General features: G+C 44.6%; 3 protein-coding genes across 4 annotated transcripts; 2 read left to right on the top strand and 1 right to left on the bottom strand.

Moving 5' to 3' along the window:
* Positions 1-45,331: 45,331 nt before the first annotated feature.
* LOC141975682 (olfactory receptor class A-like protein 1) lies at positions 45,332-46,505 on the top strand. Its single transcript, XM_074936249.1, has one exon. The coding sequence runs from the start codon at positions 45,332-45,334 to the stop codon at positions 46,280-46,282; it is 951 nt and encodes a 316-aa protein (XP_074792350.1). The 3' UTR covers positions 46,283-46,505.
* A 17,494-nt stretch (positions 46,506-63,999) lies between these two features.
* CAMK1G (calcium/calmodulin dependent protein kinase IG) lies at positions 64,000-97,334 on the top strand. 2 transcript variants are annotated; one of them, XM_074936041.1, is made up of 13 exons: positions 64,000-64,150; positions 73,855-73,972; positions 86,258-86,386; positions 87,519-87,593; positions 89,249-89,387; positions 90,816-90,939; positions 92,077-92,152; positions 92,654-92,766; positions 93,298-93,376; positions 93,765-93,852; positions 94,572-94,987; positions 95,524-95,652; positions 96,808-97,334. In XM_074936041.1, the coding sequence occupies exons 2-12, from the start codon at positions 73,881-73,883 to the stop codon at positions 95,612-95,614; spliced, it is 1,422 nt and encodes a 473-aa protein (XP_074792142.1). In that variant the 5' UTR covers positions 64,000-64,150; positions 73,855-73,880; the 3' UTR covers positions 95,615-95,652; positions 96,808-97,334. The 2 variants fall into 2 exon arrangements, with proteins under 2 accessions (XP_074792142.1, XP_074792141.1); XM_074936040.1 differs by having other exon boundaries at positions 96,775-97,334.
* On the bottom strand, positions 96,615-143,841 carry LAMB3 (laminin subunit beta 3). Its single transcript, XM_074936039.1, has 23 exons — positions 143,733-143,841; positions 142,749-142,813; positions 141,758-141,912; positions 123,303-123,417; positions 122,300-122,373; positions 121,394-121,585; positions 120,179-120,242; positions 119,474-119,655; positions 118,091-118,211; positions 116,983-117,171; positions 116,710-116,865; positions 115,265-115,461; positions 112,244-112,355; positions 111,480-111,852; positions 110,612-110,772; positions 108,680-108,888; positions 106,692-106,895; positions 105,698-105,842; positions 102,880-103,087; positions 101,410-101,551; positions 100,791-100,967; positions 99,663-99,816; positions 96,615-98,175 (listed from the first exon to the last, which is right to left on the bottom strand). The coding sequence occupies exons 2-23, from the start codon at positions 142,795-142,797 to the stop codon at positions 98,042-98,044; spliced, it is 3,513 nt and encodes a 1,170-aa protein (XP_074792140.1). The 5' UTR covers positions 142,798-142,813; positions 143,733-143,841; the 3' UTR covers positions 96,615-98,041.
* Positions 143,842-144,179: the final 338 nt, after the last annotated feature.

Raw genomic sequence — 144,179 nt, 5'->3', positions numbered from 1 at the left:
CCCTGCAGCAGTTTATTCACACTTCCTGATTCCTAACAGCATCTGCTTCTTCCTTGAACACATCTTCTGCTTTAATTAGAAATTCTGGAACTTCTGGAGATTGAAGGGCAGGGAGGTGAATAAGCACTTCTGGTCTGTGTCCCCTAGTTTGAAACATTGTATTTTAAACCACTAATGTCTAATTACTGCAAAAAGTTTACCTTCTCTGCCCCTTATGTTTGTGCTCAGAATGGAGGAAATCAGAGTACTTGTTCCCCTGAATAGGGATTTCCACTCTCCGTTTCTTTAGGAGTTTCACATGTTTTGGCTCAGTCATTCTGCACCTGCTTGCCATCTTGTCTCTTGCATTCTGCCAACTGCTTCAATTCCCTCAAGGAAGAAGCTGGAAGCATTGAAACACAAAATGCTATGATAATTACACTGTCAACATCTTTCCTCGAACCAGCGTGAAGGAATGGTTAGGGATTAATCTGAATTAAACTGCCCCTGTATCTTCATGGTTTCTTGGAATAAAACACAATTATATACAAGTATGAAATATGGCAGGCGTTTTACTTCCACCCCCAAGAGTGGTGTCCTGCAATGGATGCGAAAAAATGTGCGTAAGACAACTCAATAACTGCTTCAAAGGGCCAAAATAGCAGCATCTTGGGTTGCTGGGAAGATTTCTTCATTATTCTGGCAAAGATTTTCAAAAGTGACTCGTGGTTTCTGGAATGCAACTGGAGATGCTTTAAAGGAGCCTGGTCATCAAAAAGGTGGGGGAGGGGCAACACTTTCTGAAAAATCAGGACCCCTCAGGTGTCTCAAATGTGGTACCCCAAATCACTAGCCACTTCTGAAAACTTTGCCATAAATATACATGATTTGAATAGTTCTGTACACAAACAGAAGAGGGGAAATGTCTGTGCAGGGATTCAGGAGTTCTGGGTTCTGCTTAGGGTGACAGGACAGCAAGTGTGAAAAATCGGGACAGGAGTAGGGGGTACTAGGTGCCTATATAAGACAAAGCCCTGAATATCAGGACTGTCCCTATAAAATCAGGACATCTGGTCATCCTAGTTCTGCTCCTGCCTGCCACCTGATTCAGTAGCTGACTTTGGACAAATCACTTGATCAAGTCTCTGTGCCACGATTCCCCTTTCTATTAATACGGGGTGAATCCACATTAGTCAATGGAGATACACTGGTTCAACACCAGGATAACTGAGACCAAAACCAGGGCCTATGGCTGAACAGTGGGGAATTGCCCTGATTTCAGGCAGCAGTGACCAGCCATGGGTGTCACTACACCAGTGCAAAACCCCTCGTGTTCCTGGACAAAGCCATTATTTGCACTGGTGGAACCAACCCCTGCTTGAAACCGGAGCAACCTGCAGTGGTGCAAATAGCAGCAGTCTTGCCTGCTTTCAGTAGCGGTCTGCGTGGTGCATCTGCACCAGCAAAGGATCCTCACTGTAGGCAAAACCTATGTCTATGGTTTATCCTTGAGTTCCGTCCATATAGATACCGGTAAAAATGGTTATTATTGGTGTTGTGGAAGTACCTAGGGACCCCAATCAGGGATTAGAGCCCCATGCTGCTAAACACCATGTACACATGACAAAACGACAGGGAACTTGAGGACAGGGACTAAGTATAAGAGAGAAGAGGTGAAGACAGACAGAAGTGGGGTCCACAAGGTCAGAGCGAGATGACGATGGTTGTCTCAGCACACCATTGTTGAGATTTTAGTAGTGAGAGAGTTATTTGTGCCAACCTTGTAATGCCAACCAGTATATTTAGAGCACTGAAACTAGAACTCCTCTACCTGAAATTTACCATCAAAGCCAGCACCAGAGTTTCAGATTTACTGCTTACTGAAAGACAACCCTATTAATCATCCTCCCTTTACTCGGCTGTAAACGCCAATCATATTTAACTTAAGGCCTTCAAGGTTTCTCCTCTTGCTGCCACCAACAGACCCATAATATAAAGTTTTTCGGATGCATGGGGAAATCAAGGCAGTGTTTAGTATTCAAAAGAGAACAGATTCAAGTTCTAAGTTATCTTTCTCTCTTTATTCCTCATCTCATTATTTTTACCTCTGTGGGTGACACAGACCACTGCACCTGATGGAAATGGGGTGATGGATTTCAGTGCCACTTTGAAAATCCCACAGGAAGGGTCATTTTGAACACTGATTGTTTCTGTTGAACTTTGGGACTCAGGGAAGAGCTAAAATACAGAACATTCCAGCCATATCCCCTTCCTGCCTTCAGGAGACTATGAGCTGGCTCTGTAGTACACTTGTAACCGGTTTACACAGAGCATCTATTTGTCTAGTTATGGTACTCACGTGGCCCCCATTACCACAGTATAGCTAATATATTTATCCTCACAACACTCCTGGTTAAGTAGGGAAGCACTATTATCGCCATTTTGCTGACAGGAAACTGAACCACAGAGAGACTGAGTGCCTTGCCCAAGGTCATACAGGAAGCGTGTGACAGAGCAAGAACTTGAACCCAGGTCTACAGAGATCCAGACTAGCTCTCTTACTATTGAATCGTGTTCCCTCAGGGCTATTTCTGCTCTTTTGAACCTCCTTTATGCCATATACAGGAGTTTTATCAGAACATAGAACCGTCCCCTATTCCCCTGCTGTAACCACTGAACAAACAGAAAAATTAGGAGATACTGAGATAGAAGCCAATGTCTCTAACCCAGCAGCTTTTCTGGGAGCTGAAGAGGAGTCTTTAAAATTTTCAACAATGAATACATTGAAAATCTAATTTTAAGAATCACTTCTTCCAGTGGAGAGAAATCAACCTGGGAGTGACTCGTGTACTTGGCTGGATTGATTATCAAGGGATCAAGACAGGTAAAAGGAGACAAGGAGGAGTAAAATGAACATAGACAAGACTTGGGAGGAAGCTTGCAACAGTTTTATAGCCATTCGTGCACTTATTTGTCACCATCCCCTAGTAATAGGCAGTGAAATTCACCTCTAATGACATTCACAGTGGTAGATGTTTCCCCAAATTTAGTCAAGTGATAATAAAATGTCTTTACCATGCAAAGGCGGCCTTTGTGTAGCTCACCATAACTTCAGTGTTTGTCAAGCTTTACGGCTATTTCAGAGGAAACAAATTGTAATAATGACAGGAAGGAGCAACAGGAAAGGAATGCATCCCGGCAATAATACAATCTTCTGTTGATTTGTGTGTGTGTGTGTGTGTGTGAGTAAGTAAGTAAGAAAGAGAGACCTTTTTCATATATAAAAGAGTGTGGATCATGAACCTTTTATATGTTAGGATTAACGCAACTCTACACATACACACACACAGTACCATAGCTATGTCTATATATACACACACCACATACTGTAGTGATAATACAAAATTTAAGTCACCTACTCAACTAACTCCTTGTTTTCTAGCTATCTGCCTCCCATGCAATTACTCTATTTCAAGTCACACCATTCTCTGTCCCCGTTCTGCCATGACTTCCCCTCAACCATCTAGTCTGTAACAACATCTCAGCCCAGACACCTTTTGTTGTAAATGTTCTGCACCACTCGGATATTTGGGTTTTTCTCTACAGGCTGCAAGTACATATTTGCATGAGCTTATCAAAAGAACAGGTACAGTAGTCAACAGCACTTATTGCCAAGCCCAACTGTTCAAAAAATCACGAGTTAGGCAACCCTGAAATCATGAAACTGGCTTTAAAATCATGAAACTTTTTTTAAAAAAATAATATTTGTTGAGCTTTTAGGGGGCATATTTTCAAATTATTCTCCACAACCATGAGGACTAGAAATTTATTCTATTTTTAAATAGTCTGGAATTCTCACATACTCTCAGGTCTACGGAAGCCGGGGCTTAATAAACACCAAATATTGTAAGAGCTGGCAACACAGCGAAGTCTGTAACACGCTGCTTAAGTTTGCCACATCCCCCTCTAGTGCTAGGTAACTGTTCCTGGGTTCAGTCCCAGATGATGCTTTGTAGGCCTCAGGCCCAGCACAGGACTTTGCAGGCCCAGCACAGGCCTCTAACTTGCACTCGTTTGGTATTCAGTGTTTGCACAAAAGACTGCAACTTACACACCAAAGAGGTGAACAGGGAGGAATATGTCCCGGGACAAAACCAGCAAACAGGTAAGTGTAAATAAAGCAGACCCCACTGTTTTTTAATATGTTGCATCACACCCAGAGATCCCTCAGACATCACATTGAGCGATTTTCTCCTTTCCAGTACATGGCATAAATCAGGAATAACTCCATGGAATTACAGTCTTGTGAAAACAGTGTCAGCAAGAAGAGAATCAGGCCCACACTGAGGACTTGTCTATACCGAAGATTTGTGCCGTTTTTAGCCTTTAATGGCTAACCATCGGTGCAGTTTTAGCATTTCAAACCCCATTGCCATAAACCATGGTTTTCACCAGTGAAACACATCTTGGTTTCAGGAAAGGGTAACTTTCACCAGTGCAAATAATGTCTTTGCTTGCGTACACTTGGTGCTTTGACTGGTGAAGCTACCCCGCTGGCTGGCTACCAATGGCTATAAGGGGGGCAAATCTACAGTGTAGATAAGTCCTCATTGTCCAATCAAAACAAATTACTTTATTTTGCCACTTGCACTCAATCACACCCATTTTCTGACCACCCAGTGTAGTGTAACTTTCGCCTCCACCATACACCTTCTCACTGATTTTGCTTTTAATCTATCCAGTAAGATATAGAAACACAAGAAAGCATGATGCATCTTCTCAAACAAAGCGTAATCTTGTTAACACCACTAATTGTTACATTACAAAATCTCTCTGGCTAAACATAACAAATTTTAAAATGTGTCATTTTCTCCTGATAACTTTTAATTGATCTGATTTACATCATAGGCGGAGCTGATCAGCTAGAAAAGGTCTGCATGAAATCCAATGTCCTATTTGATTGTGATTTCCCCAGAGCATATTTTAAATAGTAAGAATTTACAAACAACTTGGTTTCTTATTAACCCAGTTTCTTAATTGCTTTCTTGGGAAAACAGTCACATTATTTGCATTTTCTTTCCTAGAACTCCAGGGCATCAAGGCAAACATCTCTCACTCACACACACACGCAAATATATTTTAGGGTTACCAGATGTCCCGATTTTATAGGGACAGTCCTGGTATTTAGGGCTTTTTCTTATGTAGAGGCCTATTACCCACCCACCCCCTGCCCCGATTTTTCATACTTGCTATCTGGTCACCTTAATATATTTCTAAGTGGATGCAGTAAGATACTTGCATGCAGGAAAGCTAGTCATCTCTTTTATCATCACTCAAAGGGTACATTTCAAGAGCTCCATAATTTGACGCATATTTCAAGACTATGGATGGGATATCTGTGGTAGGTAGCTGGTGGTTTCAGCAATAAACTCTCCTCCATGTTGGAAGCTCACTCCAAAATATATATATTTTCAAGCAAAATAATATACATAATGTTGCAAGTTTTCCAGTTTTACTGCACCTATCTTGCACAGCCTTAGTTCTAAATCAAGAAACTTCAGAGTTGCAGGCACAATTTACGTTTACCAGCACTTGTATGATTTTTAAAGGGCCAGACTGGGGTACCCTTATTCCTGTGAATACTACATTACACCTCACATGTGAGTGAAGGTATCACAGTTCTATCCCCTTCTGTTCTCTTCAGGTTCTTATACTGTTCTCATCACCATCATTACAAATAAAGTTCATACCTGATAGAAAGAATTCTCTTTACTGAAGCCCATGCAGAGTCTTCAGCTTAAACATGTTTCAGAGAAAGAACATGATTTTAATGACATCTATGCCTCTATATATTTAACAAAAAAAAAAAGTCATGTATGAGAACAAGCTCACCTTGATAACAGTTTGACTTTTAAATTGGCAAAATGTGACTTGTTTGATAATGGTGCAGATTAGGAAGGAGCTGATGTTAGAATTTACTTTGTATTTCCTTCAAATAAATGCACTGTAGATGGGGAGATCATTTTAAATGGAAGAAAAGAAATCAAACTGTATAAAGAAATTTCCTTTGATAGATGTTACTCTATTTTTAAAAGTCAGAGAAAAATGTGAATAAATGAGATAATCCTGATAATGTTCTGCTCCATGGAAATGATCAATTAACTGTAATGGCGTGTGTTCTTATTGAAGGTTAGTGGTGGATAGGAGGTATATTTTATTGAACATTCTTAAGCTACAGCAAAAATTCTCTATACCATTCTCTGTATAGTTGTGTGTGTTCAAGGGGTATTTAACATGGATTCTCAGAGTGACTGGTAAATAGAGAACAGTTAGATAAATAATAGTACTTGGCTCTTCAGGGATCTCCTGGAGCTTTGCAACAATTAATTAAGAGACACAATGACCGAGATTTTCAGAAGTGACCAGTGATTTGGGGCACTCAACCTGAGACACCCTAAAGGAGCCTGGTTTTTCAGAGAGTGTTCTTTTCAGATGCCTCAATATGGGCACCCAAAAACTGAGGTCTTCAAAATCACTAGGCCAAAACCTTGTCCGACACACTTGTAGGGAAGGTATCAAAACACCCATCTTACAGATAGGAAAACTGAGGCACTAAGAAATGAAGTACATGGGTCCAGTCACTGTCAAGAGGACAGAGGACTCAGTTTCAGATCTGTCTCTGACTGTCAACCCCTTTCTTTAATGGTTAGGCTGGACTCCCTCACTACCTACACGATCTTCCCTACTTGCAAATTAAATGTTATGTGCTTTAGCCACAATAGAGGAAATAGGGTAGGAAGGATGTCTAGAAAGTAGGGCACTGTGTTGGCACTCAAGTGTTCTGGGTTCAGTTCCTGCCTCTGCCACAGACTTTCTACATAACCTTTGGCGAGTCCATTAATCTATCCTGTGCCTCAGCTCCCCATATGTAAAGGGGAGTAGTATTTCCTTACCTTTCCATTAATGATTGTAAAGCAGTAAAATACTATGGCAATAGGGGCTAGATAGGTAGTATTTCATGTTTTTTTAGGATTCAACCCCATTAAGGCAGTGTGTGTAATAGACAGTAGTGCACCAGTTAAAATGTTACATTATTTCATTCTCCTGAACTGACTTTACAACCATTTGCTCAAATAGCTGCTTGAAGCTATTGGAACATCTACCTTTCCCCTCGTCTTCCCAGCCCTTTGACCTTTGGAACATAGGAACTATATTTGACCAGGAAAGTTTCATTCTAAATACACATGAGAATCATGGTTAGCAATACTTAAACAAAGCATATTGGAACAAAGGTGCATCATAATATTTCACATCCTTGAAGCAGGCTTTCCATTAAAAGACCAATAATTTTGGTTGTTCCTGCTTGGGAGATAATTGTTTTCATCCAGAGAAGGAGTCTTCATTCCCCCTGTTGCTAAAATGTGCAACAAAGAACAGAAGATCCTCCCTATTGTAGTTTAAATCTTTATGGTAAGATGTCTGGAACAGATATCACCCACCTCCATGATTCAGCATGTAACTCTAAAGGTCACTAAAGGAGCATTGTGCTCGCAGAACTGCCATCTGACTGTTCCTTGAGCATAGAATATCACAGAGAACTCAAAGGCAAATACATTCTTATTCCGATCGTGTGTCTCATTATTTTAATGCATTGATCTAATCTCCATGGTTCAGGATTAGACTAAGGTTCCTGCATTTCATCAGCAATTTGAGATGAACGTATTATTCAGGTTCAGAAAATTATCCACCGAGCATAATCAAGAGTTCTTTTTCCTAAAGTTCTTTGCCACACTAACATTTTCATTAAGAGGAACGGGGCAGTAGGTGTTCTATTCACTTCTGTGGGATCTGGCCCCCTCCATCTGATCACCACACGAGCGTGGATGCTGCACAGCGTGGGTGTGGAGGGAGTATTGTGTGTATAAAGAAATGACATAAAGCAAAGCTGATCCCATTTCTGCATTAATCAGAGTGCTTACCCTGGAGATGAGCATTAAGAATAATGCATTAATAAGATCCACTGCTAAGGCATTTTCTAGAGTGGAAAAGTTGCATTGGTTTAAGTAAATCAATTTTAAATCAAAAGTGTTTAAACCAATCCAGGCCCCTAATATAGACACACTTAAACCAGCTTAATTGTTACTTAAATTGGATTTAGTTTTCATTGGTAAATTAGCAACTCAATAGTAAAGTGTTGCACTGATAAAGCTAGATCGCTTTTAAATCTGTTTGGTTAAACTAGAGCAACTTTTCCGCTACGGACAAAACCTAAGGCATGTGACTAAGCAACTCATTAGCAGCAGAAGGATCATACTAAGATCCAGGGTAAAATCCTGGCCCCATTATCGAAGTCAATGGGAAATTCCTCAGACATTCCCTTTCTCCATCCACACTCTACCTCCTCTTTACCCTGTGAGAGCAAGGGAGTGAGTATGTAGGGACACGAAGACTACTTCTAGACAGTGCAGAAGCGTATGCCTACCATTTAACCTTACGTGCACCATGCACGAGCTCCACAGACTAAGCTGGCATGCTACAGACTAACGCAACTTTCTGTGCACTGCGCCAGGATTTGCAGGTTCAAGGCCACAAATTATCAGTAATTTGTGAGGGTAACAGAGATGGGATAAAGGGAGAGAACATTGCTGGTATTCTTGCTCCCACGGATCTGGATCTTACATCTTCTCTAAACATACTTTACTGCTGGTTATTGGACACATCATATGGCAAAAAACAATCTGACATTCAGTGGGAAGCCACAAATTCAGCTAAAACCTGCACCCTTTGTAAGAGAAAATTGCACACCCCAGCTCTGAGTGCTCTGGTACTCATGCAGCAAATCACTTCAACACATATTAAATTTGAAACATACAAATAGTCCCACTGAAGTCAAGGAGCCAAACTGCTCAGCACCTACCAGGATTGAGCCATGCATGAGTGAGTGAGCACAGAACCTCTTAACATAATTATTATGTACTAATTCATTCATACAGTGCCATAGACAAAGATGATACTCATGCCAGTGCACTGGACTGTATGATCCCTACTCCTGCTCCCAAAGAACTCAATGGTAAAAGTTCAGGACAGAGCCCTGTGCCTATCTTTCAGGGCATGTGAGAATAGTACATTTCCTGATGCTCTTTTTCTAAATTGTCTCTGTTTAGCTTTTCATAGCAAACGGTCCAATGGGGCAGCTCTAACTCAGGTAAAAAGCCCCACTACAAGTGGGTGCCCACTGCAGTCAGTGTGATTACTCATATGACCAAGGAGGAAGACCAGAACTTAATCAAATTACTGAAATATAAAGCAGCATCTCAAATCAAAGAGCTAATAAATGGAGCACTAGAATTACCAGTGATGCTGGGAATAATTCAGCTGAAATAATAGAGAGATCTTCATTAGATAATAACAATAATAATGACAAACTCACAACACGTCCTGTCCTTTGGAATCCATCAAGTGCTTAATCATCTGCAAGAGGTCTGTTCCCTACACACTCTAAATATGCTGGGCCACATTCTGCTCTCAGTTTACACTAGTGCAAATCTGGAGTAAGACCACTGACTCTAATGGAGTCGCTCCACATTTACTTGATGTAACTGGCAGCAGAATCTGTTCTATGCATAATTTTCTTATTGGTAAGGTTTTAAGCAGGAGGGGACTGTTGATAAAAGGTATAGTTAATTGCTTGACCCCACTTTGGTTCACAATGAAATAAATTTAAGAGACCAAATAACCAATGCTAGTTAGGTTTGTTAATATGGTACAGGAAAAAGGTTTGGAAAATGCTAGTTTTTGAAGAGCAGTTTCGTGAAGCAATGTTACGTTTACCTTACTCAGAAGATGTGCTTTCTAAGTTACACATTTTAACTGGTATTATTGATAGGACTTTAGAGGGTACACATTTTTACATGTTCCTAAAATGTAACCTATTAGTTTTAGTTTTTGAACTTGCTGTTTCGGGGAGGGTTTTTTATTTTTGTTTTGGATACTTGCATTTCAGGTACTGGTCTGTGAAGGTACTTTTCTAGTTTGTGCTAAGACACAGAACAAATGTATTGTGATTTTGATTCATTTGCTTATGCCAAACGCTTACTTTATCATATACAAGGAGTTATGGGATACTTAGAATAAGTGAACGGGATTATAGTATAGACCAGTTTAGGCTATATCACTGTTACAATATTTGTACTTAATGTACATGTATATATACAAAACTTTCCAAACTTGCCTTCCTGTTGATAATTAGGCCATGTTATCTCAATATTTGCCGTGCTTCCTACACTAAATATCGGGAATTCCTAGCATGTGCTAGGAGATATACAGCTGGGATCAGCAGGGGTGTTTGAGCTGGAGCTCCATTAAGTTTAAACTGGGAATGGGAGGCATTGCTGACAGGGCCTTGTCTTGCTGCAATTCACTCCCCCCGCAGGCCCCGCTCTGAAACAGCCCAATTCTGGCGACCTTCAAGGCACATTACAGAGTTGCAGAGAGATTTGAGCTTATTGGTTCCTTGCTGATGATGGCGGTATCTTAAAGTGCGTTGCTGCGCTTAGCATGCATTTGTTAAACTACGGCAAGGGCACCTAGTGCATGTTTCTTAGCCCATCAGCCTCTAAATACAGAATTAAATAAATACTGAGGTAATGTCACTTACAGCAACAGGAATGTTTTTAAGGATGACCTTTATACCTAGGGATTTGGGGTCATTTGGAGATTTATTTTTATACGTAAAACTGATAAAATCTTTGAAAATATAAACACTCATCGTCCTTAAAATGTCACCGTTTTGCAATTCCTTTGTTCTAAAAGACAAAAGTAAACAATGTAGCACTGACCTCCAGTGGAGACATGGGGGGAATACATCCATCCCATTCCTTAAGGTAATGAAGAGCTTTTCGTTCCCAGTAACATGGAGCAACGACATTTCAGCAGATGTGAGCACTGCAAATGAAGTTACACCTGTGATTAGCTTAGATGATGCTGTTATAATATATTAAAACTAATGGTGTGAATGATCTCAGGCCATTACCTTCTACAGCAATGACAGCAAGAACACAAACAGAATCCAGGAGGCTGTTTGCACAAGACATTTCTATGATGGACAGGAGCAATGAGGCTGCTGCTGTAAGGTAGACAAGGTCTTTGATACGACAACATCTCGTCTTGCCTTTGTGCCCATGTTAAAAAAAATCAGCAACGTTGTGCATTTGTGGGCATGGGAGGACACCTGGCAGTTCAGAAACATCTAGTCCAGCTAGGGAGAGTTCCAGGCAATGGATATCTGGCTCATTTACTGGAAACAAACTTAGAGGAAGATATCCTGAAGTCCTCATATAGTTTTCATTTAGTCCTTACTCAGGCAAATTCCCAGGGAAGTTTCAAGGATTTTGACTGCGTATAGGGTGAATGAAAATTGCATAATTGTCTCTAAGAAATCTTTTTTCAGTCAGATGTTTTCTTTTTTTTTTTTTCAATTTCCCTTCAGTTGCTGTTGCTGATGCTGATGATGCATTAATAGGGTAACAGAGCTAAGACATCGTATGTATAGTACTTGCTATCTCAGGTGACCTCGAAGTGCTAGGGATTACTCCAGCCACCACTGAAATACAAACTATTCTGGGCAGGGCCAGCCCTAGATCAAATGGCGCCTCAGACCAGGAGCATCTTCATTACCCCCGCCTCCATTTGTTAAACTTTTGAATACCTTATTTTTTATTACATTTGTAGCCCATTTCACAACTTTGATGCAAAATCTGCACACATGATTTATCCCTGTCATATAAAACTGACTGGCAATGCCCTGCCCCTTATATACAACTGAGGGCATGGCTAACAACATTCTACGAGGTTTGAGGAGAATGTAGTTCTCAGAAAGTCTGGAAGGTTCCAGGAGGTTCTACAAAGGTCCAGAACATTCTAGGAGGTTAGTGAAAAATGAATCCACATATGGAATACCTGAAACAAAGGTAACCCTATTTTACCTCAAACGTTCAATTTTCCATTTTGTCACGAACAACAAAAACAGTACCCCAAGCCTGGCACTCCCACCCCCCACACGCCTGGCACCCGAGGCAGTCACCTGAGTTGCCTACCCATAAATCCAGCCCTGATTCTTGGCAAAATGTTGCACCTGTTTCAGACTCTGAGATGGTTTCAAAAAAAAAATGGGCCACCCCCTTGATCTTTCAGTTATATTTGATTACTTGTAGCAACGTTACATTTACATGTGTGGTCTACTGCACTGAAGGCTTCTCAGTCAGCATTTGCAATTCAAAGGCTGTGCTATACCCTGCACCAAGCAGCCTAAAAAAGAAAACATGGCATGGTGGTTCTCTGCCTTCTGTCAACACAAATCAAGGTCTTTTGCACTCGCCTTGTTATTTGGTTGTCATCTTATTAATGACTTTTGGAGACAGGTGTTGACTTTGAGGCATTGTTGGCCTAAGGTTAGTCTTCTCACTTTCTTTTCTTTATGGAAGGTAGATAATTTTAAAATCAGAAGTGCTTCCACTATCACCATCTGCTGCTGATGAATAGGAGGAGAACTTTGTTGACACATTAATAACGTTGGTGCTAGAAAGGATGTTAGATAGCAGGAAAGAGGCATCAGTCATTAACACAAAAGCTTCAGCTAAATGCACAGGAATGACCTTCAAATTAAACAGACGAACAGTAGCAGAAGGGAAGAAGTTTGGTCACATAATGCACGCTCTGGCCCTGATTGAGGGAAAAATTCCCCTTTGGAAAGTCAGGGAGACTTCAGCATGCGCTTAAAGTTAAACACGTGTTTAAATGGTTTCCTGAACCAGGGCCTCTCCCTTGATTCAACACTTAGGCCCCACTTCTGCAACGATATCCAGGCACAGGGAAGCTTGCGCCATCTCAAAGCCCCACTGAAGTCAGTGTCTGGAGGCTTGGGGGAAAGCCTGTGCAGAAGTTTTTGAAAACTGGGGTCTTAGAGAGATGTATTTGCCCCTGAGAGCGTGCACCATGCTCCCATTAATTCTAATGGGAGCATGTCAAGGGCAAAAGAGACCTCTCTAGAGCATACAGCAGGTAACGACACGTTGTGCGATCGATCAGAGTTAGGCAACTCTGTGTACTTTCCTCAGCTCTCATTTCGCTTGATTGCGCTGCTGATGCCTCGGTCTGTATTTTGTTAAGAATCTGAAATGTTATGGCCTCCAGCTCTGGGTGGACATAATTGGGGAAAGAGCTTGAAATACAGTTAGACAGATGGATTGATCGTTAGCGGTTATGGTGATGGAAGCCTTAGAAGTGAGAGGATAGTAATATAAAAACAATTTAGGGGTAAATGAACTATTTTGGATTAAATAAATGGCTTTCTGGAATCACTGAATGGTCTCCAGAATGAAATCAGAACCTTTTATGATTTTTGGAAAATGTAGATTTATTTTTTTTGACTGTCTCATTTTTATAAAACGCAGCCACTCCAATAGCTCTAGGTGCAGTTGCCGCCACCCCATTGTCATTTTCCCGTCATTGTATTCTCTGCGCTTCTGGGGTCCTCCCAGGACCGGAAGCTGAGGGTCCAAAATATCAGAAGAGATCCTATTCCTGTGAGATTTGTGGCTCCCACAAGTTCAGATAGCGCCTGATCCAATCTCCACTGAAGTCTTTTATCCAGTATCCATTGCAGACTTGGGTTTGGTTAGGCATTGCGACTTAGTTCAGAGAAGGGGGAACCTCTGAATTAGATGAACGTACCCATCACCTCTGTGAATGAGCACTTCCACTATTAGGAATGCCAGTGCTTCTCCTTTGTATTTAAAGAAGCTATGCTGTTGCTTATACTGTCAAGACCTGCTGATATTACTTGTGCAAACAGTTCCTTTACTTGGTGGGATCCATTTATAATGCAGAATTAACACAAGATGACATTACACCAGATGCATCCGATGAAGTGAGCTGTAGCTCACGAAAGCTTATGCTCAAATAAATTGGTTAGTCTCTAAGGTGCCACAAGTCCTCCTTTTCTTTATGTGTTGATATTGTTCCTGAAAACTCAGATGGAATCATGATATTCCCATACATGATGTTGCTTACAGTGTGTCCCCTTCTGATAAGATCTGCCCATGAGGGACTACTATATCTTTAAACAAACAAACAAACAAACCACCCTTTATCCTGTATTGTAGGGTTTCTCCTTATAGGAGGAGCAATCTCATTCCATTTCTCTCTTGGAAAAGTTAGGAATATAATTGTTCATTTTGCCTGTTTCTTATTCCAACAAGAGGGAGAGCATACTAACATGTTCATAAGAAACCAGTTAATGTCCCAGTGCATCACTCCTCATTGAAATGATGCTGCACAGAAAGGCAATTCTTCATCATGTAAAAAACCCTAACAATACTGCAGCGTCTCTACGTGCTACCGCCGGCACAATATTAATGGAGGAGATAATATATTGGCTTGAATCAATATTTCCCTGACTTAGTAAAGTTCGCCATCCATCAGCTCCCCTTTCACTTGATAAAATCCTTCCGTGTCACTTTTACTTAGACTGATGAGATCATAATGCCCCTTTCCAGTGTAACTGATGGTGCCTGGATGAATAATTTACCAACAAATTACCACTTCTGGATCAAAGAGATGAGATCCCCGGCTGCCAAGAAGGCTCACCAAACACCACAATAAAAAAAAACAAGATAATTAATTAAGGCTCAGTTTTGCCACCCTTACACACACTGAGCAGTACCTGACTTGATGAGTAGCACAAACTCCCTGGAAGAAATCCACACAGCCACTAATTCATTCTCATTCAAATCCCTCCTTAAGACTTCCTTCTGTCAGCGTGCCTACAGAATGCTGCCGATTGACAGAAAGTAGGCAGGTGGCGAGTTACTTTGTTCAGATAACTAATCTACGTGAAAATATGCTCATATTACTACTATCTCCACCTCTCCCCACCTGCACCTATTTATTTCATGCACCCATTGTATCTGATTACTAGCTTAAACCCCAACTTATTCCATGAAGGCAGAACTCACCCCTACACCTGCCCAGACCCTGCTGTATTCACTGGGGCTCTGTGTGGGAGCAGGAGCCTGCCCACACAGAGCTTATTGCAGGATCAGGGCCCACAATTGTAAACTCTTCAGTGCAGGAACCATCTCGGTATTGAGACTGTGTGACCCGGGCACTGTACTGGGAGTCAGGAGAGCTGGAGTTTATTCCTGGCTCTGGCACAGGCCTGCTGGGTGATCTTGGGCAAGTCATTTTACTTCTTAGAGACTGTTTCCCTATCTGCAAAATAGGGATAACAACAGTTATCTCCTTTTAAAAGTGCTTTGAGATCTATAAATGAAAAGAACTAGGTATTATTATTATTTGATGTCTGTATAGCACCTAACACTATGAGGTTCTGATTAAGGCCTCTAGGTGCTACCATAATACAAATCAGAATTAATTAACAATAATTACGGGTGCTACTACTTATGGATATTACAAAGCTCCTGCTGATTCCTTCTCTTTAAAGCACAGAAAGCAGCATCAGAAGCCCTGGCAGAGGAAAGCCATACAACCACAGAGAACAGCGGATGGAGGTTACATGTGGATGGGCAGTGTAGCCAATGTGCCCCTCTTGCCTCATTTGCTGCTCATTGACATTGAAAAAGCTGGAAGCAAACAGGGTGCATGGAGTGACAAATGATACAGCACTGCTTAAAGGTGCTGCTGTTTGTTTTTAGCTTGGCAATTTGGCAGGGCTTGTTCTAAATGAGTTTGCTACAGTCAGTGAAGCGTGTTAGACAGGGGTCAACATGAAGAGAAGGTGGCGGGTCTCCATCACCAGGCCCCTGCTTTGAGGGCACCCCTGCTTCAAAACCCTCTCTTCACCCAACCCCCATGCCCTTCTCCCCCCATGGCTACTTCTCTCTGACTCATTTTGGATGATGGGATATAACTGGGAGTCACAGAGTAAAAGAAAGAAACTGAAATTTAGGCTGGAACAATCAGGGAAGACAGAGTCAATAAGAACTATGGAACTCTGTAGTAGTCTCCCAAGGGATTTGTTGGGAGCTATGTACCATGAGCCATTTAAAAGTGGACTGGACAAAACACTGCAGAATATCATGTTGGGAGCACTCCAGAACTGGCCAGGGAATAGATTAGATTTGACCTAATGTGTCGTCTTTTTCTCTGACATCTATGATACCCCATGCACGGGAACATAGGACATACCACACTGGATCAGACCCATGGACTCTGACAATCACCAGCATCAGATAATTCAGAGGAAGGAAAAAGAAACCTCCTTATTCCTAGCAGTCAGAGACTGACTTACGGCCTGAAGAAAGAGTTTGAATCTCTCTTCCAAAAATTGTTAACATTAACTATTATAACTCTGGCTATTCTTGTTAGCCATATAAATTTCGCTACATTTTTGACCTGAGCTCAAGGGATAAGCACAGTAGCAGTATGTTGTATTAAAATGAGTAGAAGTTGTTAACAAAACTGACTCAAACTGTTGTCAGTAGACTTCAGGGTCAACAGGCATCACAGTTGAGATGAATGAAGGCAGTGTGTTCTGAGGGCTGTTACTTCAGGTTCACCGTGTGCAGTAGAATCAGACATTGTAGTGGCTCAGAAGGTTACTTTTCCAGCGGTTATAAAATTTAGGTCTGATACTTCAATCTCTACTCATACAAGTACTCCTATTAATTACAAAGAGATCGTTTGCAAAAATAAAGTCCACTTGTGTGAGTAAGGCTACTTATATGAGTAATTATTGGGGTTACAACTATGTTTTTTCAAAATGTATATTGTGCAGAAATTTATCAGGCCCCCAAAGAAATGTTGAAATGGTCCTCCAGTCTGATTCACATCAGTTTGAGCTTTCATAGATATTAAGGTCAGAAGGGATCATTATGATCATCTAGTCCAACCTCCTGCACAACGCAGGCCACAGAATCTCACCCACCTACTCCTGCGAAAAACCTCTCACCTATGTCTGAGCTACTGAAGTCCTCAAATTGTGGTTTAAAGACTTCAAGGAGCAGAGAATCCTGCAGCAAGTGACCCATGCCCCATGCTACAGAGGAAGGCGAAAAACCTCCAGGGCCTCTTCCAGTCTGCCCTGGGGGAAAATTCCTTCCTGACCCCAAATATGGCAATCAGCTAAACCCTGAACATATGGGCAAGATTCACCAGCCAGATACCCAGGAAAGAATTTTTGGTAGTAACTCAGATCCCACCCCATCTAACATCCCATCACAGGCCATTGGGCCTATTTACCATGAATATTTCAAGATAAATTAATTGCCAAAATCACGTTTTCCCATCATACCATCTCCTCCATAAACTTACCGAGTCTAATCTTAAAGCCAGATAGGTCTTTTGCCCTCACTGCTTCCCTTGGAAGGCTATTCCAAAACTTCACTCCTCTGATGGTTAGAAACCTTCGTCTAATTTCAAGTCTAAACTTCCCAATGACCAGTTTATATCCATTTCTTCTTGTGTACACATTGGTACTGAGCTTAAATAATTCCTCTCCCTCTCCGGTATTTATCCCTCTGATATATTTATAGAGAGCAATCATATCTCCCCTCAACCTTCTTTTAATTAGGCTAAACAAACCAAGCTCCTTGAGTCTCCTTTCATAAGACAGGTTTTCCATTCCACTTGTTTGCTTTGGTAGTAGAAGAAAAAGCAGTAGCTTTTAAGGGTTTTTCCTTCTAACCAACTGTGCGGCCTTATATTTAAAAGTTTATTATAAAATGGAAACAAAATCTGTTTTAGCCGCCATCTAGCGGAATTTTTATGCAGTGCATACAGTATAATATTGTAGAGTAGACTGTGGATGCAGTTATGTATGGCACAGCACTTCTTAATTCAAACATCAATAGAGAGGCTAATTGGGAAAAAATATTTGAAAAGTCATAACTCGCATCCTTTAGATTCTAGCAACTATTTCAAATAGCTACCAATAAAATTATTCTACCATCAGAAGTCCATGCCAAAGGAATGGAGGGGCTCCCGTTCAGTTTCTACCCTGAGGTAAACCATGAATGTTTGAGCCCTGGAACAAATGTTTGTGGAATGCCCAGACCTGCATGAACAAATGTCTTGTCACTTGACTCAAGGCTAATCTGTTAAAAAACTCGAGTGCAGACAAACATTCTATTACTGAAGGGCCTGATCCCACAACCTTTCCTCATGGGAGACAGCACTGTAAGGATTAAGTCCTAACATCTCTATATCTACTCTAATTCAGACAGTAGATCTATGTTTATTTTCCTCTGCATTGGTCTCAAGCCGAACACTGACAGTTTGCTAAACTGTGTGTGTGCACATGTGTATGAAATGAGCCGCCTTTGCAAAGGAAAAAGAATAATGAACATATGGTGGAAAATTTTCAAAGAGACGTAGGAAGTTATTATATGGCTAAAACTGAGCAAAACTATGGACATTGAAGGGAGGGAATATGAGCTGTTGTGGAAAGTGAACTTCACCATTTCTAAACATTGTGCTATGTTACTTAACTGAGAGGTGGAACTATTTAATGGATTCTGTTTAGTGTACACTGTCTGGGTCATGTGTTCTGTGAATAATACATATAGAATGTAATGGAATATTTAAAAGCATGCAATGCTACTTAGAGGTTTTTAGATTTGCTTCTTTTTATGGGAGTAATGAGCATAAATCAGACTAAGGAAGCAAAATTTCTACAATAAGTAATAACATTGAGCAGTTACAATTCATAAGTCTCAGACAGCTGGATCCAAAACCCACTGAAGTCAGTTGGAGTCTTTCCTTTGACTTCAGTGTGTTTTGAATCATGCCCAAATGCTTACAAAGATGATTAGGGAGAATTACCCCGCCCCTTTTTTGCAGATGTGGAAACTGAGGCTCTCAGAAGTCCCTCAACCATAACAAGGAGGCCTGGGGTAGTGCCAGGAAAGCAGTCCAAGACTTGCTGTGCTGTCCATTTCACCATGTTGCCTCCCAGGATTGGCTTTTCCAGTGCCCTCACCAGTTGCTGAGCATGGATCTGATTTCTTCATTAGTAGCTTGCCACCCACCTGTAGGCTGCTCTGCATCTGGGCGTGGAGGTGGGAAAGTGTTCCAAGATCATTTTGTCTTTGCTTGGCCTGCCCTCCCTCGGGAAACCACATTTACAACTGTCCAAGATCTATTGCTGCTCTGGAGGACCAAGACGTGCATCAGATTATAAATGTTCCCTAAAACCACAGTGGCTTCCACTAGACTCTCAAAAGCAAAGCCAAAGCCATTTGTTTTAAAATTAACGAGGGAGCTGTGAGCCTGTCCCCTTTCTGAGCTCAAATAATTAAAGATTTTTCATGTGCTTTGTGGCATTCTGAAGGTCCAGCCATGACAAATCCCTCTCTTCCATAGTGAGTTCAGCCAAGACTTTTTGTAATCACGTAAAATTTGTCTATCTCAGCAGCATGGTTTGCTCTGCTGCTTCTGTGGCTCCATTTGCTTTTATGAATAGAAAAAGGACTAATCTACAAGGGGTTCTAATCTGAATCTACATTTCCCAACATGATCCAGTGTTTTGGTTCAGACTGTTCTCTAACCGGGTCACAGAGCTTTGATCCAGATATAGATTAGGTTTGGGCTCAAGGCTTAATCCAGGCTAGGACATGGGGGTTGAGTGACATCCAAATCTTGTAAGCTGCTTCAGCTTTATTATTGCTATTTACTACTTGTTTGCAGTAGGGCCATAACATGCTAAGCACTTTCCAGACATACGAGAAGGTATGGTCACTAGTCTGAGGACCTCACAGTTTAAGAACTCAGATAAGTAGACAGAGGTCAGGGAAAGAGAACAATAAAAACTGTTTCTTATACAAATCCACTACAATCGCTATAGGCAGCAAAGCAGGGATGAAAAAGTGGACTGGGTGTGTTGAGAGAAGTCTAATTAGTCAGAGAGCCACACAGAAGAAGGTACAGAAGCAATTCTGTGAGAAACCAACAAACAGGAGAAAGTGGGAACGTTGGTTGACTAGAGGTGGGGACAACAAGGGAGATTTGGACCACAAGTCCAGAATCTCCTTGAAAAGTGGAAGCCAGGTCATTGTGAGATTACTGCCATCCTGAGCCACACAGGAAATAGATCTGGTGGGGGGAAAGATCCCTTTAAGCTTTGCAACTGAATTGGACCCAAAATCACCACCGTGGGTTTGGGGCTGGGGGAATCCTCTCACCAAAACTGAGTGCGAGGCTCTACTTTTCTGGGGCTGGTCAAAATTTTCTATCAAAAGGACTTTTCAGTGGCAAGTGGCTTTTCTGTCAAAATGGAAATTTCCACAGGACCTATCTATTTTCATCAATGTTTTTCAGGTTTTCATTAAAAAATGAAAACCAAAAACATAAAACCAACACTTTCTTTTGATAAAAGCTGACGAATGTAAAAGAAAAATTTTGACCGAAACAAAACAAAACTTGTTTTCATAAACATTTTTTTTAAACAGGGGAAAAACTTGCAAATATTTTCCAACTAGCACTAAAACTCTACCAAGGCAAAAAGTCCAGAAGCTTTCAAATTAGCACTGGGCATTTATGCTCTGTTTATTCTCAACAGTCCATACCCTTACTTTCTTGTTATCCTTTTTCAACAAAAAACTATCTGAAGTGTTAATTCACCTTAATTTATACCATGGAACATTAATGAATGAATGAATGAATGAATGAACAGAATTGCTCAACCACACTGAGCAAAACAACGCTAACCTCATGGGCTTCCTTAAGGTAGCAAAGATTAGATCAGTAAAAGACACTTCCTATGGTGCAATTAACAGTTTCAGAGCAAAGGAATAGCTGTATTGGCTTGAAGGAGCTCTGGTAGAAAACTGTGGGAACTCCTAAATTTCCCCAGACTGCCTCATATGGCATTTCCTTAATCTGCCCTATAAAATGGTTTGTGGTATGAAATGTGAGCATAAAGACCCATGAGGTACTCAAGTTCTCTATCACTAGCGTCAAGTATCAGGGGGTAGCCGTGTTAGTCTGTATCCATAAAACCAACAAGGAGTCCGGTGGCACCTTAAAGACTAACAGATTTATTTGAGCATAAGCTTTCGTGGGTAAAAACCTCACTTCTTCAGATGCACGGAGTGAAAGTTCACTATCACTAGTGGATATTCACTGAAGCTGTCCCAATAGGTGGCACTGTGTGTGTGTGTGCGCACACACGCACGCGCACACTAAGGGCACCTGAAACTTGAGCCCTACTATTTTCTAGACAAAAGCTCTACTAAATTATCCCTGTCTGAGTGGGTAGGAGATACAATGAGCTGGGAGTTGCCTGCCACTCTTTGCAGGTCTTACAAACAAAAGTGTCACTGAATCAGATGCTTGAATCTTAAAAAGGTATTTAACACAGATCGGTGCCTAACTCCCGTTTGAAAATACCACTTGGCCCCTAGATGCTTTTAAAAATCTAGCCCTTAATTCCCAAAACACCCCTGAACACAAGGAAAATTGAGGTCTGGATTGCAGTCTAGTTTTAAACTCCAAGAGTGTCCTTTCTCTGTTACAATGGGTCAAACCTGAGGGCCCTGAAACCCTGAGGAAGTTTGGAGCTTTGTTTGCTTGAGCCCCTGTCTTTTGCTAGAGGACAAGGACCCTGGTTCCTGACAAAATAAGAGCCAGCCCAAGAATTATGAGAAGGTCAAAAAGAATGTTCAGCCCACTTTATTTTCCATTTTTACTGGCTCCCTGACTCTAGCAAGAACTGGCAGAAGAAAAATACTGAAATGCTGCAAGCAACATTATTCTCTTAGAATTTCAAACCCTGTTTGATCAGACTCAAGGGTTTCCAGCAGCTAAGCTAAATTCCTGAACCACACAGAACTTCTGAGCCTGGCCCATTGCTGCTTATAAACCACAGATACTTCTGTTAATGCTCTACCCCTTTGCTGCCCCCCACAAAAGGATGTTAGGAAAACTAGGAATCAGCTATCAAAACATAAAACACAAGCTCTTACTTTAATATCTCAAAGCCCTGACTGGTTTCATGCTTTTTCTTTTCTCCATACACCTGCAGGCTTCCTTGTTAAACAATGTTAGCCAAATACGTCACAGGTGCAGCCCCAATGACTTGAATGGAGTTGAATTTAGTCCTGCTGAGTTTACATCTTGTGCACCTGCTTAGCAGTAGCCAAGCACAACCCTATTGTAGCAACACTGATTTCAACAGGATGAATTTGGCTCAGTGGGTTTATGTCTTTGTACTTGCTGTCTCTGCTTCTCCCCTTGTTAAGTATGCAGAATACAAGGAAGCTTTTGGAACAAAGAGCCATTCATTCACTGGGTGACTTCATTGCTCTGCTAGATGTCTTTACTGGATTTCACTTGATTCTCGGCATTCCTAATTTAATAGAATACTTCACCAACTTAACCTTTTAAAAGGGGGGGTTATCAATAGTGTGGTACACAGACTTTCACATTTCTTGGCGGGGGGGAAGAGATGGGAGGGAAAGAAAATTAAATTACTTTGCTTAGTGCTCTTAATTGTCTGGAATAATTACCTCCAGTCAATTCTCAAACAAGAGCTTTCCAGAGAACTGAGTATTATAGTTGGGGTAAAGAAAAAGGAATTGAGTCCAAAAAACCCAATTTTGTAACTTATTTAGAAATACCTAATTAACCCTCTGAGTGAAGAATCCAATCAAAGCTTCTCCATTAGATTAATTATTAAAAGCCATTAAAGAGGGAAAAGCTTGTGTGTGCTGACTAATGTTCCACAAAGAGCTGTACATGTTTATGTCTCCAAAGCACCGTTCTGACATAGAACTGAACAGGCTAAATAGGTAAAAGAGAACTGGAGGGGAAAATATTATTAAATTAATTATTATTATTATTATTATAATAACAGACTGAAAAAGGTGACTAAGGGCTAAATTCACAAGCGGTACTTATATACCTAACTACCATTTTATTCCCCAAGCCTAATATTTAGGCTTTCCTAGCATTCACAAAGGGGACTTAAACATTGCAATACTGAGTGTCACAACACCTACCTTCTAAGTGCCTAGAAAATCACAGGAACAACACTACTATCCAGAGAGCCATGTTCCAGGCCTAGGCTCTCTGTATGATGAATGGGGAGAGATAGACGCCTAACAACGCTAGCCACCTAAGCTAGCCAATGGGAGACATTAGCTATAGGGGAGGTTGCTAAGCCCTGTCCCTCTCTTAGTGATAGGCTGACTGCAGGAAGGCGCCTAATTCTGTTTTAGCCATCCACAAATAGAAGCTCATCTGCTGGAGTCAGGTGTCCTAGGTGCATAAGCCACTTCAGGGAATGAGTTAAGTCCCGCCCCACTCCATGAAACACAGCTGGAGGAGGAGCCCATCTTATAACTTTAAGCCCAATGGTTGAACCACTTGCCTGCAGTGCTGGGAGATTCAGGTTCAATTCCCCCCTTTCATTGGTGAGGAAAAAGAATTTCAACAAGGGTGAGTACATTAACTATGGAGCTTTGGCTTAGTCTCATGTGGGACTCCCACAGTCTCTCCTGTTGAAAGTGTTCCTCAGTGGCTGTATAATGAAAGAGCTGTGGGGCTGGACCCTCGGTCTCCCAGCCCCAAGATGGGAGCTCAAACTTCTAGACTGCAAAGTCATTCTCAGATGCTCTCTTTCCTCCCTGACCCAACAGAGGTGGGACCAGGCCTCCCATTTCCTATGCAAGTGCTCTAACCACTGGGTATAAGGTATTCTGGAGGGGTATTTCTCAGTCTCTTGAAGCTGCCCCCCTATGGACAATTAATTAACTATTACTTGGGAAGGTGGACAGGAACCCAAACCTTCCACTTTTCATGTGAGTGCCCTCGTCATAGGATGACCAGACATTTCAATATTATGGGGAAGGCCCTAATACTAGGGGCTTTGTCTTATATATGCAACCAGACTCTCTCCTGTCCCCACAAACAAAAAGTGTCCCAGTTTTTCACACTTGCTATCTGGTCACCCTACCTAACCACCCAGCTATAAGGTCAATCTCACACTCTCTGGACCAGGGACTATTTAAGTATTTATGTAAAGTAGAAAAGTTGCACTAAAATCCCCTTACGAATCTAGCCTCAGTTACTAGCCAATCCCCCTAACCCAGAGGTTTTGTTCCCTTTATTGTTAGGATGGAATACAGTCATGCTCAGAACTGAATAAAAAGTAGAAGGTGGGTAGAACTTCACTGGATACTTTAGGTGGAATGGCTAAAAGACACCCTGTTCAGAATAGGTGAAAGTGGCAGTGCAGGCTTATAGCTGATGGCACAGGTGATCCATGTTGAGTCAATTTAGGGAGGAATAAAAGGACTCCTGCTAATTAAGAAGGAATTCACCTGCACACATTTTCTTTTAGTGCTCATGATAGTGTATAGTAAAAAGTTTGACCTGTTTCTGCTGCTTTAGTCTTAGTTATTGTAAGTCAGATATATTAGAAATATAATGCCAAATACTGGGAAAGGTGTTTTTTGTTTGTTTGTTTCATCTGAAGTGTTTGTAAAATGTAGACTTTTAGTAGCACAAGCTCTTCCCTTAGCACAGCTCTGCCTTGCCCTAGGCCTTCCATGGATGGCATAAAGCCGAGGAGAACATTTCTTCTATTTTCAAGTCATAATATATTTAACAAGAACAACACTTTCCAAACATTTAATAAGGCCATGCACAATGGGGTGTACTAAATGTGATGCAAATTAATGTTTCTTATTTGGTACCTATGAGTTAAAGCCAAAACCTGAATGAATCTGGATAGCTCAGTCATAATAAGTGAGAGCTCAGACAGATTCACAGCTGGGTTTAAAAAGGGAGCTAATCATGAAAGCAACATTTTAAATCAGGAAGGAGCAAGGAGAAAATACAGGTTTGTTAGGGTAGGCCTAGCCAAGTGTCTGAACAACTACAAGCATGTGTATCGTCCCCATACAAATAAACCGGAATCTGAAAGGGCAAAGCAGGAAGTGAAGAGATGAGTGAGAATTTAAAATGAAAGTTAATTGAACTTTATTTTCCATTTGCACAAGCGCATGTGTTTGACAGCTGACATGTGGAAGCTCCACAGGGGCTCAGTGTTTCAGAGTAAAAAAGGGTCACCATGTGCAAACTGCTTTTCCAACTAAAAACTGAGGCCCAGGAAAGTACCATGAGAGGCAGACTGACTTGTTACTCAAAATCATTTCTGGGTGTCTTGCTCAAATTAACAAGAGCAACTCAAGGTTCTTGTTTTAGTTCAGGAAGAATTTTATTTTACCTTGACATTAGTCTGAAAAAAAAGCCTGGGTCTGAACACCCACAAGCTGCAGGGAACTTGTAATGTGAGGAAAAATTACCACAACATTCCGTTCATGCACAGAGTATGCATCCTTTCCTAGTTCCCATGAGTTGTCATTTTCCACTAGTTAGTGGGAAGGAGTGTTGCCTAGCAGTTAGACTCTGGACCAGAAGTCAGGCCTTCAGGCTTCCTCTGAGTTGCTTTGTGATAGCAGTCAAGTCCCTTCCCCTCTTTGTTGTTGTTTTCCCTCCTGTAAAACAGGATAATAACTAATTCACAGAGATGTCAGTTAACATTTCAGATTCCTTGAGGATTGTGCTATAGAAGTGCAGAATAGCAGCAGTATAATATAACTACTGCTAAGTACCAGGAGTAGTCTGCCTCAGTTGCACTTTGCCAAGGATATTTATTATTACTCTCTCACTACCCAACACACACTTACTTCCTTACTTACTCACTCATGAAGATGCTTGTGCAGAGCTCTGAGCCTAACTTCTTAGCCTCCAAGGTAGTCATAGAGCTTAAATGCAGGACACTTGCTTTAAGGCTCAGTCAAAACAAACAAAATGCTAAAAATAAATTGGCATCCCATCTGTTGCTGGGAAAGGATCATTCAGGAGAAGGAATGAAAGGCCGGTAATAAACACCTAGAAATTCTGTGGCTTGAGAAAAGGAGTCTGTTTTTTTCTTTTTCTTTTTCTGTCAGATGGTGGAAAAGGCTTTTTCCTAAGAGAGCGTTCTTGATGGTGTGGGATGGCAAAGAATGAATCTTGAAACAAAAATAATTTACAAATGAGCTATAGCAGATAAACGTGGCGTTGTTTGAATGTTTAAATACTTGTGGGAGTCTGATCTGAATGCCTTGCAAGCCAGACTAGCCGGTTATATAGGCAGAGGGACTGTATCGGGGGGGCATAGCTGGTGCCATGGATCAACCATATTCCCATGGCAAAATGAGAACCTCCACCCTTTCTTCTTCTCTTTTCTGACGGTAGTAACAGTTCTAAGGCGAAGTGTTGGCCGGGGGGGGGGGGGGGTACATATTTTGTAACCAGAGGCGGATCTACAGTGAAACACAGTGCCCTGGCACGGGCCTCCCCAGCTACAGGGGACCCCGGGCCGGGCAGCCCGGCACCCGCCGCGGGGGAGAGCAGGGAGCGAGCCGCGCTGGAGGCGCCGCATGGGGTGCGCTGTGCCGGGCGGTGAGCCGGGCTCCGGCTGCTGGCTGGCGCTGGCGGCCAGGTGAGGGGCCGGCTGGGGGCGCCGGGCAGCGCAGGTGCGGACCCCGGGAAAAGGCCAGGGGCAGGGAGCGGCAGCAGCGGGGCAGGGACGCATCCGCCAGCCAGCCAGGTAAGGTGACCCAGCGGCCAGGACTGCCCCAGCTCCCCCGCTCCCATGCGCTGCCCCCTACACAGACACACCCCAGTCCCCTGCCCTGAGCCGCCCCCTGCCCTCACTCCTGCACCCCCAAACAACCCCAGCCCTGACTCTGCACCCCCCCACGCACCCTAGCCCCCTGACCTCCCTGACTCCTGCAACCCCCCATGCCCACCCCTACCCTGAGCACCAAACAGGAGCTCCTACACCCCCCATCCCCACCTGCACCCCTTGCACCAAACAGAAGCTGCCCCAGGTAAGCGCTCCACACCCCAAACCTCTGCCCCAGCTGTGAGTCCGCTCCTGCACCCTAACTCCTGGCCAGACCCTGCACCCCTGCCCGCTCCTGCACCCCAACCCCCTCCCGCACCCTAACTCCTGGCCAGACCCTGCACCCCAACCCCCTGCCCCCTCCCGCACCCTAACTCCTGGCCAGACCCCGCACCCCTGCCCACTCCTGCACCCTAACTCCCTCCTAGACCCCACACCCCAACCCTGAGCCCCCTCCCACACCCTAACTCCTCGCCAGACCCCGCACCCCAACCCCCTGCCCACTCCCACACCCTAACTCCTCGCCAGACCCCGCACCCCAACCCCCTGCCCACTCCTGCACCCTAACTCCTGGCCAGACCCCACACCCCAATGGGTTTTTTAAAGTTTTTTTTATTAGGCGTTCTTATCCAAAGCACTTTACAATCGTCCGCTAACGGTACAAACAATATTTGGAAAGATCATTAAGAGGTCTGCCTTGACCCTTGGCAATTTCAAGTGGTCTCTGGGAAAAAAAAAGTTCAACTACAAAAACAATCGAGGTACCTCACTTTATTTTCATTTACTTCCTATTACTTATAATATAGGAGGAGGATGAAGGAAAAAAGAATGAAAAACAGGGATGGGGGAGATCGGAGAGAATGTTCTTTTTCTTGGCTGGGTCGGGGGGGGGGAGGGCAGAAAATGAAGCTGTGCAAAGGGCCCCACTAACTCTAAATCCGCCACTGTTTTGTAACTCAACAAAATTTTTATCGAGTCTAATGTAAAAGATTGCTCCAGAAATTATACAGTACCTGTGGAAGTTCGATTTATATGGAGAATAAGTAGTGCGCAATGTCAAGAATCTGGTTAGAGTTTCACTAGATTTCAGGCAAAAGTAACCCGCTGGCACCTGCCAGATGTCTCTACTTATGTTGCATCTGAAATAAGAAAACTAAAAAGAAGAGTAATTAATTTAGGGCCAGCTAAAAGGTGCTAGCCTGATAATAGTGGAGATTAATGCACTGGCATGCAGCCACTTCTCACGTGAAATACAGTAACTATTTAGCAAAGCACAACAACATTACACACTGGTTTGGGACAGGAAGTGAAGAATACCAGGGTATGCCTATACAGCAACTAGACACCCGTAGCTGGCCTGGGCCAGCTAACTCAGGCTTGTGGGGCTTGGGCTTGGGCTGCGGGGCTATTTAATTGTGGTGTAGACTTCCAACTCGGGCTGGAGCCTGGGCTGTAGGACCCTCTGAAGTGGGAGGGTCCCAAAGCTCCAGCTGCAGCCCGAGCTTGGAAGTCTACACCGCATTGAAACAGCCACAGGTTTGTCTTGTCTGTGTAGACACATCCATAACTGGAGAAGACCGTTTTGGTAGGCAGAAGATAATTACCTGAGTCAATGCCCTGGCCAAACTCCAACTAATGGTGCCACAAGTACGCCTGTTCTTTTAACTAATATGCAGTATCAATAAATCTTTCAAGGATGATATGTCACCTGAAGGATGTAGCCTTCAGAAACGTGGTGCTCCTTAACACCTTGCAAGGTTCCAGATCTAGTACTGAATCAGAGGAAAGAATACCATCTAGTGTACACAGAGCACTTCCTTTTGCATTTAAACATTCCTTTAAAGGTCTTTGATTCAAGTATTGACCTAGTCTGATCCTGCTTAATTTATTTAAGAGCTTAGGGTCTGAGCCAAACCTCACTGAAATTAAAGAGAATCTTTCCATCCACTGCAAATGGGGTTTTGTATCCGGCCCGAACACTGATCACAGCAGAAGCTGTCATTTGATATAACATTATAATACAGCAATAACCACAAAGCATACCACAATTCTAGTCACTTTGACATCCTAGACAGCCTGAACTCCATCCCATTAGAGCACTTTGATTAGTGATATGCCATTTCATGTGTCATTCCCTTAACAAGAACATATTAAAAACCATCTTTCATATCAATGAATTTTATAATCTGATGTACACTACTTCTAGCAAGGTTAACTAATCATAGTGCTAAGAGAAAATATTCTTCTGCATAAATGATGCATCTGCCCAAGTTTGTATGTTAAGTATGACTAATGTCTTATCCAATCTCAGCTTTATGAAGAATGGGCAAATTATATGTAATAAATAATGAGCTCTTTATTTATTAGAATCTAAATTTCTACAACTCACTGCAGATGATGAAGAATATTTGGCAATAATTTAAGCAGAGGTGATGAAAGAGATACTGTTGGATGAAAAGACTCAACTCAATAAAACATAAATTTATTTTATTAGAAAAAAATAAATAGGAAGCACTAGAGCCAGAGGATAAACTAGTAATGTGATAGGGAAAGAGATTTCAGTCTCGTGAGAGACGTGGAAATTTCATTTGCGGAAGTCTCTAAAGGTTCATCTGTAGGAGCTGATCCTCATTTGCTCACCCAGTAGGTAGCCTGCCATCTTCCTTGTCAATGTGAAATATGCCTGAATGTTGTTTGTTTGGATTATTATACTGGCAGTGGGTTTTTTGCTTTGTGGGTTGTGGATTTTTTTAAAAAAAATATAGAACAAGGATAGACAAGTAATATGAAATGAGAAACTGCCAAGTAAAGGTAGAGTCTGACATTTCAGTGTGTTGTGTTTGTCATTCTGTTCTTGACTATTCACGATTGTATATTGAAATAAAATGTGAATGTTACACTAAATATCCTCTCTAAAATTCATTAGTTCATATCAAGTTAACCCTTCAGAGGCCTTCCTCTTCCATTCTATACTATCTTTGCCCAACAAACCCAGCCAGAGTCTTCTGCTTTATCAAGCCCTGAATCCCATACCTATCTCCAGTTACAATAATCTTTGAGTCTCTATCAAGGTTTATTTTTACAATATACTCCAAAAGGAGAGGACTGAGTCATAAAAATAAATAAATGGGTTGGAGTGGTGCAAAATGTTCACATTAAAACCACATGCGACTCACTTGCACAAACACTCCGACCCAGGTTGTCAAGGTTCATGAACCTTACCATTAAAATTAGCTAAAGGTTGTTTGAACCTAAGTCAGGTTAAGGTTCGGGTCAGACTCAGGCAAAATTTTTACTTCTGCATGATTTTAGAACAAATCTGAGTAAGAGATTGTGGTTTCGGCCTTGTTTTGCTTTTAGTTGTGTGAGTAGGAGGAACCTGTTGCAACTTGTGGAACTCAAAACACAGAAATTGACTTTAATATTACAGGAAAAAATATACTAAATTTTTCACTATGTTCTGAGAACACTTTTTATATTGAGAGTATTTGCAGCGAATAGGGTATATCTCTGGCTTTTTTATTATTCCATCCACAAGGATCAGAATCCTAAGCAACTTCTTGGCTATAAATAATACACCCGCTTCTGATTTTTCTCCCTTGAAGGTGGCATCACAGACAGTCCCCCTCTTTTTGTACCTTGCACCTTGATAAGGAGGATCGGCATATATTGCCTCTCTTCCCCAATGCCAGCCTTCTCAGAATGGACACTTGAAAGCGATTCCTATACTTTTGCAATATAAATAATAAACTGATTTTATTCTGGGTGGAATTCAGTGGCAAGAAATGACTCCAATAATAAATCAGAGTAAGGCAGAATTTGGCATCTCAGCACTGATGTGCAGCTTTTATGAGGAAGGAGGTGACCCTCTTAGGGAACCTATCCGTATAAATCTCAACTACTCAGAAGTTATAGCACTTGGCAATGCTGTTAGCAGGCCTTGTTGAAATTCAGGCCTTGATCATGAAAAGTTGCAGGAAAGAGGATGGATTTATCAACTTCCGTGAACCACCCTAACTCTTGGTTTTTTATTTTCATACTTGTAAATTAAATTAAAGGCGGTGTAATTCGCTTACTGCTAGCCTTGCCAAAAGAAAGTTCTGGTAAACCTCAGAATACTGGGGAGTGGAAAACTGATTCTGAAATATCTCCATGCCCACTTCATCAGTGGGAGCATTTGCTTAGTTTTAGAACTAAACCTCAAGATGCCTTTGTACACTTGATTGGTAAACTGAGTGAGTTCCAGATTCTAAAAGCATTGCTCTTGCACCTGTTGCATGTAGCATGTGAGCTTTGTGTCCTCTGCTACTGCCCTCTAGATTCAGAATTGTTCAGCTGTGTGTCACAGGGATTCTCCTTCAGCACAGGATGAAGGGCTCTGTGCTTTTAGCAGCAGGAGGAGAGGATTCCCTGCCAATCTGCAGCCCCATTTGCCCATGGTTTGTGCAGCAAAGTGACAATGGAAAAGTTCTAGATAGTCCATGGATTTGTTACACTGATGTGAAAATGGAACTGAAATCTTGTGAGTGCCGCATGATCCTGACAGTTAAACTGCATCTAAATAGATGTCATGTATTGGCTCGTGGGGGTGGTGGAGTACTATTATCCTCTAACTGATCAGCTGTGTGTCAGAAGCTTTATACTACTGAAAGCTAATGGAGATTCTCCCTTGAGCTCAAGTGGGAGGATCCTCTGCTGTTAGAAAAGCAGGACAATCTGTACTCAGCATTGCTGAGTTCACGGGCAACACCAGATACGACCATTACGTTCTTAAGTGGATCTTGTCTGTTACAGCGTCTTTAGCCACAATGAAAAGCAACTTACCACCAGTGTCCTCCTTTAACTATTCTAAATAACAGCTGAAATTCATCATTTAAATGAACTATTTTTCCATTGTACTGCAATGCTCTTGTGCATTGTGGTTTGTATTCTCTAGCCAACAACACTAAGTTCTGATGTTTCACTTCCCTGTGTATAGAAATCCCAGTGACATTCAGCACCTGCTTTTATCATTTCTCCTGTCCACATTCAGTTGTTCTATCCATATTTTCTAAGCTGCTTACAAAGCCTGCGTTTTCAAAGGGAAAAATATTTAAGATGTCAGTCTCCATTATCCTCCTACACAATGTAATTTAAGGGACTGTCAGGTCACCTTAACGTGTACAGTTACCTGTCTTGTATGTTGTCAAATTTTATAGGAAGGAAGCTTATTGCAGGAAAGTAAGAGGTGTTGATTTAAGGATGCTATAAGTAACTGTATAGTTCGTCTAAAGCTGACTCACTGCTCTTAAGGATAACATTCTATTTAAACAGTATGGTGAAAAGATAATTTAAACAGACTGGGATGTACTCCTTAAGCTCTAGAAGATGTATTAACTGTCAGCAAGTATAATATAACAATCCCCAAATAGTTAGAGAAGAGAGATTCTGAATTATTACTTACATCTATCAATAACTATGGATGCATGCAGTATTGATGTAGCCATGTTGGTCCCAGGATACAGTACTAGATATTAGAGATACTACAGAGGCAAGGTTGGTGACCAACAGAAGTTGGTCCAATAAAAGATATTACCTCACCCACCTTGTCTCTCTAATAACTATGGAGACAGAGGATTATCTGAGCCCCAAAACTGCCCAATGAATTTTTGTATAAGATGCTACCTTGGAAAATATTCCTATATGTCTATGTTCTTGGCTCACCCGGGAGCCAAATAAAGTGAAGGACTCACAAGAGCTGATGGTCAACTAGATGCAGCGGTAATGTTCCCAGAGCTTTAAGTCCAGGGTACTAAAGTCCAGTTTGTAATTACAGGCAGAACTGGGTTTCATAAGCAATCTCACATGCAGACTGATGGACTCTGTAGTTGCTTATGAAATACTTCGTTATGTATCTTCTAGTTTTCAGCAAGCCACTGAAAAACAAACAAACTCACTCATCACGTGAGTTGTCTCACCACCTATTGGGATGTTTTGACTACTTGAACTGAATGATAGAAGTCTCCCAGAGCTCATATAAAACCGAGAACTTGTTTACTTGTGATCACTAAACAAAAAAGCTTAAAAAAAACCAAAGCCCTTTCCCTGATCTCACAAGTGTTAATGCTTTTAATCCCTGGGTCCTGCCAAAATTCCAAGTTGGCTAAATATTTTCTATCTCCTTTTAAATTCCTTGTACAGTTTAGGAAAGGATGTGAAGAATAACTTAAAAGTTAAACTACTTTGTAGTGTTGCAGTGCATTCTTAAGCAGCTTCTGTGACCTGCCCCAGAGGTGGCTGCATTTCAGAAGCAAGCAAGGTGTTTCTGTTATGTTAGCATATGTGATGCATCAAGGGACTTTAGGCTCCCTTGGAATGTGGGAGGCCATATACATTGACTTAGGAGAATTAAATTTTTATTTAATTTTTATAATTTAGTTGGATAATCTTGATTATTTTTAAACTTTTTTTCCAATTTTTATCTATTTAAATTTTCACAGTTGCTGGAAATTATGGGGTGGGATCAGACAATAGAGGGGGTAGGGTAATTATTTAATGACAGTAGATGTTGAGATTCAAAAAATTAAAGCTTTATAATTGTCAAAATACAAATTGTCGCCATTGCATGTCAAAATATACCAAGTAAATATTCTTAAACCAAGTATAATTTCACAAGCAGCATTTTTCTTTTTACCAATCTGTAAATTTCAGTAATTATCAATAGAAATACGTTTGTCATGAAATTATGTTTACCAGCATTTACTGATTAAAAATCTCATCCTTCCAAGACTACATATAAAGGTAAAAATAGTTATAATTGCAACATAAGGTGTAGTTTTTTAATGGTGATGGTAATTAACCACTGGAACAATTTATCCAGGGTCGTGGTGGGTTCTCCATCACTGGCAATTTTTAAATCAATATTTGATGGGTTTTTTTTATAAAAGATATGTTCTAGTTCAAAAGGAATTAAGTTGGAGACATTCCGTGGTCTATATTATACTGGAGGTCAGGTTGCTGATCTGTAACTTTCCTGCTGAATTGTAGAACAAGCTGACAAAACTAGTCTCTGGACTGAAATATTCTTCTGTGTAAACGCCATATTCAAAGGCATGTGTGGATTAGGCTCTAATATTTAATATTTCTCAGAATAAACTCCTTTCAGAATGACAACTGGGTTGAAATTTCTCATGCATCCATGTGGGGGAGTAACAGACCAAGCAATCTCACCGGTACGAAGGTCATGGGTATGCCAAACTGCTAAGAAATCATCACACTACTGACTGGATTTGATAGATGAATGTAGCTTGCAATTGGATTCAGAGCCACTTCACAAGCTTTGAGGACATCTGTTTTAAGAATTAATTCATCCTACACCCATTGAAAGAATCTGAGAAAAATCATAGGGAAAGATGTGCAACACTGTGTGTGTTTAGACTTGAACCAAAACTAAAGTTATTTACTTTTCAACAGCCTGTAGCTTTGTCCAGGTAATAGAATGCATTGTTAGCCAAATACAGATATGTGTCGGTATTTTTATCTTTGGCTTTCTGACTCAGTTTGTATTCTGTTGTCGGGGGTTCATCCAACTGTAGCTCAGTCAGTTTTCCTTTTGCTACTCTTCGCTTTTATCTACAGCTTTGCCTACACTTGACCTTATAATGGTGTGTGGGTTTTGTTTTTTTAATAATTTCCCACCATTGCAGCTCACAAATATGTAAATATCCCACAAACAAGATCATCCTCCCAACACTCCTGTGTATGACAGAAGCATTATCAGCATCCCAATTTGTGAAATCTCATAGAATATCAGGGTTGGAAGGGACCTCAGGAGGTCATCTAGTCCAACCCCCTGCTCAAAGCAGGACCAGTCCCCAATTAAATCATCCCAGCCAGGGCTTTGTCAAGCCTGACCTTAAAAACTTCCAAGGAAGGAGATTCTACCACCTCCCTAGGTAACGCATTCCAGTGTTTCACCACCCTCTTGATGAAAAAGTTTTGCCTAATATCCAACCTAAACCTCCCCCACTGCAACTTGAGACCATTACTCCTTGTCCTGTCCTCTTCTACCACTGAGAATAGTCTAGAACCATCCTCCTTGGAACCACCTCTCAGGTAGTTGAAAGTAGCTATCAAATCCCCCCTCATTCTTCTCTTCTGCAGACTAAACAATCCCAGTTCCCTCAGCCTCTCCTCATAAGTCATGTGTTCCAGACCCCTAATCATTTTTGTTGCCCTTCGCTGGACTCTCTCCAATTTTTCCACGTCCTTGTAGTGTGGGGCCCAAAACTGGACACAGTACTCCAGATGAGGCCTCACCAATGTCAAATAGAGGGGAACGATCACGTCCCTCGATCTGCTCGCTATGCCCCTACTTATACATCCCAAAATGCCATTGGCCTTCTTGGCAACAAGGGCACGCTGCTGACTCATATCCAGCTTCTCGTCCACTGTCACCCCTAGGTCCTTTTCCGCAGAACTGCTGCCTAGCCGTTCGGTCCCTAGTCTGTAGCAGTGCATTGGGTTCTTCCGTCCTAAGTGCAGGACCCTGCACTTATCCTTATTGAACCTCATCAGATTTCTTTTGGCCCAATCCTCCAATTTGTCTAGGTCCCTCTGTATCCTATCCCTTCCCTCCAGCGTATCTACCACTCCTCCCAGTTTAGTATCATCCGCAAATTTGCTGAGAGTGCAATCCACACCATCCTCCAGATCATTTATGAAGATATTGAACAAAACCGGCCCCAGAACCGACCCCTGGGGCACTCCACTTGACACCGGCTGCCAACTAGACATGGAGCCATTGATCACTACCTGTTGAGCCTGACAATCTAGCCAGCTTTCTACCCACCTTATAGCGTATTCATCCAGCCCATACTTCTTTAACTTGCTGACAAGTTATCTACTTTTTACTCAGAGTAAATGTCTTGCAGAGCTGGGAACAGAATCTGCCTCACCTGAATCGGAGTCCAATACCATAACCATCAGACCAGTCTTGTTCTCTCTCGCTAATGGTTCACATTTTTAATCTTGTATCTGAACGTCTCTTATTAATATCTCCCTCTTGGGTAAGGGATAACAAGAATAATTTCATTCGGTCATGTTACTCTTGCAAACCAGAGCCTGTCCATTTGTTAGCAGCCAGAACATTATAACAGCCTCTTGCAATGAGCATAGCAGTAGCAAGTATAATAATCATTGTTAGACTAGCCATGACAACAATGAAAATTCTGCATGTTGACAGAGGCCAGTACAGTTTGCAGCCCAAACCGTGTGTCCTTCAGAGTAAATGCTGTGGGTACAGCCATATGATCAGCTGCACATTGTTAACCCCTAATTCCCATCATCCTGATTGAGCTTGCAAAACCCAAATACAGCAGCACACGTTCTTGAGTGAATTCGCTGCCACAACCTATCTGGAGCCGTCATGGAAAAGTTCTAACGGTCTCCAATGTAATTCCTGCTTGTTTCTTAATCAACACCCTGCTGCTCCCAGTGGGAGACTCTGTGGCCACAGTTAAACATAAATACTGGAAAACAGCTGTACCTTCCCCTCCACCCCTTCTTTTCTTGAACATACTTTGGCAGAAAGGTAAAAAAGGATTTGCATAGGATCAGGCGTAGCCTATTATGTTTCTGTTGTGCTAGCAATTGCTATCAGTTGCTTATTCTTATTGGTCCCCTTTTATGTTGTCTTATGTGGAGCTGTTTTCAGAGGTAGCAGCCGTGTTAGTCTGTATTCGCAAAAAGAAAAGGAGGACTTGTGGCACCTTAGAGACTAACCAATTTATTTGAGCATAAGCTTTCGTGAGCTACAGCTCACTTCATCGGATGCATTCAGTGGAAAATACAGTGGGGAGATTTATATACACAGAGAACATGAAACAATGGGTGTTACCATACACACTGTAACAAGAGTGTTCTCCAACTGGTTTTTGAATGCCAACTCTGTCCACATATCTATTCAGGGGACACCATCACAGGGCCTAATCACATCAGCCACACTATCAGAGGCTTGTTCACCTGCACATCTACCAATGTGATATATGCCATCATGTGCCAGCAATGCCCCTCTGCCATGTACATTGGCCAAACTGGACAGTCTCTACGTACAAGAATAATAAATGGACACAAATCAGACATCAAGAATTATAACGTTCAAAAACCAGTCAGAGAACACTTCAATCTCTTTGGTCACTGAATTACAGACCTAAAAAGTGAAGATTTTTTATTGAAGAATTGCCAAAAACAGACTCCAACAAGAGACTGCTGAATTGGAATTAATTTGCAAACTGGATACAATTTAACTTAGGCTTGAATAAAGACTGGGAGCGGATGGGTCATTACACAAAATAAAACTATATATTTCCCCATGCGCCCCCCCCCCCCCCCCGCCGTTCCTCAGACATTCTTGTCAACTGCTGGAAATGGCCCACTTTGATTGTCACTACAAAAGGTTCCTCCCCCGCTCTCCTGCTGGTAATAGCTCACCATACATACTGTAACGAGAGTGATCAGGTAAGGTGAGCTAACACCCATTGTTTCATGTTCTCTGTGTGTATATATATCTCCCCACTGTATTTTCCACTGCATGCATCCGATGAAGTGAGCTGTGGCTCACGAAAGCTTATGCTCAGATAAATTTGTTAGTCTCTAAGGTGCCACAAGTCCTCCTTTCCTTTTTATTTGGAGCTGATAATGTTACAGGGATATTTGTTTTCAGGGAAGCCCTTGAAATTTAAGATGCCCTGTGTAATAAGTATCTGACGTACAGTGCTAACAAGAAATTGAGAGGGCCTGATTCGTGACTGCCTTGCACCTTGTGTTGTCATTTACGCCAGTTCAATGTGCTACCAAATCTGAATGCTACCTTTTAAAATCCACTCTCCCTCCACTTTCCATTGGTATAAAGATGCAGGGAAATAGTGAGTTGGGGTCTGAAAACTCATTTCCTGGCTCCAGCCACGTGATCTGGGCCAGGGCTCTAAAGACTAAGTCATCTGTTGCATACAGACACCGCTAATGTTACATACAAGTTTTTGTGTTTTCTGAAGTTTTAAAGTGAGAGATTGTAGAAAGAAACTACTGATTCACTGCTCTATCTAAAACTTCATGAAGTGAGAAGAACCGGTCACCCTAAGGAAACAATGAAATGTTGCAGGTGAGGATGGGGTTGTTTTGGTTTTTAAGGGTTTTTATTATTTAAAACTTTTGTCAATGGAGCATGCAGCATCTAGCAGGATGAATTTGTTCTGAATCAGCAAAGGAAAAAGAGAATATCCTGAGAGGCAGATACCAAGTCCTCCTGCTGACAGAGCATCCAGTCATGTATAAGGCCACAACATAATTCAAAACAGTCTCTTCACCAGACAATAGTAGTTTGCACTTCAGTGCAACCTTTCCTACAGGGATCCCAAAATGTCTGATCGTTAGGTTTTGCATCATCTATGTGTTATCGCTTTTTAAAAAAAAATCAGATAGGAGAAGTGACTCTCCCAATGTTGCATTCAATAGCAGAGTCAGGAATATAACTCAAATCCTAACTATGTTTCTGACATTTCAATAAATTGCAAAAACCGGTACTGTGTCTGAATGCTAGTATTGTAACCATAATGTTGAGAGGTATCATCTTGCTGGTGTCAATGTGATAAGGGTAGAGGTCAGTTTCAAATAGTGGGTTGGAGGTTCGCTCTCCCTAGGGAAGGAAGAAATAAATAGGCTTGGTGACATTGAAATATGGCTGTCAGGTAATTTCTGTCTTCAAAGGCATATGCAGTCTCTTCACAGGTGCCGATCTACATGCTGCATTTAGCAAAATGTCTGCAGATTCCCCTTAACAAAAGGAAGATGTGTCAAAGTGGTTTAACTAGGCACTAATCCATATAATTATTAGTGGTGGTTTGAATGAATGCAAGTTGACGGGTGACTCTTTCATATAAATGTATTACAATTGTAGGCTCTTGTGTATTGCTGGGTGTGCTCTGTATTACAGTGTTAGGTTTGGAATGTGTTCTCATCCCTAGAGGGGGAAGAACATATAAATTATCCCAATCTCAGCCGATCACATATTCCAGACTCCTGAGCTATTTAAAATTCCTAATTTTCAAAAAGTGAGGGATTAAAACCTTTCAATTGACACGGAGTTTATACACTGTCCTTTTGTAGATGGATATTAGCCTCAAATTAGCCCCTTCAGACCTATTATGTAGCCTATGAGTAAGTTTACTAAATCATGCATCTTTGTTTCAAGAAACCTGCACAGCTTTGACCCTTGCCCATAACATGGAGGTGGCTACATGGACCCTTTTAGGTCTTTTCCATCTCTAATTTTTAGGATTCCAGTGCCACTACTTACTGATGGTGCTCCAATCCATCAATGTACATTATAAACAGATTTGCACTTGATACAGTGTTTGTATTTTATATAGTCTGGATAACTCTCCAGAAGACACATTCTAGCAAACCAGAAGGTTTTGGTAAGTGAGGTTGACAAGTAAAATATTTATTTAATAGGTGCCTGTTTTGACTTGCCATTGCCTTTGCCTTCGTGATAAAATGTAAAGTGATTCTCAGTGAGAAAGAAGGGAGACACGTAATGATAAAAAGGTTTGCTATGTTGTGTGTACGGTATGCAGGTATATTTAATGAATATGTTCAAAGTGAGCATAATGGCAGTTCACCTCGATCATGGATTGGAAACTGAAATAGACACTGGTCTAAATTTTTACATAAGTTTTCAGACTTAAACTTTAATCCTGCATCAAAAAGATCCCCCCCGAGCAGGAAAAGAGAGGTGGAGGGAATCATACTTCAGAGCAGCATTGGTGGTACAATGCCTTCTCTGGCTACTGCTGGGGTGGTGCAACTCCTAGACCACCAGTTGCTCAGGGTTGTGCCTAAAGGTACAATCTACCCCCAAATGTTTTGGATTCTGCCCCCACTGGCTTTCTGGAGCTCATGCAACAGTTCCTCTCTCTGGCCCTCCTGCTTGGACTTTCATATACAGCTAGTGAGAGTGCTGCCAAGACCCATGTTTCAAGTAGCTCACATGAGCCTCTGTTAGGAATACAGCATTGACTGACCTGAATTGTCCTTGCCTGTGGGTTGACATCATTTACGTCTTCCTGTTCACTGAGGTTCTTCCCCCAGCTCTGCTGCTCTCCAAGGCAGTGGGGGAGCTTTCATGAAGAAAGTTAAAGAAGTAATTTTTTAAGCTCCTCATTCTTCACTTCTTACCCTAGTGCAGACAACATTCAGACTTCATGAGCTTCTCCCTCCCCAGATGCACAACATCAAGTTCTGATTTATTATGGAGCCATAATTAGCCCCTGGAGAAGGCATCTACTTAAACCTCCATAATTAGTACTTAATTTCTCTAAAGCTAGTGAAAGGCCCTTTTAGGTTCCTAATTGGCTGCTACTTCCTGTTAGCATTCACTTTGAGCACCAATTACCAACTTGGGAAATAAGTTACTTTCACAGGAGTAATGCAGTGGTTGGGGATGTGAGCAGCTTATCAACCCAGAAGTGGGATGGTATGGTATCTTGGACTGCTGGTCAAATATGTTTCACCCATGTTGCAGCTGCAGAACGTAAACTAAATCTGCTGCCAGGTCTCACTCGAGTTGGAACAGTCTAGGCAGAAACCCACACCAGCTGTGTTCAGGGTGCAGGGCACCCTCTGAGTACTGTAAGCTCCATGTGGCAGGCATTTGTATCATGCCAGTGCCATTTTTAATGACGTCCCTGGCTAGGCCCATAGGTGGGGCCTCCAGATGTAATATCATGAGCCTTTCCCATTTGAGGTGAAGGACCAGGCCCAGAGGTAGGAGCAGACCCATGAACCTCTAAATACTAATGGAGTGAGGCACTGAGGGGGCCATACTGATCCTCGGGCCTCGGTCTTGTCTTGCCAAGTTGTCCCCCCCATAACATGGCTCTCAGCACAAAGTTATGGTCCTGTCTCCCATCTACTAGCCTCAGAGAAGACACATACAAGAGATGGTTGACAACTACCAATTACTATCCGTAGGAAATCTTGAGTATTTGGGGGTTTTTTTTAAAAATGTCCTGCAAAAAATGTATTTTGTAAGAAACTGAGATGTATTAACACTTTTACTGCAAAAAGATTGACCAAACTGGGGGAGGGGGAAAAAGTTTTGATCAGCTCTAACGGTTATCATTGGACATGCAGCCATCCGAGGAGACACAGCCTTTGGCTTTCCATTTATACCAACAAATAAGAAGATGCAGTGATAACTGACAAGCTTAAAAATATATGTTTTTTAATTCAAAATTGACACGAACATGTATAATGCTCACCCATTTCTGTCTCTGTTGGGTCACTGACCAGGTGAAAGTTAATGGTTCCTTATGGCACTTCTTTTTAAAATACTCGAAAATCCTGAGACCTAACTGACATTCCCTGTGACTGTAGAGAACACTACCTGATTAGCTACATAATCTCTATGCCCCACACCTTTAACACCCTACTTTATAAAGCACTTTGAGATGCCTGGAGCTTTAAAGGTACTAGAGAAAAACAAACTTTCCCATATTCAGTATCCCTGGTGTTTCAGGGCAGACTGTAGTATGGATTTCTGATGGATGCAAATGCACACACTGAAAACTATTTTGGCATATTGCACAAGAGTTTGAACATGTGAATGAATGTTAGAATTTCTCCAGCAAGGATCATTTTGAATAATTCTAAATTAAATATTCTCATTGAACAGCTTGGAGACTTTCATCAAGCTTCAGTGAATCTTAAATGCACTGATTCATGTTACAAAGGTATTTTGCAAAAAACAGACCAACAACTGTGCAAGCTTTGACTGTTCTTTACAGACAAAATGTCTCTTGCATGTAAGGGCATGCTCCAGGAAGATGGGCCTCTCTGTGAAAACAGACTTGCATCAGAAGAGACTCTGTCTAGATTTATTTAGAGACCTAATTAAGCTCTAGAGTAAATGTACCATTGAACAGCTTAATTAGCAGTATGTTTATTAGGAGCTAATTACATAATCCCTTAGCATTTTTGAAAATTAATGATTGCCACTTAGCCCACAGAATCTAATTGACCGAGGTTAAGGAGAACAGGCAAAATCTGTTGCAGAGTCCTTTTGCTAATAGAGTTAATCATTTACTGTTACTTTCGTTGTACAAACAGGGACCTGGAAAGTGCTGCTTATCCCAACAGAAATTCACAGTTGCATCCCACATATACACAGAGGTGTCCCCAGGAAGGAAAAATGTCCTCCAATTCATACCATATGGAAGCAATGGACAAACCCATTCAGATCAAGTAACTTTCTCCTCGCTTTCATCATTTTGAGTCTGCACACTGAAGAATAAAGCCTTTGTGCCACAGCACCTTCTCACCTAGGAATCCAAAGGCCACATCAGAAGATTTAAACATGGATCTCCCATAAGACAACACAATGCATTAATGCTGCGACACTATGGGTATGAACAGCTGTGATGTAAGAATGAAAGTAATGCCTAATTTTCCTATTAATTTGTTTTTAATCCCTAAAATGGAACCTAAGAGTCTGGACTAAGTCTCAGGGTGGTTTGAATTATTTTTGTGTGTAACATCAAAAGCCCCAGGAAGATTCGTTTTTAGGTGCTGTCCCTTCTAATTCTAACACCACTTCTCCTGCTAGCCCTTTGACTAACATCTATTAGCAGTTTAAACAAGATTTCCATGCCCGTGATGGCTTGCAGAATCTCCTTTTGTGTTCCTGCTGAAGAACATGGTGTCATTCAGTCTCCTCCCTGTTCTGTACTATGTTCTATGGTTTCATGCCGTACATGAGGGGGAATCTTGAAATGTCCATACCTCTGATTCTCACCACGCCAGTCTATGCTGGTGCACAGAATTGTGATTATATGAATAAGCAAGAGCACAAAGGCATGGAATCAAAAGTAGCTATGTAAAGACTAAGAGACCTTTGGATCTATTGCTATAACTCCCAAACACTACATCTCTCCACTATGCCTGGGCTTTTGCCAGTATGCTGAAGATTTACATGTGGCGTTTGATGCTTTCATATTATAACTTAGACTGTCTGACTGTATTATGATGTTTCAAGAAGAGCAGACTTCTGCAATCCCGTGCTGGGCATCCCACAGCCCAAGCATGTCTAGTAGAACGTATGGGATTAATCTCGGGCATGTCGACTCCCAGCTGAATTACATGCCAGTAGCGGGTGGGAAAGTATAAAGAGAAATCTGTCTGGTTCCAGCTTCAGTCTCACTGCTTAAACTCATGAGAAGGAAGGAACAAGGCTGCAACAAGAAGTCTCGAATCATTTCCTAGAGACCCAGGTATTGTAGAACAATTTTAAATATTGCCTTTTTCATTTGAACATGGTGCTTGACTGGTAACTGTTGCCCCGGCTTTGTTTTCAGTGTCTATTTCCCCGTAGTGGTCTATTTTAATTTAAAGGGCATTGACCGTTTTGAATGATATTTTTACATAGGGAATATTTTATTGGCTTATTCTTATAAAAAAAATTAGTGCCTGACCATGCTTGGGTGGTAAGTACCCTCAGTTCTCACTGACTTTAACACAAGGTGAGGAAATTCAAGCACTTTTTGTTTGGGCCTTTAAAAGCAGACCTAAGATAAGAAAATATATATCCACTTTCTTGTGGGAGGGCAATAATTCCTTTCACCAAAGATAAGCAAACCAGGTCTGCACTTCTTGGAAGTTCAAAAACAGATCCAGCAATTAAGAGATGTGTATTCATCTTTCCAATAATGGTAAAATAACTGCTCTGTCTCATTATTTCTTTACCAATAATCTGTAAAGTGCACTTGGATGGAAAGGAACCTGGGCTCTGAAGGTAAAGCAATGCCAAAGATTAAATATCAATAATGGGACCCAGTCATCTGGTGACAGCTCCCCCTACCCCCTTGTAATTATAAAATATTACTTTGTTAATGTAGTGGGAGTCTCCAGATAAGAAGGTCCTAAATATATCTTCTTTATGGAGAAACAGGAAGCATTAGAAGTATTCCTGGACATAAAGAACACCACTCCTGGCATATGGTTTTTATGAGATGCTCCGTACATTCATCTGTGTGTGCTGCAAGGTACCTGCTTCTAAATAGCCAATGACCCAAACACACAAGGGGTGTGTGTATGCAAACTTTGGAAGTATTTTTCAAATGCCATTTTTTCACAAATTCTGTTTTTTACTTTTTTGCAATCTGTTGAATTAACTGAAAATCACTGTTACAAAATCTATTGCCCCTGGGGATCTGAACACCCTCAGCAGATGGTGTGCTATCTCTGCTGTAGTTGCTCCATCTCCGGAATTAACCTTTTCTAAATTGACATTGCTGGAGATGTATTAAAATAGCGCATTTCATGCTGACACTGGACTGGGAGCATTGGAACAATCTGGGGATTTTTGTTTTTCTGATTTACAGTTTATGTCTCAGTGAAACTGAACAGAAAGCAGGCTTTCATTGCAATGATTTTAGCCGAGAGTGCATTCTTCTCCATATCTGCTCTGGAACTTTTTACCTTACTCGTCAGGCACTATATCTTAATCCATAAATACTATCAATGTCAGACACTGTCTTACACTTTTTTAGATCTTGCAGAATCTAATTGATCACCCACTTCTGAAAATGTTTTGTTATGGAGAGAAGGCTTACATGGATGCAAAATCTTTGGCAGCTGTACAAACAAACTTGCTATCGACTTGAATGAAAACACTCCTCTGTGCAGAAATTCTTGTCGGCATGATTCAGCATGGTCTGGAGGAATGAGCGAAAGTGTCGGAGTGGGAAGGTTTCCCTGCTTCTATCCCAGACTCACTTTATAGTTATGGACAAGTCATTTCAGCCCTCTGCTTCGGTTCCCCATATGTAAGATAAGGACAATAATATTTGCCTGCCTCTTTTAGGGGTGTTATGTGAGTTTAGCTTGTAAAGTGCTATCTAAATGCTACTTACTGATAATTACATCAACTAATTCAGTGCATAAACACTGTACTGATTAGCACTCTGTAAAGACCTACATATAGATAGTGTTAATTTTTGCTGGTCACAATACCAACACCTATTCACGAAGAAAAAGCCTCAGACACCAACAATTTTCACATGGCTGTTCAAGAGCCTATCAAAGGAGCACAAGTTTGTGACTAAGCTTTGTATGTTTGCTTTTGCAGGATGGTCCTTAGTGCTCTTTCCCTCACAACTTCGACATGGCTAGTGATACCTGAGCCCATTATTGGATGAGGATCTTTAAGAAGGTCAAAATCTGTCCTAACTCTCTGTATGTAATGACACTTCTGAAGATCAGAATCGGGGTTTGAATCCAGAACCTTCAGTACCACAATGCAAGCTTTTAACACCCAAGCTAAAGGACAGGTTTCAGTGGTAGCCGTGTTAGTCTCTAAGGTGCCACAAGGACTCCTCGTTTTTTGTTGTTGTTTTTTTTTTTTGCTGAGCTAAAGGAGTAACTTCACTAACTGGTAGCATTAGTAGGTTGTTTTCTTATATTGGACCAAATGTTAGAGGGCATTAAAGGCACACACTTTGCAAGTATGTTATATGACTTAAACTCCCCAGTTTCTAATGTACATACCATTTCTTATGCACAATGTCCTTGCTTTGCAGAATATACAGATCCATTTACCCTCATCCATTTCCAGGACCAGTTATGGGAGCCTGGTTCATCTTTGACATGGTTGGCTTCATTTTATTGGACATGGTGGGGATCCCAGGGAACCTAGTCATCCTCTATGCCTTCACCCACGTGTTAATGTGCCACAGAAAAGTCACACCCTCGGAAATTATCCTGAGCAAGCTCGCGCTTTCCAACCTCCTGGTTATCCTGACTCAGGGGATCCCCATCGCCCTCAAAACCTTTAGGCTTCAGAACATGTACAATGACCTGGTCTGCAAAATTACCGTCCATATTTACTGTGTGGGCAGAGCCATGACCATATGCATCACCTCCCTGCTGGGCTGTTTCCAGTGTCTCCTCATTGTCCCATCTCCTTGCAAATGGTTGCGCTTGAGAGAGAATCTGCTGAAAAATCTCTCCTCAGTTATGATTTCCTTATGGTGCTTCAACCTCTTTGTGTGCAGCACCCACCTGACTTATTCCTCCTCCCAGGCTGTTGCAAACTCCTCCATCAAAACCCACACAGTGATGTACAACTTCTGCTGTGTGGTGTTCCCCAGCCGCCTTTTGTACTTAGGAAACGGGGCAGTGTCCGTCATTCGGGACTTGTTCTTCCTGGGAATCATGACTCTTTCCAGCTGCTACCTTCTCTCCATGTTTTATCAGCACAGGAAGCAGGCAAAACATCTGCTGGGGCTGCACACAAAGCATGCAGAGATCCAGGCAACCAAAGCTGTGGTGGCCCTGTTAATTATGTACCTTCTCTGTTTTGGACTGGACACCCTCTTCTGGATCTATACCCTCTGTGCGTACCCGGTCTCACTGAGGCTCATTGATGCACGGAAGTTCCTTGATTCCTGCTACTCAGCCATCAGCCCACTGGTGATTATCCTGACCAACAAGAAGGTACAGACAGGTTTGAAATGTGCAACCAGGAGGAGACCATTATCAGGTGCAGAAAGTATCTCAAAGTACATCCAATGAGAAACAAATGGGCCAGGTAGCAACTTTCAGGCTTAAGGCTTATTCAGCTTTGTTTTTAATATTGCAAGTGTGTGTGCGCGTGCGTGCGTGCGCACACAGAGCAATTTATACATCAAGTATCTCAGAACAACAAAACAAAAAACAACAGAAGTAAATTCTCCATGAGACAGAGTGAAAACACAGGGTAAAAAAAAAATCTTGTATTTGACTGTACACCCAGGCAATAACAAGAGAGGAAGGATGGTCTTGTGATTAAAGCACAACTTGGGGAAACCTGGTTTGATTCCTACTTTAGCCATAGACCTCCAGTGTGAGTAGAGAAAGAAACTAGTTTCCTTCCATCTAAATAAGTACCGAAGTTTCACTAAATATATTCAGTAAAAACTGGGGTACATTTTCTGAAATAGTCAAATTGGAAAGGTTTCAGAGTAGCAGCCGTGTTAGTATGTACCTGCAAAAAGAACAGGAGTACTGGTGGCCCCTTAGAGACTAACAAATTCATTTGAGCATAAGCTTTCGTGAGCTACAGCATCCAATGAAGTGAGCTGTAGCTCACGAAAACTTATGCTCAAATAAATTTGTTAGCCTCTAAGGTGCCACAAATACTCCTTTTCAAATTGGAAAGTGATGCATGCCAATAACTTCGTTGTAAAGTAACTTCCAGACTTATTATATTGCTCCTTGATGCTTTGTAAATGTGCATTTAATCTTCATATTACATGTCTAAACCCCGAAGAAGGTGTCACAAGCTTAATAGGCATATTTAAATGTAATGATGTCACTTATGCATTTTTGATGTCTACCAAGCAAAGGATGAAAGCACCTCAGAGCCAAAACCAGTGGTAGACATATACAGCACTGTAATATTTAATGTCCACAACACAAATCTCACTTTCAGATAGTAAAAACTAGGTTTTATCCCATGGTTCTGTGGCCTTGGTTTCAGAAGTGCTCAGTATCTGCCGGTCTCCTTGAGTCCAGGTGGATATGTGGATTCTCAGCACAATGCAAAATCAGTCTTTGGCAGGCTGCATGTCAAAACTATGACCTATGCCTCTTTAAAATGTGTGAAAATTCCCCAGCAACTTCTACAGCATGTTAACCAATAGGCTTGCAGAACACAAGTAAACCAGTTAGCTTAAAGATGGGTGGTTGAGACACTACTGCTAATCATGCAACTCTGTCACCTAACACTGAGCTGTAAGAGGTTGGTCCAGTAGCTTGTTAACGTAGTATCATGCTTCCAAGTTATTTCAAACTTGTGCAGGAAGTTTGATTTTTATAACATTTAAAATAGCACAAACGACAACTCTTTCTGAAAAATGCCACTGTTTCCCATGTGCCCGAATCACCACGACAGGGATCTTTTTTCAAGCTGATGTGGTTGTTAACAATGCTGTCTGTCCTGGACACTGAAAATCATTGCAGTTGTGGATCAAGTCAGACATCATAACATTTTTATTTGAATTTCTATCAGTGGGAAAGATTCTGTTTATTAAAATTTAATAAACAACCCCCTTGTCTGTTCTTCTGTTACCAACTTCCACTTACATTCAATGCAAAAGATTTGAGCTCATTTCGCCTTCCTGATGATACTGACACACACATCTACACCATTCTTCTCAGAGTAGTTGTAACTAATTGCCTTGCATCTCAGTGCCACTATGATCATTACTAACCTCCCTTATTAATTTCATAGTGCAATATTTGAAGGCTGCTACTAGTGTCTCTCTATACTTGTCCTGATCATGCTTATTGCTCAAATGAAGGTGGTAATTTAAACTTTGAAAAATGGAGTTTCTTGCCACCTTGTGGTGCAGTAACTCCTTGGCCACAACCCTGAAGGGATGGTGTAGAATAAACACCATTGCCCCTAACCTAAGGCATATTCTCTAAGATCATCTGCTCACATACTATTGTTCTACAGCAAGAACAGAGCCCTAATTGCATGTCCGATATTTTAAAGGTGAAATTTAAAGTCCCCTAGGGAAAATCCATCATAAAATAGCTTACGTATAAGTGCCACTTATATGAAAAAAAGTTTATTCACAGATTTTGGAATGCAAGATTTGTATAGAGAAGATTATTCCGGCTAGGTTTTATTTATATGGCTAGAAAATAATTTGTAGGAGTTGGATCAAACTTTAGAAAATAAACAGTGACATTTGAGAAGCTTTCTGCCTATGGCATATTCATAAATCTGTACAAATGTCTGAAGCATGATGGCTTGATCCAGAATTTAAACTGTTCCTAAGCAGCCTCCCAGTCTGGCTGCATTTCGCTAGGTCTGGTATCTCACTTACTAATAAGTCAGGCTTTTTAAGCATAGACAGCCAAGCAAGACCAACTGTTAAATCAGAGTATCAGAGGGGTAGCCATGTTAGTCTGGATCTGTAAAAGCAGCAGAGTCCTGTGGCACCTTATAGACTAACAGACATATTGGAGCATGAGCTTTCGTGGGTGAATACCCACTTCGTCTGATTGTTAAATCAGAGAGACACAATACATCTTCTGCTCCTTGTTGTCTGCCAAGTGTATAGCTATTCAAAGACCTGGAATTGATAAAGTTCATTAGAAAAGATTAATGGTTCACTTGGGAACAATTCCAGAAGGGAACTGAGCTGAACGTGTAGGTCAGGGAGCTATGAAAGATTAAAAAATATAATTTAATGACTTTTCTTAATATATCATTAAAAATCAGACACTAATAGATTGCATACCTGTTATGGGCCTCACTGAAGTTGCTTTGAGTTTTAGTAATCGGAGGAATAGTCTGTTGTGGTGAAAATTGGCTTCCTTTCCTCTGCATGCACCTCCTTGGAACAATCCTCAATTGAACTCATCAGAATCTGAGGCATGTAAGATGAACAGCACATTTTGCAGTGTAGAAGGATCTTCACTGAAGGTTCATCCAACCCACTTTTTTTTGTAGGGTTCTAGATGAATCCAGTCACGACCCCACCAAAGAACTGGAGAATAGCAGACTGAGGTGAGAGAGAGTGAGAAGTGTTATGGGCAAAGTAGCATTAACCACAGTGACTGCCTAGAGTATTGAACACAATGTCCTTGTGTTTCTCGTATTCAATGGGGGTCCACATCCTGAAAGAAATCTCTCCTGAACCCCCTTTTCAAACTACACCCCAGCCTCACCAAGCTCAACTCCAGAAGCAAGCTGCCCGAAGACCAGGACCCACCTACTCAAAGAGGTGCCAGATCCTGCCAGAACAGATACAAAACCTGAAGACATATCTCCACTGCTGTGGTGATCAATACCCTCCACAACACGCCTTTCAAGATCCAACATCTGGTGTACCTCATCCAGTGCACTAAATAGCCCAATAATAACAATATAGGTGAAACCAGACAATCACTGTGCTCTCTAATGAACTCACACAGGAAATCAATAAAAGACAAAAGCACCATCTCACCCATGGGCAAAAACTTTTCACATAACAATCACTCTGTGGCTGACTTATCAGTCTTCATTCTCAAAGGAAACCTGCACAAGTTTCAAAAGGATGAGTCTTAAGTTCATAACTTTGTTAAACACTAAAAATAATGGTCTTAACAACAACATTGAATTTATGGCTTATTACAATAATCTGTAACCCATTAACCCTCCCTTTGCTGTCCTACGATTGCAGAGATGTTAACAGGCCACTTCACCTTGAATGATCTCTTACAACATGACTTACATAACTACTTATGCTAAACAATCTGTTCCATCTTGTATTTAGCTGTGACACTCAGGACTTTTCCCAGACCTGAAGAAGAGCTCAGTGTAAGCTCAAAAGCTTGTCTCTCTCACCAACAGAAGTTGGTCCAATACAAGATATTACCTCACCCACCTTGTCTCTTTAAGACTAAATTGTGCTTTTAGGCACAGCCCTGAGCACTGAATGGAACATGAGCCATGCTCTTCCAGTGGCAGCCTGGAAGGCAGTGCGACTCCAAGTATGGGGGTAGCTGTGTTAGTCTGTATCCACAAAAACAACAAGGAGTCTGGTAGCACCTTAAAGACTGACAGATTTATTTGGGCATAAGCTTTCATGGGTAAAAAACCCACTTCTTCAGATGCATGGAGTGAGAATTACAGCTGCGGGCATAAATATACTGACACATGAAGAGAAGGGAGTTACCTTACAAGTGGAGAACCAGTGTTGACAGGGCCAATTCGATCAGGGTGGATGTGGGCCACTCCCAATAATTGATGAGGTAGTATCAATACGAAAAGAGGGAAAATTGCTTGTGTAGTGAGCCAGCCGCTCCCAGTCCCTATTCAAGCCCAAATTAATGGTGTTAAATTTGCAAAATGAATTGTAGCTCTGCAGTTTCTCTTTGAATTCTGTTTCTGAAGTTTTTTTGTTGAAGTACGGCTACTTTTAAATCGGTTATAGAATGCCTAGGGAGTTTGAGGTGTTCTCCTAGTGGCTTTTGTATGTTACCATTCCTGATGTCTGATTTGTGTCCATTTATTCTTTTACGTAGAGACTGTCCGGTTTGGCCAATGTACATGGCAGAGGGGCATTGCTGGCACATGATGGCATCTATCACATGGTAGATGTGCAGGTGAATGAGCCCCTGATGATGTGACTCATGTGGTTGGGTCCTCTGATGGTGTCACTAGAGTAGATATGGGGACAAAGTAGGCAACAGGCTTTGTTGCAAGGATAAGTTCATGGGTTAGTGGTTCTGTTGTGTGGTGTGTGGTTGCTGGTGAGTATTTGCTTCAGGTTGGGGAGCTGTCTGTAAGCAAGGACTGGCCTGCCTCCCAAGGTCTGTGAGAGTGAGGGATCATTTTCCAGGATAGGTTGTAGATCATTGATGATGCGCCGGAGAGGTTTTAGCTGGGGGCTGTATGTGATGGCCAGTGGTGTTCTGTTATTTTCCTTGTGATGGCCTGTCCTGTAGTAGGTGACTTCTGAGTACCCGTCTCGCTCTGTCAATCTGTTTCCTCACTTCCCCAGGTGAGTATTGTAGTTTTAAGAATGCTTGATAAAGATCTTGTAGGTGTTTGTCTCTGTCTGAGGGATTGGAGCAAATTTGGTTATATCTTAGGGCTTGGCTGTAGACAATGGATCGGGTGATGTGTCCTGGATGGAAGCTGGAGGCATGTAGGTAAGTATAGCAGTCAGTAAGTTTCCAATATAGGGTGGTGTTTATGTGACTATCGCTTATTTGCACTGTAGTGTCCAAGAAGTGGATCTCTTGTGTGGACTGGTCCAGGCTGAGATTGATGGTGGGATGGAAATTGTTGAAATCGAGGTGGAATTCTTCAAGGGCCTGTTCCCATGGGTCCATATGATGAAAATGTCATCAATGTAGAGCAGGTAGAGGAGGGGTGCTAGGGGATGAGAGCTGAGGAAGCGTTGTTCTAAGTCCACCATAAAAATGTTGGCATACTGTGGGGCCATGCGGGTACGTGTAGCAGGGCCGCTGACTTGAAGGTATAAGTTGTGTCCAAATCTAAAATGGTTGTGGGTGAGGACAAAGTCACAAAGCTCAGCACCAGGTGTGCCGTGGCCTCATCAGCGATACTGTTCCTGACAGCTTGTAGTCCATCCTTGTGTGGCATATTGGTGTAGAGGGCTTCTACATCCATGGTGGCCAGGATGGTGTTATCAGGAAGATCACTGATGCATTGTAGTTTCCTCGGTAAGTCGATGGTGTCTTGAAGATAGCTGGGAGTGCTGGTAGCGTAGGGCCTGAGGAGAGAGTCCAAATAGCCAGATAATCCTACTGTCAGGGTGCCAATGCCTGAGATGATGGGGCGCCCAGGATTTCCAGGTTTATGGATCTTGGGTAGCAGATAGAAGACCCCTGCTCGGGGCTCTAGGGGTGTGTCTGTGCGGATTTGTTCCTGTGCTATAGCAGATATAGATATAGCAGACTCCAGAGATACCTCTGGGAGGAACAGGTCCCTCCGTTGCTTCCCCTTGATCCTGGAGCACTAGCAGTTTTCTAGCAATAGTAATTAATTCATAAACCTCATAAGTATCTATTTGACTCTTACATTATCACTCACAATTAGCTTTAGGCTCCTGGGGGGACTCTGCTGTATTTCACACTCTGCAAAGGATTTGCAAATGTGATTGAACCTTGCAGGGATCAGATTTCCCAGAAGATCCCATATGCGTATCCACTGGGCACTGAAGTAGACATCCTGCTGCTTATAATACATCCAAATACAATTCTCAGAGGCACACGGTGTCTTTATCAATATCACCCTCTGATGCATGTCTGACTTTAAAGGGGAAACTCTGCTGCAACAGGAGATGGGTGTAGATGACTCCATCAGCAGGATGGACCCCTGTGAAGTATCACAGTGTCCCCACTGCTTAGGGGGCCCTTTTCTGCAATGGGAAGTGCAGTCCTTCAGAAGCGGTGTCACATCTAAGGGCTTTTATCACCTGTAACAAATACATGATCTCAAAGCACTTTTCACAACTGTCATGGCAATATCCAATGTGCCTTAGCTGGCGTCTACTTCTGGAGGTTACATTCTGCCTCTAAATTCCTCCTGCAGTTTTCCATATATGGATTCTTCTCTTCTTTTAAGCTCTTGTGCATTGTTGTTATTGCTGGTAGAGGGATTTTTGGGGCGTTGAATTTGAACAGCAACTCATCCTGACCCTGGCATTTTGCATTGGCAACTCTTTACTTCAGTTTCCCCAAGTGTAAAATGGGTACAGTAATGCCTACCACCCTGCCTCTTAGTTCTGTGGGAAGGATTAACTGCTTAACAGCACTTTGAAAATTACAGGGACAGATATTGAGCTTGAGAAAATCAGTGTGGATACAGACCAGCTGAGGATCTGATCACATAATGTAGTCTACAGATGCTTCTATGTATATAATATAAAAATATTTTTAAATGAAGCTTTTTAGTCCCTCTAAAGGATGGCTAGTAACTAGACACATTCCTAGTTTTACAAACTATTTCACTGATCTCTGAGAATAATGAGATATGTGTATTTGCTATGTAAGTTTCACTATTAGAAAAAGCCAACCATTAAGGAAAATAAAAAACACTTACAAAATTTTATTCTGCAAGAAGCACATAATTAAATTAAATTTAGCTCAAAGGAATTAATCCAGACATTTAAATCCCTCTGCCAACTCCTTAGAAATCCCATATGTACTGCTTTTAAAGGTCCATTTTTTTTTTTAAATGTTTTGCCTCAGTCAAAATGATCCTTTCATTGTTGTGCTACACTGCTCTCTGCTGGCACCATGCTGGGAGTTTCTGTAATATTACAGCTAAATAATGATAATGACCTGCAGCCTTGATCCCACCGATTCTCACCAGCCCAGCAGGGTGTGCTGGTTGGTAGTCAGATGTGTAGATACAAGAGAGCACTGCAGGAAGGGTTATTACTTGTTTCAGAGTCAGGCTCCCAAAAGGGCCGAGCTTTTTAAAAAGAATAAATTTGTGGGTGCTTTTTATTTGCCTTCTGTTTTTTGAGCATTTAGGTGGCCACATATTCAAGCTCTTTGCTGCAAACAGAAGGGCTAGAAACGTCCTCTGTTTCCTTGAAAGTGGAGATTCTCACTGGGCACGACTCCAGATATTGTATCACTCATAAAAATATCAGGGTTGGCAACCATGTTGGTGATTCGTCAGTCTGGGTTAGCACTAAAGCAGCCCCCCACCCTGATGGCAAGGGCACTGTCTGTCCACTCTCTTTAGCTGATTCAAGGAGCCTTCATCTTAGCAGGTAAAGGCCATTCTCTTGTTGTTCGGGGTGCTGTTTAGCAGTAGCAGCAGCAGCTGCATCTTTAAGGCAAATCCCAAAGCAACGTAGCCTCCTTGCAGATCGAGCGTGTCGCCTGAGATTGATTTCTAGCTAGGTCCTTAAGACAGTATGGCTGGATGTTCACTCTATGTCTGTCCTTGGCAATCTTATCACAGCACCATCTGATCACTGACTATCTAGCGGAATTCTTTGGTAAACATGCTTTACTATAATTTTGTTGGTCTTCCATCCGAGCAGTAAATGTTTCTCAGTGTGGGGCCCAAAACTGGACACAGTACTCCAGATGAGGCCTCACCAGTGTCGAATAGAGGGGAACGATCACGTCCCTCGATCTGCTCGCTATGCCCCTACTTATACATCCCAAAATGCCTTTTCCGCAGAACTGCTGCCTAGCCATTCGGTCCCTAGTCTGTAGCGGTGCATTGGATTCTTCCATCCTAAGTGTAGGACCCTGCACTTATCCTTATTGAACCTCATCAGGTTTCTTTTGGCCCAATCCTCCAATTTGAACAAAACCGGCCCCAGGACTGACCCCTGGGGCACTCCACTTGACACCGGCTGCCAACTAGACATGGAGCCATTGATCACTACCCGTTGAGCCCGACAATCTAGCCAGCTTTCTACCCACCTTATAGTGCATTCATCCAGCCCATACTTCCTTAACTTGCTGACAAGAATACTGTGGGAGACCGTGTCAAAAGCTTTGCTAAAGTCAAGAAACAATACATCCACTGCTTTCCCTTCATCCACAGAACCAGTAATCTCATCATAAAAGGCGATTAGATTAGTCAGGCATGACCTACCCTTGGTGAATCCATGCTGACTGTTCCTGATCACTTTCCTCTCATGTAAGTGCTTCAGGATTGATTCTTTGAGGACCTGCTCCATGATTTTTCCAGGGACTGAGGTGAGGCTGACTGGCCTGTAGTTCCCAGGATCCTCCTTCTTCCCTTTTTTAAAGATTGGCACTACATTAGCCTTTTTCCAGTCATCCGGGACTTCCCCCGTTCGCCACGAGTTTTCAAAGATAATGGCCAAGGGCTCTGCAATCACAGCCGCCAATTCCTTCAGCACTCTCGGATGCAACTCGTCCGGCCCCATGGACTTGTGCACGTCCAGCTTTTCTAAATAGTCCCTAACCACCTCTATCTCCACAGAGGGCTGGCCATCTCTTCCCCATTTTGTGATGCCCAGGGCAGCAGTCTGGGAGCTGACCTTGTTAGTGAAAACAGAGGCAAAAAAAGCATTGAGTACATTAGCTTTTTCCACATCCTCTGTCACTAGGTTGCCTCCCTCATTCAGTAAGGGGCCCACACGTTCCTTGGCTTTCTTCTTGTTGCCAACATACCTGAAGAAACCCTTCTTGTTACTCTTGACATCTCTTGCTAGCTGCAGCTCCAGGTGCGATTTGGCCCTCCTGATATCTTTCCTACATGCCCGAGCAATATTTTTATACTCTTCCCTGGTCATATGTCCAACCTTCCACTTCTTGTAAGCTTCTTTTTTATGTTTAAGATCCGCTAGGATTTCACCATTAAGCCAAGCTGGTCGCCTGCCATGTTTACTATTCTTTCGACTCATCGGGATGGTTTGTCCCTGTAACCTCAACAGGGATTCCTTGAAATACAGGTCCTTAGTTCCTCTGGGAATTTGTTCTTCATTCAAGTTCTGGCACAGATTCACCAGTGTGGGTTAGTGGGAGAGGGGTTCTAGTTATTTTCCAGATGGCTTTGACTGTTCCTAGTAGAAATCCTCTTGATAAAGAGAGCAGTTGCTTTATCAGTGGTGATATTTCTTGCTAACTGATGCTGCCATCCAATTACACATTTTGCTAATTCAAATTCAGATTGGCTTCCAGGAGAAACTGCCATCAACAACAAAATAAGAATTCCACTGTTGTTCCTTACTAGCAAATTACTGCATTCATCATACATATTGATAATAACCAAAGCTGTGAGGGGCTTTGGCCTAATTATCAGACTAATTAAAAACAATTCTGTATTCTGATGATTAGAAAATCAGTCAGCTGTAAGAAAACACAATTTTGGAGTGGTGTCTCTTTTGTTGCAAAATTGCAAAGCTTTAAATATGGTTGATGGATGATTCTCACAGCAATCTATAAAACCCTGTTTCCTGCAGTCTCATCACTGGAGGGCCCTGTTGATGGGGATCCAGTGTTCCAACTTGGGAATTTAATATGACACACAAATTCTGCATTTGGGCACTTAATACTTAATCACTTTAAATGAGTAATAGTGTAGATTTTCTATTAGGGCCTGGACCTGATATGCAGAAGTTTAGGCATGAAAATGCATCCATAAAACTGTGCTCACAATTGTGTGTCTGATTTGCAGCACAAATATCATAATTTGGGCTTGCAGCTGTGGTCACAGTGCATGTAAAATTACCACCTGTGTCTAACTCTTCATTTGAGCATGCAGTAGTTGTGATTCCACATATGCACACAACTTCTGAGCCCACTATAAATTAGCCTGTATAAAACGGGGTTTGTGGTGAATTTCTTGTGTTCTCCCCTGATAGGTTTGCCCTTTGTGGTTCCCATGATGCTGTAGAAATAATAGTGCAATAGAAATAAATGATAAGTAAAGCACTCGGAGATCCACTAACACGGGGACTGTGGAAGTGCAAAGCATTAAAATTACTGGGTCAATTCCTAAGAGATCATAGAATCATAGAATATCAGGGTTGGAAGGGACCTCAGGAGGTCATCTAGTCCAACCCCCTGCTCAAAGCAGGACCAACTAAATCATCCCAGCCAGGGCTTTGTCAAGCCTGACCTTAAAAACGTCAAAGGAAGGAGATTCTACCACCTCCCCAGGTAACGCATTCCAGTGTTTCACCACCCTCCTAGTGAAAAAGTTTTTCCTAATATCCAATCTAAACCTCCCCCACTGCAACTTGAGACCATTACTCCTTGTCCTGTCCTCTTCTACCACTGAGAATAGTCTAGAACCATCCTCTCTGGAACCACCTCTCAGGTAGTTAAAAGCAGCTATCAAATCCCCCCTCATTCTTCTCTTCCGTAGACTAAACATTCCCAGTTCCCTCAGCCTCTCCTCATAAGTCATGTGCTCCAGACCCCTAATCATTTTTGTTGCCCTTTGCTGGACTCTCTCCAATTTATTCACATCCTTCTTGTAGTGTGGGGCCCAAAACTGGACAAAGTACTCCAGATGAGGCCTCACCAATGTCGAATAGAGGGGAACGATCACGTCCCTCGATCTGCTCGCTATGCCCCTACTTATACATCCCAAAATGCCATTGGCCTTCTTGTCAACAAGGGCACGCTGCTGACTCATATCCAGCTTCTCGTCCATTGTCACCCCTTGGTCCTTTTCCGCAGAACTGCTGCCTAGCCATTCGGTCCCTAGTCTGTAGCGGTGCATTAGGTTCTTCCGTCCTAAGTGCAGGACCCTGCACTTATCCTTATTGAATCTCATCAGGTTTCTTTTGGCCCAATCCTCCAATTTGTCTAGGTCCCTCTGTATCCTATCCCTTCCCTCCAGCGTATCTACCACTCCTCCCAGTTTAGTATCATCCGCAAATTTGCTGAGAGTGCAATCCACGCCATCCTCCAGATCATTTATGAAGATATTGAACAAAACCGGCCCCAGGACCGACCCCTGGGGCACTCCACTTGACACCAGCTGCCAACTAGACATGGAGCCATTGATCACTACCCGTTGAGCCTGACAATCTAGCCAACTTTCTACCCACCTTATAGTGCATTCATCCAGCCCATACTTCTTTAACTTGCTGACAAGAATACTGTGGGAGACCGTGTCAAAAGCTTTGCTAAAGTCAAGGAACAACACATCCACTGCTTTTCCTTCATCCACAGAATCAGTAATCTCATCATAGAAGGCGATTAGATTAGTCAGGCATGACCTACCCTTGGTGAATCCATGCTGACTGTTCCTGCTCACTTTCCTCTCGTGTAAGTGCTTCAGGATTGATTCCTTGAGGACCTGCTCCACGATTTTCCTGGGGACTGAGGTGAGGCTGACAGGCCTGTAGTTCCCAGGATCCTCCTCCTTCCCTTTTTTAAAGATTGGCACTACATTAGCCTTTTTCCAGTCATCTGGGACTTCCCCCGTTCGCCACGAGTTTTCAAAGATAATGGCCAAGGGCTCTGCAATCACATCCGCCAATTCCTTTAGCACTCTCGGATGCAACTCGTCCGGCCCCATGGACTTGTGCACGTCCAGCTTTTCTAAATAGTCCCTAACCACCTCTTTCTCCACTGAGGGCTGGCCATCTACTCCCCATGTTGTGATGCCCAGGGCAGCAGTCTGGGAGCTGACCTTGTTCGTGAAGACAGAGGCAAAAAAAGCATTGAGTACATTAGCTTTTTCCACATCCTCTGTCACTAGGTTGCCTCCCTCATTCAGTAAGGGGCCCACACTTTCCTTGGCTTTCTTCTTGTTGCCAACATACCTGAAGAAACCCTTCTTGTTACTCTTAACATCTCTTGCTAGCTGCAGCTCCAGGTGCGATTTGGCCCTCCTGATTTCATTCCTACATGCCCGAGCAATATTTTTATACTCATCCCTGGTCATATGTCCAACCTTCCACTTCTTGTAAGCTTCTTTTTTATGTTTAAGATCCGCTAGGATTTCACCGTTAAGCCAAGCTGGTTGCCTGCCATATTTACTATTCTTTCGACTCATCGGGATGGTTTGTCCCTGTCACCTCAACAGGGATACCAACCTCCTGACCGTCTCACTGGCTTCAATGGTAGATGCAGGTGCTTAGCAACTGCTGAGGCGTTGACCTGAATCACTTATTTTCCTGAACCCTGGAAAGTGAGTTTAGCTTGTTTTAAAGCAACTAAGGGGTAATGGTGCTGGGATTGTGCTCTGGAGACGTCTAGCTTCATTTCAATTCTTTTCTTTTGCACCCAAAGACAAAAAATCTTGCTGCCCTGTTGCTCGTCTCCCTGGCAACATGTAAAAGGTGTTTCTCTGTTTTCTTTCCTCCTCTCAAGATCCATGGAAATGTTTCCTGGCAGATCCTCAGCTGGTGTAAATCAGCACAGCTCTGTTGTCTTTGCAGGAGCTGCACACTAGAAAACATGACCCCAACTATCCATACAAATGATGGGGTTTAAATGATCTGTTACCCCTCAAGAAAGAGACCTTGGAGTCTTTGCGAAATGTTCTCTGAAAACATCTGCTCAATGTCCGCGGCAGTCAAAAAAGCGAATAGAATGTCAGATACTATTAAGAAAGGAAGAGATAATTAGTCAGAAAATATCATAATGTCTCTATATTAGAGGTGGCCAACCTGAGCTTGAGAAGGAGCCAGAATTTACCAGTGTACATTGCCAAAGAGCCACAGGAATATGTCAGCAGCCCCTCATCAACTCCGCCCCACTCCCAGCGCCCCCCACCCACCAGCAGCCCCACTGATCAGCACCTCCTGCTCCCTTCCCGCACCTCCCGATCAGCTGTTTCGTGGTGTGCAGGAGGCTCTGGGGGGGAGGGGGAAGAGCGAGGGCACGGCCGGCTCAGGGGAGGAGGCGGGAAGGGGTGGAGTGGGGGCAGGGCCTGTGGCAGAGCCAGGGGTTGAGCACTGAGCACCCCACGGCACACTGGAAATTCGGCGCCTTTGGCTCCAGCCCCAGAGTCGGTGCCTTTACAAGGAGCCGCGTATTAACTTCTGAAGAGCCGCATGTGACTCCGGAGCCACAGGTTGGCCACCCTTGTTCTATATAAATCCATGGTACACTCACACTTTGAATACTGCGGGCAGTTCTGGTCACCTCATTTCAAAATAGGTCTATTAGAATTGGGAAAAGTACAGAGAAGAGCAACAAAAATGACAAGGGGTCTGGAACAGCTTCCCTACGGTGAGAGGTTAAAAAGATTGTGACTGTTCATCTTAGAAAAGAGATGAGCAAGGGGGGGGGGGGTATGAGAGAGGTCTACAAAATCATGATGGGTGTGCAGAAAGTGAACAGGGAAGTGTTATTTACTCCTTCACATAACACATGAACTAGGGGGTCACCCAATGAAATGAATAAGCAGCAGGTTAAAATAAACGTAAGGAAACACTTCTTCACACAACGCAGTCAACCTGTGGAATTCATTGCCAGGGGATGGTGCAAAGCCTGAAAGTATAACAGGGTTCAAAAAAGAATTAGACAAGTTCATGTAAGATAGGTCCATCAATGGCTATTAGCCAAGATGGTCGGGGATGCAATTTCATGCTCTGGGTGTTCCTAAACTTCAGACTGCCAGAAACTGGGACTAGATGACAGGGGATGGATCACTTGATTAAATTGCCCTGTTTTGTTCATCCCCTCTGAAGCATCTGGCACTGGCCACTGTCAGAAGACAGGATACTGGCTTAGATGGACCACTGGTTTGACCCACTATGGCCTCTCTTATGTTCTAAATCATGCCTCTGCAGAACCACTGGTTTTCTTTTAACAACTGCTAGTTTTATTCAAATCCATTTACCACGCAGTGAGTGGCCCTGAATTGAATAGCCTATTTTCCCAGAATTCTAAGGTGCAGGGTTAAGAGGCACCTTCTTGATAAATTCATTTCACAGGAAAGCACATGTGGAAACTTCTATTCCTCTTGCCCCCCCCCCCCCGGATTATTGATGTTGTTCTCAATACTTCTCTGAAGGCCAAACTCTGAATGCAGATGGTGCAGGGGAAACTCTATGGCTCTTGTCTACCGCGTTTAAATAGAGCCATTCTGCTTGTTTCTTTGCTTGATCAACTTTCTTTGATGGCTATTTCTAACACTCCCTCAGTATATTTGTACTCCTTCTAACGCTGCTATCATGGTCTTTGAACCAAGTCATTCTGAGCAGTAAACTTTTAAAAACATTTTACTCACATTTAATTGTCATGAAATTAACCAAATGCAGGCTGCCTTAATGCCCAGGCACGGAGGCACTCCAGCCATCAGTCTGACAGGGTAGAATCAATGCCAATTCCCCAGCAAGCAAGGGGAGTGGTTATCGATTCAGTCAAGAGGAGGAACTCTTATCACCCCAGTGAAAAAAGAGGGGAAGCTGCTCCTCCAAGCCAGGGAGAGGAGGGGAGCTGAAACCCAAGCTGGGGAGGTTCCTGTGGTGTATGGTAGCTTGCTTTGAATTACGGTTATAAAGAGTTGCTCCTGATAAAAGACCTTGCTGCTCTGTCCAATTTCTTCTGAGTTGCCCCACCAGCTTCCTTAAGGCATTTTGTATGGTGCTCATCAATGTGATATCTGAGTGTCCTATTCCCTTTCGCCCAGGTTGTCCCCTACTTAATCAGAATCTTGGCTTACAAGACTGTTTCCTGAATGGGGCATTTTGTTGGCCGATGTGGGACTGGGGCTAAAGCATTGATCAGTGTCTTGCAGATTGTATTTTTTATCCATTTGTGCAGGAAAAATGCAGTAGAATTAAAGTGAGGTGCCCAGATTAACTGACTGCAGTGTTTCCAGGGCAGAGACATAAACTGAATCCTGAACACTTGCCCCTCTGCTAGACTATGTCCCCCTTTCATACAAATCTTATGTATACCGCAAGCTTATTATTAATTGTTTATATGCTAGTAGCTCATTGAGGCCCCAGCCAAGACTGGTATCCCATTGTATGAGGCACTGTACACACACCTAATAAGAGACAGTCCCTGCCTCAAAGAACTTGTGATCTAAACAAACAAGAAAAAGGAAGTATTTTACAGGTGGGAAACTGAGGCCCAGACACAAGTGACTTGCCCAAGGGCACAAAGGAAACCTGTAGAAAAGATGGGAAATTAGTCCACATTTCTTGAATCCCAATCCAGTGTCTTAACTAGAAAACTATCATTCCTTTGCTGTTATAGAATTTCTGGGTAAGCTCTGATTTGTTATTTTTCTTTACGGAAATGAATTTTAAACTACTAAATGCATGAACAGATTTAAAAATAATAAGACCAGAATGGGAATTATGGTGAAGAGCTGAGGAGTGAATGCAACAGAGCTAAATGACCATTAATAATGATGAAAAAGTACAGATGATCTTTTTCCTTAAAACTAAGGTGAAGGATAGGAACAGAATATGAAAACTGGCCGTTCTTTTGTTTCAGCGGGAGTTTTGCATGATCAAGGAGTGTACATTTGAGCCAGATGTTCATGGAATAAATGAATCTAGGCTAATTTAAAACAATTGAGAGATCTGGTGCTTGGCTTTTAACTGAAGATGTACCTGATCAGAACTTGGCCAACATCTGCCATTAGAGGGCAGCATATACTCACACATTTAGGGGGCTAATATAGACGGCCTCTTTATGCCCTGGCAGGCTGGAAATTTCTGTTATTAAAATCCATCTTTCTTATCACTGTGAAGCGAAGTAATGGGCTGAAGTGCCATTTATTTTAGATTGGAATGCAAATTTCTGAGATGGTGTCCTGCCCAATGAGAATCCTCTGGCATTTATATAGTCCAGAGCTATGAGCTAGGAAGGTTGTTTTCTTATAAATTCAGCATATTTTTTTAACATGAAAATTTCTGCTGATGAAATATTTGCTCTGTCTAGTGTGGGGAAAAAAGTTGAAATGTGCTTCCAGAGCAATGGAATTCATGGTCTCATTGAAGAATTGGCCCTCAGTGTTCCGTGTATGGCACAATGAACGGAACTGACCTCTTCCTCCCAGACTGAGTGGCAGAGCAAATGGTGGTTAGGGTGACCAGATGTCCTGATTTTATAGGGACAGTCCCGATTTGTGTGTCTTTTTCTTATATAGGCTCCTGTTAACCCCCACCCCATGTCCCGATTTTTTTACACTTGCTGTCTGGTCACCCTAATGTAAATGGAGGAAGGATAGTATAACTTGCACTAGCATTCTGTGTGTGTGTGTGTGTGTGTTTGATTTTGTGCATGGGCAAAACAAGTGTGACACTCATGTTGAGGGGCAGGAAAAGCAACAGACAGGAGATTGCATGATCAAGTAAGGGGAAGACTGTTAAACTTTTTAGGGCAGGGTCTGTAACTTAATATGTGTTTGTGCAGCAGGCAGCACAATGGAGCCTTGATTCTGTGTCGGGCACATAGATGCTACTGGAATACAAATAGTCATTGCAGGTGAAATGCAGAATGTTAAACTGAGGTCTCCCTGTTCATCTTTGAACTAAACAATTAATAGTAAAGCAAGGAAAATAATGTGATTATCCTGTATTGACTAAGTGTTGCTTTATTCCTGATATTGAATCAAATTCTGCACTGATTCATACCCAGTTTGTTCATGCAAGCCTAGTATCTTATATGAGGGTATAACTCAGCTGGCAGTTCAGCCAATACTATTTTTACAGCCATCCCAAAATATTCTAAACTATCTTAAAACACTCAAACAGCAGCTATAGACAAAAACATTGGCTGGTTTAAAGGAGCCCAGAGTCCCTGACAATAATAATACCTAGCTCCTTTGATAGCACTAATAGCCAGAGACCTCAGTGCGTTATAAAGGAAGTAAGCATCACTATCCCAGTTTTAGAGATGGGGAAACTGAGGTGCAGAGAAGCTTGTCCAAATTCACCCCGCAGATCAGTGGCAGAGCCAGCAACAGAACAGAGGTCACCTGAATCCTAGTGCAGTGCTCTGTCCACTAGGTCTCTGAACATTTCCAACGTAATGCAAAAGAAAGTCTGGCAATTTTGTATACTGAGAAGCCGAGTATTTAAGAAAATCAAATTACTTTGCATTCTATGCAAAAATGGTTTGATATGAAATGCTTTCCTTGAGAAAGGGCATTGTTGCTGTTATCAAAAGCAATGAAATCCAATCCCTAGCTCACGGATGGGGGTGAGACTTGGTAAAGCCTTGTCTGTAAGGTGCTTTTGGGATCTTCAGATGAAAGGAGCCAGGTATTACTGTTCTTGCCAAAGGCGGGGGGAGAGGGAGGCGGAGGCGCACACCCACAGACGAGCATAGTCAATTTACTCCCCTTTAAGTGCTGCCTGGTTACCATCTCATGAAAAAAATCTCCTGCATTCCTCCCCTTTAATCTTAGTTTATTGCTAGCACCAGACCAGTCTCTAATCCCCGCAGACCTGTAGGAGTGGAACAGGAGCCAGATCAGGAGCTGCTTCATCTGTGGTCATTTGGGTAAGCAAAGCATATTTTCTTAATAACCATTTGCCTTCCTTGCCTGTTCTGTGCAAAAGGCTTTAGGTCCTGTACAGTATTTTCTGTTTTAAGATCAATTTTATGATGTTATGACAAAGTGCCCTCATGTAATAGGGGTGGTACAGTTTTACTTTTAAACTATTTAAACTAATCTGTTTAACTGGAAAATGTGATTCAGCAGGAGTTCATCCCTGACTCCAAAAGAGCCCTTTGCTTTGGTATCAGTAACACAGTTGGATGAATATAAGATGTTTAATGTAGGTTTGGTTTTAATGCATAACAACTGGGTCTCTCTGCCGTTCACTTCCTCATTATACTGTCCCCTAAACATGTCGAACACTGTCTGTGACTGTTCATTCAGTTACATGCAGAACACTTATTTTATTGCATTTCCCACCCCATCCCCTTTTGTATGTACTTCTTGTTCTAAAGATAAAACCAGCTCTTCGTTTTCCCCCTCTCATGTATTGTTGTTGCAAGATTATGAATCGAGTGTTACAGCAGTTTTGCTAAGGAAATTCAGAAGAAGAATGTCTGCAGATGGATCTGCTGCTGTGTGATACGAAAGCTGAACCAATTTCTCAGGGAAATATTTAAGCAAGATCATAACAACACATTAAATTCTAAGCAGTGATGCGTCATTCCCTGGATCAGACTGAACAAAGCAGTAGTCCCGTTTATTGCTCTAGTCTCTGAAAGAGCAAAAAGGGTAGGGATGACAATTGAAATTACTTGTCATTTACAGCACAGACGCTTGTCAGCCTGGAGTAGCAGAAGGGATCAATATTATACGGTCCTGCATGGTTAATTAATTCATTGTTGTGTGGTGGCTAAATAAATTAAAATAATACTTAGCACTTCAAAAGGCTTTACAAGCAGTAACTACTTAACGAGTATTTACATTTTGTTATGCAAACTCAATGTACTGAAAATACAGAGAAAGCCTATTGTTCTTGCATTGCCAAAGGGGTATGGAAAAGATGAACATAGAAGTCTTTTCTCACTCTGACGTCTAGGATTCTATAAGAATGTATTTTCCAAGCACGTATTGAGTCTATTCTGCTCCTGTTCTTTCTTTCCCTGTGTGTTTTCCATTGAAGTGAATGGAAGATACACAGGAAACAAAAGGATAATACACATACTAATAGTGTCAAGACGAGATTGACAGAAGTAATATAAGTGTACGTTAAGTATATAGATAACACATATATGCAAAATTGTTAGAAAAATATGACAGGCCAAGCACAAAATCTGCTTGCCCAACTTTTACCATGATATTTTACTTCTCCATGGAAAAAATAAAACTAACACAAACAAGCAAGTAGAATTAGTAAGTATTTATTTGTATTGTGGTAGTGGTCTCAGGAAAGGTCAGGGTTTGCGCTAAGCACTGAACGAACTAAGTAAAACAAAGACAGTCTCTGTCCCACGCTACACCACTTTCTAGGATTAGGTCGAATTGCAAGAGGTGCATAAACAGACCAATGAGGGAAGGGAGGAGGACAAGGTAACAGTAAAGATGGGTGCATTGCATAAATCGCCAGCTGCAGGTCAGAGTAGTCCAGGGATTTTTACAAAGCTTCTGTGTTGTGTGCAATATCCTTGTGAGACTAGTTCTTTAGTAAATGTCTGCCAGGGGGAGGAAGGATTTGGAAAGTTTCTATGTTCTGCCATGAGACGAGGCAGACGGGCACTTTGTCAAGTACTTACACAGCTCCCATATCTTGGCACCTCATAAACATTCAGTGTATTTACCTCACAGTAATGCCTCCTATGTCACTGCTCTCCCACTCTGGGGCAGGTAGGAGAACTGGGATGGGAAGTGACTTGCTCAGACACACAAGGTGACCTGTGGGAAAGCATGAATGGAACCCGGATCTCCTGAGTCCCTCTCTCAACCCATCCCTAAAGCACAAGATCATCCTTCCACAGGCACAGACAGGCAAAAAGTAACTGCCCCATAAAAATAGAGAGGGTAGAAGGGGAAACCAATCATATGATCAGATGAATGATAAAGGAATATACAAACACATGATTCCTTATTTAAAAACAGTATCCATTTAAAAAAAAACCTGTTGCAAATAGAATTAAGTATAAACCGCTTCCCCCTCACCCCCAAAGATCTAGTGTGAATGAGCAAACATCAGGCAACACAAAAGTAGTATTCTAAAGGGTGTAAGCAATAGAGAGAGTACATTGTGCACACAGATATTGACTTGATCTGTTAGCAGGGAGACTAGGTAATGCTGGAGAGGAGCAGGGTATGAGCTCAGAGGTGGTTTCACGTGTCAGAATTCTGCAGTTGCCTGGTAGGTTTCAGATGAGTACTCAGCCAGGGATCGCACTGAGCCCAAGTGCTCTTTTGAATGTCACATGTTGGATCTCCTTTTTGTTTATGGCTTGGAGACTGTCTCATTTGTCTTCAGTGTTGCACACAGCTGGGTCCCAAACGTCCCTGGGGAGGGGGCTCCCTTTCTGTTGTGCAACTCACCGACGTTTGGATACCGGTTCCAAGTTTTTTCACAAGCTGAATACAAGCAAGCTTGAACTGCTGGCCAGCGGCTTCCCTGCTGCTTCTCAGATGTTCCGTTTCATGGCCTAGTCCAACCATCTCTCAGGAGTTTAGCTTCCTGCTGGGGCCCATGTGAGTTGGCTGGTTGCTCCATGTCATGGGAATGCCCGGCTGGGAGCTTTCCGCACAGTGGCTGGTCAGTATGTCATTCCTCACATGAATGGGGGCAGGCATAGTTCTGTTCCAGTGGTACCTACAACTGCTTTGCTGCTCTGATGACAGCTGTGCAGTGGCCTGTGGGAAAAGGAATTAATGGCTGTTAGTCCATTTCCTCATGGACAGGTGGCGACATCACATAAATCACCATTATAGCTGGAACCAAATGGCACCTGTGCAGCACAATGGGATGGGGTGCGTCCCTTTGGGGAAGAGAGGAGGCATATCGGAAGGGTAAGGTCCCAAGGAAGCCTGTGCTGCTGGTGCTAATCTAAGTGTTAGAACTGGGCCAATAATTCATAACCAATCATCATTTTGACCAATTCCTCCCCCCCACCCCCCGGATACAAAGCAATGATCTCCATCATTCAGATTTATTCAAGCTTTGCAACTTTTACATTTGGATACATCATATGAAACTCACTTTCAGTCAATCTTTAAGCATTCATGCTTAAAATCCATTTCTGTGAGTGATTTTTCAGAGAGCAAAGGTGAAAGTGTTGAAAGAACGGTCTTGAATGAAAACCTGCTGATGAATTCAAACAAATATATGCAGACAATGTTTTGCACTAATTGCTCCACGCTGCTAAGAACTCTTCATCAGCACTAATTAAATAAACAAAATAGGGCTGCTGTCCACAGGACTTGCATTGAACTGTCATGTGCACATCAGAATCTATAAAGTGGATAAAAACTAAGTCTGATTTGGCCTTTAAAGAGTTTGCAGACTGAAGCTGTCATTCTTTTGCAGCTGAGTCAATTTCTCTTTCAACGAAGTTGAATTAACCTTTGAAATCTCATGTTAAGGATCTGGAAATCATTGTAGCTCTGTTAATTAAAGTAACAAAATCAGCTTGGCGGGAATCAAAAATCTAAGCTAAATGTCATGAGACATTAGCTTCCAGCTTCTTTTTTGCTTTAGTGCTCTCTGCCTCTTCTGAACATTTTTTCTTTAACAAAAGACTCCATTTTGTCTCCCAAAGATTCAGCCATGTCTTAAAGTCTTTTATGGAACGATGTGATTGATCCTGAGTAGTGAGAAATGGAGTGTCTTAAAGGCAGTGCTTTCAGCATGCAATCTGATTCTGCTAAACGGAGAATTTTCAATGCATTTCCTTAGTACGCTTGGCATGGGGGAGTCTCCTCCAGTATCCAAGGTCAATGTTGGTTCCAAAGGTCTCTTCTCAACTCAGCTGAGAGCTCATTGATCATTCTCTAATATATTTCCCTCTCTGGACTCTTAGATTTGATCTTATTAAGAATACTCACAGAATCATAGAATATTAGGGTTGGAAGAGACCTCAGGAGGTCATCTAGTCCAACCCTCTGCACAAAGCAGGACCAACCCCGACTAAATCATCCCAGCCAGGGTTTTGTCAAGCCGGGCCTTAAAAACCTCTAAGGATGGCGATTCCACCACCTCCCTAGGAACCCATTCCGGTGCTTCACCATCCTCCTAGTGAAATAGTTTCCTAATATCCAACCTAGACCTCCCCCACTGCAACTTGAGACCATTGCTCCTTGTTCTGTCATCTGCCACCACTGAGAACAGCTGAGCTCCATCCTCTGTGGAACCCCCCTTCAGGTAGTTGAAGGCTGCTATCAAATCCCCCCTCACTCTTCTCTTCTGCAGACTAAACAATAAGTCATGTGCTGTAGCCCGCTCATCATTTTCGTTGCCCTCCACTGGACTCTTTCCAATCTATCCACATCCTTTCTGGGGTAGGGGGCAAAACTGGATGGAATACTCCAGGTGTGGTCTCTCCAGTGCCAAACAGAGGGGAATAATCACTTCCCTCGATCTGCTGGCAATGCTCTTACTAATACAGCCCAATATGCCGTTAGCCTTTTTGGCAACAGGGGCACACTGCTGACTCATATCCAGCTTCTCGTCCACTGTAATCCCCAGGTCTCTTTCTGCAAACTCTACTCCTGGTAGAGTTTATACTGCACGTCACACCTTCCAGACCTTTCACAAACGTTAACTAATTCTCATAGCACGTCAGTACGCTCCAGTGAATAGTGGTATTATTTATTTGTATTATGGCAGCGCTATACAAAGTCTCTGCCCTGAAGATCTTATGGTCTAAATAGACAAGGGCAGACAAAGGGTGGGAGGCAAAACAGAGGCACAAGGAGAAGTGACTTGCCCAGCAAGTGGCTGATAAGAACTAGGTTTCCTGAGTCCCAGTCCTGTGAGCTGGGGAAATTGAGACAGAGAAGAGAGGGATGGGCTCAGGCCAAATTTTCAGGGTGCCACCTAAATAAGTGGCCTGATTTTCCCATGTGCTGAGAGCCCACGCCTCCCACTGAAGTCTTTGCTAACTAGCCTAAATCTAGGAACCTAAGTGTAAAAAGGATGGTATAAGTGACTGTGTGACAGCCGTCCTGCAAGTCAGTGGTAGAACTGGGATTAGAACTCAAGAGCTGCTGACTCCTAAGTCTGTGCTCTGACTACTAGAGAACACTACCTTCCTGACACACTACAGAGTCACAACAGACGAGGAGAAGGTATCGTCATAGAGACCTAACTAACTTGCCCTGTGACGAGTTGGATCCCTTTTGCAGCTCATTAAGTTAGATGAGTAGAACCAAGATGAGATGCTGCAGCTCTGTCGTCCCTCTAAACCTGTGGTTCTCAACTCGCGGCCCATGGGCTGCTTGCGGCCCAATCAGCACACAGCTGCGGTCCATGTGACATCCTCAGGGCCATAAATGTAGTATACATATTCTGTGGATGCAGCCCACATAACGCAGAGAGCTGCATAAATAGTCCACAGTGGTAAATTGGTTGAGAATCGCTGCTCTAAATTTACAGTAATTGTCATCTAAACTCATGTGCTCACATCCCCAGGCCTTGCACTTTGCATGCAAATGTGCAGGCAGCCACCATAATAAAGAGACCCCCATGTGACTGTTGTCATGAGTTGAGATGGAGCTGGAAACAATGGAATGGAAGTCCTCTATGTGGTGAGTCCTAAGGCAGCTGCTGATTCACCAAGGAGCATGGAAAGAAAACAAAGGGAGCAGCGAGGGGTAGACGTTACATTTTAAGGCGAGCTTGTTTGCTGTGCTGGTTGTGTGGAATGGAAATAGACTGACCTCTATGACAGCTGCTGCCCATGCTGGGCCTGGGTTGAGCTACCAGCCTCCTGCACAGTCAACCTGACATCTTCCATCAGAAGCAAAATTAAGATCAAAACCAAAACCCCACCTCTGTTTGTGACATCACAATTCTCTCTATAGCCACCATTGTGATGTCACAAGCTTGAGACTCCACATAAGGTATAAGCACTAAGGAAAGGTGGAGATTCCTAAGTAACAATCCAGTTTCCATGCAAATATCTGTAGTCATAAAAAAAAACAAAAGAAAAGAGATACAGCACATACTAGCTAGATCAGCAAAATCTTTAGTAAATTTCCTTTGAGTTAGCACCAGCTCTTTAACCTATTTTAATATTCAAGCAATTAAGCAGCTCTAATATAACCTGCCTGCATCTTCAGTTGCAACTAACTTTAATCAGTTATATCAAGGGTGCTTTAGTATGTTAGCAGCCACCCAGCAGCATAATCACAGATTTAGCCATTATATATTCAGCAAAATATAAACATTTGTAATGGCCAGTCTCTCACATTTGTCATTAAATGAATATCCCCAAATGACAAGTCCAGCCATATGAGTGATAGATTGCCAAGTGCCAAGACAGCTAATATTAGCTAAAAGAAAAGGAGGACTTGTGGCACCTTAGAGACTAACAAATTTATTTGAGCATAAGCTTTCGTGAGCTACAGCTCACTTCATCGGATGCATTCGGTGGAAAATAAAGTGGGGAGATTTATATACACAGAGAACATGAAACAATGGGTGTTACCATACACACTGTAACGAGAGTGATCACTAAAGGTGAGCTATTACCAGCAGGAGAGAAAAAAAACTTTTGTAGTGATAATCAAGGTGGGTCATTTCCAGCAGTTGACAAGAACATCTGAGGAACAGTTGTGGGGGGGAATAAACATGGGGAAATCGTTTTACTTTGTGTAATGACCCATCCACTCCCAGTCTTTATTCAAGCCTAAGTTAATTGTATCCAGTTTGCAAATTAATTCCAATTCAGCAGTCTCTCCTTGGAGTCTGTTTTTGAAGATTTTTTGTTGAAGAATTGCCACTTTTAGGTCTGTAATCAAGTGACCAAAGAGATTGAAGTGTTCTCCGACTGGTTTTTGAATGTTATAATTCTTGACGTCTGATTTGTGTCCAGTTATTCTTTTACATAGAGACTGTCCAGTTTGGCCAATGTACATGGCAGAGGGGCATTGCTGGCACATGATGGCATATATCACATTGGTGGATGTGCAGGTGAACGAGCCTCTGATAGTGTGGCTGATGTGATTAGACCCTATGATGGTGTCCCCTGAATAGATATGTGGACACAGTTGGCAACGGGCTTTGTTGCAAGGATAGGTTCCTGGGTTAGTGGTTCTGTTGTGTGGTGTGTGGTTGCTGGTGAGTATTTGCTTCAGGTTGGGGGGCTGTCTGTAAGCAAGGACTGGCCTGTCTCCCAAGATCTGTGAAAGTGATGGGTCATCCTTCAGGATAGGTTGTAGATCCTTGATGATGCGTTGGAGAGGTCTTAGTTGGGGGCTGAAGGTGATGGCTAGTGGCGTTCTGTTATTTTCTTTGTTGGGCCTGTCCTGTAGTAGGTAACTTCTGGGTACTCTTCTGGCTCTGTCAGTCTGTTTCTTCACTTCCGCAGGTGGGTATTGTAGTTGTAAGAATGCTTGATCGAGATCTTGTAGGTGTTTGTCTCTGTCTGAGGGGTTGGAGCAAATGCGGTTGTATCGCAGAGCTTGGCTGTAGACGATGGATCGTGCGGTGTGGTCTGGATGAAAGCTGGAGGCATGGAGGTAGGCACAGTGGTCAGTAGGTTTCCGGTATAGGGTGGTGTTTATGTGACCATCACTTATTAGCCCCGTAGTGTCCAGGAAGTGGATCTCTTGTGTGGACTGGTCCAGGCTGAGGTTGATGGTGGGATGGAAATTGTTGAAATCATGGTGGAATTCCTCAAGGGCTTCTTTTCCATGGATCCAGATGATGAAGATGTCATCAATGTAGCACAAGTAGAGTAGGGGCATTAGGGGACAAGAGCTGAGGAAGCGTTGTTCTAAGTCAGCCATAAAAATGTTGGCATACTGTGGGGCCATGTGGGTACCCATAGGAGTGCCGCTGGTTTGAAGGTATATATTGTCCCCAAATGTGAAATAGTTATGGGTGAGGACAAAGTCACAAAGCTCAGCCACCAGGTTTGCCGTGACACTATCGGGGATACTGTTTCTGACAGCTTGTAGTCCATCTTTTTGTGGACTGTTGGTGTAGAGGGCTTCTACATCCATAGTGGCCAGGATGGTGTTATCAGGAAGATCACCGATGGATTGTAGTTTCCTCAGGAAGTCAGTGGTGTCTCGAAGATAGCTGGGAGTGCTGGTAGCGTAGGGCCTGAGGAGGGAGTCTACATAGCCAGACAATCCTGCTGTCAGGGTGCCAATGCCTGAGATGATGGGGTGTCCAGGATTTCCAGGTTTATAGATCTTGGGTAGCAGATAGAAGACCCCTGGTCGGGGTTCCAGGGGTGTGTCTGTGCAGATTTGTTCTTGTGCTTTTTCAGGGAGTTTCTTGAGCAAATGGTGTAGTTTCTTTTGGTAACCCTCAGTGGGATCAGGGGGTAATGGCTTGTAGAAAGTGGTGTTGGAGAGCTGCCTAGCAGCCTCTTGTTCATATTCCAACCTATTCCTGATGACGACAGCACCTCCTTTGTCAGCCTTTTTGATTTTGATGTCAGAGTTGTTTCTGAGGCTGTGGATGGCATTGTGTTCTGCACCGCTCAGGTTATGGGGCGAGTGATGCTGCTTTTCCACAATTTCAGGCCGTGCACGTCGGCGGAAGCTCTCTATGTAGAAGTCCAGTCTGTTGTTTCGACCTTCAGGAGGAGTCCACCTAGAATCCTTCTTTTTGTAGTGTTGGCAGGAAGGTCTCTGTGGGTTAGTATGTTGTTCAGAGGTGAGTTGGAAATATTCCTTGAGTTGGAGGCGTCAAAAATAGGTTTCTAGGTCACCACAGAACTGTATCATGTTCGTGGGGGTGGCGGGGCAGAAGGAGAGGCCCCGAGATAGGACAGATTCTTCTGCTGGGCTGAGAGTATAGTTGGATAGATTGACAATATTGCTGGGTGGGTTGAGGGAACCACTGTCGTGGCCCCTTGTGGCATGTAGTAGTTTAGATAGTTTAGTGTCCTTTTTCTTTTGTAGAGAAGCAAAGTGTGCGTTGTAAATGGCTTGTCTAGTTTTTGTAAAGTCCAGCCACGAGGAAGTTTGTGCGGAAGGTTGCTTTTTATGAGAGTATCCAGTTTTGAGAGCTCATTCTTAATCTTTCCCTGTTTGCTGTAGAGGATGTTGATCAGGTGGTTCCGCAGTTTCTTGGAGAGTGTGTGGTATGTAGGTAATGCATATTGGGAATCTGATGCAATTTGATATGTAAGATCCAATAGAACTTGAAGTCTCATTTTGTTAGTGGCTGTGAGTGGAGTGCACTGGCAGTTTTCTAGGAGAGTGATTATTTGTGCATCAAATTCTCAGAAAAACAATTTTTCTTTTAAAAGGATACAATTTACACTTGCATTTTTGTTCTGGCAATCGTGGGTAAAATTCTTTCATCATTCTACCTGGTAGTCACATGATTTGCACCAACAGTTTATTTTGTGGGTGCAAAATTACTTCCTTGCATCTTGGCTTTGACAGAACCAAAAGGAAATGTTCAAAAACCTCCAGAGGAGAATCCATGCAAATGGGCACGTTGCAGGATACTATGCAGAGGTTTAAAGTTTTACACACCACTAGCTCCTGCTCTTGGTACTGTGTGTACCTGACCACTCACCCAGTGCTCTTCCCCTCTCTCTGGCAGAATTCCCCGCTTCAGCTCTGGAGAAAATGGGCCACAAGGAAGTGGATGACACCCGTTCCTGGAAGAAACCGACCAACAACATCCGAAAAACATTTATCTTCATGGAGGCACTAGGATCGTAAGTACCTGAGTATGATGGCTAATCTCTGGCCTCCCCCAAATTGGAAGCAAGGCTTTTACTAGCTAGAACGTGTGGTAGAAGGAATAAAGCACACGTTACGTAAGGAAGAAAGAAATGCACTTCAAACAAAGTGAAGAATAAAACTGTTTATTTAGTAATGGAAGGTTCGGACAATCTTTGGGAAATGGGATGGGTGTGGCAATTTCCTCCAAACATTTTAAATTTATTTATCCCTGCCTCTCAACTGCCTCTCAAAGAGATTCCTTCTTCCTTTTCAAGGCTTCACTGTCTCTCCATCTCCCATTAATTTCTATATGTGCCAGTTTATAGTCTTATGACCATAGTGTAGTCATGTGACCACATGAGAGCCATCCAAAGCTGAGGACAGGTCTGAGAGTCAGGAAGTCCTGAATTCTAATCCCAGCCTTGACAGGAATGATCTCTCTGGTGTAGAATGAGTCCCTTAATCTCTCTGCCTGTTTTCCTGAGAGATGGAGGGAGGTTGTGCCCTCTTGATTCTGGGTGAGAACATTTGGTAATAGGGCAAAAAAATCACTGGCAGTTGTACAACCCCGAAGCGTTTCATGCTATTTTCATTAATTGATGTTTGTAAAATGTGTTGAACTATTTTGATGAAAGGTGCTGGAGATGTGCAGTGCAAGAATCTTTATTTATCGTTATTTGTTTATATTGCTAGGGGACTATTGTCTTTGTTGTGTGTGTGAGATCTCCTGCCTCCACACCGGCTCACACACACAGCTCTCTTGCTGCCAGCCCCTTCTCACCCATAAGGATCAAATTCTGAAAGACAGCCTTTACGTTTCCAACTACCCCCACATTTTCACATGCAAAACAGAGGAGTAAGATGTCAATCCAGTTTGCTCATGTAAACATGGAGCCTTGCTTGGAACCATGTTGAAACCTTGGTCCTAATCTGCAGTAAGAAAACGGATGCCTTTCTTAGCTAAACATACTCAGATCTGTTGTGCTTCTGCATGGCACATGGATTTCAGTGCAGACTGTACTTGAGATGCACAGATCAGAGTACTCATAGTTCAGTATCTCTGCAGTCAGTACCTGGATTGCAAGGAGCAATCCCATTTCCAATTGCATGTGAGGAAAAAAGCAGGTGCCCAAGCCAGTTACTGAATGGCTGTATCTGCACGAAGCTTTCCTCTGAAAAAAATCCCCACTGCTCTAGCACTGGTGCGAACCCCAGTGTATCCAAGGCTCCTGGGTTTAGGCAGCGTGTGGTTTATATCCCCCTGGAGCAGCTTCCTCAAGAATGTGCCTCCAAAAGTGCCTCAAATGCACAAGTGTCACTTCCCAGCTCTCCGCTCCATTTGAGCGAACGGTAACATGGAAGCTGCCTGCAGGCATGGCAACTCAGCCTCAGCTAGCGCTAGGAAGTTATCTGTACAAAATCCTGCCTGCACATTCCCACGTGGTGCTGGGTGACACCTTCTTTCTGCACACTTCTGTTTTGTATTCCTGTGCTCCTTTAAGGCCAACATGCTATAATAACCTGTGAACTGCAGCATCTTGGCATTGTATCAGCCATTGAAGAGTTTGAAGCCTGCTGAGATAGCTGTGTTGTTCATTCTGGACCTTTCCTCTAGATGCACACAAGAGTGCACGCTTCATTCACGACTCTGTCTGCTAACGAGAGGTAGTGTTTCTAAGGCTTAGAACAGGAGACTGGAAGTCAGGACGCTTGGGTTCTGTTCCTGGCCTTGAGAAGGGATTGTTATCCAATAGTTAGAGCAAGGGAATGGGAGACAAGACACCTGGGGTGTACTCCTGGCATCGCCTTGCTGTGCAAATGTAAGGAGGCACTTTATATGTGCCTGTTGTCTCCAAAGGGTTTTACCAATTTCCTTGGACTATGAATAGAGGTGGTGGTGATGTCCTAGAGCAGTGGTGCTCAACCAGGGCTACATGTACCCTTGGGGGTACTCAGAGGTCTTCCAGGAAGCACATCAACTCATCTAGATCAGTGTTTCTCAACCTGGGGGTTGCAGGACAGGTTTAGGGGAGTTGCAAGTGCAGGGCTGGCATTCAGGGGTGGTGAGGAGGGCAATTGTCCCAGGTCTCAGGCCCCCTATCATTAGGAGGCCACTCAAACCTAAGTTACATGTTTCAGCCCTGGGTCACAGGGGGCTTCAGACAAGGCTCACAAATGAAAAACAGGCTCAAGTATCACACTGAAATATAAGTACAACATTTATACGCCAATCAATGTATTTTATAATTCTATGGTAAAAATGAGAAAGTCAGCAATTTTTCAGTAGTAGTGTGCTGTGACCCTTGTATTTTTATGTCTGATTTTGTAAGCAAATAGTTTTTAAGTGAGATGAGACTTGGAGTATGCAAGACAGATCAGACTCCTGAACGGGGTACAGTAGTCTGGAAAGGTTGAGACCCCCTGCTCTATAGTCCAGTGGCAAAAGTACTCTTTCAGGTGATTAGAAACCTTGATTCAATTCTTTCCTGGGCCTCATGAGAAGGGATCTCAACAGTGACAACTCTGAGGACTTGCATGATGAAGATGTTCCACTTTAATTATCTGTTAATTGGGCCAAAGCAAGAGTTGAATGTAGAAAGCCCTCTATAGGGTGGTGGCTAGGGTACTCACCCGGGATGTTAGATACCCTGATTCAAGTTTCCTGGCTGCTAGGACAAAAGGCTTTGAACAGGGAATGCAATCTGCCTTTCATGTTGAAGCGCTTCCACTTTAATTAACTAATAATTGAGGGCAAAGCAAGAGTTAAGTCCTAGAAGCCCTCTGTAGCATAGTGGGTAGGGTAAACACCCTGCAAGGATTAGCAACCCTAGTTCAATTCTTCCCTGGGCTGTATGAGAAGCAATCTGAACAGTAACAACCATGAAGCTTTCTTGTTGATGCTGTTCCACTTTAATTATCTGTTAATTGGGCCAAAGCAAGGTTCCAGTCTAAGAAGCTGTCTGTGGTGTGTTGGTTACAGCATTTACCTGGGATGTTGGCCTGCTTGGTTCAAGTCCCTGCTGAAGCAGCAAAGGTCCCTCATTTAAAGAGGGAGCTCTATCATTCTTAACTATGAATTGGGGCAGGGGAAGGGCTAGGATCACTCTATAGTCGAGCAGTTGGGTGCCTGCTTAGGAAGTGGGAGATCCTTGGATTTCCTGGTTCAAATCCTTCCTCTGCCCCTTTAGAAGGGGTTTGAATGGGGAAATCCCATCTCCCAGGTGACTGGGGAGGTGGCAGACTCCTGTTTAGGTCCCCTCTTCTTCACGGGAGCCCTTGTCTTCCTGGGAAGAGGAGGGGTCTCAGACACGGGTCTCTCACCTCTAGAGGGGGTGGGGCGGGGGGGTAGTCCCTGGGAGGTGGGAGAGCCCTGTTCCAACCCCCTCGCAGAGGGGGGATTGGAACTGGGCTCTCCCACTGCCTGGGCGGGTAGTCAGCTGCAGGGAGCAAAAGAGCCCCCAGGGCGGGTCATGGGACAGGTTTAGGGGGATTGCAAGTGCAGGGCTGGTATTAGGGGTGGCAAGAGAGCAATTGCCTGGGGCCCCATGCCACAAGTGGCCACGCAAAGCTGTTACACGCTTCAGCCCTGGGCAGCGGGGCTTGGGCTTCAGACAAGGCTCACAAGTGAACAACAGGCTTAGGTATCACACTGAAATATAAGTACAAGAATGTGACCAGGATCCAGGGGGGCACACTCAGATTGCTTAATCAGAGCCAGCTGCAAAGAATGGGGCAGACAATCCCCAAAACTGGTGGCTATTTCTAATAATTGGATTCACCAATCCAGCAACAAAACAGCTTCTACAATACCTTACTGGTCACCCAGAAGCCAAAAATACAGTTCCCTTAAAACAGCCCAGCCTTGGGATCCCACCCAGGCAGCCATGTCAAATCATATAGAAAGTTCTAACAATCCCAAGGGATCGGACACAGCACCAGGTCAATGAAAATTTCAGATCTTACCCAAATACACGCTTACAGCCAATTCTTATTAACTAAACTAAGATGTATTAAAAAAAGAAAAGAGAGAGCATTGGTTAAAAGATCATTATACATACAGATATGAACAAAGTTCTTCGGTCAGTTTCATCGTAGAGATGGTGAGCTGCTGAGTTGCAAAACGTTCTTTCAGAATCAGTGCCATAGTTACAGTCCAAGTAGGCAGCCAGTATCCAATATCAGGGTGATCCAAACGGGAGCTGGAGACCTCAGTCTTGTGACTCAGACTTCCTCTGACAAAGCCTAAGCGGGTCTGAGATACAGGATTGGAGCCCGAGAGTTCTTTTACAGATTTGATAGCAAAAAGAAAAGGAGTACTTGTGGCACCTTAGAGACTAACAAATTTATCTGAGCTTAAGCTTTCGTGAGCTACAGCTCACTTCATCGGATGCATTCCGATAGCAGATATTCTTGATAGCAGATATTCCTTCGGTGAAGCATTGTGGCTTTGAAGTAAAACCTCCTATTTCCTATGTATACACAGGTAATTAGTTGCATTCATTAACATAAAGTTATTATCCATTACACAGTTCACAGATAGTTTACTACAAACTTCAGAGAGAAATATAGACAATGATATTATCACACCCAAGTTTCATCTAAATGTTAATATTAGTTTTTGAGCTCTGAATCAATAGAATATAGTAACAGACAGGAACTGTTTGGTTACATGGTTAACATCTAAGATATAAGTAAACACAGACCAATACAATCACTGCCTTCTTCCAGTTCTCTAACAATACATATTTGCATTGCAACGCTCTAGTCTATCTAACATGTCTTTGTTAGCTATTTATAAGGAATGTCCCTAATTACCATTCAGATACTATTTTACGATGTCCTTTAAGGTTGGATTTGGGTCGTTTAGCCTGCTAGTTGCTTAAACCTCTCTGGCCCAGTGTTACAAATATTTATATTCCAATTGATTTATATGATAATTCTATGGTAAAAATGAGACAGTAAGCCATTTGTCAGTAACAGTGTGCTGTGACACTTCTGTATTTTTATGTCTGATTTTGTAAGCAAGTTGTTTTTTAAGTGAGGTGAAACTTGGGGTACACAAGACAAATCAGAGTCCTGAAAGGGGTACAGTAATCAGGAAAGGTTGAGAATCCCTGTCCTAGAGCCCCAGCCATGAATATGGTTAGAGTCTACACTGCCTTTCAGCATGGGCTTTACATTTGGAGAAGCAGAATGGCCCATTGTTCGGGAGCAGGAATCACAAAATCTGGGTTCCTTTCTTGATTCTGCTTCTGACTCTTTGCATGATTCTGGGCAAGTTGCTTCTCTGTGCCTTGGTTCCTGCATCTTTAAAATGGGGGTGACACCACTTGCCCATCTCCATAAGGAATTGGTTAAATACCCAGTGAGGTGCATGGAAACTTAAATTGCTTTGATGAAAATTGTTTCATCTTGCTCACACTTCAGAAAAGCCACCACAAGCTGCTGAATTACACTGAGAAAATGGGATCTCTTTTCCTAAGGACCCCCCCTTGTCATTCTTTCATTCTATTTGACAAACAAAAGCACTTTGTTTTCCAAAGGCCCCTGAACCTGCCTGGCTTCAGCATCAGTTGCTTGATTATGATTGCAAGGTTGAGTGAGCAAAAGATTTCTCCTTCACATGCTGCATCCTATTTAATTCTCTCTCAATGTCTCAGACTCCAACATTGCACAGTGAGTGGCCCTTCCCTTACCTCCAGTCCAGTCAGGAGGTTGCCTTGCTCCCCAATTATCCCTCCAAAGCTGGACTGGCTCTGTGAGTAATGGGTTGTTTGGGACACAAGCAGCTATAATGACATAACTGTTTAGTCACTTTCTCTTAAATTTACAAATCTGCCACTTAAGTTTGCTCACGCTGACATCCACATTCTCAGCCAGCCACAGATGAGATGCCTTGCACTCTCAGAGGCTCATCCATGGCTTCGGAAATTATACTAAAAGCAATTTGGTCCTGTCTGCACTAGCTTCTGTATACAGTGCCATCAGTCCCTTTTGGGTATCTGAAAGTCAGGAAAACAGACTCTCTGGAGATTTCTAGAATATCCTAAATTAGTCTTGGGTGCTCCCCTATTTTCCTGTCTCCTTTCTGGGCTCAGAGCTGTGCAGCTGCGTTACTCGATTCCTGTTTTTCACCTGTCCTCTGCTTTCCAGCTCATTCCTACAATGTATCACTGTAGGGAGCATGCACCCCAGTCGCCCAGCTCAGCCCTGCATTGCAATATTACAGGATTCCCCACATATCCTCCTTCCCCCTCTGATCCCTCTGCTCTTTCAATGCCCTGGGTGAAGAGGAGGGAGGGCCCTGGCAGAACGTAAACAGCAAATATGTAGCACAGGTCCCCAGACTCTGGCTGCATTCCACTGTGCAGTATAAACAGAACCAGCAGGTCCCATAACAAATAATTCCATCTCTGCATTTGGATGAAGAGCAGCAACTCTGCCTTAACCATCCATCTGCTGCTACCCTGAACAAACAAATCTTCTGGAATCATACACTGGGGGGAGATAAGGCGGGGTGGGGTGATCAGGAGAGGTGGTGAAATGACAGGTCTGTAGCCATAGACAGCCTGCAAACAGCCCAGGCGGGATGCAGAGAGAATAAGGAAGCCCACTGCTCAGTTTTACCACATGCTTAACGAGGAGAATGACCCAGACACAGAGAATATTTGCTTGGTTTATGTTCCAGTCTGCAGACACTACCATGTTACTACAGGGCAATGTTAGGAGGGATGAGAAGGGCTGCAATGAATGCAAAGCAGCTCTGGTGAGAAGGGCATGTTCCCTCACTTCATTAAGGTCCCTCAGGCTGCTCTCTGGGAATACTACAATAAATAAGTGCAGTTTATCATTCGCACTGTAATGGTTTAAAATCTGAGGGCCTGGTTCCCCTGAAAATCCCCTGGAACTAACAGCAGAACCTGGCCCCAGCAACAGGCCCCGATCCAAATGTTGTGACTGCCCCTGATTCTAAACAACAACCTGGATCTGAGCGCCCTTGCTGATTAATGGGAAAAGCTCAGATCCAAACTCTAGTTCTACTAAGAATTGATATGGCCAGTGCTCATGATTAATCCTCAGTGAACAGAAAAGATGCTGTTTTACCTCTTCCCTTATCCTTCCTGTCACATTAGGTTGTCTTGTCCGCCTGTCGTAACCTGGTTTGTACATTCTCTGAGACACAGGCACCGTACAAGCACTTCTTTAAAAGACAGCCCAGTGCAATACAGCCCTGATTCCTTGACTGGAACCCTTTGATGCTATAATACAATAATAACAGAAGAGTTTTAGTGAATTAGGATTTTGAATGGAAATTTCCCAGAGCTCAGAAGCACTTAGATGCATTTTCCATTCACGATACAGGCTTCTAAGCAGACCTCAAATATGTATGATTCTAATTTTTATTTTAGTTGCTTGGAAACTTGCTTTTTTCTCTCCTCTCTCCATCATATTCCATCTACTTTACCACTGACCTGTTCCATGCTGGATGTTACATCTTTGGAAGTTAACAGCTTGACTAGTTCTCTTGTGTGTACAAAGTTGGTAAAACTTTAAGGCGGTGGAGTGCGAACTGAACTGCTTTTCAGAGCAGGGAATTCTATAAGATGAAGTTTTCCTGTGACCTAGGAACCTGCAGTTGAGCTTCCATGAAATTCGGCATTGTCTCCAGAGTTAAGCTGGTGCTGTGAACTGTACACATGGCCATGGTCAGCCCCAGAAATGAGTTAAATCAAGAGTGCGTGTGGGTATGCAAAGGTCTTCCAGGGGTGTACTGGCTCAGCACTGGAGCGGAAGGGGTTAAGGCAGCACTCTTAGCAGCAGAAGCCACGCGCCCTGAACCTTGCTGGGCATGATCCAACTGCTGCTGCAGTATAAAAGGGAACAGCCTAGGTCAGTCTGGGCTGCCTGCTGGGGAGGATGGATGCATCTTGCTGGCTCCAGCTGAGGAGCATCCAGGAACCTGGACTGAGGGAGCAGGAGATGCTCAGGCACCTGCGGATGCCCTGAGACCCTGACGACACCCTGACTTAAACTACAGGAGTCATGGTAGGAAGCAGCCCAGGGAGGGATGAGCCAGTGTCCCTGTAGCAGTTGGTGTATTGTGGGTGGCTTCTCTGCTGATTTTGTGGTGAACCCCATTGCCACTACCAGGGCTCTGGGCTTGAATCCAGTGGAGCAAGGAGGGCCTGGGTCCCCCTACCTGGCTTCCCCTCTTTGTGGGACAGCTCACTGAACTCCTCTCGTAGGGTCACTGGGTTGCGCTTCCCTACTGCTGAGGGGAGCCCTGTGGCCTCTGGGCCATGCGTCCCTGAGGCTGAATGCAGCCATATTGACTTAACTGTGGGGCTACCATGCCCTTGCCCTGCCTCACCCCACCCCTCTGGGTGATGGGGTGTACTGGCCCTGTGACAAGAGGGGTGCATCAAATCATCTAGATTTGCCTAGTTTTACAACAGGCTGCATAAAAAGCACTAGTGAAATCGTACAAACTAAAATGTCCTATAAATAGTGACTTGTTTATACACTGAACTGTAAGTATGGTATTTATATTCCAATTGATTTATTTTATAATTATATGGCAAAAATCGAGGAAATCATCAATTTTTCAGTAATCTGCTGTATTTTGTCTGGATTTTTTTTTGGTAAGCAGGTAGTTGAAGTGAAAGTTAGGGGTATGCAAGACAAATTGGACTCCTGAACTGGGTACAGTAGTCTGGAAAGGTTGAGAGTCACTGAGTTAAATTATCCAGCAGCACTGTCCTATAGGGGAGTGAGGCTCAAGGGAAGCTTTGTTCCCTTCTAGCCAATTTGTTGATCCATGAATTTTTAATATGGGGGCATAAATATTTGTTTAGGAATGAAATGTGGAACAGATGCTCTAGCATCTGATCTGTAAGTGGTTCATTTCCTACCATTGTGTTACAAACCAAGGTGGTGTTCAAAATGAGGGGTGGTGCCACCTGCAGTGGGTGTTTCAGCAGGACAGCATTAATTAACACTGTGGAGGGTTGAGTAAAATGGCCATCTCGGTAAAAAACCTGAAATAAATGGAGGCACCAGTATCCTAGGAGGAAGTTCCAAGGATTCCAAGTGCAATGGAAAACCAAAGCGGCTTAAGCCATTTAAGTGGCCTTATGTCTATGAGGGTGTTCAGTGAATTAAAGATTGGGAATCAGGAACACAGGGAGATGAGGGCAAGACAAGGGGGAGGAAATAGTGATTTGTTCTATAGAGCCACAGAAAGAGATGGTGGGGTGGGGGGAGAGAGAGAAGAAGACACCAAACTGACCCTGGGCACAGCACCAGTTGAAGTCAATGGGCTCTGACCTGCTGGCATCAATGCTGAATTTGGTCTTGAGGGTGAACTGTCTTTCCCTTGGAAACCTTCTTTTTGATGCCAGTCTGGATTGGGCATGTGGCTTTGGGGAGTTTTCTGCACCCAGACTGCTCCCTTCTGGAAGGGATGTCCAGGGAGCGCAAACTGAACAGCATAGTGATGGTTACGATATCAAGAGAAGGTCCCCTTCCGCCCCCAGCTCACTAAGGTATGAGAGGACTCTCTTCAGTGTAAGATGCTCACACCTTAGTGCCAGTTAATCCTCTGATTCAGTGTGAAACTCTACAAAGGTTGTATCCTTAACTTTTAACTCCCTAGACTTGCTGGGGACTGGCCGCTTCATAAACGTCCCCTGATTTCTGCTTCCAGACTAACTAGAAATTCTCTTGGACCATCCCTGTTCCAGGGCCTGATGAAAGGCCCCTTGCACAGCTTCAAAATACAGGGAGCACCAAGGTTGCTTAAATCAGGGATGGTCTGATTTGAGAATTGGGCCCTCACACTATCTGTGCTTTCTGTCTCCATACCCTGCTGGACCCATAGCAGGAGAGACCATGATGTCTGAACCTCAAAGCCTCTCAAGATTCACTCTGTTTCTCAAATAAAGTCACAGGCTGGTTCTACTCCAACTCAGTTGGCTCTCCCCCTGATGCTGACTATTCTATGATCTGCACCTCTCCAGGCTAAGCCAGTGCAGTCACCTATCTGTGGGGAAGGGCAAAAAGGACATGGGCATGACTGTGAGTAGCATGGCTCAGGGAATCTGCTTTCTCCCTACTGCAGGCAAGTCATGCCAGGAGCTGCTTTCGTCTTGTGTTTTTTTGTGTGCGCCATGAGTTGCTGCCGCTGGCTAGCAACTGAATACAAAATCAACCAGCTGTATGCCAGATGGGTACCACTCTGTGCTTAGCCAGGCTATCTGCACAACATGCTGGGTGCTTTATTGAGTGGGGATGAGAGTGGCATGCTTTCTGTTCTTGCTAGTTATATTCATTACAGTAGCGTCTACAGGTCCCAACTGAGAACCTGACCCCATTGTGCTGGGTGCTATATGAACACATGGTAAGAGACACTCCCTGCCTTGTGTATTTAGACTGTAAATTCTTCCAGACAGAGGAAGAGACTTGCTCATGGTCAAAGAGCTGGGAACAGATCCCAGGTCTCAAGTGCTACTGGATCACGCTGCCTCTCACACCGTTTTGCTCTTACCTTTTTTCTCTAGCTCCCTTAAATGCTCGCTGCTCTACGGGCAGTGGTGTCAACACCATCAGTTAATCTGCTGTGCAGGTGATGAGGATTACTTGAGATGAGCTTGGTACAGTGGCACCATCACCTGACATGTTTAGCTGCCTAAGCAAAAACCTTTAACAAGATTGTAGGCTTTGGCAATGCTATAAATATTCACCCTTCGTTGTAATGGGTTGAACTCTACTATGAGGGATGTGTTGGACACTCATCCATTGCATTTTAATTCAGAGCATACAGTTCTAACCTGGTTGTGTGAGAAGCCAGGGCCGAAGCCATCAGATGCCAAAAGGAAATGTTATGTAGTGAACTTGGTTTATCCAGATATTTCACATTTGGTTGGCAGAACTTGGATTAATGCACAAAGCACCCAAACTGTTTTTCAAGCAAGAGGCAAAGTAAAGCTCTCACCTAACAGACATGCAGCCACCTCTGGGGCAGGACACAGTCATTCAGTTCAGCTCTGAAATGTCACTGACACAGAGCTGGGAAAATGAGTATCTGCCTTCTCTGAAACAGCAGAGGGATGCTGAGGAGGCAGAATATAATAACTCACATTAGAATTTGGCTGGGATTCCATGAATACCCCCTGCCCTGGCCAAAAAAAGTGCCATGGGATCTTTAATGGTAATGAGGAGACCGATCTTTGGTTCTGTGCCTCATTAGACAGTTGCCAATATGTTCTTCTAGCGGGGATTGCACTAGCATTTAGCATGGGGAAATCCTGACAGTGTCCCAACAGATTATGGTGCAAAGGCTATGAGAGATCCAAGGGCATGGCATTTTCCTGCCTGTCTCCTTCCTCCTGTTCAGATACTGATCACTGAATGCCTGTGCTGTCGAATGGTATATGTGGCATCTGCCTTTCCTGAGATGGATCCTAAATCTGACACTACAGGAGTGGTCTCATGGGCTGGCATCTACATAAGTAGCAACTTGATTGTCTTTACTGGTGTGGGGTTCTCCTAAATGTTGCTATTGTGATTGTGTATTTAATCTCTCTTCCTTTTATCCATCTGTCAGGAAGGTCCCATGCTAGATGTTCTGTGTATTTAGCCCTTTCCCTAGTCACTACCTTCTTTTCCGAGAACGACCCGACACTGGGGACCTTCACACTCTGGAACTGAAGTGGGTTCTCTAGACATTAGGTCAAACCATGATCCTGAATCAGAGCACACCCTAGATTTGCGCTGCTAGACATTCACATCCAGATCTATATTTTTCAGCTTTAACTTACCTATTAGGCACACCTTTGTCTGCCCCTTTCAGAAAAGATTCTTTATTAGGTGTCTACAGGTACTGATCATTTTATATCCATCATAATAAATAAATTGAGTACTAAAAGTTGAAGTGAAACTCCACAGGCTTGGTTAACAAGCTTCATTCAAATATTTGCTTTGGTTTTAATCCATCTGAGGTTCTTGTCTCCCAAATATTGCTGACACCTTGCAGTCTTAAATGGTAAATTTCCAAAGGGCAACATGAAATTAATAGAATTTTGAAGCCATATATACATCACAATAATATCGTATGTGGACGCTAATTACGAATGCCATCCTCTTATAGTGGAAGCTTTAATCATTAGATTACTTGCCTGCTTTTTACTTCAGCTCCTTGTCCACATGTATTTGCTTCCAGCTCACAACTATGCCCTCTATTGAAACACCTTCGTCCTTCATCTGTGTTTTCTCCACAGAGGTGCTTTTTCGGAAGTTTTCCTCGTGAAGCAAAGGACCACCGGGAAGCTCTTTGCTCTAAAGTGCATCAAGAAGTCCCCTGTCATCCAGGACAGCAGCCTGGAGAACGAAATAGCCGTGCTGAAGAGGTGAGTATAATTTTGAATGTGAAACAGAGCCAACTACTTTTTCATGACCTGCAACTTTAGAACCAAAACCCTCAATCTCCCCAGGTGTAAGGGCCAGTTGCTGCTGCTGCTGCACAAATTTGCATCTCATTAAAGGGGGAAGAATAAGATGAAAGGAAGATCAATGTTTGGTATTTATTTAAAATCTCTGAAAAGGGGAATATTTGTAAAGTTTTTATTTACACACGCCCCTTGCCAAGCCCAACAGCTTTGCAGTAGAACTGGAAAAAGAAACCAACTAAAACCAAACAGTATAAAGAGTGACAGGAAAATTTAACAGTCTAAAAATAACAAAATATAGAGACTTATCCTTTGCTCACCAAAGGAGTGTAAAATGCTACCATTTTGCTTTGACAGTGTTTGACACCCACTTTGAACTGGTGTAAATGGCGACACACTGCAGGGCAGGAGAGCATCAGCCACAAAGGAGCCCGAGGCCTCTTTGAAATGGGCCTGGCTGACATGCATTAACCATTTGTTAATGCACTTTGATCCAGTCCTATGTGGACAGTCTTCAGCAGGCTAGTGCAGGGTCAGTTCACACCCCAGCTTGCCACAAATTAATGTTCATGCAGACAAGCCCTGATTCTATTCTCACTCCTGCATATATCAGGAGTCCATGTTTTGGAAGTTAGTAGAATTTTGCCCAGAGAGAAACTGGTGTGAAACAAGAGGAAGATTAGGTGCATGACTTTCAGCTTGACAATGCATCCTAAATTTTCAAGTACATCAAGAGTTGTTACAAGGAGGAGGGTGAAAAATTGTTCTCGTTAACCTCTAAAGATAGGGCAAGAACCAATGGGCTTAAATTGCACCAAAGGAGGTTTTGGTTGGGCATTAGGAAAAACTTCCTAACTGTCAGGGTGTAGTTAAGCACTGGAACAATTTGCCTAGGGAGGTTGCAGGATCTTTGTTGGAGGTTTTTTAAGGACAGGTTAGACAAATGTAATAACAAGACCATTCTTGACATAGTCCTGCCTTGAGTGCAGGGAACTGGACTACATGACCTATCGAGGTCCCTTCCAGTCCTACACTTCTATGATTATCCTCATCAAATAGGTTTGTAACCCCAATTTGTCTTTGCTGGTTGCAGAATAAAGCATGAAAACATTGTGACTCTGGAAGACATTTACGAAAGTGCAACCCACTTTTACCTGGTCATGCAGCTGTAAGTACCTTTCTGTGCAGCATAGAAACAACCATAACATTTTCCTGGTGCTGAGTGTCCATTTCAGCATCCCCACGAAGGATTCAGGCACTCAAATATGAAAGTCAAATGCACAAAAAATATCCACTCTGACATGTTCATCAATGAACTGTAAACAGGGTTTGAGATGCAACTACCCTAGACATTTCTTCATTGTGCATGGGCCACCTTTTATATTATGTTTCTAAACTCAGATCAGGATCTAACTCATCACAGTTTAGCAGGACAGGAAAGGGCAAGTTTCTAATTAAAGCTATGCTATGTACTGGGCCTGTGAAAGGGAAAATGGGCAAACGGCTCACCAGCAAAGAAAGCAGCTAGCTGTAAGGAACAGCTGAAGGTGTCCCTGCTGTGACTGGATTAAGTGTGGATTCCTCTAACAAGGATTGTTTTACTCAGATTAACTCAATAAATCAGGTCATGTGGTGGACAGCTCAGCACACAAGGCTGAAAGTTAGAAGGGAAACCCCTCCGAGCCCTTGGGGTTCAGACAATCAGTAGCAGCCCAAGCCAATTTGGATTTAAGAAATTTTCCAGTTGTACTTATTGGCTCCATGGGAATTATACTAGTGAATTATTTATGGAGCATTTCAAACGCTTGTGTCCGATTGAAGAGCCCAGTTGGTTGCATCAAGGCAATAGGTTTCAGGGCAACCCCAAACCCTGCTATGTGCATGTGTCATGGGGCTGGTACACCCTGTCCCCCTTTGGGGGAAGGGTGAAGGGGCATTATGGCCCCACAGCTGAGTTTGAATGACCACTCCTAGTCCTGAAGCAGTATGACCTAAGGTTTGGGGATCATCAAGGTGGTCCTCCTACATCAGGCTGTGTGGCCTAATGGCCAAAGTCCATATAGCTGCCCTCTTAGTCCAAGCAGCATGATCTTAGGGCCAGAGTCAATAGGGCTGCCCTCTGTCAGGGCTGTGTAGCCTAGCAGCCAGACTGGTTGGAGGGGTGGGCGGCAGCCAAGGTAGGAAGACTTGGGCCCTCCCTACTCCACCAGGTCCCAACCCAGGGCCCTGGCAGGGGCGGTGTTGCCCACCACCAGTTCGGCAGGGATTCTGCCAAACCACTATAAGCTAAGCTCCGGTTTTATGACCAATTCCCCTCTGTTTCTCTGAGTCACTTGCTACTTGTTCCTCCATGGCTTGTCTTGGGATTCCAACAGCCTCTCCTCCCCCTGTGGTGTCAGAGGTCTGGGGGTCATGGGTCATCACCATCTGGCTGGCCTCCATGCCCTAAGGTGCTGGCAGTCCCTCGGCAAGAACCTGCATCACATGTCCCTTCCCTTTGGTGGTCAGTCCCACCTGAGCTGAGTTGCTCCCTTTTATATCCATGTTCCAGCTGGAGCATGCCCAGCAGAGCTGAGGGGGTGTTGCCTCCTTGGCCCACAGAGTAGGATTAACCCCACTGAACCAATTTGGGCCTCGTACACCCTGTCAGTGTTTAGGCATCCATTGGCACTTGAGCAAGGAAAGCCCAGATACCATAGTGATGAGTGTGATCTAGATAAAGATCTAGTTTCCATATCTAGATCAAGGAAAATTTCCTGCTCTTTTCTTTTACTTTTTAATATCCATACTTTTTAGCTGGTGGTGTGTGCTATCTTCCCTCAGGGTGTCTGGCGGGGAGTTGTTTGACCGAATTTTGGAACGAGGAGTTTATACTGAGAAAGATGCGAGTATAGTGATCCAACAGGTCCTGGCAGCAGTGAAATATCTCCATGAGAATGGAATAGTTCATCGAGATTTAAAGGTATGTAGACACTGGCTCTTTGGAAACAGCATTGCCCTGTGAAATTAACAACGTCTGCAATGCAGCACTGCAGAGTTCACTAGCACACAGTGAAATTCTACTAATGTTCACCAGCTTTAAGATCATGCTAATGTCACTATCACCACCCAGTAGAGCATCTCCCTTCCCCCCAAGACTGACCCTCATGCTTTCATTGCCAAAAGCTCATGCTCAAATAAATTGGTTAGTCTCTAAGGTGCCACAAGTCCTCCTTTTCTTTTTTCTAAAAGCACACAAGGCTCCTATGTAAGGTGCAGAGGCAACTCCATTTGGTGGTAACAGTAGCCGGTTGCACCAAACACACTTATCCATAAAGTTGTGCTCAGAGAGTGTTAACCTGACTCCTGAATTCCACAGAGCCACTGCCTGGAATCTGAACCTCACTCTGTATTCTGTGCAGTGACTATCTAGAGGTTTTAGTGAATCATCATACTGTTTGTTCTGCTGGCCTAGAAGTCAAAGAGCTTCTTGAAGTGGCAGGTGAACTGTTTACAAACCAATTAACTCCAATGGCTCTCTTGCCATAGGGGCCTCTAAAGAGAGGCCAGTGGCATAATCCATTGTTTATACAAGTGTCCCCTGGCACCAGCAATAGGAATGAAGTCTACAAGCATATGGGTACATAACAGGGTGTCCATACCTGGAGTCATTGCTGGTGAGAATACAGATATGGGCCTGTTCTGGCCTAGATTCCTTAGACAATGTCACTTCAGCTCACAATAACAGTCAAGGTTGTCTGGTTTTCCCCATATAAGGCTGCAGCATCAGCAGCAAAATACAGAACTCCTTTGGATTGAGTGTCAAACCTGGTCCAATATTGAAGTAAAACTATTTGTACTATGGTAGGGTCCAGGGGCCCCACATGCAGTAAGACCACCCCTGTCCCAGGGAATTGACAGTCTAGGTTCTAGAAGGGTGCTTATCTGATGCTCATTTCTGCAGTATCTGAATGCCTTGATCTCACTGATGGGTTTATCTTCAACAGCCCTGTGCAATAGGGAAGTATTACTCACCCTTACAGAAAGGGAATTGAAGCACAGGGTAGATGAAATGACTTGCCCAGGGTCGCACAGGCTGTGTCTAGGAAATTAACTTGGGTCTCAAGTCCCAGCCCAGTGCCCTACCCCCTAGAGCATCCTTCCTACCTAAAACAAACCCTATAAGAGGAATCCAGTTGGTAGAGCAGACAACAGGCATAGTGGGGAGAACCTAGGAATGTATTCACCATGTTACTGATGTGGTTTTTAGAGCAAAGTTGCCATTATCTCTGGCCACCGTTTTTATTTGTGCATGAACAGAAGCACAGATGACCCCATCATTTGTCAATTGTAGTTGTCCCTCTTTCATTGTTGGTGCAGCATTTAAATCCTAACCATTTCCTACCGACAGCCTGAAAACCTGCTTTACCTGACTCCTGAAGAAAACTCCAAAATCATGATCACGGACTTTGGCTTGTCTAAAATGGAGCAGAATGGCATCATGTCCACTGCTTGTGGGACTCCAGGATATGTTGGTGAGCAAGGGGGCAAGGATGGACTTTCTCACTGACCTACATGACACAGGCCTACGTAAGCCTCCCAGGCACTTTCCAGAAGAAAGCAAAGAAATAACATGCTTATGCATATTAGTAACATGCTAATACACTGTGTAGGTGGCAGAAAAATCCAACTGGGGACATGGTTTTTAAGGACAGCAAATCTCAGACTTAAAAGACAAGGTGTGCAATATACACTTTTTAAATTACAGCCAAATCTTGAAGTTGTTTTTTTTAATTATAAAAAAATGTATGGGAGTTTTGCTTGAGTAAGGATTTCAGGATTTGGCCTGTAAGTAATATTTTTGGGGATTCCCTTGTGTCTGGTTAGAACATGTCTGAAACAGCTTGACCAATGGCTTGAGAGCTCCCATCTCCAAATTGACTTGCACAAGGCTAGAGTGCAATCGGTCTGTCTTTACATGTTCCCCATCTGTAAAATGTAACAGTAGGGAGCCCATCCTAGGCTCTGGACCCCAACCCATATATTGAAAATCACAAAATAAACAAATTAGTATGACTCATCACAAGGGGTGGTAGAGCTAATGTATGTCAGACAGCATTTTGAGGCTATAAAGTTCTGTGTAAGAACAACCAGGTATAAAAGATCAAACCCAGAACCTGGCTCCTAGGAACACACAGGAACTGAGATCCAAAGGTTGGAAGCTTAAGCTAGACAAATTCAGACTAAGGTGCAAATTTTTAACAGTGAGGGTAATAACCATTGAGAATTTACATTTATAGATCTGAAGTGGAGTCTCAATCACTTCAAGTCTATAAATCAACACAATGGTTTTCTAAAAAGAGGGGGTCTATAGCTCAACCAGAGGTTAGGCTTGATTCACACATTAGAGTGACCTTTGTTATGCAGGTCACATTAGATTATCCTGTTCTTTCTAGTCTTAAAATCTGAGTCTGTCGCCTCGCTGCTACTTGGGATTCGGTGGGTGGCAAATGCACAGAACTCTGTTTGTACACACAAGTCACTAACTCCCTCTCCAGTCTGAAAGCCTCACAGATCAGGTCGATGAGAAGCCAGTTATTGGATGTCCAGTCACTTGCTATCCTGAAATGGTTTATATTGCCTAACTTTGATTTGCTTTTGATTTCCTGTAGCTCCAGAGGTCCTAGCACAGAAACCATATAGCAAAGCTGTAGATTGCTGGTCTATAGGAGTCATTACCTATATCTTGTGAGTATAAGCCAACAGCACCCTTGCTTTTTTTGACAGGTGCTCAGGATTCTTCACTGGTGTGGCCCCTTGTGTGATCCCCCCATATGCTTGTGCAAAATGAGTGTGACATGCCACCGGTTTAGGAGCCCTCATTTGTTCACAAGGTGAAAGGCAGTGAAGAGTCAGTGTAATAAAGACTGCAGCCCAATTCACTATAGAGCCCACACTGTGCACTATTCCTTCAGTACCATCACTATTATCCAGCATCCCCTCTGTGCTTTCTAGGTTCAGCTGCATCCCATTAGCTGCACACCAGCTGTGGCTGTCCTGACATTGCTGCACTGAAGCTTTTAACCTTTTTCTGAATTCATACACCCAGACTGCGCTGTGTGGTGGGGATACATACCACCTTCTCCATTCTTCACTTATCCTTGGGATACACACCAGCTGACCCTGGTAGAGTTAAAAAAGCTTGTGTGCATGGAGAGAGGAGCTAATCAACTTCCTGTTCTGCTCCAGGCTGTGTGGATACCCTCCCTTCTACGAAGAGACAGAATCCAAGCTGTTTGAAAAGATTAAAGAAGGCTACTATGAGTTTGAGTCTCCATTTTGGGATGCTATCTCTGAGTCAGGTAAATCTCACCCACTGGGCAGCGCTTTATTAGCACCCTGTCCCTCTCAGGCATGCAACATCTGCAATCCAGAACTCTCCGGATCCTGGATGGGCTGGACTCTACAAGGGAGTGCAAGTGAAGGAGAGTTTAGTGAATCGCATCCTCACATTTTCCACAGCAAGTTATTTTCTTTGCTTCCTGGCCATAGTAAGGGTTTCCATGCACCTTTCTCTGAAGCATCTGGTGCAGGCCAGGGTCAGAGATGGGATACTGCACTGGGTAGGCCACAGGTTTGATCCACTCTGGCAATCCCTACATTTCAGCAATAAAACTTGAGCCATCTTCAGTTAACATGGGCCCCTTAAGCAATGTGTATCTACTAAACACATGTCCATTTTACCTTTGGGACAGTGTTACAATACTGTGGGTTTAGACATGGAACATTTGATGCTTAAGCAGCATGTTTTATCTGCCAGTGTTTGCTGTCAGCTTTAGGATTACTTCCTGTAAGTGTTAAGACATGATTCTATCTCTGTTCCCCACAAACAGCCAAGGATTTCATCTGTCGCTTACTGGAGAAGGATCCAAATGAGAGGTTCACCTGTGAGAAAGCCCTGAGGCACCCCTGGTGAGAGCAACATATCTCCTCACATGTGCACCTAACATTGCTGGTCTCCACATTTAGTACTGGAGTGCTATCTGTAGCCTACAGAATGGTGATGTTACTATTCTCTAGTTTTTTCTTTGCAATCTGACTTGGAATGTTCTGTCTTCTTTCATTTTTTTGTGAAGAAAGTGACTATTTGTGCACGGTTCACCTTTAAGATGGAGGGGAAACAATCCCACTGATATTTTCTCAACTCTGAAGTGTTTGTATTATGTTTTGTTGCTGTTTTTCCCTTTTGGGTTTAATTACTCTTGATTGAATGTACAAAGTAGTTATCTGCCTCCAGAATATGGAATGCCTCTCAAATGCCATCTGCCTACAAGCCTGTTTCTTCTTTCCCCAACTGCAGGATTGATGGAAATACAGCCCTTCACCGGGACATATACCCATCTGTCAGTGCTCAGATCCAGAAAAACTTTGCAAAGAGCAAATGGAGGGTAGGTTGTGTTGCCATTGGGTGCTCTAGAATTATTTCCAAAGCAATTCCAGTTGCTGCAATCTAGCCATGAGCACACCTTCAACACCACAAATGGGACCCCTTCCCCCAGAAATCAATTTGGACATCTTGCATGACCATTATTTATATTATGGTAGGACCAAGAGGTCGCAGCTAAAATTAGAGCCCCTCCATAGTGCTGAATATGATACAAAAACAATACGACACAGATCTTAAAATCTAGACAAAGGATGGATTAGGAAGGATTAGTCCCATATTACATGGGGGGGAACTGGGGCACCAAGCAACTGACTTGCCTGTGGGAACTGAACCCAGGTTTCTCGTGTCTTACCCTCACACCTGTCCTTCCTCTGTCAGCTAATCTTGTGAGATTGGCACTGCTTCCTGGTTGCAGTGAGGTTGGCAATGCTGCAAGAACAGCCTCTTCCATGGCATTTTAATTACTCTAGCTCAAAACTGAACCCTATTTTTGAACAAATCTTGCTGCTCTGACCAGTCTGTAAGTAACAGTAAATTCCACAGCTGCCTTATCAAAAAGGGTGGGTGAAATTCTCCCCTGCATTTCCTTATGCTGGGGTTGAACATGGCCCATCTTCAGAGCAGCATGGCACTAATTAGTAAATTGCTAATCAGGAGATATCCTCCATTCGCTCAGCAGCTTGGGAGATGGTCATGGTGGTTTTATGTCCTCTTCCTCAGCAAGCCTTCAATGCTGCAGCTGTTGTGCGCCACATGAAGAAACTCCACATGAACTGCCATGCACAGGCTGACGTCAGCCTCCCGGTCATACAAGTGTCAGAAGTATCCAGACCCAACAGCCCTATGGTCACCAGCCAAGAGGTGCCCACTCAAGACAAGAAGCTGCTAATCCCCATGTTAGCATGTCAAATTCCTCCCAGCCAGCTTGACCAAAACACCCAGATGACACTGAGCAACCCATTAGATCACTTGGTTAATGGGTCGCTCTCAGTTGACAAGTGCTTGATCCTGCCGGACAATCCAAGCCCTCCAACTAGAACTTCTTGCAGTTGCAGTTCAGCTTCTGGAGGGCATGAGAAGGTGAAGACTGTCTTCTGTTCGGAGTCAGCACTACTTAAAAAAGCTGCCAAAAACCAGTAGGTAGCCACATTGTCCATTCTAAATATTGAGCCAGATTTATCTTCACAGCACAGTCCCTGCAACCAAGTGGCACTAGGCTTTGTGGAAACATGGCAGATGCATTGCGTTCCAAGCACCAGCTGTAGGTGGGAAAGGGGGTGGGGGGGGAAGAGGCAGATGGAATTTTGGATAGGTGTGGCCGGCCAAACTCCCTCCCACTCCCTTGGAGGAGAGCCTTGGGCATCAGGTTGAGACACATTGGCCAGGTGACATGGCAGAGTCCTCAATGTACTGATATACCAGAGGGCTTCAGTTCCCCAGCATCCTCAATCTGGTGCCTGTCCACAATTTGGAAGGGCCTATTTTTTGGTTTTGTTTTGCAGTTGCTAAAAATACTGGTCCTGCTCCTCAGCTGGCATTAATTGCACAGTTATGCCCTTTGAGTAGCTGGCCTACTGTTTATATTAGAAATAGCTATTTCTGCTCAACTGAAGAATGTACCTACTCTCTCTTCACATTTTGCATTTTTCTCTTTCCACCTCCTCAAAACCAGTCACTTCAAATCAGAGGTTATCGTACCCATGAAAACCAGTAACAATTCATACCGTGGCACTGGGCAAACTGGTGTGTGTTTGGTCATGTGATTGGCAAGTCATCCATTTGAGCCAACACATCTTTAACAGTAAGTGCACCAAGATCAAAAGGATTATTGCTTTAAAGTGATGAAGCAAAAAGTCTATGGATTATAGAGTTTTCTGGGTGGAATAAGCTTTTGTTTTGGTTGTAATCAAGGCTGAGCAATGTCATGGCAGCAAGAGTCTGACAAACTGAAGCATCTTTCAACTTCTGTTCAGACCAATTCTGTGAATCCAGGGTCCAGATTGGTTTCCATGGGAGTTGCTCACATCCTGTTGCATGAGAATAGGGCCCCTCTGGGCTCTAACCTATAGAAGAGAGGTAGCACATAGCCCTGCCATTCTGAACTATAAACAATTGGGAGTTATTAAATCAGAGCAACCACAAACTGGACAATGTCAGTGACTATAAGCTGTTGCCACATAACTGCTCCATGGGGGCCTATATAAAATGTGATTGAGGGAGTCACAATCCAGCTCAGAGGAGGCAAGTGTCCATATCTCTCAAACCACCAGCACAGTCAGCACTGACTGGCTCCTTAGTCATTCTCAGCAGACATCAAGGACTGATTGGGCCATGAAACCTGAACTACTTTCCCATCCTTAGCTGGGATTCACCCAAGTCAGGTCTGAAACCTAGTGGCCCCACAGCCTCAGGAAGCCTGCACTGCTACCCAAAGCTCTGCTCTTAATTAGAAAGAGATCACCTACCAGAGGCACAGGAATGTCTGTGTGAGCATGGAAGTGGCTTTTTTTGACTGCAGATGAGATGAATTTGTACTACTGTAAGTAAGCACTAAGAAGTATTAGGATTAGACATTGCATGAAGGAAAATATTCCCCCAAACTAAGGTGAGGATGTTAGCTCAGTTCTCAACATCTACTTGGGAGAAGTCAGTCTTGCTTTATAGTACAGTTCCAAATTCTCTATAAAAGGCTAATAGATATACAGACATGAGCAATAAGTTACCAGTAGCTTTATGCACATCAGCAGAAAGTTATCAACCTGTTGGAGTCCATTCCAATTGATTAATCACTTAGTAATCCTTTATAAGCTGCAGATTAATGGAACCAAGCTAGCCCTGGTGCTGTAAGTTAAAGAAACACAGGCTGCAGGAACTGTCCACTGAAACAATTCTAACAGTGACATTGAACTCTCTCCCATTCCAGAAGGGCTGATTTACTGATTTCTGCACTTCACAGCCAGACAGCACTAGCACGAGGAGGGGAGACTGAATCCTGGCAGAAGCAGACAGGGAGCCATTTCTCAGAGGAGAGCAGCCATGTGGTGGAGAGCTGCACACTTTTTACTCCGAAGTAATCCTTCAAAGCAACAACCTTGAAGAGTATCTGTCTCATGAGAACATGGAGCAGTTGCTTGAGAGAAGGGAGGTGTAAGCACATGAGGCTTCTGCTAGCACCTTCCATCTATATGATACATACGTCCTTGCACAAGGCTGTATCTTCGTTCTTTGTAGAGATTGTGTAGTTGTTCAATGTGTAACAAACATGCTGTACAGTATAATTCTTTTAAAGCAAAGCCAATGGTATTTGTTTAGTCTATACCTCTCTGCTAGGTTTGCTGCTTACTCCTGAGCTCCAGCATGTTGAAGTCCAATATCAATTGCCTCTCTTGGGTGTGCAGTTTTCCTCAAGCTGTGAAAAGAGAGAACTTGCTACCATCCTCCACCTGTCTGATCAAAATGAGGTCTGAATTACCTGCTTCCACATCTGTAATTGTGTAATAAACACTATGCTTAATAAAGCTGACTTTTATTTTGTAAAGTGCCTGGTGGTTAGACAAGGAAGTGGTCTCTTAAACCTCCCACTGCAAATGCAGACCTGTTCCCTACAGTCTTCAGTTTGCAACATATTGTCTAACTCCACCTGGATGGTATCTAACTCCACCTGAGAGCACCACTGCTCTTATGTTTGTATAAATATGGCTTATTCAGTTATCTGCTCCTGGGCCTGGTCTTATATTTATCTGTAGCCTTAGTTCTGCTCCTCTTATGACTCCCTTAGAAGAACTAAATGCACTGTACCAGAAAAGTTAAACCTCAACTCTGGTCTTTTTCATTCAAAAGGTAAAATCCAGGTGCTAAAACAAACATCCCCTGTCACATTAACAAACCTCATACAGAAATAACTCCTTCCAAAAGGCTTTTTTCATTAGTTATATCTTCCCCCTTTCCTAGAGCCCCCCAGGGTTGCTTCAGCCAGGCCATATAACATTCATTCTCTCCAGAGGCATTTTTGTCCTTTTGGGCTCCATGCTAGCATTTTCTAAAGCTACAGTAGTTCTGTTACCAAAGACACTAAGTGTGAGAACAAGAAAATTCTGTGAGAGGGGATTAGCTACCCCAGTCAGTGTTTGAACAGAAGGCAGACTCTGCAATTACAGGGCAAGATGGAGTCCCAGCAGCTCATTGATTGATTAGCAACCGGTGTAGTAGGCGATTCTTTCATGGATATGACTGCTGATCTTTTCCACTTGCTCCTCCAGGCCTGCAAGGCTGGCTGACTTGATGATTAATGCATTGTTGCTTTTCTGAATTTCCATTTCTATACCTGAGGAGAGAGCAAGTCGGGGTTAGGGGAAGATAGTCCAGAAAAATGATATTGTGCCCTAAGGCCTTCATCACCCTTCTGAAAATCTACACCCTCTCAATGTAAGTCAGGAGAGCAATATGAGAACCCACCAGAACAGCCAGACACACTAGCCCTGCCTAGGACATGTCCAAACCAGTCAGTAAGTACATCAGAAAGCCACTGTCCAGGGCACCCCATAACATCAGTCAATGTTTCTTTCCAATAAAGCCACTCCAGACAGTGACCATTGAAGTCAATGGAAATTCCATTGCTGACATCAATGGCTGAGCAGAAACAAGCCCATACTGTATGCACCTTGTGTTTTAGAAGGGAAATTGCACACTAACCTATATAGCAACATCAAGACTCCTTGCTGAGTTCAGCAGTCTACAAACAGCATTAAGTGACTAGCAGCAGCATCCGATCAAATCCCTGACACGGAGAGGCACCTTTGGTGAATGCTGTTCACTAGAGCCACTGCTTTATCACTGAAAGCAGTGCCACAGCTCTGGCCTGATAACTACTTGGGCTCAGTGCCATTCTCCAACTTGAAAGGCTTGAGCCTTCTGGCCAGGGCACTTAATCTGCAGTGTGGCTGGTACCCAAAGCACACTGAATGAGGCCCTTAGACATGAGGGCTGGAAATGAATGCATGGTGCATCCGTGTATAGGAGAGGAAATAGAGAAGCAGGTTCTTGAAGCTAGTCCATGGGGGTTGAGTGGCACGGTGGAGTTGGTACATCGGCTTTTGCTCTCCAGCTGCAAGTTCCGATCGCTGCATGGGCCACAAGGGATTTGGTGGAGTCTCAGCTTCAGTTCCCCTTGCATGCCTCTCACAAAACACCTACACCACTGGCATGGAGGGGAAAGGTACTGAAATTACACAGCAGGGCCCAAATTCATCCTGGTGAGGCCAGGGAGGAGCATGGCATGAGATTTCTGTTACTCAACCCCATAACGTTCCACTGCAACATTATCTAGCAGCAACAGAAGCAGCAACCGGAGCTGTGCAAAGTGCTGTGAGGTTCAGTGAAGAGATGTGACAAATGGTGGGCACATTAATCAATCCCTTTGTCATGAAAGCCACAAAGCAGAATCCAGTTGTCTGGGTTTCTGTGGCTAACACATTTGTCCTCCAAGTTCTTCACTTAGGAGGGTGTTTCTTGTATCTACAAGCAGAATCACTCATTCAGGGCTTGGCTAGATTAAGGGAATTTGTACTCGCGTAATTACATTACATTCCTGGGGCCAAACAGGGTTTACATAAGAGTGACTCACCATGCTGGTTTACACCTACACTAGGGCTTTGGATCAATGTAGAGGGAGGAGGATGAGGAACCTAATATAGAGAGGGCTTCAGCCATCTAATTCTGCACCACTCCCTCTCAGTCTTCTGTTCTTCTTCTAGTTCCATTCCCTCATCACCTGGCATTATGCTCTGACAAAGCCTGCACAAATTTACTTACTTTCCATCCTGAGCATCATAGCCCAGGTTTCTTCAAAGAGCGCTTTTGCCTCCCTGTCGATACTTTGGATCCTGCTGTCCTGCACTCCCAGTGTCGAACTCTGTCCCATCCGCCTCTTCAGCTCATCATATTTTTGTTTTACCCGTTCAAATCCCTGTGGGAAAGCGAATGAGCAGTGCAGGTGAACTCAAGCAAATAAATGAGGTCCAAGTGATGAATGACCTCTAGACACTGCATTGGAGCTCTGTGTTATAAATGGCCATTATTACTATTATAGAGATATTAAAGACCATAATACATTTACATACTGGTTTCCAATGCCTTCACAGAAACCAATAATTCAGCATCATCTGGATTAACATGTTGCGTTCTGGTCACCCCATCTCAAAAAGAATGTTGCAGAAATAGCAATAAGAATAATCAAGGGCCTGGAAAATTCTCATATAAAGAGACGTTGAAAAGATTGGCATTGTTCACTATAGAAAGGAGATGAAGAAGAGGGACAAGATAATAGCATATCAAATAATGAATAGTTTAGAGTTGAGAGAGAGAGAGAGATCAGGAACTTCTGTTCTCCCTGTTTCATAACACAGGAAGAAGGGGACATTCAAAACTGATAAAAGAAAATTCCTTCTCACATGTGTAATTCAATTGTGGGACTCACTGCCTCAGGAAGTCATTGAGGCCACAAAATTAGCTAGATTCAAAAAAGGATTGGATATTTCTATGGATAAAAAGAAAATGCAGAGTTATAATAGTCAATGCTAACCATTTTTGGCAGGGATATTAAACCTTGTGCTTCAGGGCTGAAGTCAAACTAATTGTTAGACCAAGATGAGACCTAATGTGGGGGCAGATATCCTACTTCTGCTACTGCAGGGTTCTTACACCTTCCTCTAAGCGACTGGGTGCTGGCAATTGGCAGAGGTGAGATAAGTAGACTAGATGGACCTTAGGTCTGAACCAGTCTGGTAATTCCTATGTTCCTAAAAACAGAGTAATTCACTTTCCATGCAGCATTCAAGTATGTTCTGCACTTATGTGGCTTTGCTCCTGCATGAGAAGAAGAAGCTAGTAACAGATTATGGGCAGAGTCATTCCTAGGCTCTTACGAGACCTCCCTTGTACCTGCTGAGTGCTCCTTGCTTGCTCAATGGCTTCTTTTGCTCTCTGCTGAGCATCTGTGGCCTGCAACTGATTCTGCTCCGCCCTGTGCCGCAGTTGGCTGATTCTCTCGGTGAAGTTGTCCAGCTGATCAGTAATGTCTCTCATACTCTTCTCCGTTGGACCAAGGACAGCCTGGATCTGAAAGCCAAAGGTGTTTGGTATTTTAAAGAAAAGCTCCTCCCAGAACATCATTAATGATATATCATCCTCACAGGCACGCTTATGATTTATTATTGGTCTGTAATACAGACTCAGCAGTGAGTACAGCCCCCAAACCAGGGTCCCACCATGATAGGCTCTGTTTAGCTCAACAGAACAAAGATGGGGTAGGCAACAAGGAGAAAAACAGTCCGACTTTTACAGCAAGCCAATTTTGCTAGGATCCTGCCTCTTTGCCACAATGGTGGGGCATCATTGCACCAGCAGGGTAGGATGAAAATGGGCGGGAGGGGCAAGGATGTGATTAGTAACTTACCCTCAGTGGCAAGGCACTTTGCAGGGAGTTCCACAAGAGTTTCAAAGGAGCAGCGTGCAGGCCACGCAGCATTATAAGGCTAGGAATGCAGCGCACATCACTCACCTCATCAATGCGGAGTTGGATGAGCCGAAGGGAATAGCTGGAGCCACTAATAGTATCCTGGGCTTCCTGGAGCACTGTGTTTGCTTGTCTCAAATTCTCCACCACTTCTTCCACGTTGCCCTCTACAGCATTTGCTCGGTTCCTGGGGGAATGCAGTAGGGAAGCATAATTCAATCAAAAATGTATCGTTATCTTTATAATGTAATTATAATGACAACACATGATGAGGTATTGCTTTGTGGCTCAAAAGTTAAAAACCGGCAGAGGGGAGATAAGCTGGACAAGTGGAACATCTTGCAAAGAGAAGATGTGAAAAGCTTGTAATAGAAGCCAGAAGTCCTGAAGCCACTGTACTTTAACCACTTGACCATGCTGCCTTCCAAGAAGAGAAGCAGTGCTGTACTTCCTACCACTTGGACGAGGAGGCAGGATGGGAAAAGAAACCAAAGCCTCCATTAGAAGCACAACTGCTTCTAATACTTGGTAAAGTGGGGAAAGACGAATTATTTAAGGGGGAAGAAAGTGCCCAATTAGTTGCTTAAAGCTTTACATCAGTTACACTGGCTGCCAGTTTGAAGTGAGACTTTTTACTTTCCCCTGGAATGTCTGCATGCAAAGCCAGACTCCCCTAACTCATCACACTCAGCTGGTGTCAGATGCTGTCAATGGGTTTACACTCTTATCGCATTAACCTTCTCTCCAGAATATTGCTATGATGGAATGATCATAAAATAAACCCATTCCAGCTCTACAAGGGTGCTCTGTTTTGTTTTTTGTTTTGTTTTCAAGGGGACAAGCCTCCCAACTTTCATCAGGATAGTAAATACGCCATTTAATGCTCGCGTTCTCTCCCTTAGTAACTGTACGATTATAATGGAGATCCCATTACTGAGTCCCTGGAAATCCCTGTTCAGCTCTATCATCTCTCATGATAGGAGCTCAAAGAAGCAAAAAAGGTTCCCATTGGTCAGGGAAAGATCCCCCATCCCAATATCTACAATGAAGGGACGTCAGACTATTGTTATTAGAGGCAGGGTTTATTATTTGCATTGCAATATCAGCTGGAGGCACCAGTCAAGACTGGAGTCCCATGTCTCTAGGTACTGTACAGACACACAAGCTATGGGGCTAGAATCTCAGCTGATATAAATCAGCACATCTCCACTGAAGTCAATGCAGATTTACACAAGCTAAGGATCTGGCCAGCAGTCAAATGCAATTTGGCTCCAGTAATTCTGGCAACATTATCCCAACCATGCTGTGTAACGTGACTCAGGCACAACCAAGGTGAATCTGGGAGTGGGAGTTGCTGGAAGGCCACATGGACAGCGAGCAGCAGGATTGAAATGGGGAGTCTCTCTCTTCTGGAGGGACTTGAGGAACGCAAATATAGGGCCACTTCCATCCATTTCCAAGGACTCTGGGTCAGGCCCATAGACTCTCATCCCATTAGCTTAAAGCCCAGTTTACCTTGCCTGTTCAGCCTCTTGCTGAAGCCTCTTGGCCTTAGCGATATCACCAGCTGTTTGGGTGAGGATGCTCTCAGGACACTGCAGCTTAGCAGCCAGGTTTCGGATCTCAGTCATTTTCCTCAGGATGGCAGCAGTGTCCGTTGGGAGGCGGAGCGAGAGCACATAGTCGCTGACCTCCTGGATGGTGGCAGGGTCGGTGGCTGGGTCTAGAGAGTTTACAAACAAACAAAAGTCAGGTAGAGCTGCAAGAATAGCGTGCGGGCAGGTCTGGGAGCACAGCATGGGGAGCCAGAAGTCCAGGGGATAGGCAATGCAGCAAGTGACTATAAACACCAGGTTCAGGGGTTACGAAGTCCCAGCTCCTCTAGCTCCCGCTACCTCCTCATTCAAAGAGTTGCATGTGTCTGCCAACATGCGGCCAGATTACCGCTAACTTAGTCCATTAGTGTATCCCCCATTTTACAGTCCCTCCCAAGGGACCCAAGGCAGTACTTCTGCCAGATCCACTCGCTAGGCAGATAAGATGTTCTGTATGTCCCAGCTGTAAATTTGTCTTTGTGGATCCTACCATGCAGGCAGGGTTTCAACCGTGTGACAAAATCCAGGAGGTGACTCTTTGACAACTGACCCCTCTGAGCTCAGGGGAGTCAGATCAGTTGAGCAGAGAGACAATGGGCCAGATTCAGCTTTGCACAAGTCAGTGCAGGTTGCTGCACCAGCTAATGCTAGGCACAAGCTTGACCCATGGCCTGGAATAAAATAAGAACTGTTTGAGATTTAACTAAGGACACTGCAAAACACTTCAGCCAAGCTTCCAGCCAGAGTACTAAAACAATACCTTTGATTTGACAAAGAAATCTGTGCCTCTAAACGTGGAGCACAGTCTGACACTAGCAACAGACTGAGCAGCACATGTATTCCAGGACAAGCCTTCTCCTCGATCACCACTGAAGGTAACAGGTCTGAGAGAGAAGAGCTGTGCACATCCCAAAGGACGCTGCGTTAGGGATTAGCTGGGGCTTGGTAATCTCTGTAATACCTGACAGTGCTGATTTTCTTCTTCACCTAATTCTCATAAGGTTGATCCGTTATTAAAATCTGCTTATGAATTATAGGTCATCCCACTGGCTGTGGGGCACAATAAATTCTTTAGCCTGGTTAATAATCTGCACCATAGAAGATTTGCTTGAGTGCTGCTGGAAAGCTGGTCTAGGTCTGAGTCCTGTGCAAAAGCCACCATCATAACTGATGCTAACTGAGGGCCCTCAAAGGCTGTCTCAGCATCGAGACGAAGAAGAATGTACTCTGCTCTCAGATGCTAGGATAGAGGTGTAATGGCAGTGGAAGACACGTGACGAAATCTCTCCCTGCTGTCGCTGTACTGTACCTACTCTGCAGATGGAGTGCTTGGTGCCCCAGGACTGTCACTCCAGCACTTTTCACCTCTGCTAAATTCAGTTGATTTGTTTTTAACTGGTTTTTTTCCACCTTGGAAAAGGAGAGTGGTTCCTGAACAGCTGCGGGAAGCGTGGCCAGATTTCTCATTAAGTTCTACAGTACAGAAGGCCGAGGGCTAGCATCTTCTGCCCTCCCTACAGCCACTTACGGTAACTTCACAGATGGCATTTGGAGGCCATTAAGGCAATGGGCTAAATCTGTCCCTGGTGTAACTCCAGGGAGGTCACCAGGGTTACACCACCAGTAGTTAATCTAGTTCTGTGTGAATGGCACAATCAAAGCTTGACTCTGAAGATGGTGGTCATGGTCAGACTGTACTTTCACTCCCCAGGGGAGAACTAATTTAAGTTGCAGGTGCTGAAGGCCCAAACCTTTCTAGATATAGTCAAATACCAGAGCTGACGACATTCAACTTATATCAATGTTAGTCCATTTTTGAATGCAAGTCTGCTGTCCGGGGCTCATGGTGCATTAGTGACATTTACACTCTTAGGCAAAGCAAAAGCAGCACTCCCTTTAAAAATGGTTGTATTAGTGTTAGACTAAGAATATTAACCACGTCTGATTCCCCAGACAGTGCAGTGTGAACTGATGCAAGGATGAGAGTGGGAATTGCAAGATATTATTAGAACTAAGAGAACTGTCCACAAAAAGGCCCAACGCCAATCAGAACTTGCTTGTTCTCAGGTCTCATTGAAACTCGGACTGCAATTCAAATATTTGCAAACCTTTTGAAAGCTCCTGGGCCTTTTTTCCAGCAAATCTGATGCCAATTTATTTTTTCCTTGCAACACGAATTAGGTGAAACTGAGACCTTTTCACTGAGTTTTGGGCTTCCTTTGAGCTCTAAGTACAAAGCAAGCCTTGGAGGCGTTCAACGTACATGGATCAAAACCAAAGCAAATATTTGTACCATGAGACAAACCCCTGGGTTATTATTTCCCCAGCTCTTCAGAAAACACATCTAGGGAGCTAGAGCTGATGGGGATCCCAATGGCCTAGTGATTATGTAACTCTTCTGCCAGGATTCCCTTTCTCAATGCAACCAAGAATTCCTCTCATGAGATTTAAAGACTAAGCAGAGAATACAAGGCCAGATCTTCAAAGGCTTCTTTAACTGTACTCAGAACTGGCACATCCACTGTAACCAGCCAACAAACCCTTGTCCAGGTGAACAGGTGTAAGTCAGGTTGGGGGAGTGATTCCCTGACCTGTTCTCACCTCTCCCTGTTCTTGTGGCTAAGGTTTTCCATCCACAAAGGGACAAGCATGGGCATGCTGTGGGCTTAGTTAAGGAGTCCCTTAGAGGTTTCCCCTCAGTGTCCTGCCCTCACATGCATGGAGACTAATGGATTTACCTGACAGGAAGTTGCGGACTTGCTGGATGAATTGCTGGATGCGTCGGACGTCTCCTTCTATCTGTGTCCTGGTTACACTCACTTGGTCTCCGAGACGTCGTGCATTGCTTTGGATTTGGTTTGCAGCTGTTTCTGCTGCCCTGATCTGCCAACAACAGTGCCCCCAGTAAAGTCAGGTTCTACTTGGCACAAGACAGCCTAGAAAGTTCACCAGCCCTGTCTGGGCTCTGCCATCAACTCCCTGGGTGACGTTGGGCAAGTCACTCCACCACTCTCTGTCTTGGTTGCCCCATTGTCAACAGATTGGAGGAGAGGCTTGAGGGATAAAGATTTAAGATAGGATTTTCAAAACAGACTTTCAATGGGACTTGGGCTTCTAAGTCACGAGTCTCCTTGGAAAATTCTGCCCTTAGCATGTGCAAAGTGCTCTGAGATACTCAAATGAAAGTCTGTAGGAAGGGACTAATGTGGCTAACGTGTACATGCTGGATCCTAACTAAGGATGGTGCAGAGAGACTGGAGCATCAGAGCAGCATCAAAAGACTTGAGAAGTTTAAGCTTTCTAAACCTGCTCTCCATCTTGCATTGCTGCCCTGGAAATTCAGTGAGAACAAGCTCCCTGGTGACCTTCCCTGAGTGCTGGAAACACCTGGAGAAGAGCTGTTCCCTGGGTATTTCAGACCTTTGGCTTCCACTCTCAGAGGGAGCTAGGACATGCAGAGTCAGCACAAAAAATGACCACTTTTTAAAAGAAGTTCTACTAACATTTCCAAGCCACCCAGGAAATTCAGTTTTGGGTGAAGTTTGAGGTGAATTATTTGAGCCCTGCCTGGGTAAACATGCCTGCCATCCCCCTCTCTGCTTAATGAAGGTGACATCTCCATTGCAGTGTATCCTGGGAGCAGGTGAACACACAGCATGTATGCTAATCAACCCCTCCTTGCCATTACCTGTGGAAGCAGACACCCCTGAGCTCCTCATTCCCTGTACCTACCATCTGCATGGTCTGCTGGAGCTGAGTCTTTATGCCATCGAGCTCTCTGGTGGTCTTCTCAGCAGTTCTGACTGCGCCACTTGACAGCGGAATGATCCCTCTGCAGCTGAGGCCCGTTCCGCACCCCATTGTGCTGTCCTGTGGACACAGCTCCCCGTCACAGTGCCCAGGGGTACAGGCCTTGGATCTGATGCCACTGCAAATCTAAACACAGAGAGAAGCTGCATGCTGGTGAGAAGGCTCTGATGGTATTGGTGCTACTTCACCATCAATGGCACAAAGACTACAGTGGAGATGAACCTTCCAACACAGACACAAGAGAACAGGTGTATCTGCGTATCCATGGGTGCACAGTTCTTTTAGGACGATTTCTGGTGTAGCATTCAGCATGGGCTTAGAGGAGAGTACATGCAGGAGGGGCTATATATGAGTGTCGTGCAGGAGTGTAACAGAAGATGCACCCAAGAACAGTTCATGGAGCGTAGTGAAAGGTAATGTCTTGCAATACGGAGCAAATGCATTGTGCGGGGAAGAGTTTATACAGAGCAGTGGAGGGTATGCATAGACAGCTGTATGTAACTCAGGGAGAGCATCCCTGGGTACCGTAGAAGGAGTATATATTTTTGGAGGCAGGTACGCACTCGCTATTTGGCAGCCGTCAGTGGCAAGGAACAAATGGTATTGACTCCTGTGCTCCAGTTATCAGGTCTGTGGGCAACAGAAGAAGCTCCGTACAACACATCAGGGTGTCTAGAAATAAACGAATACACTTCAAAGGGCCAGGGCACACCTGGTCTCCAGGTTATACGTGATGCCCACAAATACCCTGTAACCCACAGGGTTTGCTTGTACAGACGGCCATAGGCTGAGAAATCCTAGGGGGTACTTCTGCATGAATGGCAAAGGTTTTGGATTGCACGTCACCTTCTAACAGTATCAGTGGGGTCTATTTAGCAAGGCGGCCAAGAGGAGCAGCCTGTGAGGGTTCAGAAATGGTGCAGGGACTGTCATTTACCCCCTTCCTGTCACAGGCAGGGATCTTTCACATGGGGGTGGCTCTGATGCTGTGAAAAGCAGCGAGATGAATGAGTGATGGTCTCCACAGCAACATACATCAGGAGACGCTGAAATGTGTCTCCATGGCAATAGCAGAGCAGCGTAGGGAGGAAAAAGAAAAGGAGACCTTGAGCCGAAACCAGACAGCTCTTGGGGACATAATGCAGTGAGAACTGCTGGGGAAAAGTTTCACTAGTGGGGAGACCATCCTGTGCCTTCGTATCTGCTGTTACCAGGCAGATCAGGCTTGACAAAGATCAGGCATGACAAAGCCCTGGCTGGGATGATTTAGTTGGGGATTGGTCCTGCTTTGAGCAGGGGGTTGGACTAGATGACCTCCTGAGGTCCCTTCCAACCCTGATATTCTATGATTCTAAGCAATGCTCAACCTTGGCTCAGCTGAATAGCACCTGCCAAGAGCCCCAGGACCACACCCCTTTGGTACATAAAATGGGGCAGAGGGATGCAACCTGTGGATGCTAGAGATCCCAGCATACCATGCTAGGCTGCTTGGGTCAAGGTGGAGCAGTGCAGGCTGAGACCTCTACCCTCTGTGCCCTGCAGCCATGGCTTAAAAATGAGAGCGTCTCCGAGACAAAACATAGACCTGCACTGCCAGCAGAGGTGCAACTACAGCATGGGTAGACACGCGCAAGCTAGCTTTGGTCTAGCTAGCTCAAATACCAACAGCAATTAAGTTTTGGCCTCAAGACTAGACACTTAAGTATATACCTAGGGTCCTGGGTGGTCTTGCACAGCCTGTGCTGACACAGTGTCAGTGCTGTTGGTACTCAAGCTAATGAGAGCAAAGCTAGCCCTGGTTTGTACACACATGCTGCCGTCACACCTCTGGCCGCATGTAGACGTATCCTTGGCCAGACATGCTTTGACCACCCCATTTCAGCCTGCGACAGGATCCATGTCTGTTTCACCTTATTTATAGTTGGTGTCAAGTTGGGGGAGGAGGCCATCTCGCCCTGGAGGGCCTCCAGCCTGGACGGGTGGTCTGTAAAGCTGCTTTCCAGCCCCTCAGTCATTCTCCGGTTCTCTCTGGATTGAGCCAGCAAGCTGAAAGTGCCCGTTATGCGGTAGCTGGCATTGGTGGAGGTCTGGTACGCAGAGCTGACAGTCTTGAAGGCTCCTGCAGGAATAAAACCATGTGCAACGTGAATGGCTCCATGACTCATCCATGCAGCAGTGCGACCTAAACCATGGGATTGATTTTAGCCTGCTGGATAATGTGTGGTGGGGAAGGGGGAGGAAGCTGCGAGACTGGTTAGTCACAAGTGTAGAGATTAACGGTCCTTTTATTGATTGCTTCACTGTGAACTGCAGCCTCCCTTGTGTGTCTAATTCTGTCTTTGAGCTAATGGCTGTAAAGAAAACCAGAACAAAATACATACAGGTCCCGATCCTGGGCTGCCCTGAAGCAGGTGGTAAAGGTGGCTTTATGGCACGTCTATGGCTTTCCCACGCCAAGCCTGGGGACTGACAGGGCCTGGAGTAGTCCATGGGGGGGCTGCTCTCTCTCACACCCATCTAAGAGGGACTGTCCTGACAGCATGGGATCACGAGATGCCCCAGCCATTCCCACGTTCCCCGAGCCAGAAACCCTCCACTGGGATCCAGAGGAGGGGATGGTGTAAGCACAGCTGCAGGACCTTTGTACCCCTCTGTGGTTATTCTCCTTTGCTGGAGCAGAGCAGTGTAAAGTGGCCATAGGGGGACCAAGGATGTGGCCTCACAGATGGAAGGAGAGGAGTGACCCGTACAGGGCAATGAAAGAGTGAACTCACTTTAAAGTAAGACAAAAAATGCGGAGGATTCTGGATGGGATTCTAGATTTCAGCTGAACCCAACATCTCAAATGGAAGCTCGCTACAAACTGCTGGGAAGCTCACTACAAACCGCCAGGCTTTTCTTGGTTTCCTGCTGAAGCTACTACGATTCTCAAGTTCTCCATCTGAACCCACCAATCCGCCCAGCTGGCTTGCTGAATGGAGGACCCCTTTGGAATCACGGCAAGGGAGTCCTGCTTCCTCTCTACTGCTCAACAGAAGCACAGACACACACACCTCAGCCCTCAGTGGGAGCAATCAGGGCCTAACCCTTGCTCAGACAGCCAGAGATTGAGAGAAGTAAACGGAACTGCAGAGAAGAAAGATGGAATCTACCATAAGCCTCCGAGGTCATTCTCCAGCGCTTCAGATCAGTGCTTTGCCAGAAAATCCAAACAGAAGTACACTGTGCAATGAGTCAGTGAGGGAAAGCCGAAAACAATAAGAAAGAATAAGAAATCTTTAGGGAACTAGCTGTAGCAGGGATGTGGAGGCAATCCACCAATATCATCATCACAAGACTTAATTAGCTCTTCCCAACAGGGTCTGACAACCACTTGGCTCCCTCTTCTACCCCATCACTTTTTCCATCTGTGCAAAAGCTTCATTCGTTCTGCTTCCTTCGTCCTGGTGACAGATTCTCAGAGGGGCTTTTATTTCCCTTTTTCAATTAAGCTCAGGCTGTGTTTTAGGAGAGGTGCTTCTGTAACATCCAGAAGAAAGTGTGTGCTGCCTGGGAGGGAAATCAGCTGGACTGCTGGGATACTAGTAGCAACCCTGCCTGTGGCTAACCTTTCTGATGCCTAAGCTTTGGAGACAAATTCTACCAGCTATAGGTGCAAAATTGCTGATGAAAGCTTCGAAGTTCAGTGGAAAGAGTACCCCTAACCTGCATAACTATTTGCTGGTCCTAAATTGCCCATCAATACAGTGATGCTCCTCACCCATCCAACTGGTGGAAAAGTAGCCAGAATTGCAGTCACCACGGATGGTAGAGTACAACTGCATTGAGCCAAAACTGCCTACCTGAAAGGTCTGTGTGGCGGCTGGCTTCAAACTGGGTCTTCTTAATCTGGTACTGCCCGTTAACGAAAAGCAGGCTCTTGTCCAGGGCTTCAAGATCATTGGCTAGAGAGAAGGTGTCATTCACAAAGGGTAGGTCAGGATTTATGCCCTGGACCTGCTGTCTGAAATCGAGAAAGGAGAAAAGAAAATGAACCATATTAGAGAGCACCGTCTGTCCATCTTATGTGTATTACGTGCAGAGAGCCCAGCTGAGATCAGGGCCCCATTGTGCTAGGCACGGTACACACATAGCAAGAGAGAGCTGAGAGTTCCTGCCCCAAAACTTTTGCATCCGAATAGATACCAGACAAAAGATGTGAGGGGAAAAAGAGGCTTAGGCAGGGGAAAGGATTTCTCCCGATCATAGAGGAGGTTGGTGGCAGAGCCAGGAATGCATCCTCAATCCAAGGCCAGCACTGCCTCTCTACCTTATCTGTCTGTCTAATCATCTGGAGCAATAATTTCCCTAGGACGACCTGTGCAAACAATGGGAATGAGGGGCTCACAGTCTGTTCTACAGTCTGTGGATTAGGAGGACAGATAGGTTGGCAGGATGAGCACTTATGGCAGGACCTCCAAACTGTGCGATCACTGAGCCAAGCAGACATATTTTAAACTGAAGAAGAGGCAAAAATGTTAGTGGGATTAAATGTGTAACACGCTAAGTGTGTATGTTGAGCCCCTCTCTAGTATCAAGTCCACACAGGATAAGAGCCTCCTACTGCAGCCAGCCCAGGGAGTTCTTCCTTTCGCTCAAGTGGTAGAGGCCGGTATGGGGTTCTGGGCACTGTGAACGGATCATCTGTACAAGTGAGGAGGAGTCCTTTACCTGATTGCAGTGAGCATGCTGGACACCTGACCCAGGCCCTGCTGCGTCACTAGGGGGTTGCCGAGGATCCCCTGAATCTGCTGAACATTGCCTTCTGCTTCCAAGATGCGAGTGCTGAAGCCAGCGCCCCCCGTTCCCAGCTGCAGTCGTGAGGTGGAATTTCTCAGGCTGACTTGGCGCAGGCCGAACCGGCGAATGTCGCTGTCGTAGGCCTGGAAGCAGGGGTGGCACGTCTCGCAGAGGGGATAGTTGCTGCAGTAACCCCGCTGGCACTGGTCGCAGCGAGGCCCGGTAAAGCCAGGGCGGCAGAGACAGCTGCCTGTGGTCTTGTCACACCCCATCCCCTCCGTGCCCTGGAAATTGCAGTCACACTCTGTTGGGTGGAAAGGGGGAGGTGAAAGCCTGTGACAGGCAAGGCAGTGCTGCTAAATCAGATCCCCATTGTATCCCACTTCCCCTGCATGGACCCTCTGTGGAAAGGAATTAGAGTGGTGAGCCCCAACATCTCACACCTTATCCAGGATGCAGGGGGGAAGGCTCTGGCATGGAAGGTGGCAGGAAAGGACCCAGCAGGAGGCAGTACTAGACACACGGAGGGATGGGAAGAGGAACAGAGACACACAGGGGGGCTGTTCCAGAGGGGAATGGTCTCGTCTACCAAAAGCAATAAGGTTTTGAAGTGGCAGGACAAGGGCCAGGAGACATTTTTAGAAACAATAATTCCCCGGTGCTGAAAAACAGTGATAAAAAACTATCGTACGGACCTCTGCATCCTGTCCTGACGTCACCATAGGACCCATCTGGACAAACCCGCAGCTGGGCAGCAGAGCAGGTACGCCCCACGAAGCCTTCCCGGCACTGACACTGCCCTGTGAACTACACCAAGAGAGGCACATCAGTGGGGAAACAGCTTTGAACTGTGTCTGCAGGGAGACAGGGGGAAAGCCCTCCCTCGCTTGTTCTTGAACCAGCAGATCACACCCCCTCGTAGCAATGTCCCTTGGTAACAGGACTAGTGTGCAGAGTCCCCAGCAGTGACAATCCCATTCTTTCCCGGGGGAGACTCAGCTACTTATTCAGCCCAAGTTTTTCCCCCTCTCACTTCCATTTCATGTCTCTCTTAGTGACGCCCTTCTGCTGCAGGGCCCAATGCTGAACTTAGTCACCCCTGAGTGCCTGAAGTTACACCCCTACCTCCACACCGAAGTGCCTCCGTAAGGGTATGTATGGGCTCTGAGCTCGAGGAGACAGCACCGCACTAGCTCCCATCAAGCTAGTGGGAGTATGTGTCCTGGCATTGGGAATCACACTCCCAGCTCAGAGCACAGACACCTTACGAGGCCTGAATCCTTCCAGCCCCTGTTGGCTTGAGCACTTTTGACAACCCACATCTCCAGTGTTTGAAAACGTTGGCCCGAGTCCCATGCTAGCTGTGATGAGAGTTCTCCTCCCCGCTGCGTCTCCTGCACACAAAGAGCTCTCTCTCCATTACCCAAGCCCTTCTGCTCTGACACATCGGCTCTGAATCTTTACTAGGCCAAGGGCGAGAAACAAAGAATGTAGCACAGGATTTGATGTTTCTGCCATTGGAAGATGCTGACCTTACAGACTGTAGACAATGCAAATGCAAGGATATTACCATATCTCACATTGACACTATGGTGGGGGGGGGGGAAGGGAATTGGGGAGAGATCATCAGCTGACTTTAAGGAGGGAGATGTGAGTCCTTAGACATGTGTCCCCACACTGCTCTGACTGGTGACCATAGCTTGAACCATTCTAGGGGCCTACACAGCCTCTGAATCACCCTCAGTATCTCAGACCCCTGAGGTGCCCAGGGGAATGCAGAAATACTGACTTTCATTTCCCTCAGTCTCCACTGTGCATGCCCAACTCAACAAGGCCTCTTTCCAATGCTTGTATCAGCTGCCAGTCCTCTGCAGCCAATGGATCCATTGCATGTTCCACTCTCCCAACAAAGGGACGGTAATTAAGGACGAAATACCGGTCTGCTCTGCTTTAAAAGCAGATGATTTTGCAGGCGCATGCTGCCCCTTATCCTGCCCCATACAAGGGCTAGGGTCAGTCTGCAATGAGCCATCCCAACGAAAACTCCAATGTACAGTCCTTGGAGAGAAAGACCCTCTTTCCTTTACAGGGGAAAAGAATCAACTGACACCCAGTTCTCAGGGACGGCTCTAATGTAAAAATACAACCTAGCTGAGACTGGATTGTGACTCAAGAGACTGGGACTCAAATCCCTGCTCTGCCACAGACTTGCTGTGACCCCTGCACAAGTCACTTAGGTTCCCTGTGCCTCAGTTCCCCATCTGTAAAATGGGGATAATAATCCTCCCTTTGTCATATCCTCTGTGTTGACTGTAAGCTCTTTCAGGCAGGGACTGTGTCTTATTACATGTCTGTGCATCTCCTAGCGCAGTGAGACACCAGTCTGAGCTAGCCCCTAGGCATTTTTGCAACACAAATAATAAACAAATAATGTTGATTCCAGATTTCAAACAGCCCCATGTTCGAGATGTTCAGACCTCAGGTTTTGGTTCTACGTAGGATAGAGGAATCAACCACAAAAACTGGATCTGGATTCAATCCTGAATCCCCAGTTGTTTGATTTTAGGACCCACCTCTGATTGTTACAATTGGCATATTTTTCCTAATACATAACCTGAATTTTCCTTGTTCTCCTCTCACTGATTAATGAGGATAATTAGTCCCCCTTCTCCCACAGCTTAAGAGCTCCTATTAGGATTTCTTTGCTAAAGAGCAGACCTTTAAAATGGCTTAGCCTTGTCTTTGTAATTACCGGTTTGTCTTCCTGCACTGTATGAAGGGCATGATGGACTATAGACAATTGCCGGGTGCTTTAGGGACACGTGATGCAGCCCTTTCCTAAAGGAGAGAGGCAGGTTCCATAGAAAAGTGGCAAGATGAGACCATCTAATAAGCGGTCTCAACTCTGTGATCACTCAGTGGCACAATACCATGCCACCGCCCCACACAGCAGGGGCCCTCGCGTGCGCTGCTGCTGGTGACATCCTCAGCTGTTCTAATAAACCAGCCGGACCAGTTCCAGTCTCAGAAAGATCCATTCAAGCCAAGAGCGGTGCCAGCAGCAACAACAGGATTATTTTTAGAGGTGATTGAAAAACAGTGGGGAAAGAGGGAAAACTGTAAAAAGTGCGCTGAATTTTTTTCCTCCTTTTTTTCAAAATAGAAAGTTCATCAGAATTTTGAAATTCATGAAATTTCAGCCAGTTCTAATTAATATCATTTCCCCCCACTTGTCTATGGTATTTATACGGTCCCCATTACTGTAATATCTGAGATCCTTGCAATTGTTAATGTATTGATCCTCATGGCACCTCTGTGAGAGCTGTAATCCTTATTTTACAGATGGAGAACTGCAGCACAGAGAGACACAGTGACTTGCCCACGGACACACAGGATATTGGTGGCACAGCAGGGAACTGAACCCAGGTCTTTCAAGTTCTAACCTAGGATCCTGACCCATCATCCCACCCACAGCACCAAGCTAATTGTGCTGTTACACAGCCATGGTCACTAATGGTCTAGGTGCCGTTTGACACAGGGCGTTTGGCTACTGACGGGGCAGATGGAGTGCAAAGTGCTCCCTGGCAGCGTTACATGAGATACAATGACCCCAAGGGTTGCAAACTGTGCCCTGTAGCACAGTGCCCGTCCACGCCCAGGATTCCCACACTGCTGCTGCCAACCTAGCTCCCTAGGATGAAATCTGGGGTCCGTACCTGGTTACACTGTGGGCTGAAGGAGTTGCGAGGGTCGCAGTTGCACGGCTGACAGCCTTGGCCACTGGCGATCTTCCAGTGATTGGCAGAGCACTGATCGCAATTGGCTCCCACCACGTTGGGCAGGCAGAAGCACCTCCCTGTTTCGTCGTCGCAGGGTGCGTCCTGGCGGGTCCCCAGGATGCTGCAGGCACACTCTGAAAGGCAAGGGGGCTTGTTCAGCCAGCTCTGTCGTTAGAACTGGGCGATGACCACTCCAAGGCCTGGGGGTTAGTCGGGCTGCTTGGGGGGCCAGATTCCTGAAGGGATGTCTGCTTTAAAGGGGAAATGAGCATGCAGGAAAGGTGCAAGAGTGGGGTGAGTTCAGGGGACCACAGGACGGCAGCACAGGGACAAGGCAGGCCTTTCTCCCAATATTCAGAGACAAAAGGAGGCAGCTTCTATACCACCGCCCCTGTGCCAGAGCCTGGTGACATCGGTGCTACGTAGCTGGTTTAATACAGTAGTGTCCTGTCAGACAATGCACCATGACATTGAGGTTATGACTCCAAAGTCTCTGTGACCCTGGGGTCCCCCCTCCTCCAGCCCTATCCAGGGCATGACAAATGCACGGAGATCGTTGCATCCAGTCTTTTGCTGAGCTTGTTCCCCATGCCAATGACTGAACCTGAGCCCATGCTGCCACCTGCTGTAACAGGGACGCCGCCTCGCTGCAGCCCGGTGCTGTCTTTCGCAGTTGCTGAGGCATTTGCAGAATCCCGTGTGAGACGCACAGGACTAGCCAGGCGCAAATGTGGACCTGGAGGTCCTGGCTCTGTTCAAACGAGCACGCAAGGGTGAGAGTGCATCACACCCCCCACGCTCCGAACCACCAGCCGGCGAGGCTCATCAGAACAGGTTTTCTCATCTGGCCCCAGAGGGCCCAGCTTGTTGCCAAGCTGAAAACCAGTTCTCTTCCTCAAGACTGGGACACAGCCACTGCAGGGGCTGGGTTTTGCAAACCTTCGCTGGCCGGGTCTGCAAGCCCCACCCCGAGGCTGGCTTGGAAGCTGATCCCATTCAAAGCTCTCCGGGAAGCCACGTAAAAGGGCTGGGTTGGACCCACCTTTCTGTTATGCCCTGGAACCAGGCAGCCAGGACGCACCATGAAGAGGCCTCTGCTCCAGGTTCAAGCACTGACAGAAAGCTCAGGGTGATTCTGATTTTACCCAGACAACTATGTTCCCCCACCACCTTAAAAACCCACCTTCTCCTAAAGCCAATGTGTGCATCTGCTTTCCAAGATTCATTCATTTCAAGGCCAGAAAGGACCCTTTGATCACATAGTCTGGCCTCCTGCATAACCCAGGCCAGAGAATTCCCTGTTGCCCCTATATTGAGCCCAGTAATTTGTGTCTGACTAAAGCATCTTCCAGAAAGTGGCGGTAGTTTCTGTGCTCACTCACTGTGGCATCCCAGGGGGTTGGCATTGGTGAGCTGGGTGAATCCAGGCTTGCAGAGATGGCAGCGGTCCCCTTGCACGTTCTCCTTGCAAATGCAGCGTCCGGTCAGAGGGTCACAGCTGGACCCAGGCACCGTGCCGTCCGGGTCACACTCGCAAGCTGAAAATCACACACATTACATAAAGAACAGTGACAAGGAGACCACGGAGAAGTCGCTGGGAGTGGAAGGGGCAGGTCTCCCAAGGAGATGGCCAGTGCCCAGGGAATGCCACTTACGCAGACAGGCTTCCGGATGGGTGACATCTTGCCGCTGGTTGCGGAAAAAGTAGGCCTGGCAGCTTTCGCAGTTCCTCCCCGCTGTGTTGTGCTGACAGTCGTCGCACACACCTCCACTCACCCCACCGCTGGCTTGGTACGCAGCTGGGTCAAAATGGCACGACTCTGAGTGACCGTTGCAATTGCACCCTAGAAAGTGAGGAACACCCCGTTTAAACGCTGATCATTCAGAAACCACCAGCAGCTGGAGTTCTTCCAGCTTGACACTAGATGGCACTCTATCCTCGTGCATCACATTCACAATAAGAAAAGGCGTACTTGTGGCACTTTAGAGACTAACCAGTTTATCACGAAAGCTTATGCTCAAATAAATTGGTTAGTCTCTAAGGTGCCACAAGTACTCCTTTTCTTTTTGCGAATACAGACTAACACGCTGCTACTCTGAAACCTGTCACATTCACAATAGCTCTTAACTATAGTGCAGCATTCGGAAGCTGGCCCTGCCAGGTTGTGTCTTTGAGGGAGGCTGTTGCTGAGGCTGTAAGCTCCTTGGGACAGGGACTAAGTCTGGGGGAGGGCTGTCCAGCGTGTTAAGGTCCTGATCCTCATTGGGTCCTCTATGCTCTACAGCAATCCTAATATAGCATAATATAAAATAAATAACAGGAGCAGATATTTCTGGGACTGGTTTTGCAAAAGCCATATTGGGATGGTTTGGATCAAGGTCTATTATTATTCTAAACCCCCAAGTTGTTCAGATGAATGGATTCAGATTTTTGCCCCGCTCTAATCATTGCAATGCAATTAGCTTCTTAAGAAGATTCAGAAAATTCTCAGTGTCCAAGTTAGTTCTAGCCATAAGAACTTGACATGCTTTTCCAAGCTGAGCACAGACAGCGTGGGAGAGAAAAAGCCAGTCACTGTGGGTCAGGTCTAATGGTGAAAACCACCCATTTTTAGATGGTGATGGGAAATAATAAAAAATAAAGGGAATTAAATTCATTGTCCAGCCACAGCCCCAGAGTTACATCAGACAGATTTCAACTGGTCTGAGGGGTTTGGCGAGGGTAAGAGAGGGAAAGAATGGCTGGACAATGGACAGACATACTCCGGCATTCATTGGGGTTGCGGTCCTCTGCCGGTCTCCAAGGCTGGTCATTGTAGAAAGCTGCACAGCGATCACAGTGTGGGCCGGCGGTGTTGTGCTGACACACACAGTGTCCGTGAACCTGGAACAGAGAGGAAACTTCACACCCTATTCGCAGCCAATCTGTTAGCTCACTGTGACACACACACACACCCCTACCTCACTGGCAGTAGCTACTCCTTCTGGCCCCCCTGCTCATTCCCCAGTTAGAGTCACCTCTTCTTCCTGTCAGTCTGTGAGGACCAGAGCAGTGTGGGAACAAACTGCTGCTAGGAAATAGATGTAGATACGGCCTGATGCTGTTAACATGAATTCCCAGCAACTACACAAGGTATCTAATGTCAGGGGACGAGTACGTACACTAGAAGCCAGAAGCCTGTATTGGTGAATGTCATCTAGGTATGAAATAGAGTCAGCTAGGAGCTTCTGGGTCTCCTGGAGCCAGGGAAAGTGAAGGCTTGCAGTGGCAGAAGGTGCAGTTACACCCTCACTTCACCGCTGTGATGTGCAGCCTGAGCGCTGGTCTACATTACAGAGTTAGGTCGATGTAAGGCAGTTTACGTCAACCTCATTCGGTAAGTGTCTACACTAAAAAGTCGCTCCCGCCGATGTACCTCGCCTGCTACCCCGACTTATCTCCACCTCTGTGAGAGGTGTAGCGCTTAGGTTGACATCGTTAGGTCGACGCAGTGTCAGTGTAGACGCTGGGTTGTTACATCAACTTGCTGCCTTTCAGAAGCCATCCCACAATACCCCACAATGACAGTGAAATCAGTGCAAGCGCTCCTGGTGAGGACGTGCATCGCCAATGCAAGGAGCATAGTGTGGACATGCAAAATCAGTTTAATTACTGCGGTGGCTGTAAGTCAATGTAACTTAGGTCCACTTAAGTTTGTAGCGTGGATTTGCGCTGAGTAAGAATCCGTGCAATCAACAAGCACCACTTCGTAGACATTTCCACCTTCCTCTTTGTGCATTAAAACATTACACACTGTGTGCTTTGCCCTGGCAAAACTGAGCCAAGATGATTGCCAGACCTGAGCAAGCAAAAGAGCTCTGTTCTCCTTGGATCCTGTATCACTCCCCGCATCCTCCTAGCTCAGGCAAAATGGATCAGCACTGTCCCTCAATTGGCATGGGGCCTGTGTTAAGCAATGTGCAGTGCTCCCTCCCTCCTAAGGGCTGATCGTGCTGCTGAAGCACCGCTGACCGTCCCTAGTACCAGTGGAGGGACAGGAGGCCAGGACTGGGACAGGAGCCTGGTGTTAAAACTAGAACTCAGGGATGGTGCTGAGAACTGACACAGCAAAGCACTTGTCTCCTGGTTTTCCCTTGTGCTCTCACCTGCATCACGGCATTGGGGTCTCTGGAGGGAGTACAGCGGTCTGCGTGTCCATGGCAGAAGCAGCTTCCCTGCACTTGCATTTCGGTCACAGCATAGAAGGCACTGGGTGAGCGGTAGCCCTGCTGTGGGAGGCGAGGCAGCTGGGTGAAGTTAATTCTCAGGTTGGTGAATTCTCCCAGGTCTGTATGGGAGAAGAGGACAAATGAGGAGGAAGTAGCGACGAAGTCACAGGCCAGCAGGGCAGGGAAGCACATGTGGCAGAGAGAACCAGTGCATTAGCTGGGCCCCTTTGTTGGCAGCATCAGGACAGAGATCAAGGAGCAGAGAAGACTGAAGTATTCTCCTACCCATGGGATGTACGTCTCTCTCTATGGCAGGTGTGAAGCATTTCTGTGGGACATTGCGGGGGTGGGAGGAGGAGTGAGACCGCTGCTGTGTGGACTGTCCCTGCTCTGTGGGTTCATTGTTTAGAGGTGCCAGCACAGCACCTACCACTAGTATTAAAAGATGCTTCAGAAACAAAGCACCTCACAGTGCCATGCCATGCACAGCTTTGCAAAGGCTGACTCATCTCCAGGGACCAGCAGCCTCCAGCTGGTGCTGAGTGCCTACAATCTCCTCCTTTGCAAATCTGTAGCTGGAAGATGCGCAAGCAACCCTGGGAAACCCCCCTCCTCCAGGTATAAATGAGGAGATGTGCATACGACTGATGCTTTGGCTGTGAGATGTGGTGATGCCAGATGCCAGGTCAAGGGGGTTGAATTTGACCTGAGGAGAAGAACAGAGAAGCAACAATTAAGATGGTTAAAGGAAAAAAAATATGGGTCTTTGTTTTCATCTCCCAACCATCTAAACAATGAAATGCCCGCTCTGGAGCTGCCTCCTCTGGAGAGTAGCAGTTCCTGAGCACCATGCTGAAGGGCAGGTTAACATTGCTGAGGAATCAGCAACAATTCCACCAAAATGCCCAGCTGCTCACAAATCATTCGGTGCTTTTACGCTTGAAGGAGCATGAATCTTCCCATGGGACGCTCCCTACGCTCACTAGCCAGTCTCACCACCCTGCAGAACATCAGCAGAAAGGTCTCTTCTCGCTGCATCTGGGTGATGCCAGTGTCAAACTATAGACTATGGGCTGAGAATGCTACTGGGAAGAAAAGGGGGCTACTGGGGAGTTGAGAAGGCAAAAATGGGGAAGCTAACTAGGTGTTGGAACAATAGATGGCCACACAGCTCAGTTTGCTCCGTGTCTTCACAATAAGAAAGTTGAACAACCATTTGGCTAGACCCCCAGAGCATGTAAATAAGGCAACAACATTCCTGTGTTTTATTAACGGCTGAAGAAGATATAGAGAGTGGAGGTGAGCTCTTCAGTTTGTTAATCACAGAGCTGCATTTGGTTCAACAGCCTGCAATGGGCATTGTGTCCCTCCCTAGCTTCTCCTGTCCTTTTCAGATCTCCCAGTTTTCCTCTTAACCCAACGGGGAAGAACAACTCCCTCCACGGCAGGGATTACTGGGGAAAATTCTATGGCCGGTGCTATTCTGGCACTCTGACAAGCTGATCGTGTTGGCCCCTTCTGACCTGTGAATCTATGAAATGCCGGGGTGGCCAATTCCAGTCCATGGGCCATAAGCAACCAGAGGTTTCCATAATCAGCCCATACTGTGCTCATGTTGAATATGAAGGTGCAGCCCAGAGAATCTACACTTCCCAGTATGCGGTACTCTCAAAGGCTTGTTGCTTGGACCAAGACAGAGCATCACATGCTGGGAGCACTAGTTTTCATGGGAAGCTCCTCCATATTCAGGATGAGGTGGATGCAGTCTGCTCTGTTTTATGGCCTTCTGGGTCCTGGCAGGTTGCTAACGTGGCCCTCCACGTGGGCCTAAGGCAACGAGTATCTCAGACAACATACCTTCCCCCCGTGCAGAGGGTGCCCCTGGTGGCTCTGCAGTTCTTGACAGCGCACCTCCTGCCAGCTCTGGGGGGAGCCTTGGGGGATCCGTGGAAAGGTGGCGGCGCAGTCAGAGGCCAGGTACTGATAAATCGTCCAGGTCTCACCAAAGTCAGTGGAGCGCTCAATAAGCATCCCCACAGGCAGAGGCGCCTGGAAGTGGGGGGAGGGAAAGGGGGGAATGAGATCGCAGAAGTGCTGAGCACACACAGAGCAACAAGCCCATTTTTAATTCCTCAGACCCCTCTCCTACGTGCAGTGCCCCGATTATCCACGCATCTCCCTTTCCCTCCTCACAACAGAACTCATCCCCTCACAGCCCTACTTCCTTCTACAAAGCCTTCCCCACATGGGCCAGCGCCCTCTCTATCCTCTGCCACTAGCCAGAGCCTCCCCTGAAGCCTGCTCCAACTCAACCCCTCTCTCTGTGCTCCTGGCCTCCCTCCTGGCTCGGGTTGGCTGTCCTGGTCAGAAACCAATAGGGATGCACAGGCTGCAGATCACTGAGTCACCTCTAGAAAACAGCCAATACTTTAGGGACGAATCAAGGAACCAATCATACAAATACAGTGGAAGGAAGGAGGGAGGGAGAGAGAGAGAGAGAGAGAGAGGTGTGTGCGCACATCTGTGTGTTTTCACACTCCGTTTCCAAATGCACTTTTTAAAGCAATAATAAACCGAGCTCTGAAAGGAGCAGAATATATACTGGTGCCTTCGTGCCCAGGAGAAGACATCTGTTTGCCTGTTTGTCTCATCTGGAGCCTGGAGGGGGCTGTAAGTTCACATTCTCCTCTGCTTGCAAGGGCCCATGGGCCTCTCCCAGCACAGTTTACAACCCGGTAACTAAAATGCAAGCTGCTAGCGTACCCTGAAGTCCAGAAAGATGCTGCTGAGCTGGAACTTTTTGTCGAGATCCAGCTGCAAGGAGACCTGGTTCACATCTGAGGAGACACAAAAGGCCAGTTTTCAGAGCTGCAGACCTCAGGAAGTTTAGAAAAACAAAACCTTTACCCATCAGAGTCAAGTCATTCATTTTCCTCTTTGCTTGTAACCTGCCAAAACCAAAACCCTGTTTGCTGAATCCACAATCCTCACCCTGTCATTTCCATCGTTATTAGCCATGGGGGCCCCTGGGAAATCCACTGGCATCCTTCTGGTGAAAAGCGGGTGCTTTCTAAATGGCTCTTGTCCTGTTTGTATCAGCGATGGGTTCCCACTGGAGCCCAGAGCCAAACCACCACTTTGGGAATGTTCAGGTCCAGATCCAAATCCACAACCAGAGCTGAACTTCATGGAGCCAGATCCTCAGCTGGTGAAAATCAACAAAGATCCATGGATTTCACTGGGATTCTTTATACCAAAGGTGAGTGTGAGGAGTTTCACTCTTGTGATTAGAGCTGGTCGGGGATTTTCTGATTAATTTTTTTTTAATCAGAAGATGCCAATTCGTCAAAACACAAACTTTTTGTAGAAATGTATCAGTTTGGATTAACATTTTGTTGGGAAGATTTCTCAGGTGCAGGAGGGAATTTCAGAGGAGTGGAGAGCCACAGAGACCCACCAGAACAGACAATACCCCAGAGCAGGGACTTGAAGCTGGTTGCCCAACCCCACTTTCTTACCAGCTGTATAGAGAGCTATAGATATGGTCCTAGCAGACCACGTGCCAGGGTTTCTTCCCTGAAATCTTTTAAGGCATCCGTAATGGAGACTTGTAATTATGCTAATAAACTGCCTGTAATTTATAAAGCAAGCAATGCTAGCTATAACTTCCCAGGATATCAGTGATCACACCCATAAGGTCTCTGTGAAAGGCAGCTGCAGCTTCTGGGATGGATCCTAGCAGCTTGGAAGTGAATCCGGTACCTACCATTCTGGGACTGCCACCAGCGCATGTGTCCTTTGGAGGAAAGCATGTTCTCCACCCGGTGACTGTTGTAAGCATGAGGCAGTCGGGAATCGCATCGGCAGCATTTCATCCTCCACTGAAAGGAAAAGGAGGGCAAACATCAGATCCTGACTATGGGCCCGGCCCCGTAGACTCTGTAGCAAGTGGAAACTAAATTCTGTTGCAAAATCTCTGGATTTTGCAGCACTCTGGGCTATTCCTATAACCGCACTGCCAGGAAGACATGAGATAAATCCATATGTTCTATTACATCAGGGACTAAGAAAATATAAGTGAATAAGCACCATCTCTTTGCTCAGATTGCTGGCCACCACCAAACCATTAAGGGAAAACACAGGGTTTTCCAGCATTGCACCATGAGGCTATTGCACTGAGACTCAAACAAATCACCCAAGCTTGAAAACTGGTGCATAAGATTCCGATAAATGGCCACACTCAAGAAGGCAGCTTTCTGCACACTTAATAAACAACCTGTGTGATTTTTTGGACATTTGGGCCAAAGTTTTCAAAAGCAGCTGCTAATTTGGGATGTGTTTGTTGTTGTTGGGAGCCCATCTTGGGCCTGATTTTCAGAGCAGCTGTGCAGCATGTTGCTGTAATGGCTTCTGCAATGGCTGGCAGTTCTCAGCCATCTCCAAAAGGTGTCGGAGGTTTGCTCTGGCGATATGTCCAAGAGTTCGGCCCAGAAATGAGACTGTAAATCCCATGAGGTCAGGAGGGAGGAAGGGACTCAACTTTTCCAGTTATTTATTTGTATGGTGATTGGGCCTGGAGACCCCCAATCAGGGACCAGGGCTCCATAGTTCTGGCCACTATACAGACACACACACACAAACCAGCAGACATGACAATCCCTGCCCCAAAGAGTTTATAACCTGAGTAGCCCGAGTTACACTTAGTCACGCCTGCCTCGTGGCTTGCCAGCTTTTTGATGGAATTTGTACCTGGAGAGGCCGATGGTTAAAGCTCACCTGGCTCTCCCCTGATCTTGGGGGCTGTTCCCCCTGCACTGAGCCTAAAGGCTGCTCTAACTTGCACAAAATGCCACCAATCATCAGCATGGCACTGGGCTGTCCCAGCCACTCCTTTCCTCCAGCCGCACCTGCAGCCTGGAAGGAGAGTAGCATAAGAATCCCTACAGCAGCTCTGTGTCACCAGAGAATCACCACTTAGAGGCAATCTTCCCGGGAGTGGGTCAGCTGGATTTAGGTCACAACTGCACAAGCAATGCAGCTGCATCGCACCAGGAAATGAAGCCCAGTATGTCCCTGTTTAGCAATGAGCTCTTCAGTACAGAGAAGAGACTGGTCTGTGGTCTTCCACGGTGATAGAAACCTTTGGGCTTTGCCCATAGCTGATGGCTGCACTGGATGGTCTGAGGGACGTGCCGTGTGTTAAGCAGAATTCTCAGTAAGGAACTCAGGGTGACCACAGAGCAAGTGTAATAGGTGCCCATATAAGACAAGGCCCCAAATATCAAGACTGTCCCTATAAAATCGGGACATCTGGTCACTCTAAAGCAACTAGTCATACTCCTGCTCTCTGCTTCCCACGTTCCATGAACAACCAACCCACCTGGGTGGTGGAGGGGATGTTGAGGAATGGAACGCAGGAATGAAGCACGCTGCGGGTGAGCAGATGTTGTGGATCTATTGGGTCCTGCAAGCTCTGGAGTTAGGGTTGCCAACCCTCCAGGATGTTCCTGGAGTCTCGAGGAATTAAAGATTAAGCTTTAATTAAAGATTATGTCATGTGATGAAATTTCCAGGAATACATCCAACCAAAACTGACAACCCTCTCTGGAGCCTTGGTTCATACAAACTCCAGAATCCTATTCTGCATGGTGCCACAGCACCAGTGGGCCTCCTTGTGACTGGCATGATTTGAATTTGTTTTGACAGATTTGAGGCATGTGCAGGAGAGGGGTGCAGGGTGTTTATTTTGATGTTTTATACCCAGGAAACAGTAGTTCAAGCCTCAACTTAACACCTCTGGGTTCTGGTGTGTGGCAAATGCAAACACAAATCTTAGCCTGAGTGTCAGAGGGCATTTAAATGGTGTCATGATGTTGGTGATGAATATGTATCACTCAAGCTGGTCAGGAAACTATGTATTTCCCCTCCCCCCCACCCCCATACAAAATGTGGGGATTTTTTGGTAACTGAAAACCAGTTTTTTGGGTTTGACAAAATCCCAAATATTTTAACCAAAAACTTTTTTGTGTGTGGCAAAACTTTTGTTTGCAACAAAACCCCATTTTTCGACTACAAAACTTGTTGTTCAAGAAATTCCACCAACTCTAGACCCAAGCTCTCAGGGTCAGTGAGCCTTTTCCACATCATCCAGTGGGGCTGTCTGTCTGGGTGAACAGAAAGGCCTTTATCTAAAATGCTACAGCTTAGCCCAGCCTCTTCTTCTCCCTCTCCCTGTCAGCGGAGCAGAGTGCAAACAGCTTAGTGGGTGAAAGGTTACTGGGTGGAAAGTCAAGCAGAGCAAAGTTCATCCCTTGAGAGTGTAATTCAAGAAGCAAACTGACACAGCAGTCAGGCAATGTGGGGTATGTACAAAGGATCCATTACAGGCTGGTTTCTAGAGGTGGGGAGAAACAGGGACTTTCGGGGGCACACAAATATGCAGGGTAAGAGCGATCGGGCAGAGCTAATGCCGTTACTTTTGGAAAGCCTTTTGGGTGGAGCACGCTTAGGCTTGGCAGTATGTATATGGAAATCCATGCAGTAGAATTTGATGGAGGGGAGTGATAGGGCAGCCAGGAAATAGGATAACAGAGCAGCAGCAGGGCTGATGGGGGGAATTGGTTTGCACAGGAGGAAATACTTTATAGAGGGGGTAATATAGTTATAAGTGGATATCCCAGCTGAGATGGATGTTAACGTGGTTGGCAGAATGGGGCTCAGATACTGTGGTAATATGCATGGTATAAATGCCTTGATTAACAGAGGTGCGAGGACTGATGTAGAAAGGGCATCATGGACAGGCCTGCTGGCAGGGAGGGGACAATAGCTGGCAGGCATTACAGCTGATAGGGAGCAGGCAAAATGAGACTCTTCTATTAGAGAGCTCTCAGCTATGCTTGTAGCTAGTCCACTGCTTCACACTGACTCAATAAACATTCTCGGCTTCAGAGTAACACACAGACCGACTGACAATCCTGGAATCTTTGCATATAGAGCCTCACCGTGGTAGGTCAATGCTATTATCTACATTTTACTGGTGAGGAACGAGGCCCAGAGAGACGAAGCGATGGGGTCCGTGGCAGCACAAGTTCCAGGCTAGTGTCGTAACTGCTGGACCTTCCTTCCTCTCCTCCCTATCCCATAGAGGGATTTGACTTATCCCTAAGGTTGGGGTATAAACAAAGCCCAAAACTCAAAGGAAAATCCTTACCCAAATCTGTCATTCATTGCCTAGGTTTATCAGGAAACACATGAAGCCTACCATGGTTTTGAATGAAAAACCATAAATCAGCCCTAGATTTATTCAACACTGGGCCCAGATTTGCTTGAAAGTTTCACAAACCTGAGGTCAAATTAAGACCTGACACAACTCTGCTGAAAACAATGAACCTCCAGATTAATGGAGCTGTAGCCGCTTACACCAGATCTGAATATAGCACGTGGCTTGATTTTAATTTGTAATAAAGTCCAAAACCAGGTGAGTTGCAGGTAGATCGGGTTCCACTAAGACAAGAGAGCTACGTGGATATTGCAAAAGGTGGTTCTGTGAATATTCATTCCTATTTTTAAATGGATTCACTTCAGTTGTGTTTGCATCCTTTGTGTTCACTTTCTGTAAATATCCTAGCACAGGAGTTTACTTGCAGGAATATTTGTAGAAACAGCCAATTTTAAACTAATATTGTAAAACAGCACAGAAAGGTGCATCTACTCAGAGCAGCTGCAGAAGCAGTGAAAGCAGGGACTGCTGCCCTAGAAGGAGGGAGTAAAATAGTGCTCGGCCAGAAACATCCTTGTCCCCAACACCCCTTGACCGAGAACTGTATCAGAGAGATGTCCCGTGCTCTGGGTAAACGGGGACCCAGCTGTTGCCCTCCTACCCCACACCTTGAAGGGAAAACAGCACAGTGGAACCAGCCAGAGATGCCAGCCCATCAGAGCAGCTGCCAGAAGCAGCCAAAGCAAGGACCTTCGGAGAGAAGTTTCTACAGTTTTGACGGAGCTCTCTCTGCCTGATTCCGATTGGCTGTTTTCTCCAACCCTCGTCCTCCATTTCCCTCACAATCTTTTCCCGTTAGTTTTCTCCATACTTGACCCTCTTCTCCCCTGTGCTGTGCCCTTTACCCGCCTCCCCCCGGCATCCCCTCTTCCTTCACTTTTCTTTCCATTTAGACGATCTCCTCCTAGTGAAACCCACCCCAAAAGAGGTTGTGGAACTGGAGACGCCATTTGCCACCATCCCATTGTTTGCTCTACTTGTGTGTTATACCCCTTTCCCCACCCCAGGTCTGTCTGGTCTATGTGGATTAGATGCTCTTTGGAACAGGGACCGTGCTACTCTGTTTTTGTACAGGACAGTCTTGGTTGGTCCGCAGGCACTACTCTAATAAACATAATTAACAAGAGTAAAGCAACCTTAAAATGCATAATCATGAGAGTTCCCTGGTAGTAAGAGTTATGCTCACCCACTCAGGGAACAGAGAAATACCACGTGTCCAATAAAAGAATTCAGATTCTGATTACTCATAATGTACTTCTCACCAAGAATCTACAGACCAGGGATTATCTGCAAAAATTAGTGAATGATTTCCAATCAAGATTCAATGTGAGAACGTTTCTGATGTGATCACAGAGAGTCTGAGGGGAAAGGGAGGGGAAATTCATCAGATAAACTATTAATTGGGAATGATGCACTCAGCTCTGTTAAGACTGTGTCACACAGACTTAGGCACAAGTAGCTCCTAGCAGCTAAAACACAGTGCCCGGTTTTGGGAATCAAGCTTTAATTGTTTTTTAAAACACAGCTCCACAGCAAGCTGTGGTAAAAATGTCTGGGTCAGACTGAAACCACTGAAGCTCAGCTCAAGGAATCATCTGGAAGCTGTTTCCTAAGCAAAGCTTCTGTTTCAATTTACTGGCAAAGACTCCCCCAGCCCTTCCCTTGGTGCTCCAGTGACCTGAGCTCTTTAAATCCCACCTGTTTTTGTTCAGCATGACTCTGTTACTGTGTGAAAGGTCTGCCTGCTGCAATCCTAGTGGAGGCTGGCATTGGCTGAAAGCAACATCAAGCCACTTTGGCTGAGTGCCCCGTGCTTCCCAGCCAGACTGAACACGTCCGCACTTGGAGACTGAAATAACCATTACATGAAGCAGCAGCCAGGAGTGTTGAAATCTTACTCGCCTTTTTTAAAAAAAACTATTTTTTTGGAAAGCTAAAATTAACTTTGGAAGCGAGACCACATTTCACTGGCTCGGGACAAATTGGGAAACTTTTGCATTGCACAAGAAGAGCATTTTGCCATTATAGAGACATGGGCTGAAAGCAGAAACTATGTGTCTCAAAGTTCCCCAGGACAGACGGAATTACCAGATATCACAATAGAATTGTTGATTAAAAGGAGGTTTACCGAGAAAAATCCTTCTTTTTCTGTCTACTTCTCTTTCACTGCACTGTCATGGCTTTCAATATAGATTCATTTAGGGTGCGTTTTCCCACGCTGTGTGGTCAAGTGGATAGGGAACTAGACTGGAGGAAGGAGATAAAGATTCTGTTCCAAGCTCTGCCAGCGACCTGCCGTGTGATCTTGGACAAGTCACTTCACCTTCCTAACTTTCTGTTCTGTCTAGTCAGATTGCAAGCTCTTTGTGACAGAAACGGTCTTCTGCTTTGTGAATGTACAGTCTCTAACACCGGAGGCCCCAGTCTTAGTTACAACCACTATGTACTAATGTAATATAACAAGTAGGTTCTAGACTATATAACAGTGCGATCCTGGGCTAAAAAGTGCTTTAGAAATTCAAACCCCTTTGTGAACATTAATTAATTTAACCTCCCCAAAAAGCAATTTCAGGTAGGCAAATAATAATATCACATTTCACAGATGAGACCTTAGGCACAAAGTGGTGTTGAGACATAACCAGGCTTGTGGATGCAGGCAAAAGTTGAACGGAGGGTTTGAACCTGAGAAGTTGCACCTCTAAGTTAAAATTGGGCAGGTTCTCAGATTCATAATTACAACTGAATTGGGAGCATACAAATGCAGGCACAAGTTATGCTCACAAAAGGAGACCAAGGGAAAATTTGCCCGACATTAGATGAGAGATTAGATACCTGTAGATAGATTATATGCACTCAAGTAAGGACATAGAGTTGGGGGGCCGGGTATCAGAGATTGGGTGTGTGTGGCTGGTTTGCACATGTTATAAGTGAGTGTAAGTATTTCCATGCTTTTGTGCTTTGTGAGAGTGTCCAAAGCAGTAACTCCTTCATACAGAGGCAAAACTAAGCTGTTGCAATCCTCGCCCACCTCCACTTTGGTCTCATTCTCCAGTGACCTTGCAAACCAGCTGCTGCTTATCCTCGCGCTGTGGGGTCGGGGTGAGGAGAGGTTATCACTTAGAGAATTGTAAGCTGACAGACCGACCAGAAATATTTTAAATAGCTCCAGCTGCCAATGTAAGCCTGGCTTACAGCCCCTAAAAATAGAACCTCCTGGTGCAGTAACCAATATAAACTAGAATTACTGATCTCTCAGCAAAAAGGGAAAACTTCCTCCCCCGCCAGCCCCCTCTGGCCATAGTATGGAGGCCCATGATTCCTCTTGACTTTATGGTCACGTTTTTGACTCCACTTCTAGAGGCATCATTGTCAGTTTGGCTGCCAAAATCCAGCTTCCCCTATTGAGGCCTTGCATGAGGTCTATTATGGGAACAGCCGCTCTGAGCTTTATCTGGGGAGAAGCTGAAAGATTGCAGGGATTTTTTTTTTAAAACATGTAGGCCTGTCAGGAACAATAGCAGTAGCCAGAATAAGTCATGTCAGGACAAGGGCTGCCAGTAAAGCTGGGTTACATAATATATTAGGTCAATGTACTTTAATTCCCCATTAACAACAAATATATGGATAAATTATGCCAGGCTGGACAGTCTCATTACACCTGTAAAGCACCCCATCAAACCACAGATGACCTAAGCTTTTCAACAAAAAGCACTGAAGAAATATTGGCCGATATGCTGTCCGTGTTCCAGCTCCAAGGATTCAAATAGGCAGCTGAATGTGAAACTCAACCCAAATTGTTACATTTCACATCATTTCAAGTGAGAACCAGAGGTAAGGCATGGAGAATAGGGTCAGGTTTAGCAAAACCACAGGTGATTTAGATCCCAGTTTGATTTTATCTAGGCCCCAAAGTCTGAAAAGGGATGGGGGGAGAGGAATGCCTGACCAACCTGATTGCCTTCTATGATGAGATAACTGGCTCTGTGGATATGGGGAAAGCGGTGGATGTGATATATCTTGACTTTAGCAAAGCTTTTGATATGGTCTCCCACAGTATTCCTGTGAGCAAGTTAAAGAGGTATGGGCTGGATGAATGGACTATAAGGTGGATGGAAAGCTGGCTAGATTGTCAGGCTCAATGGGTAGTGATCAACGGCTCAATGTCTAGTTGGCAGCTGTTATCAAAGGGGTGCCCCAAGGGTCTGTCCTGGGGCCGGTTTTGTTCAACATCTTCATTAATGATCTGGATGATGGGATGGATTGCACCCTCAGCAAGTTCACAGATGACACTAAGCTGGGGGGAGAGGTAGATATGCTGGAGGGTAGGGATAGAGTCCAGAGTGACCGAGACAAATTGGAGGATTGGGCCAAAAGAAATCTGATGAGGTTCAACAAGGACAAGTGCAGAGTCCTGCACTTAGGATGGAAGAATCCCAGGCACCGCTACAGGCTGGGGACCAACTGGCTAAGCAGCAGTTCTGCAGAAAAGACCTGGGGATTACAGAGGACAAGAAGCTGGATATGAGTCAGCAGTGTGCCCTTGTTGCCAAGAAGGCTAACGACATATTGGGCTGTATTAGTAGGAGCACTGGCAGCAGATCGAGGGAAGTGATTATTCCCCTCTATTCGGCACTGGTGAGGCCACATCTGGAGTATTGTGTCCAGTTTTGGGCCCCTGACTACAGAAGGGATGTGGACAAATTGCAGAGAGTACAACAGAGGGCAATGAAAATGATTAGGGGGCTGGAGCACATGACTTATGAGGAGAGGCTGAGGGAACTGGGCTTATTTAATCTGCAGAAGAGAAGAGTGAGTGGGGATTTGATAGCAGCCTTCAGCTACCTGAAGGGGGTTCCAAAGAGGATGGAGAACACAGATGACAGAACAAGAAGTAATGGTCTCAAGTTGCAGTGGGGGAGGTCTAGGTTGGATATTAGGAAAAACTATTTTACTAGAAGGGTGGTGAAGCACTGGAGGGGTTACCTAGGGAGGTGGTGGAATCTCCATCTAAGGCCCAATTTGACAAAATCCTGACTGGGATGATTTAGTTGGGGTTGGTCCTGCTTTGAGCAGGGAGTTGGACTAGATGACCTCCTCAGGTCTCTTCCAACCCTAATCTTCTATGATTCTGTGAATCTATAAAGGATTTCAGCTTTGCCCTATCTCTAAATAGGCAAAGTGACATCAAAATCCAGGGCGAATCAGATCTGGGACCTGTTTTATCCAAACCCCAAAGTTTGGAACAACTGGATACCAGGCTGTGCTTTTGGTCAATCCCTTGCAAAAAGACCAACCTGCCCCATGATTCCATCTGAAGCCGTAATTCTGCCCAGGCTTGTTACAAATTAGGCTTACATTTGTCGAGGTTTTGGCAAGCTTTCCAGCAAACCTGACAAACTCTGGGCTCTGTAATGACACCCAAAACCAAGCAACACTCACTCTCACTCCTTATGGAATTTCCCTAGTAACCTGAACAAGAGAAAAGAGTTTTGTTATTCCATATGGAGCTACTGAGTTGAGCTAAGTCATTTGTCTTCTGAGGCTGGTACTGGCTATCAATCATTGCTGTCTGGTAACCTGAGTGAAATCCATTAGGTAGCTTGTGATTGACTCTTTGTTGGCAAGGTGGGACTGGTAAGTTAACTTTTATTAGACCAACTTCTGTTGGTGAGAGAGACAAGCTTTCGAGCTTACACAGAGCTCTTCTTCTTTGTTGGCAATCAAAGCAGAGGCCAGGGACGGAATGGGCCATAGACACTAAACTCCTCTCTGATGCCTAGTCTTTCTCCATCAGTGTCACAACTGAGGCATGCTTTCTGGAATAGTGCAGGAAACTTGCACTACTGCTTCTTGTGCTCCACATAGTTTGTGGATAAGCTGATTCCACTGCTGGACAATAATTCAGACCAAGGTACCACTTAAATCAAGGAATCTGCTTTGCTCGTTCCCAGTGGGACCACCCTTGCCTCGGTGTTGTCTAAAGGTATTTCACTGTGCCTTTCCCCAAATAAATATTCCAATAAGACCGTGGCTCCCGCTGCTGTGACAAGAGTGTTATGCTGCTCTGAGCCTATTTCATTTGGGATCTGATTCATTGTCATATTGAGGGTTTGGCAGTTTAACCAGATGTCACTCGAGGACAAGAGCACAATCATGTCAGGAAATGGGTTATACATTCCTCCTGGGAGCTTAATCATCTCTATATATTTTAGCATGACTTCCTTCCTGCTTTCTCACAGTAAACACACAGCTCCACAGTGGAGGATTATCATAACCATTTCTAATCAAGAAACATGTCTAATGGCAAACACCCATGCGGTCTCTGGGGACAGCATGAAGCCTGTTCGCAGCAAGAACAGACATGTGGTGCATCCATTTCTAATCACCTCATGCCAGACCTGATACCCTTCTTCCTAGGGAATAATACTTTGCCCCAGGAATGATTCCTGCCATTGGTTTCAAGGATGAAAGTGGGGTGGAGTAAATAAACGAAAATCAAGTAAGAACACCCATGAGGTTTCCCTTCAAACAGGTATCAAAACTAACCAAGGGCATCATTTCCATTTAAAAGGGAAGCACATTTAAAACAGGCAGAAGGAGACATCTGTTTGTGAAACCTTAACCTGTGGAACACTGTGCAACTGGATGCTAACAAGGCAAAGGTGTGAATAACTCAGGATGAGATTAGCTCCTACGGTAACACTAACTATGGTAAACAGAGGCTCACATCTTTGGTTACAAAGAGTAGCTAGATATAATTGAAAAGGCATGTGCAAAACACTAAAGTGGCAGGATATATTCACCCCACGATCTGGGTGTGTAACACTCACATACTTTCCAATAAGTTTCAATAATGAAGGGAGAGGCCACTGTCTATCCACCTTAGGTATTTACATGGGCCCATCACTAGTATCTGAGCAATACCCCTGTGAGGTAGGCCAGGGCTGGGAAGTAAGACAGAGAGGCTAAGTGATGTGCCTAAGGTCTCACAGAAAGTCTGTGGTACAGCAGGGACCTGAACTCAGGTCCTAGGCTCGTGCTCTAACCAGCAGGACCGTGTTACCTCTCCAACAAGGCCCCTAGTAAGATGCTCATTTCTCATCTCTTATTGCAATAAATTTTCATTTCTACCATAATCTGTAAATGCCCCTGATTCTCCTGCCTCACTGCCCTGGGGCGACTGTTGGCAGTCCTTGACTAAACAATGCCAAAGGCCTGCTAATGAACTTCTGGCCCCTTTCCTGCTCTCTGTTGGAGGTCAGCAGGTAGACATTGCATGACTGGAATCAAAGGTAAAATACCCTGCAAACTGCCAGGGGCACCTGCTGGACAGGTATTTCATAGGTATAAGAAGTGCCTGGGCCTAGTTAGGCAACACTCAGTTCATCAGCCTTTCTGAAAAGCAAACATGTGGGCCCCTGTTTTGCTTGCTTAGAGTCAGTTCAGTCCCCTCAGCAAGACATGATTTAAAATCTGCTAGCACAACAATCTGGAGGAACCATACGGTGCTGTTTATCCACACACGCCAAAGTATCTTGTTAGGGTGTTAAGCTGATGTATGGTACTCTGCTGTAATTAGTTCATAAAGCAGGGTGCTGTGCTGTCTAGAAGCATATGTAATGGTTAGCTTTTCTGCAGCTCAGCACAGCTAAGGTGAGCATAAACAGAGAACAGGGAAAACCACTAGGAATGCGTTTTCCCATTGTGTGACCCATTCAGGTTGAGATGTATCCTTTGTAGGACGGAAGCAAACATAGTGTGAATCAGTGGAAGAATAAGAAAAGGTTAGCCACTGCAATTCCCATAGCAATGTTTTCTGACAAACCAATCACACAATGCTAGATTTTTACCCTCAGAAGGACAGAAATAAGAATGCAGTGATGGCTATAGACACCTTCTATGTCCAAGGCATTACAAAGCAATGCCTTAGAACTAACCTTTCTCCAGAGGAGAGCTGAGTTTAATCCTGCTTTGGGTCACAAATGAAAAGGAGCTTGGTGACTCATGGGACTGGGAAAGGGATGCTGAGTCTTTCCCCATGAGGTTGCTCGTTCTAATTTGTCCAAGGGTTATAGTACCATCAGATGGCTGTTTGGTGGCCTCTGGGAAGTGAGCTGTTGGGGTGAGACAGAGGAGTGTACTTTCTACATCCCATTCAGTCCTTGGCTAATTGGGGTTTCTGTGATACAGAAACTGTACTGAGATCTACACTCAGTTCAGATATGCAAGCCTGTATACTTGAGCAGCCATCAGATGGTAACAACAAGATGACCAGCATGGGGATCAGTGGTACATTCCCTTTTACTGATATTCTTCTGTCTATTTGGCAGTAGGCAAAATGTTCCAGTGCTTAGATACTAACATGATAGGTGCTATGAATAAACCAAAGACTGGTGGACGAGGTGCAGCAGCATCTCACCAGATTGCCAATGTAGAGCTCTCATTTGTCATTCAAGGATTCTCCCCTGTATTACAGTCCCCTCACCCTGCATTTTGGGGATTAGGTGTATCTCATCACAGATATCACTTCACACCTCCTCACCTGCCATGCCCACATTACACAGTCCTGTTATCACTCCATATCTCAGGATGATAAAGATGCCTTCTCACTCTTCGTGGCCGTTATGTACTGACTGTCCAGTGAGATAATGAAAGAACTATCCTTGACCTTATGCAAACAAGGTTTTAATATTCAAGGTCTTTCATACGATAAACCTCTTGAGAAAGTTAGGGTGGCAGGGTCACCTGTAATCCTCACAGATTAGCTGCCTCGCTGTGGAAAGCTGAGACCCCGCACAGCGCCTCACGAACGTGGAAGCGTAATTTGTTTCGATCAGACTTTGGGTGCATTTCAAAAGGCTTTTGCAATGATGGGCGAGGCACTTGGGGTGCTGCAGTAACCAGCTAACACAGAGCAAGCAGCAAACTCAGAGCTATGGCTAAACCCAAGCTATGCTTTGGGGCCTAGCATACTCTGTCGCCATTCAGGAAAGTCCCAACAATTCCAAGCGGAGCACCGTGAGCCCAGTGCCCCACCAGCTCTGCCTCTGTTTTCATATCAAAGGATGCAGCAAGGTGCCCGCCGCACTGCCCCAGGCTCCCAAGAATGGGTGATCTCATGATTAAGGGGGAGATTTTCAAAGACAAAAAAGGAACTAGCTAGGCACCTAACTCCCATTCGAAATCACTGGGAATTAGGTACCTACCTGCTATTTGTGTTATAACTCAGAAAGGTCTGAGTTCAACGTCTGCCTCTGCCATTGACTCACCGTGTGACCACAGGCCTGAGACATGTCACAATCTCTCTGTGTCTCAGGTACTACTTCCTTTGTGTGATGCTTTGCCCGTCCTGTTTAGTTAGACGGCAAGCTCTTTGGGGCTAGGACTCTCTCTCACTATGGGGCCCTGATTTGACTGAGGCCTCTTGCTGCCACCAAATACAAATAACAAATATAAATAAAGGCTATTTGGAGGCGGGGGAATTGAGATTTTGGACTTAATATGGTATGTAGGTTCTGTGACCAGAAAGGGAGAGAACTGAAGACACAGGGAACGTAGGGCAAATATATCATCAACACATGCTGTTGAGCCAAGCTAGCCATTTTTGCTCAGCCAATTTTCACAGGAATACATGACTCTGGGAAAGGATCGAAAGCCTTGTAACAGGGTATGTGGACTCAGGAGCTAACTGAGCCCCCCATCACTCAAATCCCCCCCAGATTACATGAACTGACCACCGACTGAACCACAGGCAAACATACGTAAAGAACCCACCAGCCCTCCTCCCCTCCCCGCCCACACATGTAGTAAGAATGCAGTAAAATACAGTGGTGGGGAAGGAGACCTGGCTTTGTTGTGATGAGTTGCCAAGGCTGGAAGGGCCCCTCAGGGGACCACCCCGTGACAACGCAGAGTCAATCTGTGGAACCTCTTGCCAGAGGATGTTGTGAAGGCCAAAACTATAACGGGGTTCAAAAAAGAACGAGATAAGTTCATGGAGAATACGTCCATCAGTGCCTATTAGCCAGGATGGACAGCGATGGTGTCCCTAGCCTCTGTTTGCCAGAAGCTGGGAATGGTCAACAGGGGATGGATCATTTGGTGATCACCTGTTCTATTCATTCCCTCCGGGGCACCTGGCATTGGCCACTGTCAGAAGACAGGATACTGGGCTAGATGGACTTTGGGTCTGAGCCAGTGTCGATGTTCTTATGCTCTTAAGCCTGCTGAGGTCAATGGGACTATTCATGTGCTTAGCCACATGGCTGGATGAGGGCCCTTGTCAACAGGGATGAAATCCGGGCCCTATTGAAAATCGATGGCAAAACTACCATGGATTTCAAGAGGGCCACAATTTCCACCAGGTGTTTGAATCAGAACTGGCTCTGTGCACACAGGCCAAGGAGTGAATGCACCATGGAGACTGCCCTCCCTGCATCACTCACAGAAGTGGCGTCCCAGGTGAGGAGCAGGCATCTAAGTGGGGCTGGGAGGGGGGGAGGGTGTTAGAGAGAGACCTCTTATCTCCGCTAGGATTTTACTTTGTTTTAGCAAACATACAGTAAGAACACACCTTTTTTCCTAGTGAAGACAAGGCAACTGGTAGTTTGGACACATTGGCAGCTCAAGGCAAACCCTCAGCTACCCCTTAGTCTTTACCACGATTTGCTGGCACAAGTTAAAATACAAACTGCTGTCTTCACCAGGAGTTTACCTCATGTTAGTTACCACATGTTAGCTAACAGGAGTCGGGGACACACCCTTTCCCCCCTGTGAAATACTGTGCTGGATATTTAAATAAATAAACGATATAGGGACCTAATCCAAATCCCAAGCAAGTCAATAGGATTCTTCCCATGGACATCAATGGCTACTGCATCACACCCTGGTCTCCTTTCACCAACACCAACCTTCCCTTAACAATGATTTGTTTGAATTCATTCTCTCTCGCTTTTACTTCCTCTGTTGACTAAACTCTCCCAAATTCTAAGTATTTTTCCCATGAACTCTGTGTTTTGTCAGATTTCCCTCCTGTCTCACTTTTCTAAAAGCTATTGACCCTTCTTTGCTATATATGGCATCATCCCTCCTGGATTTTGCTCTATGCCTGAGTTTCAGGCCCTGCCTAGCAGCCAGTGGGTATGAAGTATAAAGGTTAGAGGGAATCACACTCAGAGCACTAGAAGCAGACCGTGGATCAGGGGGTTGGGATAACGCCAGCATCAAGAGATCAACTGGGATTGCAAAAGAGCGCACTTTGGGACAATTCAAACTGGCACCAAAATCAGACAGTACACACTGGCCAGAAGGCAGGCTCAGGAGAGACAGAATGAGAGTAACCCCTCATTACACGACCACTGCTGCGGTTGCAAAATGGACTCTAAATCTGCAGCTATTTGGCACGGAACAAGTCACGTAGCACAGTCTAAAGAGCGTGCAAGGGAATAAAATGGGAATAAATAAAACAAGTTTTTGTACTCAGGGGGAATTCACTGCATAGATTCATCTTAGCTCAGGATACTCTGACTGTAGAGGCATTTCAAGAGGGGAAAGATTAGGGAATAAGGAGTGAATGGAGAGTGGTCCTTCTAGCAAAAGCTGAATAATTCATAACACTCATTGGTCACTACAGTTAAGAAAAAGGAGCAGGAGTGTATTTTAGGTGACAATGAGCCTATCCATTCAGTAAGGGAAAGGATCAAGCATGTGCAGATGCCAGGGAAACAGAATCACAGACACAAAACAGATAGACTCTCCTCTAAACTGTACCTCCACCTCAGTTGTCCCAAACCAAGGGCTTGATTCTACATGGTGCTGGGTGCGTCCTGGCCATCTCTACATTTCCACAGGAGCTAAGGCCACTCGGGGCTTCACGGAATAGGGCCCTAGGGCTGGCTCAGTTTGAACTGCAGTTACAGACAGCAGAGAACTGTACTGTTCAGATTATTGTTATTGTACCACGGGTCTGATTCTGCTTTCTTTTAAACCAGGTGGGATGAGGGAACATAGGGATTGAAATAATAGATTCATAAATGGCCACAAGGGTCATCTAGTCGGAAAAGAATCTCACCCAATAATCTCTGCATCAAGCCCATATCTTCTGTTTGAACTACGGCATATCTTTCAGAAAGACTTAAAAACAGCAGGCAATGGAAAATGTACCACATCCCTAGATAAGTCAATGTTGTTATACTGGTTTAAGTGAGAGATTAAGCCCATTATATCTACCACATGCAGATCACCAACTTGGGCCCAATTAGCTTAGCTTTCGGAGGATCCTTATTCCCTAGTAGAAAGGACAGGCTTCTCTTGAGCTAAAAGAACACACTGTGTATTCAGGGGGAGGTTTCAAAGGCACAAGGGCAGTTAGATGCCACTGACACCCAATGAGAGTTGGCCCCTTAACTCCCATTTCTGCTTTTGAACATTTCCCCCTCATTTATTAAAACCAGGGGATTAAATCTCATGACAATAAAGTTTGCAATCTTTGCAAAGCCTTGAATCCCCAAGGCCTCACCCATCTCTGTTTACTTTAAGTCAGTGGTCTCGGTTACATGAGGAGAGGCACCGTGAGCCCATGCTGTCTCTTCCACAGTAACATCATTGTCCGAGATAGAGTCCAGGCAGAAATGCCCACAGCTAACTGCTGCCCCATTCCTTCCCAAAGAAAACGTCCCTTTTACAAGTGCATCTTGTTGGGACCGTCTGCTCAGCTATCTGGCCCTAAGAGCCTCCACCGAGGATGAGCCTCAGACACCAACCTGCATCTGTCAAATGGTAGTTGGGTTTGGTCAGATGAGCATCCATAGCTTAGATGCTCATTCTGGACTTCCCGGGTAGGTCAGATCTCTCATAAGATTTTAGATACTTCCTGTTCCCTCTGGGCCCCCAAATGCCACGAGAAGAGCACAAGGGTAGGAGGCTTGTATGGGGCTTCACCCTAATATTGTGGAATCAGACTGCAGCCAGCAACAGCACAGCTGAGAACATGGCATTTATAGTTAATAACCTGGGCTGGTGTGAGGTACACTCTGCAGCCACTGTGTATTAATGGGAATTGGGGAAAATAAACCCTGTCTAAGACAAAACCAGAAAAAAATGCACTATTTGTATTGTCCGAGAGTCAAGGTGACAGACAGTAGGGTTTTTTAAGTAAAGAAGTCTGCTTCATTCACAGCAGCAAAGCAATTCGGTGTAAAGGTATCGGGACACACCCAAAAACCCATCAGTCCCGCAAAAAGATCTGTTTAAAGCTTTAGATACTGCACCAGGTACGAGTGTTCAGGTCAGAGATTAGGCTAGATTATAGACAAGAGGAGTTCAGATCCAGGCTCTATTATGTCCAAACTATGGAAAGTAGTTGGATAATTTCAAACACCCACAGAAGTGTGTAGATCTTTACACACACAAACATGGTTGCTAACCAGTAACACCCATGCATTTCCTGTCATTTTCCAGAAAATGATGGCAGTATAAATCTGACTCAGTGGAGCTGTAAAAGTAGTGTGCAAAATACTGGCCAATAAAGGTCCATCATTACCTCCCAAGCATCCCTCCTTTATGAGCCACACCTTCTTTCACAGACCTCAATTTCCACGCCTCAGCTAAACCCGCTCCTATCTGCGCTTCCATAGATGGCAGTTATTGAGATTAGAAATCACTACAAGGATCTAGGAAATGGCTGTGCTAAGGAAATTAACCCCACACAGAAACCAGCAACTCACTTGGTTTGGGAGATTGTTAAAAAACCCAAACTTAGTCTAGGTTAGTGAAGTTCTTTGGTCCATCATGGGCTGAGCCGAATTCAGCTGAGCCGAGGGAGATATCTTTGAGGTGATCTAGGATAGAGAGCTGACAATCTCTGAGTAAGTCTGAGCTGATTCAGTGCCATGTAAAACCCCAAGGAAACTCAGTGGTTTGAAACTCAGTGGGTTTTCCGTAGTTTCAAGCAGAAACCATTGCTGCTTAGGACAATTTCTACTTTGAATTTCACTTTGAGCTTTCGGGTTCTAACAAATCCAGAAGTTCAAATATACCTTATATGAATCAAACCCGCTGTACCGGGCCTTGCCTACACACACAAGTTGTACCGCTGTAACTATACTGCGCAACCAACTTGGCACAACGCCCCTATTTTGGACACAGTTATACCCACATAAAAGTGCTTATCCTGGTCTAGTTCCCATACAGGAAGGGAAGTAAGATATACACATATAAGACACCCTTTCACCGGGATAGCTGCATCCATCCTAGGGGGTGTACAGAACATATCAGTAAAAATATCACACTCCAAACTGAAATGGTTATACCAGTACGAAGACTGTGTGTAGACCAGACTTAAATGGCTGAAAGGGCTGACTCAGCTCTGGCTTTTAGTGGGGAAATGTCACATTCTGTGCTGTCAGCTAGAGTTAGCAGCTAGAGTTGTTTTGGGGGTTTATTATCCCAGCATTTGTCCAGATGGCTGGGGAACTGGCCTCGCTGTACCATTTTTAAAGTGCCCATGAAATAACATACTGTTTAGTTCAGGATGCCTCTTAGTGCTAGCTGGACTGTGCTTCACCCTGTTATGAAAGGCCCTCTTTCCCGGCACCTGTCGCTGCTCAGAACTTTCCAATGGCAATCACCTCAAGGCAGGATTAGAACAGTGGCCTTGGACTTGGGAGACCTGTGCTCAGCTCTCAGCTCTGTCAGACTCCCTGTGTGACTTTGGGCAACTCATAGTCTCTCCGTGCCTCAGATCCCCAGCTTCTAAAACAGGGATATTAGCACTGCCCTGCCTGGGAGGATAAATACATTAAAGAATCTGAGATGCTCGGGCAGCATTTAAGTAGCACCTAAGCTAGACAGAATGCAGCATTGCTCAGAGGGGGGAAAACAGGAGTATAGTTAGCTTCCCTAGGGGATATCTGTGAATGCAGAGATATCTGAATTGAACGTACTTCCTCATACGATGTGCAGTAGGTCTCAGGCTTCACAAGGCCACATGTCGACGAGGCTTTCAAGTGATGGATTCTTCCTACCAGCAGGTCTCCCGCAGGTGGGTAGCAGGCACCATAGGAACAGGAGCCCTGTGCATCCAGGAGTCGTGGCAAAGCTAAAACAACACAAGAACAAGCCTTTAATAATGTTATATGCTATGCCACAAAATCACCATGGCTGGTGGCAGTAACTGGCCTGGCTAAGTGGCATCCTCCGAGGTAAGGGAGAGGAATGAATGGATGAACTACATGAGCCCAAGCTGAGCGTAAAGGCAAGATGAAAACACTCAGCCCAAGTGGTGAAAACTCTGAGTTGTACACAAGGAAAATGGGTTTTAAATAATTGGTCCTTAGTAACAATCCCTCCTTAGAGCTCTCCTTTGCCAAGATGTCTCCAAAAAACTTGACATCGGTTCGGCTGCTGGTGTGCCCAGACCACTGCCTGTCATGCTGACCAATGGAGTCTCGTCGTTTCCTTGTGCTCTAGCTGTTATCGCTAACTCTTTGGGACAGGTCTGTCTTTTCATTCTGTGTTTGTACAGCACCTTGCACCGTGAGGTTCTTGGTCCATGACCAGAGCTCCTAGGTGCTAAGGCAATGCAAGTAATAACAGAAAATACATAGTTCATAACCTAACAGCATCTCATGAATCTCAGAGGCAAGTACACTAAAGTTCTAGCCGCTCGTGAAAGACTAAAATCATTTCTCACAGAAGACCCCATGGATCACCCTCTGTACTAATTACCTTTGCAGGAAATGCAGGTAGCGTTTACAACCCACTTGACTGTACAACAGTTTTTATAGGAGCTAAGGGTAACGTGGCTCATCCCCCATCCAAATTTCCTGGCCACTTTCACTAAAGCACAGCAAAACCACTACTACACAAGGGCAGATATTAACTGAGGTCTCCTCAAGGCCCCTTTAGAGGCACAGATAGGATGGTAAAGCTTACCCAGGAGAATGAAACACGTCCATACAAGGGGCCGGGGGGGAGATTCCATACTTCTGAGGACTCACCTGAGACAGAATTTGCAGCATGAATGAAAGGGTACAGAAAACAACACACTAAAGCACAAATCACCATCTTTTTATCTCCCTCCCTTCCCGTTTTATGACAAGATAACTTCCTTCACTTCAACAGGGTTCAACAAGCGCAAGTGAGAGAGGAGAATCAGCTCTCTGGATTGTCTAGAGGGTATATTTAACATTTAAAACAAACGGACAAGCCCCCGCTTTTGTTTTTAACCTTTTAGTATCAATACCTGCTCATGAACGACAGGTGAAAAGCTCTTCAATGAAGTAACTGGCTGTATGTTTGCATCTTTATTTTATTCTCTAAAGTGACCAATAGGTATAAACAGAACAATTTACTCTGCTAGGATTCTGCCTTCACATCTAACAGCCTGCTTTTTCAGAGGTGCCAAGAACCCGCTGTCTGATGGACTTTAATGCGAGTTGTTTGTGCACAGCACCTCTGAAAATCAGGTCCCAAATACACAGCAAGTAGACACATTTTAACAAATGAATATACTCGAGCAAGGACACTTCTTCACCTGCCTACAGCGTAGTTATGTTTGAAGTCCCACCCTTTGTCGCTTCCCTTTCAGGCTTTATTCCAGTTCAGAACTTACCCTCGTTGCTGGAGGTTCAAAGTCTTCTACAGGTTTTGCAAAGTTTAAAAAGTGCAGCAAAGTACATCCACTATACAAACACTTTCCATTTGTGTAACTTAATCACATAAATGTTCTCGGTGCCTGCAGGAAATGCCTGCCAGCCCTCCGATCTCAACAAGAAATCCCCTCCCTGTGCTGCCATTTTCCCTGTGTAACACACAGCACTGGCAGGGCTCACTGTGCAGTGCTGTACATACCTGGCTCAGGGGCTAGACTTTTCTTTCCTCTTCCCCGGTTATTGAGCAGCTGATATGAATTCTCACCTGAGTCCTCATGGGCTGTCTCCTTTCACTCTCTGCTTTTAAATGCAGCCTCACCTGAGGAAGGAAGTTCCTGTGGGGTGGGTGCAGCAATGATAAAGGGAGGTGATTCAGGAATCTTCAGACGTACACACCCATTTACTGTGTAACTCATTACACACTCCCTAGACAGCATGCACAGCCTGAGACAGAAGTCCTTCTGCACTGTAATGCATGTGAAAAGCCCTACACTTAGCCAGCAAGTGGACTCAGATCTATGAATATACACTTCAGCTTTAGGAACATCTGAGGACAGCGACACAGTTTCACAACTAACGTTCATGTAGATAATTATAATCCAGAATGATTCTGAGCAGCTCAGATGTTTACCTGGAGGGCACATATCCTGACAAGAGTTTGGGAGTTATCATCGCCAGCCCCATTTTACAGATGAGGATTTGAGGCACAGAG

The sequence above is a fragment of the Natator depressus genome, chromosome 21 (genome assembly GCF_965152275.1).
Source record: "Natator depressus isolate rNatDep1 chromosome 21, rNatDep2.hap1, whole genome shotgun sequence".
Lineage (NCBI taxonomy): Eukaryota > Metazoa > Chordata > Testudines > Cheloniidae > Natator > Natator depressus.
This window is presented reverse-complemented; position numbering and strand designations above follow the sequence as displayed.

Coding starts and splice junctions, on each gene's coding strand:
- CAMK1G (XM_074936041.1), top strand. CDS start 73,881: ATGGGCCACAAGGAAGTGGATGACACCCGTTCCTGGAAGAAACCGACC. Junction 92,153..92,653: donor GGAGTCATTACCTATATCTT/GTGAGTATAAGC, acceptor GTTCTGCTCCAG/GCTGTGTGGATACCCTCCCT. Junction 93,377..93,764: donor AAAGCCCTGAGGCACCCCTG/GTGAGAGCAACA, acceptor CCCCAACTGCAG/GATTGATGGAAATACAGCCC.
- LOC141975682 (XM_074936249.1), top strand. CDS start 45,332: ATGGGAGCCTGGTTCATCTTTGACATGGTTGGCTTCATTTTATTGGAC.
- LAMB3 (XM_074936039.1), bottom strand. CDS start 142,797: ATGGAATCTCCCCCCCGGCCCCTTGTATGGACGTGTTTCATTCTCCTG. Junction 122,374..123,302: donor CTGGTGGCAGTCCCAGAATG/GTAGGTACCGGA, acceptor GTGTCTCCTCAG/ATGTGAACCAGGTCTCCTTG. Junction 116,866..116,982: donor CCATCCGGAAGCCTGTCTGC/GTAAGTGGCATT, acceptor TGTGATTTTCAG/CTTGCGAGTGTGACCCGGAC.